The sequence below is a fragment of the Corylus avellana genome, chromosome 5 (assembly GCF_965113065.1).
Source record: "Corylus avellana chromosome 5, dhCorAvel1.hap1.2, whole genome shotgun sequence".
In the NCBI taxonomy this organism is placed as follows: domain Eukaryota; kingdom Viridiplantae; phylum Streptophyta; class Magnoliopsida; order Fagales; family Betulaceae; genus Corylus; species Corylus avellana.
In genome coordinates, this window is record NC_142494.1 from 28,727,301 (window position 1) to 28,844,855 (window position 117,555).

The 117,555-nt window shown below is 36.1% G+C and overlaps 13 protein-coding genes, 1 long non-coding RNA gene and 1 other non-coding gene across 21 annotated transcripts; 7 read left to right on the plus strand and 8 right to left on the minus strand.

The window, feature by feature from the left end:
• Positions 1-1,155: 1,155 nt before the first annotated feature.
• Positions 1,156-6,220, minus strand: LOC132180712 (serine/threonine-protein kinase PBL34). The gene is made up of 6 exons (XM_059593619.2): positions 5,756-6,220; positions 4,740-5,125; positions 4,488-4,623; positions 3,409-3,545; positions 3,208-3,331; positions 1,156-2,153 (listed from the first exon to the last, which is right to left on the minus strand). Exons 1-6 carry the CDS (start codon positions 5,943-5,945, stop codon positions 1,660-1,662), a joined length of 1,467 nt encoding a protein of 488 aa, XP_059449602.1. The 5' UTR covers positions 5,946-6,220; the 3' UTR covers positions 1,156-1,659.
• Positions 6,221-10,596: 4,376 nt separating this feature from the next.
• LOC132182868 (protein CLP1 homolog) lies at positions 10,597-16,514 on the minus strand. Its single transcript, XM_059596225.2, has 10 exons — positions 15,979-16,514; positions 15,344-15,412; positions 15,102-15,197; positions 14,471-14,712; positions 14,199-14,337; positions 14,017-14,073; positions 12,341-12,475; positions 11,461-11,696; positions 11,033-11,077; positions 10,597-10,942 (listed from the first exon to the last, which is right to left on the minus strand). The coding sequence occupies exons 1-10, from the start codon at positions 16,198-16,200 to the stop codon at positions 10,855-10,857; spliced, it is 1,329 nt and encodes a 442-aa protein (XP_059452208.2). The 5' UTR covers positions 16,201-16,514; the 3' UTR covers positions 10,597-10,854.
• A 585-nt stretch (positions 16,515-17,099) lies between these two features.
• Positions 17,100-19,102, plus strand: LOC148586026 (uncharacterized). The gene has a single exon (XM_088516950.1). It carries the CDS (start codon positions 17,509-17,511, stop codon positions 18,088-18,090), a length of 582 nt encoding a protein of 193 aa, XP_088373076.1. The 5' UTR covers positions 17,100-17,508; the 3' UTR covers positions 18,091-19,102.
• Positions 19,103-21,078: 1,976 nt separating this feature from the next.
• On the minus strand, positions 21,079-24,223 carry LOC132182321 (uncharacterized). Its single transcript, XR_015912056.1, has 3 exons — positions 23,995-24,223; positions 23,353-23,474; positions 21,079-21,862 (listed from the first exon to the last, which is right to left on the minus strand). It is a non-coding gene; the product is annotated as an uncharacterized LOC132182321 (long non-coding RNA).
• A 1,238-nt stretch (positions 24,224-25,461) lies between these two features.
• TRNAA-AGC (transfer RNA alanine (anticodon AGC)) lies at positions 25,462-25,534 on the minus strand. The gene has a single exon. It is a non-coding gene; the product is annotated as a tRNA-Ala (tRNA).
• Positions 25,535-25,602: 68 nt separating this feature from the next.
• On the plus strand, positions 25,603-30,710 carry LOC132181001 (NADH dehydrogenase ubiquinone complex I, assembly factor-like protein (DUF185)). The gene is made up of 10 exons (XM_059594037.2): positions 25,603-25,915; positions 26,011-26,072; positions 26,855-26,998; positions 27,169-27,279; positions 27,436-27,640; positions 28,407-28,465; positions 29,472-29,524; positions 29,621-29,843; positions 30,099-30,207; positions 30,315-30,710. Exons 1-10 carry the CDS (start codon positions 25,654-25,656, stop codon positions 30,575-30,577), a joined length of 1,491 nt encoding a protein of 496 aa, XP_059450020.2. The 5' UTR covers positions 25,603-25,653; the 3' UTR covers positions 30,578-30,710.
• Positions 30,711-32,127: 1,417 nt separating this feature from the next.
• Positions 32,128-33,063, plus strand: TRX2 (thioredoxin 2). Its single transcript, XM_059596840.2, has 3 exons — positions 32,128-32,400; positions 32,514-32,636; positions 32,738-33,063. The coding sequence occupies exons 1-3, from the start codon at positions 32,254-32,256 to the stop codon at positions 32,882-32,884; spliced, it is 417 nt and encodes a 138-aa protein (XP_059452823.2). The 5' UTR covers positions 32,128-32,253; the 3' UTR covers positions 32,885-33,063.
• A 79-nt stretch (positions 33,064-33,142) lies between these two features.
• Positions 33,143-41,681, minus strand: LOC132183410 (plasma membrane ATPase 1). Its single transcript, XM_059596839.2, has 21 exons — positions 41,380-41,681; positions 40,886-41,005; positions 40,462-40,560; positions 40,042-40,179; positions 39,737-39,871; positions 39,462-39,641; positions 38,733-38,939; positions 38,520-38,639; positions 38,319-38,438; positions 38,022-38,144; positions 37,833-37,937; positions 37,573-37,717; positions 36,204-36,368; positions 35,680-35,918; positions 35,212-35,244; positions 35,015-35,096; positions 34,601-34,761; positions 34,132-34,317; positions 33,852-34,034; positions 33,586-33,764; positions 33,143-33,422 (listed from the first exon to the last, which is right to left on the minus strand). The coding sequence occupies exons 1-21, from the start codon at positions 41,431-41,433 to the stop codon at positions 33,326-33,328; spliced, it is 2,871 nt and encodes a 956-aa protein (XP_059452822.1). The 5' UTR covers positions 41,434-41,681; the 3' UTR covers positions 33,143-33,325.
• An 8,300-nt stretch (positions 41,682-49,981) lies between these two features.
• Positions 49,982-74,136, minus strand: LOC132180733 (inositol hexakisphosphate and diphosphoinositol-pentakisphosphate kinase VIP2). 6 transcript variants are annotated; one of them, XM_059593646.2, is made up of 31 exons: positions 74,020-74,136; positions 73,622-73,865; positions 73,440-73,499; positions 73,079-73,125; positions 71,925-72,008; positions 71,494-71,557; positions 70,627-70,780; positions 70,361-70,431; positions 69,778-69,882; positions 69,380-69,472; positions 67,744-67,836; positions 66,704-66,789; positions 65,706-65,912; positions 65,509-65,608; positions 65,342-65,412; positions 63,238-63,319; positions 62,599-62,757; positions 62,392-62,434; positions 61,627-61,709; positions 61,385-61,447; positions 61,230-61,304; positions 60,960-61,085; positions 59,808-60,049; positions 59,454-59,498; positions 56,239-56,305; positions 55,731-55,802; positions 54,154-54,404; positions 54,014-54,071; positions 53,376-53,543; positions 51,225-51,299; positions 49,982-50,746 (listed from the first exon to the last, which is right to left on the minus strand). In XM_059593646.2, exons 2-31 carry the CDS (start codon positions 73,712-73,714, stop codon positions 50,483-50,485), a joined length of 3,201 nt encoding a protein of 1,066 aa, XP_059449629.2. In that variant the 5' UTR covers positions 73,715-73,865; positions 74,020-74,136; the 3' UTR covers positions 49,982-50,482. The 6 variants fall into 6 exon arrangements, with proteins under 6 accessions (XP_059449629.2, XP_059449628.2, XP_059449631.2 ...); XM_059593645.2 differs by having other exon boundaries at positions 73,622-73,872; XM_059593648.2 differs by having other exon boundaries at positions 73,640-74,136.
• Positions 74,137-78,567: 4,431 nt separating this feature from the next.
• On the minus strand, positions 78,568-85,932 carry LOC132183397 (FAD/NAD(P)-binding oxidoreductase family protein). Of its 2 annotated transcripts, none has more exons than XM_059596828.2 (17): positions 85,738-85,932; positions 85,527-85,652; positions 85,379-85,438; positions 84,285-84,398; positions 84,124-84,211; positions 82,988-83,133; positions 82,804-82,905; positions 81,635-81,706; positions 81,462-81,561; positions 81,313-81,395; positions 80,757-80,834; positions 80,567-80,665; positions 80,435-80,485; positions 80,296-80,352; positions 80,139-80,180; positions 79,224-79,345; positions 78,568-78,869 (listed from the first exon to the last, which is right to left on the minus strand). In XM_059596828.2, the coding sequence occupies exons 1-16, from the start codon at positions 85,879-85,881 to the stop codon at positions 79,262-79,264; spliced, it is 1,446 nt and encodes a 481-aa protein (XP_059452811.2). In that variant the 5' UTR covers positions 85,882-85,932; the 3' UTR covers positions 78,568-78,869; positions 79,224-79,261. The 2 variants fall into 2 exon arrangements, with proteins under 2 accessions (XP_059452811.2, XP_059452809.2); XM_059596826.2 differs by having other exon boundaries at positions 78,568-79,022.
• A 1,771-nt stretch (positions 85,933-87,703) lies between these two features.
• On the plus strand, positions 87,704-89,602 carry LOC132182970 (pentatricopeptide repeat-containing protein At3g28660-like). The gene has a single exon (XM_059596347.2). The coding sequence runs from the start codon at positions 87,746-87,748 to the stop codon at positions 89,258-89,260; it is 1,515 nt and encodes a 504-aa protein (XP_059452330.2). The 5' UTR covers positions 87,704-87,745; the 3' UTR covers positions 89,261-89,602.
• Positions 89,603-89,653: 51 nt separating this feature from the next.
• On the minus strand, positions 89,654-91,344 carry LOC132182972 (actin cross-linking protein, putative (DUF569)). Its single transcript, XM_059596348.2, has 3 exons — positions 90,588-91,344; positions 90,127-90,415; positions 89,654-90,006 (listed from the first exon to the last, which is right to left on the minus strand). Exons 1-3 carry the CDS (start codon positions 91,143-91,145, stop codon positions 89,987-89,989), a joined length of 867 nt encoding a protein of 288 aa, XP_059452331.1. The 5' UTR covers positions 91,146-91,344; the 3' UTR covers positions 89,654-89,986.
• A 9,795-nt stretch (positions 91,345-101,139) lies between these two features.
• Positions 101,140-104,770, plus strand: LOC132182197 (HIPL1 protein). The gene is made up of 7 exons (XM_059595385.2): positions 101,140-101,230; positions 101,445-101,602; positions 101,939-102,721; positions 102,806-103,022; positions 103,418-103,596; positions 103,756-103,997; positions 104,356-104,770. The coding sequence occupies exons 1-7, from the start codon at positions 101,140-101,142 to the stop codon at positions 104,768-104,770; spliced, it is 2,085 nt and encodes a 694-aa protein (XP_059451368.2).
• Positions 104,771-105,558: 788 nt separating this feature from the next.
• Positions 105,559-107,965, plus strand: LOC132181335 (Tetratricopeptide repeat (TPR)-like superfamily protein). Its single transcript, XM_059594516.2, has one exon. It carries the CDS (start codon positions 105,654-105,656, stop codon positions 107,685-107,687), a length of 2,034 nt encoding a protein of 677 aa, XP_059450499.1. The 5' UTR covers positions 105,559-105,653; the 3' UTR covers positions 107,688-107,965.
• A 4,542-nt stretch (positions 107,966-112,507) lies between these two features.
• Positions 112,508-117,351, plus strand: LOC132181291 (Core-2/I-branching beta-1,6-N-acetylglucosaminyltransferase family protein). The gene is made up of 4 exons (XM_059594440.2): positions 112,508-113,353; positions 113,491-113,566; positions 113,661-113,776; positions 116,407-117,351. Exons 1-4 carry the CDS (start codon positions 112,774-112,776, stop codon positions 116,919-116,921), a joined length of 1,287 nt encoding a protein of 428 aa, XP_059450423.1. The 5' UTR covers positions 112,508-112,773; the 3' UTR covers positions 116,922-117,351.
• The last annotated feature ends 204 nt before the right edge of the window (positions 117,352-117,555 follow it).

The following is a 117,555-nucleotide window of genomic DNA, read 5'->3' on the forward strand; positions in this document are numbered from 1 at the left end:
TAATTAAATTATTAAATTCATTATTTTCCTATCAACATAGAATTTTGGGAACAATCGATGATTTAACATAAATTATCCTAAATTTTTAGCACTTAAGAGTTGTAAACGTTAATCATGTGTTTTGTTGCAAATGATAAGAATTGAGAAGTCATTGAAAATAGGGAGCCCATCACCAATCACCATGTGTAGCCGTGTAGGCCAGGCTGTGGCAAATGTCAAGCGACCTCGTGAGTCACGCCCAAGCGCTTGCCAAGGTGTAAGCCATGACGACGACGTTTCCCCCCACTAGGAATGTGGATGTCCAGAAGAGTATAGTGATGTAATCATGTAAGGCTTAACCAACCCATTAATAGTTGGTCAGCGCCAAAATTATGATGATTGCGACATGAACAAAAAAACTTCCTCAAAATGGATGAATGAAGAAGGGAATGAAGAAGGGGGGGAGTAGGTTGGCTGAAGGTGCTCCATTATTGCTGTGACACACTCATAATTCTTCATAAATGAGTTTGCGCTGACATGGATGAATGACGCACTCCCAAGAGATTTCCAAGAAAGTGACCTCCCAACATCAATTATCACTGAGGTAAAAATGGCAAATTCCCGTACTTTCTCTTACTGCTTTGCTGGCATTGTAATCAAAGGGCATCAGCTATCTACTAGTGCTGTGATTGCAGTGGCAGTGTGCATTGCAAAAAAACTATTCTTTCAAATTTGGTAAAAGCAACACAAGGGAGCATTAAAGGACTGAGATATCCAACAATTTTAACCCATCTGTTTGAGCAGATCTCAAATAGCCCACCCACCCACCTACTCGAGTTGCACATATTTGCTGTCCAAATTACTAATATCTTGAGCAACAAATTGCCAAGGATTCTTCTGTCGTTGAACACATTGTGCTTTGTTTGGTTGTTCAAGAAGTTGGAGAAAGTCAACACTGAAGCAGACAAATAGAGAAATACTTGGGTTTTTGGGTTTTTAAGCAGCCACCACTAAGCTCATAATACTCGAGCTCGTTAGGAAAGAACCAATACTCAGATCTGATGAGATTCAGGAAATTGTTATTTACCATGCTCCTTTACAAGCAAAGAAAGCATACAATTTAGCTGGTTCTGTTTTCATGGGATAATACTGGTATTGAATTTACGGTTGATAATGTACAAAGAAAAAGAAAAAGACCTTTTCAAATAATAGAAATCGAAGAATTTGATCTTACACTTGAGGCCTCCTCTTTCCTGGATAATACATCTTGAACCAGAAAACTTGCTGCATTGGGTCTAACGATAACAAGCAAAACCAAATCATGGATTAGCCAGCCACAGGTCATGATAAATGTCTATACCATGAAAGGATTCAGGTTGAAATTATGAACTTAGATGATCCTAATTTACACCAAAGAGTGGTTTCAATTCAACCCATGGGGGTTCTCTCACACATTTCTCAACAAGTACCGTATCGTTAGGCATTGATTTATCATGGTGCATGGCTCGTAGTTAATAGACCTAACACCAATGATTTCTGGTTCATGGCTCAAGATGCATTACCCCAACTCTATATCTTTAGGATGAAGATGCCCCTAGGGAGTTTTCATCAAACATACATATTCAAAGATATATAACAAACCTACCAAAAAAAGCTCTATGATTCTCTCCCACTTGGTTTTTATGACTGGAGCGGATGAGGGTGCGGAGAAGCACGAGGACCATTTATAATTGGAATGTTCCTCATTGATTGTCCATTCCTCGTCATGGATGCTGCCCGCATTCCAGTTCCATTTGGAGCCTTTTGGTAGGACCTGCTACGGTCAGCTTGCATGGTCTGGAAGAAAGAGGAAGAGCTGGCCATATCCTTGAGGTTCAGCAGAGGCTTTAGGGCTTCAACAACCTCACTCATCTTAGGTCTGGCTTTTGGGTCCCGGCCAAGGCAACGGACAGCTAGCTGGGCAGCTTTCTCTGCACCTTTGATTGAGAAGTGACCTTCAAGACGAGGATCTATTAGCTGGTATAACCTCTTCTTGTCTCCAAGAAGTGGTCGTGCCCATCCGACAAGGCTTTGCTCCCCATTTGGCCTTTTTTTGTCCATGGACCTTCTGCCAGTCAGCAATTCAAGTAGGACTACTCCAAAACTGAAGACATCACTCTTTGATGACAGATGTCCTGAACCAAGAACATGTCAGATTTAAACATCATCAGGTCATATCTTTAACGAGAATCTACACAACTCTTTAAAACCACAAGTCCATAAAAAAGAAGCAACTTGGCCAGGTCTGAAAGTAGAAATGCAATAACTGTCAGATTTATATTACTTAAGGAACTCCGCCCCTTGCATCGCCAAAAAAAGGAAAAAAAAGAAAAAAGAAAAACAAAAGCAACTCAACCCTTAGAATGTTAAACTGCTTCGACTGGTATTCTTTTGGAAACTGCGTTGTTTCAAGGGTCAATCTCATCTTCAATATTAGCATATTAAAAGATAAATTGGTTCATATAGATACACCCTTCAACATATTCATAAATCAACAGATGTTTTGCCAACACCAATTCCTTTAAGTGTCGTGCAGTAAGGTGAACTATTTTCAAGAAGCGAGAGTAGCATGTGTTAGGTTAAATGAAGAAAAATACATATGGAACAGCAATTTAGCTTGCGGCACAAGCACTATGCCATCCCACCCCTCCTGCCGCCTCTTCCACTAGAAAGTTCTTGTGTTTATTGATGTGAACTACTAAAGTTCAGGGAAATATGGCAATTTTCAACCCACTCCATTGTTAACAACTCCTCTTTCCCACTTCTACGTTATATACAGTATAATCTCACATGCTCCAGCCTGTCATTAGGAGCCAAAACCCCTGAAAGTAAGCATCCACTGCTGCACAAGTCTAGAACACACAGCAACATATACTAAAGTTGTATATTAACTATTTGAAGGGTTTGCAGTCCTATATCTTATTCGTTTTATTCTTTGTTCTTTTTCCTGTTATTATTCAAGTCATCAGATTAACAGAAAACTGTCAATTGCCTAATACTAAAGTTGTATATTCAGTATTTGACTAAATGGCATTTACTAAAATCTTCTTCTTCTTTTTTTAATGGAAACAAGAAAACAAGAAATAACATAAAACAACATGGGAATAATGGCCAACACCAGCTAGTAATTGTATTAAAAGCAGCCGTCGTACCAACTATTATCATGCTGCTAATTGTAATCACACTCACCGGTCAAGACATACTCGGGGGCTGCATAGCCGTATGTTCCCATAACTCGTGTAGATACATGAGTTTTGTCTCCGTCAGGACCATCTTTGGCAAGTCCAAAATCCGAGAGCTTGGCATTGTAATCCTAAAATATATAGACAATTATTTTCAGAATGGAATATCAAGAGGGAGTACAACTCTTGCATAGTTTTAGTCACATACAGTATCTAATAAAATATTAGATGTTTTGAAATCGCGGTATATGATTGGTCTTTGAGCTTCTTCATGAAGAAAGGTAAGGCCCTTGGCAGCACCAAATGCAATTTTCAGTCTAATAGACCAAGGAAGAGGCAGGGATCCTGCAGTATCAACATGGTTGTTGACAGATAACATTAAACATCAGGGTTACAAATGAAAAGAGTCAAGAGCGCAATATCTACTGTCTCACATGAATGCAATGCGCCAGTTTGTACAATATCTAAATATCAGGAAGAAAAAAAATACAATAAGGACATATCTAGGGTGACTTGGCTTCTGAAAGAATATGAGACATCTGATGGAGCAACTCAACAAGACTTGGAATGCACTAGGTTACTCTGGCCACAACCATAGGCGTCCATGTTGACATATAAATGCTAAATAGCCATTTCATTGTACTCCTCAATAGTTTTTAATGCAATAATAAATATTTTGGGTAAAAAAAGAAATAAAACCTACATATATATGATTATTCCAAAAGATCTATCCTCTACCAAGATATACTTCTTTGATTAGGTTAATCACACTAACCTTCAACCTTGGTATTTTTTTTCATTAGATCACACATCAACAATGTATTTAATTTTGCAATTGGAAGTTCTTAACTTGGTCTTTCTGGTGCAAACTTTATATGTATCATCAGCCAATAGATAATCACATACACAAAGTACTTGTAATGAAAAAATAAACCACATCACAAAGTGTTCCCTCCACATTTAAATGAAACTCCACTATGAGCCAGTTATCCACAAACTTCCAATTTAATTCCTACGTCTGATCTGATGTTCAAGTCAACTACTTCTAGATTTTGCCACTTTCACAATGGATTAAACCACATCACAAAGTGTTCCCTCCACATTGAAATGAAACTACACTATGAGCTAGTTATCCACAAACTTCCAATTTAATTCCTACGTCTGATCTGATGTTCAAGTCAACTACTTCTAGATTTTGCTACTTTCACAATGGATTACATTGAGATCAACTGAAAATGTCTAAGATACAGGAAGCTCAAGTAAGAAGATAAGGGATTTGTTGCATACTCCTGAAAAGGTGGTTCTCTAAGCTTCCCCGAGGCATAAACTCATAAACTAATAACCTTTGATCATCTTCAATACAAAATCCGACCAATTTAACCAAATTAGGATGTGTGAGGTCACCAAGCAAATCAATTTCAGCCTGGAATACAAATAGAAACGAAAGTTAATATTTTATTTAAAAAACATATATATATATATATATATATATATATATATACACAACGCAGAGAGAGAGAAAGATAAGAGGGACTATACCAGCCACTCTTTGTGACCCTGGTGTCCATCATGGTTGAGAATCTTGACCGCAACCGTAAGTCCAGTACCAGGCTTCACAGGAGCAGTGCCGTTCTCATCGACCCAACCTTTAAAGACACAGCCAAACCCACCTTCACCAAGAATACTATCAGGCCTGAAGTTCCTCGTCGCTAACTTTAGCTCATTAAACATAAACTTCCGAAGTTGAGAAGCAACCTTCAGCTCCTCGCTGAGTTTCAATGTGGAAGAAGTACTTAATTTTGACGTTGATGTAGAACTGAATTTTGAAATGGATGAAGTACTTCCCGTATTACTAGTGGTTGTAGAGGACCCTACTGAAGCAATTGGTTGATCTCTGCTTTTCTCAAATGTAGAATTACTCTCTGCTGATTTAGACAAAAAATAAATGATCTGATACTGAAATTCATTGTCCCTAATTTTTAGGAACCCAAAATGTATGATACATGACATTATCCCACCATATTACTGAATTTATGCATATTATTCCTCATCAATTTGGAACTAGTAGATTAACTAATAGCAATCAAGCAGCCAAATCATACAAAGGTCAATATGCACCTAAGTAGCTGACAATGATAACATAATGTTGTTGCTTGACCAAACAAATATACATGTCAAAGGGGCAAATACAAAGGAAATCATAAAAATGAAAATTTTCCATAACTGGGCCTAATTGTTTCAAATACTATTGCTGATAATTATTAGTCAAATTTGCATAACTCTCATCACCTACAAATATGCAATATTACTGAACAAGTTGAAAAATGCATACTTTTTACGACCTTTGTTCATTTTCTTAATAATTGTTTAGATCCAAAAAGTTCTAAAGATGCAAAATCAGTATTCCCACAATATCGAAAAGAAATTATCGTACATCTTCACTTGATCTAGCAAACTGACCAAAACAAAAGAAAAAAAATCTGTTCAAACCTGAAATCAGTACTCCAAAAGAAATATTTTGCGCATATACCGAGACAAAGAAAGCAAGGGATTACCAGAATGGGCAGTAGGGCCACTGGCGGAGCTATCAACTTTTGATCTTGAAGACAAGAAGCTCCCAAAGAACCTGAACGTACTTCCCCAACAGCCAGCCTCGGTCTCTCCCCCACCTTTCTTATTCCTTCCCTTTGACTTTCCCACATCCAAAGCCACCTCCTCCTTAATTTCATTAGGCTCCAAAGCCATCTCTTCTCGAAACTCTTATCCTCAAACTCTCATACCCCAAAAAAACCAAACCACCTCACTTCAAATCATTCAACCCCATCAAACGCCTCATCAAACAACGAACACTCAAACAACAGCGAGACAAAGATCGGGAATAACTGAAGAACTCGCCCAGACCCAGTTGTAAAATGTAGTCAAAAGGGCCTCAGAGAAAGAGAGAGAAGAAGAAAAAGTGGGCATAGAGACTAGAAGAGAAGCGAGTGCTTGGGAGTTGAGATAGAGGGAGAGAGTTCCAACGACGGGCAGGTCGGGCAGTTTGAAACATGGAAAGATGGGTAGGTCGGGCAAGAGAGAGACAGCTAGCTAGAGATGTCCCTGTCTATATCTACAGTAGCCTTTGGCATATTCCCAAGTCATCAAATCAAAGGAGTACTTCAATCAATTGTTTTCTCACGTTAGCCTCTGCTCTTTACTCCATTGCTTTACACATTTCACAGATTTTATTACAAATAATTTTTTTTTTTTTTTTTTTTTTGGAAGCTCCAATAAGCAGAAGACAAGACCAACATAAATGGGTTGCAGCATGAACCGTGCTGGTGTTGCTCTTGTTTAGGAAAAGGAGACGAAGATCCCAGAGAAAGTGTGCGAGGAGGTAAGTGATAAAAAATATATATATTTATTGGGTTTTCTGCAGGCCCCGTGATATGGATAAAATTGGATCTGGAAAACTAAATAATGACAACTACAGCAGTTTGAGAGATAGGTTAAAAAAGTATTGTTTTAAGGACGTTTTTCAGAAATGCATCAGCTTTTGGAAAAACTCTAAGCTTAAGTATGAACTTAATCTCGTTGACATTTCCTTAAGTACCCAAAAATGATTTTATTAGACATGGTCTTTGAACTATACATGTATCCGAAATTATTATTACTATTATTATTTTTTAATTTGGTTTTAGGGATAGACTTTGATAGTCTAATCCAGATTCTAAATTATGTGTTATTTCAAAACGTGCAATTTTAAAATATAGTTATTAAAAACGTAGTAAAGAGTTTGCTAAAATCGGGTCTTGCCCTTTAAAATGATCTTCTTGCCTATGCTTGGAGGGGGAGGGGGAGGGGGAGGGGGAGGGAGCGAGTGGGGTTCATGTTCACAAACCATAAGACAGTTTAGTTTTACCTCAATTTTTACTTGGATAATAACTTTTATAAGCTCTAGGCATGACACATCAACATAAAACAACAAAAATAAATGTTACGAAAAGACCTGAACAGGCTGAACACACGTACTAATAGATTAATTAGGCTATTACCTGAATTTACTCAGCATAAAAAAAGGGATAAACTCTAAACTTATATGAAAATGAATGATATTTAATATCAATTTTCAAGTTTATGTTTGTCCATTTTCACTTTGGCATCATCCTTGATTCACATCTCGTACAAATCCTTACAATTGAAATTAGATTAATGACTTTGACATGACATGAATGTTTATAAAATTCAAAAGAAAAGGTTTTATACAGCACTCGTGGCTAATCTCCAACTTGATACCTTGTTAAATATTAATTAAATTAAATATATTTTTTTAACGGTTTCAGTTTTTAGAATAATTGGTAATTTGTTTGAAGTTTAAACTTTGCATTGATAATTTATCTTTTATTTTAATAAATTAATTGAATCTCACTTATTGAAAGAAAAATATTAAAAAATTAATTAAGAAATTAAAAATTCATCTTCTCGTGTCATATCAAACTATTAGGATAATTGTTAATTTAATAATACTAAACCAAAATGATCACTCCTAATAATGGCATGAGCAATGGAGGACATTATGCCAAAGCAGTTCCTAAATAAAATTGCCACTTGGATTTTGGCTACGTAATGAAGTGATAGTTAGTCTTAATATCAGATGAAACAACAACAACGACAACGTGGGCTTATTGTCTAGCTGTCAAGGGCTTTCTTAATTCTTGCTGGTGGCGTTTAATTTGTTTTTTTGTTTTTTCATTTTTATTTTTTATGTCTTTGATCTTTCTGAGTTTCTGTCATTTCACGGCTGCTCCTTTTGCGGCTTACTAACGTTTAAGTCTTAACAGATAACGGCCTCACCAGATGTGCTCCATCCAATCACCATGTATATATATATATAGTCTGATATGAATCCATATACATTGCATTTGCATAATTGCATGTTAAGGTGCAATAATTTAGGATATGACGTTGAAATTTGAAACAAAGAAATAATAATAATTATCAAGACTTCAGCCTGCAATTTCTCTTTCATATAAATATATATATATATTAACCGTTAATGATAATAAGCAAGTCAAACAAAAATGACATAAGCATATGCCCGATATAAATGATGTTAAGAGTATTATAATTTTTATTATAAATTCTTATAAATTAAGATGATAGTTTATTTATATAATTATCACGTCAATTTTTTTTAAAATGATAATAAAAATGAAAGTATTTATACTGTTTCAAATATTTTTTCGGTTCCATACATTTTTCTGACCAGTCAACGTTTGGAAATTCTTATATATTTATGGAGCAATGTACGTCTGGAATGATTTTACCCTTTCAAGTTCTCCAACATGCAGACATATTAAAGATGAATGAATGTCTTGCCGCCGTTTTCAGTGGAATGTATTTAATGTTCTTTGTAAAGATGTCAAATTTCACTGCAATTTGTGCATTTGATGTTCCATGTATTGAAGAGTCCTGTTATTCCGCTGCCAAAATGTCTGCCATTTTTTTTTTTTATTGTTATTTTTAAAACACGTTTATATGAGAAGAAAGATTTTTGTTGTGTTTTTTTTGGGTCATTGGTGTTTATGTTTATGTTTTTGCATTCTATATGTTTGATGAAATCTTCATGAGAAATAGCAAGTTTTTTTGGGTTGTATTTTGAGATATTTGAGTGATATTAGCTAAATTTTCATGAGCTAATATTTGGGTTCGAATGCCTCAAAACTTATTTCTTGATTCAAAACTAAAACCTAGGGATAGAAGGTTAATCCTTTAGGAATGATATTACCTTAAAGGGGTTTAGTCATCATAAATTTGGTATTAATGCCTCAAAATGCTATCTCAGTTTTGTATACTTTTGATGATACCAATTTATGATCAGTGATTCATGGAGGCCAATAAATTTGATATATAATTTGATCAATTTCTAATAAGTGATTATTGGTTTTAAATTTGGCAAGTGATTCCTCGTATAACCTCTTTCCTCTTCAATTTATTAAAAAAATAAATAAATTGGCAGACCCAAAAATCTCTACTCTGTATTGGATCATACCAAACATTTCTGACAAGGATTGCTATTGTTGGCAAAAAGATATATAGATGCTTCTTTTTTTTTTGTAGAAGCATTTTAATCATGTGAATTGCGGATTGAAATTTTGTAGAGTGATGTTAAGCATGTTAAAATTTTTATAATAGTCTAATACGAACCATTAAATATATTAGAGTTCTCAATTCCCATATTGGCTTTTAAAAGTGCACATACTTTTTTTTTTAAAAAAAAAAATAAAACATAAAACATAAAATCATAAAATTAGTCATGCGATTGCATTAATTTGCAATTAGTTCCATATCCTATAAAAATTGGCTAACAACTTTTTATGGTAAGAAAAATAAATAAATAGGTATTTACACCCAATTGTTGTTCAAATTTTGTATAAAAATTGTCAATGCCACATCAACACTAATCATATACGTTCTACCACAATAAAACTACAACCATCTATTACAATTGAAGGTGGTTCAGTAACCCCCTATTTGCCCAAAGGGGGATGGCTCGAGCACTTTAATTTTATTTTTATATTTAATATTGTTGTATTTGTATTTTTTATTTTATTGTGGGTGGTAACACATGTCATGATAATTGGATATGGCATGACACATTACCGGATACCTACAAGATTTTGGATGAACGTTTAGAGTAGGAGCCCATCTACTTTTTTTGCTTGCAACAGGGAGTTCTTAGCCAACTTTTAAATGCCAGTGAGCTAATTGCAAATTAGTTCAACTACACCAACTAATTTTGCATTTATCCCTACTTTTTTTAAGAACCTAATTGTCTAGTTCTAGAGTACCCTAGTTGATCACATATAGAGCAGAGCCGGGAGTGTTAACCAATTTTTATTAGCTATTACTAACTGAAAAGTTACTATTTGGTTCAATGCTGTTATTAACTAAAAACTATAATTAATTAATTATTGTTCGAGTCAATGCCATCTTATATATATAAAAGCCTAAATAAATGCACCTTGACGTTCATATAACACATAAGTTTATACATAAACTAACCCTAGGATACTGGCAGCAAGTTTCTTGCCACAACCCTTCAATGAGAAACACTTGAGTGAAGTTTTCAACGGACCAGCAACACTTTTTTTCACATTTCCAGATAGTCCCAATATCCTGACTTACTCAAATAAGTCAAACCCTATTTCAACTCTACATTTGTTGGCATGCAGTCGTCCCAATTTTGTGAAAAGAATAATTCTGGATCAAACTATTCCACAACCAGCCTTTCTCACTGTTCTCAAGGCCTTTCTTGTTGGCCCTATACATTTCCAGAGAATTAGTTTAAACTCAAGAAGTGAAACAGGCTATATGCCACATGCCTGCCGTGAGATTGAACCCTGCTAGAGAAAAATGGAAATTAAAACACCAGTAACATTACTTTTTGATAATGATATCACTACACTAGAACAAGCTCTCAGGACACAACCTAATATATTAAGTTAAAAGGTATTTGGACCCTTGTTTCCCTTATCAATGATCAATAAAGCAAAGGTAGCATACAATCACCACTTGGCCACACCTTACAACAAAATGTTAGGCTTTTGAGTCACGAAAATAGATTGATAAACTGGTCAAGTTTCTTTCTTTCTTTTTTTCCTGTGCAAATCTGTCAGGTTTCGAGCCATGTCAAGGTTCCTACTATTAAATATTTGCTCGGGAGCTCTCCTGCAGCTGGTGCAAGGTATGTAATTTTCTTCCTGTAATGTATATGAAGAGTTAGGACCATATCAAAGTATCATTTCCACAAAAATGCTTCTAAATCAGTAATGAAAACTCAAAAGTCAAACCTTTGAATGTCAATGTCTGTGATATAAATAAAGCCAGCAACATTACTGCATAAAAAATTGGAGTCAGCAGAGAGAGAGAAAGATACTATCTTGAATTATAAGATGATTATGGCCCAGATCAGACGCATTACCGCACATTTGGGCAGGTTCATTCATATGGGATTTCAAATATAAACCAATATCCCAAACAGATAGCAAGTAATATTTTCTTAAATTCATTATCAATAGGGAGAATCATTGGAATGGTAGGTCCTAGGGCTAGTACACTGCTACGCATGTATAATGTTTGGGGCATCACCAGGTTGAATTCCGAAATCATCGTGTAACAGCCATATTAAATCTCACTGATGCTTCTTTTCATTATATCCCAATAAAGTGGGCTCCTCAGAATTTTTTCAGGTATTTGACAATCCACAGAACAAAATTACCTTGAAATTATTTCATCAGGCTCCTTGGCAAATGAGATAGCAAGAACAACATGGAGCAAATCCCGGTTGATACTAACAGGAACTAATCTGGTTGGATCTGCAGCAGGCTCTGCCCCAATTGGCAATGCTGAGCGCGGGGCTTGCGGTCCGCCCCCAATTCGATAGACAAACAAATCACTAAAATTTGCAATGTTAGAATGCGGGGACAGATCATTCGCAAGGCCATAAAAATATTCCTGGTAGTAAAACAAACTAGCGTTGTCATTAAGAGGAAACATTAATACGAAAGATTAAAAGGCAACATATTATTGTAACTAGGCACTGCTCACGTGCCTTAAATGATAAGATGCTTTTTCTAGAATAAAAAGACAGAAAATGAATAACTTCACTAAATGGAGGAGAAATGGATGCCAACGACCAAGTTTAATTTGAACATAAAATAAGAATGTATCAACATTAAAATCTAGTATTAATCAACAAAAATGCTGCCATAGGTGACAATTATAGTTTTTATAAGATTAGACTAGAAGTCATTTAGCCCCACAAGGTTTATGAGGTGGCAATAACCTGGGAACTTGCTGTCCCAACCACAATAGAGCAGGTCTGTGATTGGTTCCAATAAGGGGTTAGGTACACGAACCAAGCCTGATAAAGCAATAAAATAAGTCACCCTTTATCTTCAACATATTTTTGGATATGCTATAGGTTACATAACCCAGTAACCATCCATCAGAGTAAGTTTATGACATAAAACATCTTTTCAATTCAGTTCCACTAAGTTCTAGTTATTACATACAGACCTTTAATCACCATAAAAGGGTAAGAAGATATAAATTAGAAGTCAGTTTAATACTAAGCAACCCTAAAAGTTGTGGCTTACCCTTATCCTATAACTCCTGGCCTTCTGACGAACTTTGGCATTCCTGGATACAACACCACCTGACTTTTGAAGTTTTACAACATCTACATTAGGCTTGTTCTTCAGGACATCTCTGAGCATGCTCCAAAGTTTTTCCTGCATGGATATCAAAAGAAATGGCTTAGTGCACCATAAACAAAAGAAACACCATTTTCTTATTTTAAGAAATGATTCGGGATCAAAGATAAGAACTCAGGGCTCACCAGCATAAGAGTTCAGAAAGAGAAAAAAAAATAGTAAATTTCATACACAAGGACTCCAGAAATCAATCCATGTGTCAAACTAAGTGATGCTTGCCTAGAAAAAGATTCCACGGTTGAGAAGTATTGGCATAAAGTGCATATCATCCAACAATCACATGGGAATGGTTTGCGAACTATGATCTATGCTCAATGACATTGACCTACTTAGGGCATGTTTGGTATGCAAAATAAACCCATAGAATGGAATAGTTAATTCCTATGAAATAGCAATTTTTTTATTTGGTTGCACATTATGCCCAGGAATAGCCATTCCCATGGGAATTATTATTTCATAAATTGAAAAATAATTATTCCTCTAAAAAATTAGAGGAATAGCCATTCCTTAGGAACAAAATGGGTTTTCCAAAAAAACTCATCATTGTTTTTTTCTGCAACCTAAATTTTTTTTATTAAAAAAAAAAACAAAAATTGAAACATATATATTATATGGGTGGCTGACCACCCTAAAAGAACGAGGATGATTGCACCACCCCCGATGCCATCAGTGATAAGTGGTGTCCAAGACCACCCCTGATGCTCATCGGGGGTGGCCGTGAACACCCCCGGTGCGCGGCCAATGGGCCACCCTCCAAGCATCGTCGGGGGTGGTCATGGTTTTGCCTAAATGCTTCAATTTTTTTGGGGTTTTTTCTGTTTATTATTATTATTATTATTTTAAAATAAATTTTGGGTATTTTAAGAATTGAAAATGAATTCCGTGAGAGAATCATGTGTTATCATCACCAAACTAAAGAAGAAGAATGGTCATTTTATTCCAACTCCTAGTATTCCTAGGAATAGTCATTCATATTCCTATTGGAATGACTGTTCCATGTACCAAACGTGCCCTTCGTGTTTAAAAATTTGTCTTACATTATGTCAAGTTCAAGATATAGACAAAACTTGCAGGAACTTGCCGTATATTTGTCAATAATTTGAGCATTACTCTGCGTGTGTATGTATAACAGGATTTTTCAATATCATAAAAATATTCCAAATTCAGCACAAAATCCAGAGACTTTGAAACGGAACTGAAAGTGGGTGGAAAATCATCCAAACTATCATTTTACAGAAGCACATTTGAAGCTAGGGTGGGTCACATTTACTAAATTAAAAAAAAAAAAAAAAAAAAAAAAAAAAAAAAAGGTTCACGGTTTATGGATTAATTTTGTTGTCCAGATATTTTATTGGACTTGTGAAACAAAGCACATTTGCATCATGTCCCAATATCTGAGACAGCGAGTCATCAACTATCACACCCAATCAAAAATTTGCTAGTTCACACAGAGACAAAGTACAGAAAACAAAAGGAATATGTGTTTTTATTAGGAAGATGTTCGCAAGATGGCACTTGGACATTTAATGCAAACAAAAACTCAAAAAATAGACATCTACCTGACCCAAGACCAAGACAACATTGGCATTGAACGTATCAATTGCATGTAGAAGCAACTGCAACAAAATACAAAACATGGGAGTAATTAAACAATAGTTCCAATATTAGTATATTGACACAAGCATTCGAAAATTGAAGTGGGATATACTCATTACTACAAGATGCTTTAAAACTCAATTACCTCATACCCTACTCCTTCTATCCATCCCATTGTATTGATCACCATGCCTGCAGCTCGAGATTCAGAATTTCCAGCGAACTGTCTCTCCAGCATTCTAGCAAGCTCCTTCACAAGCACCTTATACAAATCTACATTGTTACTGCAAAGAAACAAAATTTTTATAAATCTCATAAGATTGTTGATGTTTCTTATTATGTGGAAATCAATTGATGAATGAATCAATAGGTCAATACATAGCCATGAAATTGACAGAGAATACAAAAATTAATTACCTAGGAGTTGTGTGCCCAAAGAAGTACACGAGGGGCATATCAAGAGGAATTCCTTCCACTGGATCAATGGGCATTTCAATTGGGGTGGCTGCGATGCATCCAGGAATTGTAATAGATCCTTGACCGATGTCCAAGTCCACAAAAGTAGGTTTCCAACCCTGTTTGGCTGCCCAACTAAGAAGCATCCTTGATAGGGTACTCTTGCCAGAATCTGTAGGTCCCACAACAATCACCCTAGGTCCCTGACCACTCAAAAGTAGTATATTGACATACTAATAGATCCCATGTCTGAAAGTAAGTTAGGAAAGTTAACGTTGATGAGGTAGTTGATTAAAATTTATTAGAAAAGGAGAAACAATTCTTACCAAGTATAACTAGTTATCTTTTTTTTGTGTCCTTTTTTTTCTGGTTCTTCATTCTTGTTGTCTTTTTTATCTGTGTCTCCTTAAATTACATTGGATAAACAAAGAACATTCTGGAAATTCCTTATATTTACTATTACAATAAAGTATATGTAGTATGAACATAATTTCATAAAGTATGCAGGAATGACAATGAAAGCCATTCAACATCTCTCATAACGTGTTCTACGCTGTTGAAAGCTAGATCCACATGAGGTGTGTGAAAATACCTGAGAAGAATCAGAGTCATTAGATGATGATGCTTTGGCACGATTTCTTCGTCCTTCCAATATGGCATGAACATTTACATAACCAACCATGGGTGTCTAAAAATCAAGGATAGCAACACTATCATCAGTCGTCAATTTTTTTTACAAGGAACTTAGTTTTATTTGCCAGGGCAATAGCATAAACCAAATTACAAACACAAAACAAGGAATAAACTAAAAACAAGTAGAGCAAAAGCACAAACCTCGTCAGCGGTATAATCAAGTTCTGTGGTGCCATCCATTTCAATTGTGGCCCCATACCAAGTAAAAACCTGACACATGAAAATTGAGTTTCCCTCAACAAAAAGCAAATTAACACATAGATAAAGGATTCATTCACTTTATCAAGGTCCTTCTGTGGAAACTAACAACTCTATAACCTAGCTCCACCAAGCATTCCATTATATTCAAGGGAACCGTGTTCACTATAATTGACATGACGGCCCTTCTAGCCATCCAGTACCACTTACTTTGAAAGGGAAAATTTTCAACGTGGGGAAGGACTAATCCCGTCACAACTAGCAGAAATGTTTTCAAAAGCCGAGAACTAGCAGAATATACGAGATCATTGAGCACGATTAGCATCAAAAGAAGCATACATTAGAAAGCAGTTTCGAACAATCATTGAACCCTATCAAATGCATTATCAAAGCCAATTTAAAAGCCTAAGCATACATACACTGATACACATTACAGACACCATTTACGAACCTAATTTTAACATTCTAAGCATTCCTCGCGTACCAACACCGATAACAAAACCCCAAATTATCAGCTATTGGCAAACACCGCCGGTTCTCAAGAGAGTGAAAATGATGTGAAATTAATTGAAGCTTACGGCGAATTTGAGCCTGGGAGGAAAGTTGAGCCAGATTTCAGGGGGGAGCTCGGCACCGAAGATCTCGGCCGTGCCGCTGAGGAGGCGGAGCCGGAGAGGCGTATCGTTAGGGACCTCCACCCTCAGCTCGCTCTCTTTGTCCAATTTCACCTGCCTGACCATCGACACCGATGCCGAACCGCCCGCCGATGGCGCACCCATGGCTGCGCCACTATAAGCCATATCTTCTTCTGCTGCTGCTACTGTGTTCTCAGCTTATTTTTTTGAATCATAAGCGCCAAAATCAGTGGAGGTTTATCTGGCTTTACGTAGAGGCTTGAGGAAGTGGAAGGCGAAGAATGAAGTACTCGAGTGTGAATTGCCCGGGTTTTATTTACCGACTTGGATTGGTACTGGAATCGCGATATGGCTTCGCGGTTATGAGGGTTTAGGGTTTATTGTTCTCTCCAAACGGTAGTAAAAACGTCTTTCAAAATTCCAAATACGATTTCTACGATTGTAGCGTCGATTTGTCTTTCCTAGGTGGAACAGAAATGAAAAGTATCTATTCATTGTATGTTGGTGCATTTAACTTCTGTTAATGAATTAATATTATAAAAAATATATATATAAAAAAAAAGTGATAATATAGATTTTCTATACACAGTTAGATCGTGAAGTATTAAAGAGTCAAACAAATAAATTCAAAAAAAATTTCAACCTGACGTGACAAAGGTTTTTAAATTAAAAAAAATGCAATTCTCTCTTTCTTGCCCTCTTCTTTGCCTGTCAGTCTGCCACTCACGGTTTGTCACTTTAATTTAAAAAAATTTCTGAGTTTATTTGTTTAGGTCTCTAGTACTTCTCGGGTTAGATCTATTAACTGCAGATCATGACAATAAATAGATTGAATAAAATTCTCTTCCTTTCAAATAAAATTAAGAATATATATTTCATCATTCGGATATAAAGTTTGTGTATATGAAATTAATATTAACACACTTTTTAAAAAACTAAAATAAAGTAAAATCGTGTAAATCCTTACCTTGAAATAGGTAATTTTGTTTGAAATGAAAATGATCCTTAATCAAAATAGATACTATTTATTTCTTTAAAAATTCCCAACAAGCCTATCGGATGATGCCTCTTTACATCGTTGTTACTAAAAACTTTCTTGAGCCACTTGCTTTGATACATAGAACTTTGTTAATTTACTGTGTTAAAAGTTACTTTTTTGCCGCTTCTTGGTGCTGCGAAATTTCACTTATCGCGCCACGCAGAAAGTTCCGAGTCCCATCTCGGCAGTATGATAAAGTCCAGAGTCCACACCGATCCACCTACTAACCTGCTTTCTTCCGGAAGCTTTCATTGTAACTTCCATGAATAAAGCACTCAACCGCTAGTCTTTCTTCGAGGAAGTGGCCCTTCATGATCTATGTTCTCTATATATATTACAACAATGTCCGCAAGCAACCAGCACCAGTTTCTAGCTTCTCTGCTCCTCACGCCATTACTAAAAGCTCAGTCTTTCTTAGCTAGCAAGTAGCAACAATGTCGACAGGCCGTCATAGGCAACAAACTATACTTCCCATTTCTCGCAACGAGTCCAACACTGATAACAAATATGACGCCCTCACTCTCCTCCCCAGCTTAGCCTATTTTAACCTTACAATTTCCAGTGTGAGCGCAATCTACCGCGGATATATCCACAACGACATCCCCATGATAGCTTTCATCGTGTTTGTTTACTTCGCCTATTTCTGGCTCGATCACTGTTTCACGGCCATTAACAAGCTGCCTCAAACTCCAAGTGATCATTATACCTCGTCCAAGAAAAGGAGATTGCAATTCACCATTTGGGTCTTGTCAACCGCCATCATGTTCGGATTTGCTTGTGAATTTGCCACGTTCCTTAAGCTGCCTGGAAGCTTGTTCTTCTTTGGCATTGCAATTGTGTCCAGCATGTGCATCTTCTATTCCTACTTCATAGATGACAACCCAGCAAAATCTCGGCCCTCTCGTTCTAACGAGAAAGTGCGTGACAAGAAAAAGAGGCGATATTTGACGCCCATTTGGATCCGAAGGTGTAACTCTAGACCCAAATATATTCACCTTGATTCAAACCTGTGCTAGTTTCGAATATCAGAAATCGGATGCCCAAATGGGGTTCGTTTTGGTGCAGTGGTTCCACTTGCTGCTAATTATCTTTTAGTGAAGATTTTTGGTGTATTAATAATTTGAAAAGTCCATGTAATTAATAACTTGGAAAGTTCATCAATTGTTTTTTTCTATTCAATATGGGGGGAGCGGGAAAATTGAGATTACAATGTCGAAAAACATAGAAAGGTTGGACAATCCAAACATCAACCCAAAGTGGTAAAATGATGTCGTTTTGAAACTGTCTCTTCACTTGCGCCGTTCGTTCAAATTGTTCTAAGACCCATCATCCTCCCTATCTCTCCTATCTCCCTCACTAGCTCCCTTCCCTTCCCTTCCCTTCTCTTGTCTCTCTTCACACGGAATCACACCCATCACACCACTGCACCCCGCACAACATCTTCCACGTAGACGAAAAATCCGTGTCTTAGGAACGAGATTGAGATTCAAGATCTCTTCATATCCGACCATTTCCAACTATTTCAACCGACTATGAACTTTTTTGAGGTAAGTCCGCTCAAAAATCACCTTCATCTCAAGTGTGTTGGTGGTTTTCCAACTTTCCAACTCCGATAAAGGTGGAAGCCAAAAAAGGTTTTTCCAACCCTGTTAGAGTCGATGCATAAACTTATAAAACAGGTAACCTTTTGTTATTATTTTTCAGGGTTTAAAAGACGAAACACAATATTTTGGTTACTTGGGCCACCTGCACAAATATATCAACTTAATATATAAACTACAACCTAAATAATATGAAACACTAATCAAGTAAACAAAAAAAAAGACGTGAACAATAAGATAATCATGCTGCCATTCATCTTATAAAAGAATGTCGGTAAGTAATAAAGAGGGATTTCCAAACTCAACTCAACTGGAAACACACATGTTCAAACTTTGCTCATAAAGCCCCTAACTAAGGTTGAGCTTGAGCTCGAACTTGGCTAGGGCACCCATGCACTAATCTTTAATAATTTATGAGCTTGTTTGGTAAAAGATTTGGGCATTTCACTGTAATACAATTGATGTAATATAAAAAAGTATGCTCACAAAGCCCCTAACTAAGGTTGAGCTTGAGCTCGAACTTGGCTAGGGCACCCATGCACTAATCTTTGATAATTTATGAGCTTGTTTGGTAAAAGATTTGAGCATTTCAATATAATACACAATTGATTGATGTAATATAAAAAATAAGAATGTTAAAAAATTAAATTTTTTTTAAAATAGTACTTGCCATTAAAGTCTTTTGCTGACCGGCCTACAATTTTTTTTTTTTTTTTACATTACTATCTACTGGAATACATGTGTCTAATTGTCATTGGTTTGGGTCATTTGGCACGAATGATATGAATAGAAAAAATTGACGGAGAGACATATTTATCATTGCACAAATGTCAAGACCCGTTAAAATAAAAAATTCAAAGTATTATCAATCACAAACGCAAAATTCAAAAAACTTTTGGACTATCGATAGAAAAAAGGAAAAAAAAAACATATTCTTACCCACTTAACGGAGCTTGTGGGCCCCAACTGCCTAAAATTTTCTTTTTTGTGGGCCCAACTGCTTAAATTTCTATTTTTGGTGGGCCCAACTCTTTTTCCCCGACCTTATTTTCTTCACTACGAAGCTGCAACGAAATTTCGCGGAAGGGTACAACGACTATAAAGTTCGTCAAAAGTATTCATTATTCTTTTTTAAAAAAAAAACAAATGTAGCCTTACCGTTACCGTGAAGCTGCAGTCGGTGATGAACTTTCAAGGATGTTGCTCCTCAACCTTGTATATATAGAGACCCTTAAAACCAATTTCATAGCCACACCAATACCATCACCATTTTCTAGCTTCTCTGCTTCTCACGCCGTTACTATGTCGACAAACCGTTGTAGTAATCACAATACAGTTCCCCCTGATAGCAAAGATAACGGTCTCAAGTTCTTCCCATACTTCGCTTTTTTTAACCTTACGATTAGCAGCTTGGGCACGATCTACCGCGCATACACCCACAACGACATACCCATGATAGCTTTCATCGTCTTTGTTTACTTCGCCTATTTTTGGCTGGATCACTGTTTCACGGCGATTAACAAGCTGCCTCCAAGCAATAACTCGTCCAAGAAAAAGAGATTGCAATTCACCGTTTGGATTTTGTCCACCGCCATCTTGTTCGGATTTGCTTGTGAATTTGCGACGTTTCTTAACCTCCCTGCAACCTTGTCCATCTCTGGCATTTCAATTGCGATCAGCTTTTGCCTTTTCTACTCCTACTTCATCCGTGACAACCAAACAATCACAGGGTGACTCCGCCTTCTCTTTCGAACGAAAAATTGCGTGATATGTAATTTGAAGAAACCTAAATGCTGCACATGGGTTTCCCCCCAGATATTCATCCGTATGTTAATGCGTTTGAAAAAGTGTTTTAGTAGTGTGATAATAAAAGTAATTTTAAATGTATTGTATTTTAAGTTGTTTGAAAAAGTGTTTTATTGTGATAATAAAAATAATTTTAAATGTTTTGTATTTTAAGATGTTTATTAATATTTTTATTTTAAAAATAGAGCGAATTGAGAGGGAACCAAAAAAAAACAAGTGTTATATCAGTCAAACCATGCTATTTTGTGATTGAGTTTGTGCCAATATAACTTAAAAGGACAAAGTTTAAATTGAGTAGGAAAAAATTCTTCAAACAACATCGTATTAAATTAGGGAATTCTCAATGAGCTCGGCATTTCATTATTTTCGTCGAAATTTGGAGAAATTATACAAAAAGAAAACTCACTACATAAAAGTCGCTACTTTTCTCGACAATTTAGTTCTTGTCAGATTCCTTTATGATGCAGCCTGACTTGATGGTATGCAAAACAACAGTAACAAGAAGAACGGATAAATAATTCTTAGATTTTGAGTCTATCAATGATCTAAGAACTATTTTCAAAACTATAGAGTCTATCTATAGCCCAAGGAAAAATATGAAGAAACTCACTTATGAGTAATTCTTAGTTAAGAGAAAACTGATAAATCAACATAAGCTGTTTTTCTACAGGCTATAAGCATATATTTATAGCCCCAAAACTCCTATTACTAGTAAAACATGGAATAATAACTCCAAAAACCCTAATCCTAGCAAAACATGGAAAGAAAGTCAAGTTAAACTTAAAAACGGTGGAAAAAATAACATAGTGTTCCCGCGTGCGCTCGATCGCAGCACGCGGGGTGCTCAATTGCACCTCCAAGGGCCTAGTGAGCTCGATCACGCGATCGATCGCACTCAAAGGAGAGGATTGGTCACAGTATCAAGGACTTGTCTCGAACTTCTAGGGCATGAGCGCTCGATCGCAGTCAACGGGCGATCGATCGCAGTTCCAGGAGCCTCCTTTGCTGCAGCGCGAGTTTGGAATCGTGTCACCATCTTTCAGGGTGTCTTCACACTACCATCTATCCGGGTCTTCCTCATATATTCCCAAGCATTGTGGTCTACATCACTCTCCAAATCTGCCAACCTCAAAAGCTTTCGCCATTCATTATTTGAGAGTTTTATACTCTCTCTCTCTCTCTCACCCTCTTCATCCAATTCCTTCTTCATTTTCGCGCCAACAATTCCCTTTCTCTTTTGACTGCCTGGAGAAAATTGAAGCATTGTTGTCGCCTAAGTTGGAGAAGAAGCCAGGATCTGCAGCCAAAAACGACCAGTCCCTCTTCTGATTCGAACGATTTGGCCAATCAATCCCTTATACCGGCTTCCAAACGATTTGCTCTGAATAGGTTAAACTCTAAATTTTCACGAAATTCTTTATTTGAAATTTGACATTTTTTTTTGCGATTCAAAATGAGATCTTGTTTAGTTACTGTGATTTGGTTTGGTTTTTGAAGTTGAATTATGGAGATGATGTGGATTTGCTTTCTCACATGGAAATAGGAGAGATTGAGTTTTGAGGAAGTATTCCTTTTTTGTTTCCATGGAAATGGTTCATTTGAATTTAAAGTTTGTTTTTTGTTTGGAATTCATGGATAGGCTATTTGTTTTAGGGTGTTCAGTTTAGAGGAAAAGTCACCTGGGTTGTTAATATCCTTGAATCTGTTTACTTGGTTGCCTCTTGTGAGATCGAACTTTTTTGTTTGGAAAAATGCTTCTTTGCATTATGCCGTTCATCCTGAGTACATCTCTATTATTACTAATTTGCAAGCTCCATCCACTCTTAATTAAAAATAAAAAAATAAAACACTAATAATGAATAAAACATGCCAACTTATAAGAGATATACGCAAGATAGACTGCTATAAATAAGAGATATACGCAAGATAGACTGCTATATACGCAAGAAAGACGTAAGAATGCAAAGAAACATCTTTAGTTATTTGGAAGAGTCTATGACATCATTGCCGATAACATTATAACAGACAAGTATTGGAATACGTTAACAATATCGACCATTCACTAGCTTAAAGGCTTGTCCAAGGTTGTCGTTTACATGCAATGTCAGAAATATGTTAATGACATTGATGAAATACCTTGAAGAGTTGTGCGGGATTGTGGTTCAGTGCTGTGATCCAAGAATGTCTTAATTGCAGTAAGTAGGCGTAAAATGTGAACCTTTTCTGCCTTGTTGAAGGTACACTCATCTATATATTTGAAAGGATAAGATTTGTGGAATTTCTTATGGCAATGCATTTGAAGTCTCTTTGCTTGTCAAGAGAATGAAAGCTGTAAATTTTTTGTTGGGCCTCAGTTTTAGATGGATTTAGGGGAGTGGAGTTGCAAAGGAGAGAAGGAAAGGTTTAGTTTATATTTGTTTTTTCATGTCTTGTTTGTTGTGTGCAAGTGTTTTGGGTATGTGATGTGGAACTTTTTGTTCTATGTTGTAAGTCTTTTTCTTACAGTTTGAAAGACTTCAAGAAATTTGTGGGGGTGCAATTGAGGCAGTTAAAGATAAAGGTGTGGTGGTTGCAGTGGCATCCTTTAATTATAGAAGAATGATAGATGAAAGGATTTGTTCTCGTTAGGATAGAAAATCAGATGGAGAACAAAGAGAAAAGGAAAACATTTTGACATCATCCTATATTTATAGAATGCAATGCAACTCTTCAGTTCTTTTTTCATAACTTTCATGGAAGTTATCACCTTCTATGGAGATGATTTGGTGCGAGGATGACCACACTTATTATAGTGTGATTACTCCTACATCATCATCTCCCACTCATTCATATTATAACATTTGGTGATAAACTCCGGTTTAGCATGATTACCTTGGTACCAAGAGCTTCTCCAGAAGATGTTGATGCTGCACACAAAGAACACTCTCAACTTCTTTCAAATAAAACAGAGCAGCAGCCGTTGTCATTGAAATGATCCAGCAGAGAATCTTAAGCTGAAACCAAAAGAAGATAAGAGATTACAATGTCATCTGTTGAAGCTTGATCAAGATAAGAAGATTAAAGATGAAGAGAGGATTAGTTGATCTGTATTTGTTATCATCTATTATCTGTAAATTCAAATTCAAATGTATATTTATCTCTTGATTACACTAAATGGTTACTCACGGACTTGTATAAATTAACGAGAACTATTTCCCAACATTTCTTTCGAGTACCTTCCAAATTTTGAAGAATTTTTTTTCGTTGATTTAAAGCTGCGTTACAAACTTACAGATATGCACTCCAATTTACCTACTCATATTTCCAGTCAAATTTTTCTCCTCAGATTCATCATCTCTTTCAAGCAACCCTCCATCTCTTGAACATCAAATTTTATCGAAATTTTTTATGCTAAGTATTGGTTTAGATGGAGAGCAAAGGGAAATCAATAGACTGAGATGAAATAGAAAGAAAGCAAAAGAAAAGAAGAATATCGAACAAATAAGTGAAACTACCGACCAGATCGGCACCAACCTTTCCCGCTCTGCCCTCATCGTCAGCAAGTACATCGATTTCCCGCCTTGCTGAGAAAATAATGAAAAACATATATTTCCACCTCCACCACGGGATCCACCTCGCCGGCCTCAGCATCCAGTAATTTTCACCACTGCCGTTAAGTCCAACACCTTCCCCAGCTTGAGAAGCGTTTGGAATTAGGAGCTAGTGAACGATACAGAGAGGCCAAAGCCCCCTTTTTCTTTTCTTTTTTGGTGAAGATTTCGTTTGCATCAAACGTGGGAAGATGTTATATATATTTTTCAAAAAATATAATCTGATATTTATTTTATAAAAATTATATAAGTTCCTTTTTTAAAAGGAAAAATATCATTAGTCTTCGGTTTAAAGTGATTTTAATTTATTTTTTAAGTTGTTAATTTTGACAATTAATTCCTTAGATTTTTTTTTAAAAAAAATATGTTCTATCAATCTATTGTCCAATTAATTAAAAATCAATCAATTAATGTCGTGTCATTCTAGTTTGAGACATCATTTACTCCATTCATGTCATGTGACACAATTATATTAAATTAAAAATATAATGTGTAATTTTAATAATTTTAAAGTATGCCCGGGGCACCTATAGTGGTTAAACGACATGTCAAAGGAGAGTCACTAAGTATTAATGGATTGGTCTAATATGGACATTAAATTGATAGAGACACATATTTAAAATTAGAGTAAGAATTCAAAATCTAATTGTCAAAATTGAAAACTTAAAGATTAAACTAAAACCCCACAAAAATTTAGGGACTAAGCTTAATTTTTCTCAAAATACAATAGAAAAACAGCAGACAAATTTCTTAGCAAAACTTGTTTGGGGGCACGTTTTAAAAATAGTTTTATGGGATTTCATCCCTAAAATGACATATCGTCGCTGTCGGTTAAAATAAGAAAAAAATGTTCAAGAGATCAATGAGGTATGAATTTATTTATTTTAATCAAATTACTCTATAAGGTTTAAATGTTGCCAATTTACTCTATAAGGTTTTTATTAATTTTTGAACGGTGCTGCTACGTTATATCAATTGTTTTTTAAATATATTATTTTCTTATTTAATTATGTTTATTTTTTATTTTTAATAAAAATGAAAAAATGTTTTTGTCTTCTAATTAGATATGACATGATATGACAACATGGTTAAAAAAGTAATTGAGGGTACAAAACAAACATAAAGAACAAAAATATTTTTATTTTATATTTTATTTGTATTCTTCATTTATGTGTTGTCTATTTGCATTCTTTATATTTTTAATTTTTAACAAAAATGGACACATGTCTTTGCTTTTGATTGGGTATAATGTGTCATGCCGTTAAAAATTAACGGAGGACGGAAAAAAGATTTATTTGATAACAATTAGAATTTTAGAGAGTAATTTGATAAAAAGTTATACATACATAAGTATTTTTCTTCAAAAAAAATCCAAAAACCAAAAAGAAATTGGAGATGCGGGGTATCGATCCCCGTACCTCTCGCATGCTAAGCGAGCGCTCTACCATCTGAGCTACATCCCCGCCATGCCCAAGCACCTGAGATCTTTATATATCAAATAAATATTTAGTAAATGTATATTGCCTTCTCTTGCTCGTCGAAAGTCGTTAGGACAGAGATCACTCATCACCGTAATCACGAAATGCTGAGACGTTTGCTTCTACAATCTGCCACTTGTTATCGTCGGCTACCCAATGCCTGCTACTTTGCTCCACAACTCTCCGCACCAGTATCACCACCTCCAGCTCCTTCGCCTTCTATAACACGTTCCTTTTCCTCTTCTTCGTCGTCACAAATCCCAAACAGTTCTTTAGTCGAACACGTAGAGGACGATGCAAACCAGACCACTTCTCCACCCAGCGCCGCAATCTCCGTCGACCGCTCTGGACTCTACAATCCACCCGGTAAATGCTTTTGTAGTGTAAGCTCAATGAGAAGGCATTCTCTATTTTTTTTTTCTTAGATTTTGTTCTTTGCTTAAGTAAGGTTTGAATGGCAGAGCATTCTCATGCGCCTTCTTCGGACTCCGAGCTCATCAAGCACCTCAAAAGCATCATCAAGGTTCGCAATTCATTTATTTATTTCGTATGTTCCTTTATGGTGGTGTAAATATTGGTTTTCGTGGTGTGTCTGTTTGAACGTTGGAGATCCTGGTGTACTATGCGGAAATTTCATATGTTTTCTGGATTGGTAGTGTCTCTCAATGAAATTCAATACTCATTGAGGTAGGTTTGTTACTTTGGGACTAATGGGGTTATAATGTTCAATTTTTTTATTCGAAATAAAGGAATAGGTGAGGTAACTGTCCCATTGGTTAATCATTTTGAGTGTAGCTTTGTTATATTTTGATTTGTATCTCATTGCCCATTTGGTTGCTATACACTCGTTGAATAGAAGAAAAGAAACTGAACAGCAAAATTTGTTGCACTTTGATTTTTTATAGCAAAATTTGGAGTTTAGATATTGGTATGACACTTTGATATGGTATGTTGGTGCTATGCATAAGAAACAAAATTTTGACCAGAAGGGATGCTCTAGTCATGAACATGAAATGGATATGGTGGATGGCAAACAAAAAAACTCATATGTTATGAGTTCATTGTGAAGTTGTAGGTAGAACTTTTGTGAATATTATAGCGCAATCATATAAAACTATAGTTTCCTGCCATCCCTGTGGGAACTTCCATTTGTTAATGTTAGGCACATCCTGCTTGATCATTTTCAGTAAAAAATGAGGCTGCATCATTTCCACTTGGGATTTAAATGTGTCATAATCTATCAATTTAGACATTGGAATTTGCTTGTACTTCTAATCTTATTGCATATTACTTTTGTGTTGTCAGTTCCGTGGTGGGCCAATCTCAGTTGCTGAGTATATGGAGGAAGTTTTGACAAATCCTAAAGCTGGGTTCTACATTAATCGGGATGTGTTTGGAGCAGAGGGTGATTTTATAACCTCTCCTGAAGTAAGCCAGATGTATGGGGAGGTAATTTGGTTGCTAAGAAACTCTCAGTTGCTACTCATTTCTCTTCGTAATTTTATAAGAAATTTCTAGGACTCATTAAACCGAAGAGCATTATTATCTAAGTTGCTTCGATTTTTGAAGATTTGCAATCAAGAAGAATGACTTCTCACGTCCTGCTTATATAACTTTAGATGGTTGGTGTTTGGGCCATGTGTCTGTGGGAGCAAATGGGACAACCAAATAAGGTGAACCTTGTCGAGCTGGGTCCAGGACGAGGAACTCTCATGGCAGATCTTCTTCGTGTATGAGACCATATTCCTCATCATGCATCTATTTTGGATTTTCAATTTAATTCTGAAAATAAGAATAATAGTTCACCTTTACTTCTTCACTCTTTTATTAGTTAGTGAATGTGGTTGGGTTCATGTTTAGTTTAAGAACTGTAGCTTTTATTGTAGGGGGCTTCTAAGTTTAAGAACTTCACCGAGTCATTGCACATTCATATGGTAGAATGTAGCCCAACACTACAGAAGCTTCAGCTCAGCAACTTGAAATGCAAGTATGAAGATAATATGGATGACAAGATGAACAAAAGGGCTGTCAGCACATTGGCTGGAACTCCTGTGACATGGCATGCTGCATTGGAGCAGATTCCTTCAGGATGTATGGAATATCTTATTGATTTTACCAATGAAAACAAGCAGATGTGCACAATAATGTTCAAGTAGGATGGCAGATTCTTATATATACATGTTCCTCTGGAGATTGAGTAAAATGATGTGTAACCTGTGCTCTCTCTCTATCTCTCCACATACACATGCTTGCGCATGCATAAACAGTTTTCTCTAAATATTATTTTCTGTCCCTAGACAAAACTTTTTTTTTTGGGTAATCTCATAGGACAATATACGAGGACATGAACTAGATATGCATGAGATCATCCTATGCATATGTTTTTCTTAGTTGCTTGCTATACATGATGTTATTACCTTATGTTGTCCTTTTTATAGGTTTTGTACTGCAATTGCAATAATACTAAGCGAAGAGAGAATTGGAGGTTATGTTATTTAGTCAGATATTTAGAGGCTTGTGTTTTACTATCAACTCTATGAATCCTTAAAAATTGTGATTGGTGCGTGCAAAATGCTTGATTTGACAGCAAGAAAGGTATCATAGTATGCTAAAAGCAATTCTAACATGATAGTGATTTACAATTACCAGGTTTAATATTTGTGAAACGCTGAATGTAATTAACATACTGGAGAAGTTTTGCAGTTGAACATACCTTATCATTTTGTTCTTCTGATTTTGATCTTGGAGATATTATTAGAACTGCGCTATATTTGCCTGTGCTTTAATAGTTTAAAATGTGTTAGTTTGTTTTCTTCCCTTCCTTACCAACTTTTCTCTCTTCTTTCATAAATTCCAGTGCCTACAATCGTCATTGCCCATGAGTTTTATGATGCTTTACCAGTTCATCAATTTCAGGTTTGTCTGGTTAATTTGAGTTTGTAGTTCTGGCTGATTGGGTGCAGTTTTTTTTTTTTTAGATGTAACTATAAGGACCACGAATGACTGAAAACTTATGAAAGCTGTTATTTGCATATAAATGAAAGATATACTTTTTGGTTTTATAAAATTCCTTCGTCAATATTGAATTTTCTAGCGCTATATCATACTTTCATAAAACATTTGCAGCTCCTTGACTTTTTCTGGTTTCATTTTGTCCCACATTCTCATTTCTGCTTGAATCTTGCTTGTTTAGTGCCTGTTATTATGTTTCATATAAGATTCCTCTTTTTAGTTCACTACATATTATTTAAATCATTCTGAAAGATTTGATTCAACAATGGGCTATTGTGTGATCTCCATTTTTTTAAGTAACAATGTAGTCATTCATAACCGATAGTTCAAATTTTCTACTGATAGCATAATAGCGTATAGATTTAGGCCGTGCAAAACTAAGACAACAACTTGCTGTATGCTCTCAGTACACTGGGTGAAGTGGAAATTTGATGAGAGTAACATGAACTCCAAAATAGCTTCTGCATATGGAAGATGTCAAGGGACATATATTCATGTGTATGAGACCATTTATATATGTTGCGGAGATAAAGATTTCCATCTTCAGAGTAGAGGTATTTGATGGATGGGTTTCTTTGTGTAAGTAACAAGTACCAAGGTACAAACTAGCTATTAATCTGCAGCGAATAAATTGCAAGCAGAGGAAAACAACCTGACTATTTATTTTGGATAGCCGCCAATTGACTCTAGGCAAAGTACCGGATGGCCTCCCAAGTAGCTGCAAAAATTATTTTTTCAAAAGTTTCCAATACAATATTTTCACACTATCCTCACCAACCTATTAGGCTTAATATCAGTAAACTTTCAGATTAAGCAAACTTACTGTATACTAGTAAACTCTTTGTTGTATCTTGTCATTGGCGAGCACATGCTTCAACTATCTCTCATCCTGCATTACTCTTGTATGCAGAGGGTTTCTCATGGCTGGTGTGAGAAGATGGTTGATTTGGCAGAGGATTCATCGTAAGGATCTAGAACTTAACCTGACAATTAGTCTCTCTGCATGTGCAATTGGTAAAGCATTTAGTTATTTGATACTTTTTGTAAAATATCGGTCAGGTTTCGTTTTGTTCTATCTCCACAGCCTACGCCTGCAAAACTCTATCTAATGGAGCGCTCTAAATGGGCTGCGACTGAAGAGATAGCAAAGCTTGATCACATTGAGGTTTGCCCCAAGGCAACGGAGTTGACTCAAACTATTGCTAAGAGAATAGGTTCTGATGGAGGAGGGGCTCTTATAATTGATTATGGAATGGATGCAGTAGTCTCAGATAGTCTGCAGGTTTGTTTCCTTGCTGTTTTAGTTTTATGGTGCTGGTTTCATTATGTCGAGGGATGATTCTTCATGTTGCTGTTTTTAGTTTTATGGTACTGTTTTCATTATATCTGAGGATGAATTCTTCTTGATGTTTGGTCTCTCGATAGTTATCTAGCTAACCATGTAACGCTAGAACATCTCTACCTATATATACTTTTCTATTCCTTTTTTTCTCACATTTTATCTTCTTCCCAATACGGCAATACCACATATCTGCAGGCGATTAGACAACATAAATTTGTCAACATTCTGGATGATCCTGGATCCGCTGATCTCAGTGCATATGTTGACTTTGCTTCCATCCGGCACTCTGCTGAGGAAGCTTCAGGTGCATGTCCCCATTGTGCTAGCTGTATCTTCCTTTTGTTTTTCTTCTCTGAATATAGAAGTAAAAGCAAAAATGTACATAAATTTGAGTATTTCAACGTTTTACAGGCGATGTGTCTATCCATGGCCCAATTACTCAGTCTCAGTTTCTTGGTTCTCTTGGGATAAATTTCCGAGTGGAAGCTCTTCTTCAGAACTGCACAGACGAACAAGCCGAGTCCCTCAGAACGGGATACTGGCGTCTGGTAGGCGAAGGTGAAGCCCCCTTCTGGGAGGGACCTGATGAACAGGTGCCTATTGGAATGGGTACCCGGTATTTGGCAATGGCTATTGTGAACAAAAGGCAGGGTGTTCCGGTTCCATTTAAGTAAGGGTCTGGTATAACGTGGCATTTGACCATTTGTTGTCTTCTATGTACGTTAGAAATTTATGAACTTCCTTCAGTTTTACCTGTTGGTTGTTAGACATAAAGGTTAACAGAAAAAACCACCATCTTCAAATTTTTGAGGGGTGCTCAAATGAGTAATGTTTACATACTCATCTTCTATTCAACTGTTATATTAAGACTGATGTGGCAGTGCTCATCAGTTTTTGAATCAGTCTTTATTAAAAAAAAAAAAAAAAAATTTCAAGTAAGGATGGGCAATATTACATCAGCCCAATAATATATGAGTGGAATAGGAGATGTGTATGTATAATTTCTCGTGCTTAAACGTTCTCTTAGAGCACTAGCAGCAGCTTTTTTTTTATTTTTCCTAAGTTTAGAGCACAAAACTACTTTTTACTTCCCTATGAAAATATATTTCACAATAGCTTCTTTTACCTTTCCTTGTATCACTAAAATATTATTTCTTTACAAAATACAAGTTCTTTATATACCCTCACTTTTTTCACAAAATTCCAACATAATCCCCAATTAAAGACAAAGATGAAAGAGAAATATTTATATTAAAATAATGTATAGGGAACCACTTTTGGTTTCCTACACATTAGGAAACACTGTAGCAACCCCTTGAAGGTTGGTTAAATGTAGCGAGTTTGATGTAAGTAAATTTTTTGTGATTTTTTTTGAAATTTTTCTTAATCAAAAGGAAGAGAATGTCATATAGAACATCTGCTGCTAGTGCTTAAACATTGAAATAGCCTAAATACGAAATGCCTACAAAGGTTATTAGATGGAGAAGCGATGGCCATAGTCTTAGACGTAGTCTTTGACTTTAGCGCAACGCCGCAACTGCATGTCTACACCCTCTTCCAATTGCAAAATTGAGTGTATTATGCATGGGAATTCCTGTAATTGGAGATTTTTGTTATTACCTTAGTTCTTTCTTTATGAGTATGGATATATGAGACGAGTTCTCTTGTTCGAGCAAGAGAGAGCATCCATATAAGGTGCCCATCTGGACATGGGAGCCTTACTCGGACAAAGAATTTTCTTTCACCGTTTATGTTATAATTCTTGAATAACAAAAGATCCAGATCTATGTATTATATATGGAGATAATTTTACTCTGAAATAAAACAAATTAAAAAGAAAAAATTAATGAAAAAAGCCTTGGGTTTCTTTTGAAAATTTTAATTTGAAAGAAGGTAAATGAAATTTTTTATAAGCACTACATCTAAAAAAAGAGTAATGCTAATTAATATATACACTCAAACTTCTTCTAACCTACTTCTTCATATTCATAGGTGACTTTTAAAATTATCATTGAATATATGATGAATTTTTATTAGAATTTAATTTAATTTAATTTATTAATTTTTTTTTTGTTTTTTGAGAAGAGAATTTAATCTACTTAGACCTATGAAAAAAGTGAAAGTATATATAAAGATAATTTTGTCACGGAGGATACCACGAGAATTGTGAATACAATAATTTAGCCTAAATTTTTTATTTTTTATTTTTTTCGTCAGCAACATTGTTACCCACAGGTGCCGATGGTCACGAGGTCCGAGCAAAGAGAATCAGAGATCACTTATTTCCCAAGCCAATACTCCATAAATTCCTCTCAAGACTCAACGCAAAAGACACAGAGAGAGACAGAGAATGGGATCTTTCCTCTCAAGCTTCCTTGGGGCGGGCCCAACGAACGAGGCGTCTCCGTCGGCATCGGAGGGTTCTGGGATCCTGTCGTTCCACTCCTCCGCCAGATGGCAGCTCCACTTCAACAGCGCCAAAGACTCCTCCCAACTCGTAAAATTACTTGCTATTACACTCTCTATAACCTTTCTAGTCTTCCTTAAGAGTTAAGATGGTGTTAGGTAGGGATTAATTCGTTTCCCTTTTCTCTGTTGCATGGAGCAAAGACGGTGATCGATTTCGCCGCTGCCTGGTGTGGGCCCTGCAAGTTCATGGAGCCCGCCGTGCACGGCATGGCCTCCAAGTTCTCCGACGTCGTCTTCGCCAAGATCGACGTCGATGAATTACCTGTGCGTATTCTCTCTTCTGATTCTTATTATTCGTCGGCAAATCTCTCTGGGTTTGTATGTGATTGTTGACTTTGTTTTTGGGTTTCTGCGAAATTTCGTAGGATGTCGCGCAGGAGTTTCAGGTGCAGGCGATGCCCACGTTTGTGTTGGTGAAGAATGGGAAGGAGGTGGACAGGGTGGTTGGGGCCAAGAAGGATGAGCTTGAGAAGAAGATTGAGAAGCACAGAGCTTTCCAGGCCTCTTCTTGATTATTCTGATATATTTGCTTTATTTCTTTCATTCAGTTTGTGCCTCTCATTTTTCCATAAATTCCAATTCCATTCTAGTTATCACGATGTTGATAATGAAGATGATGATGGGTTTGATCAATTTAGTGAGAAAATAATGAACATTTCTTATTATGATTATATATCTATAGTTTTTTCCATGGGTTTCTCAGTTTCATTATATATATATATATATATATATATATATATATATATATATATATATGTATCATTTGATGGTAAATCTCAACCAGAGTTTCTCATCCCAAATTACAATGAAGCTGTGTATTACATTGAGCCACAGATATATAAACATATAAATGTAGGTGGGTTATGTTTTATACATTAGGATGATAAACTAAATCTCTTTAATTTGAACACTATATTTATGTACCATGGGGAATCGAAGAAACTTGTGATCTTTCAGACTGTGTATGCTTGCTGAATTGTGTCAATGTCAAGGCCCTTAAGTCTCACCACCGACTCGACATGGCCTTTCAGTGTAGTCAGCTCTCTCAGTCTGCAAGAAACAAGAAAACATATCCATCAAAATGCACTCTTTCCACATGGATTCAACTCTAAAATAGCATTCGTCTTCCTCTTAAGCTCAATATGAAGATTTCAAATGCAGTCTCAATAAAGTAGCAAAAAACTACTTGCAGCAACGATGAAAATTTGTGTACCTGGCAATCTCAGCTCGTCTTTTTGCATCTTCTGCCATCTGATTAAATTCTGAGTGAGTTGTGCGCTCGCTGAACATGTTGGATTCAGGTGGGTGCAAACCATGAAGTGTCCTTTGTGCACGTGCCCATTGAAGCTCACGTGCTTCCTTCCCGAAATCCTTTTTCCTTGTGAAGGCAATCTGCAGAACAGAGAATTCAACCCAAAAGAGTCATGGAGGAGCTCTTCTAAACAACTTAAGCTAATGAAACAGTGCCGTACGTCGTACCCTTTGCTCAATAACAAGATCCCAAGCCCTCCCACTCAGGGCATATCGAGTAAAGAACTTGATAAAATCAAGTGGGAAATAAAAGATGAGGTTATAGAGCCAAATAACACCAGCCCAACCCCATCCAATCCCTTCGATTGCAGCAAAGCTGGAGTTCGCATAGACTGCAATCATGGTGGCAACCTGAACACACAACAAAATTGATAGATAGGTCATTGATATCGCCATAAATCAGTAGATAAAATCACAAAATGCAAGGAAAAATCAGCAGTTCACCCACCAGCTGAGCAATAACAAAAGCTGCTACAAGTAAAAAGCCAGGACGCTCGACAAAAGACCAATTCCGGGACCGTGTCACGAATATGAGAGCCTGGCTGATAGTACTCACTTGCAGATACACTGCTGAGGCAAGCTTCCTAATGTCATCCCTGTCCTTTTCCTGAAGGCTTGAAACCCCAAATGTACGCTGTATATGGCATAATACAACTCAATTCAAGTAAATGGGTACCAAGCAACTCCTACTCACTCATAAATGATACAGAAAAATGGACAGCTATAACAAGTAGTCAAGGTAAGGAGAAAGCAAAAAAAAAAAAACAATTTATGCAAATAAGCCCTCAGTTGCATATAGTACTTGGATGATGATGATGAAGATGATGGTAGGAGATGAAATTGGGTTTGATTGAAAGATCTCAGCCATGAAATTCATAAATTTGGTGATCATTTAACAAAAAGATAATAAGTCTTACAGGGAAGAAGTCTGTCTTGTATGCTGCCCAAAAGAAGATCACTGTCATCATAGCCAAATAACCACCAAGAATGATTCCAGTTGCAAAGATCTCTGCTAACTTCCAGCTATCTGGCAGTGGAGAAGGCTTAACCCTGTCCTTCGATATTGTCATAATGGTGCCTGGCAAGCCATAGATCTCGTAAGTGGCAAACTCCCCACCATAAAGAAAAGGAATCCATGTGATTCTCTCTCTCTCTCTCTCTCTCTCTGCTAGGAGAATTAATGTTAAGTGAATGCTGTAGAGAGATAGGAAACAATATGTTTATCTGATGATTCTGATTATTTAATCATTCAGTAACGAAGGAACCAAAAAAAGTCCTATGCTAGTTAGATAAAATAAGAAAATCAGAGCGAGGTCAAAAAAGTAACAAACCATCATTAAGGACAGCAATAATCAGCACCATGAATGGTGGGAAGTCGAACTGCCATATGAGAGCAAGTAACATAAATCCTAACTGTCACAAGAGAAATCAAATAGGATGAAAACCAAGTCAGATGGCTAAAAGGACAGGAAGTGATTAACAACATTTTCAAAATACAATATCTTGTAGCCAACACAAAATTACTTACCACAATACGGATTGTAATGGAAACTGCATAAATCTGCAACAAGAAATAAATCAATAATTTAACGAACGATATCATTAAAACCATAATAACTCCTATAATTACAATTGTTATGATTGGTATCAGTAATACTACTAATTGTTGGATATTCCTGAGGGAAATGCTGCCATTTGTATGCAATAGGGCTTCCTACAAAATGAAAAAAAAAAAAAAAAAAGGTTCTTCTCTCCTATCCAGAAACATGAATAACACAGGGTGAATCCTATCTGGATCAATCGCTTTCTTCCACAACCAGGCATTGCCAAGAACCGAGCTGTCTGATCTGAAAAGATTAAATCCCACATTCTGGATCCCCATTTGTTTCTTGAGTTAACTTGGACATAATAAATGTGTCAACAGAAAAACCACCCATTATCTCATAGATTATGAACATTATATCAAAACTTTCCAAAGATCAAAGCGCATGCTCACCGTGTAATTTTTCATCCTCTGGAATATTGCCCGACTAGTCAGGACGGCACTAATAATAACACTAAGACCAGGTTCTGTAAGAACAATGTCAGAAGCACTGCGAGCTGCATCAGTTGCATCAGCAACAGCAATGCCAATGTCAGCCTTTTTAAGAGCTGGAGCATCATTAACTCCATCACCAGTCATTCCACAGATATGCTTCCTAGCTTGCAAACGTTTTACAATCTCATATTTGTGCTCTGTACCAACAAATAATTGACTGCAGTCAGATAAACAAGGACAATAGAAGAAATGTGCTCTGAATATCCAACAAAAGCCATACAGAGTTCTTGTTAACAATTTATACAAGTTACCAGCATGACTGAATCGAATCTAGCCGTCTCCCCGGAAGAGTTTAGGGGATCCAGCATCCTGGTACTAGTTGCTAAATTGGGTGCAATAGAATTTGGACTAGGCTTAGTGATATGTTATCCATTGTAATTCAGAAATAGGCAAATAACCAAAAAATAAATAAATTGTAGTACCAGGGAAAACGCCAGCAAACCCATCAGCTTTTTCAATCAGATCATCAACCGGCAAAGCAGCAATTGAGTGGTCTTTATTCTGTCCAAGCAATGCAGAGGACGGGTACATGTTGGTTCCCATTCCCAGGCGACGTCCTGTTTCCTTGGCTATTGCTAGTTGATCACCTAATGGACATTGAAAAGAGTAAAGCAGATGGGATATTGACCAAATAATGATAAAATAGTCAAATGAACAAGACTGAAAGTGAAAGACTATGGTAGATGACATTGTAATTTCCACATGCCAGAAGAATAATGTATTTTGTTCAAAAAGATGATTCCCATTTATAAGCATCACGGAGTGGATTGATCACGTAAAGCTAGAAGCATCTGAGTTACAACCACATATCATTTTATGTAAAAGCAAGGAAACAACAATGTCAATTAAGCTGTACAACACATACTATAAACACCCTTATTAGCATTCAAACCTGAAGTTCACCCTTTTGCTATTAAAAGAGGGGAAAAGTAACTGAAATAGAACTGGTGTTAATTACTATCATTATAGTATAATGTAGGATTGTTAGAATATTAATTAAATGATTAAATTTACTATTTTCTATTAATTTAAGTTTTGAGATAATTGGTAATTTAACATGATAACAAGCATAGGTCTTGAGTTCGAACTCTATTTCGGTAATTCACCCTCCATTTCAATTAATAATCTACGAGTTAGGCTTAACTTATTGTGGTGGAGTTTGAGCCTTTGCAAGGTAACACAACATAGGTCTTGAGTTTGAACTTTCTCCGTAATTCACCTCTCATTTCAATTAAATATTCAATGAGTTGACCTAACTTATTGCGGTGGAGTTTGAGCCCACAAGTAAGGGAGAATGTTAAATTCATCATTTCCTATTAACTTACATTTTTTGGATAAATGATAATTTAACAAGAATCATGTTACATCTCATAAAAAGCAAAGGGATGTCCAGGATGCTATCTACAAAAAAAGCCACATGCAACATGTAATAAAACTCAAATCACTTGTACTAAGTCTGCGAATTATCTTTTTGGCTTAAATTAATAATGTGGAGTTCTTTGTAGAATAATTACAAAGTGATAGATATTAGACACCTAATAGTTCAAAATGAAAAAGATAACTTATCATGAATATCCTTCTTATACAGTTTTGCAATGCTGTTATATAGAACTTTTACCCAAGATGTAAAACATGTCATCACACTGCCTCATTAAATCCTCTGGTATATTTCACTGGTAAAGCCTTATTATAGCTGCAATATGTACCAGGCATCAAAGGTGCCAAAGCATTGACTATGCATACAAATAAAAAATAGCAGTCATTTCATATTGTTATTTAAAGGACACACACCTGTGATCATTTTAACATTTACTCCAAGATTCAATGCCCTTCTTATTGTCTCTGCACTATCATGTCTAGGCGGGTCAAACAGGGGCATGACACCAATAAATTGCCATGGGCCTCCTTGGCTCTCCTTCCTTCCCTCAGGAACTTCCTGCACATTAAAAAATGAAACTTGCCAATACGATCATGAATTATTACACGAAAAACATGCATTAGAAGTGAATTGAAAATATAGCCAGGAAACAACGACATGGATGATAGAATACCTGGTATGCTACTGAAAGAGAACGTAATCCTCTCTCTGCAAGCTTATCAATCACAGCATGGACTCTACGTTCTATCTCTGACTTATTGGGTACAAGATTCAAAATCTAGTAATAGAAACACAGGCGTAAATTACTTCAATAGAATTCCAGAAGCATCAAAGTACATAAAATAGTTGTGGATAATCTAACCTGCTCTGGTGCACCCTTGCTGACCCTATGCATTTTGCCTTCACTGTCAATGTATGTTAGAGCTGTTCGCTTATCAGTTGGGTTGAATGGAAGGAAGTGAACCTCTTGTATACCAACTCGAGCCTTTTTGCAGTCAATAGCAGAAGCAAAGAAACATAATAAATAAAGTTAAAAAAAATAGTTTAGAAAAGTCCACCTATATGCGTTAGCTCACATAATAAAGATAGGCAGAAAACATCCATCGTTGCTATTTTAACCCAATGTACAAGAGAAATCCTATAATTAATTGATATATACCTCCTTTGGATCACCCAACATTCCAACTATAGCTGCGTCTATTGCATCTTGATTTTCCATTCGGGATGCTCGAGCTGCCATCAGAACAACAGTATCTGCGTCTACTCCCTTTGCAAAGACCTATACAAACAGAACGTTGGAACAGCACAACAACTAAGAGAGTTAAAATGCAACCACGAACTCGACCAACCATTAACCAACCTCTATAAGATTCTTGTCAACCGAAAGCTTGTTCAGTGTCAGAGTCCCAGTTTTGTCACTACAAAGCACATCCATCCCTGCCATTTCTTCTATTGCTGTCATTCTTTTAGTTATAGCTCCCTGCAATAATTATTAAACAATAGCACATATATACTGTTAACTAACAAACTGTGATCAGTTAGTAAATGAAATTACACCTCTAATATAATCAACCTGCACAGCCAAACGATGGGATCCAATTGCCATTGTCACAGATAAAACTGTGGGCATGGCAATGGGAATTCCTCCAATAAGAAGCACCAGCAGATTGTCAATTCCTGGACGGTATTTCCGGTGTTGAATTGGATACATGACAATGATCTCTACTATCATCCCCACAGCAATTGAACATATACAGAAATTTCCAATAGCAGTCAAGACCTATTAAGCAAGTACAAAAAAATTTACTCACATACAGTTGCAAATAGTAAGAATTAATCTAATCGAGGCAGGATAAAAATGGGCAACACCGGTTATAAATTGTAGGTAAACATGTTCTTGTGCGTGCAGGGCCAGCCATAGTTATCAGTCACATAAATAAACTTTTGATCACAAGTTGAAAGCAAACCAAGAATTACCTTTTGCCCAAAAAGTTAAAAAAAAAAAAAAATTGTCAATGATTTATTAAGGCAGTTACTTATATGAAACATAAAGAAGCTTATGAATGGTATCAAAGAAACAACTCAGTGGCATAAACAGCAATGCTAATTCCATATATCTTATGTGCTTCTCTATCATGTAAGATTCATGCCCATAGTGGTCTCCACCAATTCCCTCCTATGAATTCAACTTGATTCCCATTCTTGCATTAGCTTGTTTTCCATTTTCTTTTGCCTATCAAATCTGTATTTTATTATCTTTCATGTAGTTATTGTCTAAATAAAGGAATTTTCGTCTATTTACCTTTTGAAAGTGCCCCACTTGATTCGTGGAATCCACAAGGTGAGCAGCCTTGCCAAAGAAGGTATGAACACCAGTAGCGATGACCACGGCTTCAATCTCTCCTTGTTTGCATGTAGAACCTGAATAAACACTATCACCAGGGCCTTTTGTCACGGGAAGTGACTCCCCTGTAAGTGCAGACTGAAAAGTCCAAATACTAAAGATAAGTCAGTCAGCTCCAGTTAACCAAAGTGACCTAAATTCAGCAAATAGAACAACAAAGGTTACAAAATCACCTGGTCAATTTTCAAGGGATCACCATCGAGAAGGCGAGCATCTGCAGGAATAATGTCCCCAAGCTTAACACTAATTATATCACCAGGAACAAGAATAGCTGCGTCCTCCTCAGTCCACCTCCCATCTCTAAGAACCTAAAATAATAACAATACAGATTATATAATCACAAGAGACAAGAAATGCATCAATAAACCATAGCATTGTACCCGTAACTCAGATTTACATCAAATCAAAAGTTAACTCATAGCACAACATCACCGCAATCATATAGATAAGGAAAGACCTTCACTTTTCCAACTAATACCTTGGCTTTTGGTGCAAGACGAGCCATGAGAGCAGCAGCAGCATTACCGGCATTGTTCTCCTCTATAAAACTTATAGTTGAATTGATGAATAGCAGAACAATAATCCCAACAAAATCTTGCCAATCAGGAGGTTTTCCCTGCAAAAATATGATGTCAGTATGAAGCTACAGACAGTGAAAATTCCCTGGCTGATGACAAAATGCAGGAAAGAACTAGAAAAAAATAATATAAATATTCTGTATCTGGGACATGAGAAAACAAACTTCGAATCAACTAAACCCTATACAAACAATTTTTTTGTTAGTTTCTAAGAAACCATAAGAACATCAATATAAGCATGGAAAGCTCAACTTCCTTTTCTTCCCTCTCTTTCTGAGCTGTGACAGAAAAATCCTTAGTAGAGGAAAAAAAAAACTTACTCCTCCATTGGCAAGCGCAATTGCCATGATAGCTGCGGCTTCCATGACCCAAGAGAGAGGATTCCACATAAAGCCTAAGAACTTCAAGAACTTACTCTCCTGTAAACCCAAAATACAAAAACAACCAGAAAACGTCAGAACAACCAAAAGCCCAAAGAGATAACAAATTAAGAAGAAATTTGATCTCTGTTTGATCCATCGAGAAATAATTCAAAAAAAAAAAAAAAAATCCTTTTAGTTTCCATTAATCTTGTTGAAAACTCATAGTAAGGCTAGGGAAAGATTTTATCATTTTATTTTTCAGCCAAGTTCTTGGAAGCTTCATGTTGACTCTCTTCACACCAGAAGAGTATCATATTTCTTTCCGGGAAAAAGTTTCCGTTGAAACAAACAGATTAAAAAAAAAAAAAAATGTATAGTGTACCTTCTTTTCCTCAAGCTTGTTGTAGCCAAAAATGGCCAACCTCTCCCGCGCAGCCTCTGTTGTGAGACCATCTTTGTTGCACCTCAAGGTCTGGAAAACCTCTTCAATCGGTACGTTCTCCTACAATAAAAATACAAATTCCATTACGAACTCAAAGCAAAACTAAAAGCACAACTCCACAGAGAGAGAAAAATAAAATAAAAACCAAAACCAAAACCAGAACACAGTAACACCAAAAACAAAACAGAAACAAAAACAAAAACAAAAATAATAATGTAAAGTACGGATTCATCATAAACACACCCAAAAAAAAAAACCAGCAACAAAAAGCACCAAATAGAGTTCATATTCATCACCAACCTACCAGAAACCCAAAAACCCAGAAAGGAAAATCACTAAAAACGCAAAATCCAAAAGCAAAAACACCCAAAAAAGAGAAAATAATTCTCAGAATTGTAGAAAAAAGGGACTGATAGGCTGCTCTGTTTTGGTACCAAATCCACGGCTTCTTTTAGCACAGCCTCCAAAACTTCCTCCTTGTTATCCATCTCAAACCTCTTGTTTTACTGGTGCATCAGCGAATGAAAGCAGATATTAAAAGAGCATTGAAATCCCCCGCGAGAAATCAATGGCAAAGCAGAGCACTCTCTGTCATCCCTCTGTGGACTACTCTTGCTCTGTTTGTCTGTTAACGTGTTCTTTTGTTTTTTCTTAAAAAGTGGTCTTTTGATACAAGTAAAGATGAGAGAGATGCTACACACTCCACTCTCACTCTCTCAAATGAAAAAATGTGTAGTTTTTGTCTTGAGTTGAGAATTTTTAACATACGGATTTTCTCTCTGTTCCTCTGTTTTCTCTCTCTTAAAATCTTAAAAGTGGCAGTTTTTTTAGGGCACGATTGTCCTTTGCTGCGGATAAACAGCTCGAAGTAGATCATGTACTTGGCGGGTACACACTCATTTTCTGAGAATTCCACTAATGCAATAATTATTGTGATTTTCCAGTGCTTGAATGGAAAATGAAAAAATAAAAAAAAATACAATGCAAGCATCTTGTAAAAAGAGGTGTCTCCTAGTCTTAAAATGGGGCACTCCCCATTTTGACAATTTTGCCCCTGAATAAAAAGAACCTTAGAACAATTACTTTTTCCTAAGTGATGTCAAAGTACTAATTTTTATTGTTCCTATAAGGTAGTTCAATCGGTTGGTACCACATCTAATGAAACAGAGGTCATTAATTCGAATCTCTTTCTCCGCTCTTGTGTGAACTTGTCAACAAAAAAAAAAAGTACTAATTTTTATTGCAAATTCTTTATAAACTCATGTGATAATGCACCCGCTTACCACATCAGCTAGTGGTAACCGTAAGCACATGAAATACATATTTTCAATCATCAAACTATGCATAACAACTGCTTTACAATTTTTCACTACAAATCCTTTATAAATTGACATGATAGTCCACAAATTCTATACAATTACTACATCAGGTTGTCATTAGCCACAAAACAAATTCAATTTAACTGTCAAATTTGGATGCTTGATTTTTTAAAAATATTAATATACTACCAAGTGAGTTTATAAAATGAATTGCAGTAAAAACTATAATATCCCAATATTTTAAATACATCTTTAATGTATGAAGATGTTCCAATTTTCCTCTTCCTTATTAATTTTTTTATTATCTAAAAGCAAAGTAGTTATGAAGGTAATAACTCAAAATTACAGATATACTTGCAGTAGGCCAAACTTTTTTTGGTCTAGGAGGAAAGCATTCATATATAGGCTAAATTAATGATGGTTTTTTAGACTTTTTAACAGCTCGGAAGTTTCCACTGGAAGTAGGTTGTGCGTGCATTGATGATGCGGGTGGATTAGATGAGATATGAATTTGTTTGATCAATTAATCTCAAGTAAAAATGTCATAGTGGTGAGTGGGTGAAGGACAGAGAGCTTTTGTCTTGCTATGGATGGAGACTCAATTTCATGTGTTACTGCTATCATTGAGTTTTGGACAATATGATTCTTTACATCTTTGTTATTTGATCACCTTCTTTGTATTTCACTAAATTTTGGGTTTAACATATCCATGATACAGAGCCACCAACTTTCCTAGATCTTTTTATCCTATTTTCCTTTTTTTTTTTCTTTTTTTTTTTACAAAAAAAATTAGATTTATAAGAACAGTTTGGCTTACTTCCAGTGAAAATCATTGGACATCCCTATACAAGACTTAACGGAGCGATGATTTCAATTAAATAGGTGAGGGAAAGTGTTAAAATATAAATTAAATGATTAAATTCATCATTTCTTATGAGTTTAAACTTTTAGGACAAGTGATGATTTCACAATACCAAATAAATTTAATAGAGAAACTAAAAATTTCAATCATTTTTCATAACCATTTATCTCCTTTAACAAGAAGCATACAGGGCTCTATATCTATATCACCCAAAGAATCTTTGTTCTACTATACATCTCTTTAATCTCTCATACACTATTTATTTTTTATTTTTTAATTCTCTTATGACGTTGGAAACATATTTATAATCGACAAAAGGACCTTGGAACTCAAGGATACGGGTACTGGGTACAAGGAGGTCCAAGACAAGTAATTTCTTTTAAAAATTAAATTTTTTATAATTGATTGCTTTAATTGTATGCAACTCAAACAATCATGTAACCTTTATTTCTGTGAAAAAATTTAGAATTATGTGCAATTTAAACAACAAATTGCGGAATCTGGATCCCCTTCAATTTGGGAGAAATTGGAAAATTTTCAATTGTTAATCGTGACCCTTAATTTTAAATCCAATGGTTTATAAAATCATTTAAAACTCGGTAAAATAAAAATCAGCACTTAATGCTTCGATTATACAAAAGCAACATGCATTTTATAGACCATTGGATTTAAAATGAAGGGTCACGATTAACAATTGGAGAATCTCCAATTTCTCCTCAGTTGAAGGGGATCTGAATTCCAAATTGTGTAAAAAAAAAAAAAGAAAAAAGAAAAAAAAAAACCCATGCAAACTGACACCTTCGGTGTACAAGTGAAGAAAACCATTATAAATTGAATGAAAAAGAGGAAAAAAATAATAATAATAAAATAAAACACATAAATTCAACAATTTTGGAAAATTTGATGATGGCAACCTTAATTGTTTGTAATATATGTTAAAGGATGCACTCGATTGTAATTCTCCATTATTGACTTAAGAAAAATTGCGATATTTAATTATTATTGGCTACTGGTGCGGACGTCAACTTAATTACGATGACTAAAAATATCACGACTAACTGATCTAAGCATGTTCTCATTGTAATAAAATTAACCACCTTTCGCTTTTATAACTTTGGTTTCAGACTTAATTATGCTACACAATAGAGTGGTAATGCCACGCTATGCTGGCTTGGTAGAGAAAAGAAAGGAGTGTTTGATCACCTAACTTGGTACTTTTGTGAGGATATTGAAATTTTTAAACAATTCCAACAACCTCTTGATCACCTAACTTAGTACTTTTACAAGAATAGTGGGACTTTTAAACCGTTCTCAAATGGACCGAATTGTAGATAATTCGAGCAGTCTTACAAATAGGGTTGATGTTGGGTTGCTTAGGGCATATGGGTCTCATATATACTCTTTTTTTGAAGCTGTCCAAATTACATGCGATCCGTATCCCCCATTCTCCACTCCGACCTATATGAAGTAGGTAATCTAACCAACCACTACAAAATTTATCTGGGTATTCCAAAAAAAAAGAGTATTTAGTAAGCATCGTGTCTATCTCAACCAAATCATGTGCATTTCTACCGTTGAAATTGAGAGGAGATGATGAAAACCCCAATACAAGAACTTGTGATGAAAGAAACTTTTGATTGTTATCTACCCGCCCACTACAATAAGCCCTCGTACTTTGGTTCAAACCTCGCCTAACAATTTGGTGTTCATTATAACATCATCTTTGACTTGATTACTTAAAGACACCGAAAAAGCAGGGTCCTGTCTTCAAAGTAGAATAGTTCCCCACCCCCTTTTGTTTTTGATAAGTCGAAGAGTCCCCTTGAATTCAAACTTTAGCAACACAAATGTCATGGGAGTCCGTGAGGGAAGACAAAGATTGTCCTTCTTCTTTTCTTGTTCCCTCTTTCTCTTCTTATTCTTCTTCTCCTTCTTGACCCTTGGTTTGATTTGTATGTAGGTGGAATTGGGCTGTCATGGTTTCTCCTAGAAAATGAGGCTTCCAAGGCCACCATATATGGATGTCAAGCAGTGATTAGGGGGACTCGGGCGTGCTTGAGCAGTAAGCACGCCTATGACGTGGCAGAAATTAGAGCTGAATATATAATTGATACATGGGTTTTGCTTTTTTATCAAAAAGATGTTTAGGTTTTAAAAATGATAAAATTGATACACCTAATTTATAAATTTTCAATTTGATATCCCTATTTAATATTTATCTACCATTTGAAAACTTCGATTAAATTTTTGCCACGTATATAAAAAGTCATGTAAGACCAATAAAATGTTGTCACGTGTACAAAATGTCACTTTAACTTGACATTTAATAAAAAAAGAAATAGGGTTAGGTGAGAGGATAGACTAGAGAGAGCTCTTTGCCACTTGAGAGTTATTGTATCTCCCGCCACTCCTAAAGAAGGTTTCGTCGGTAGTTAGACCATCCTCTAACTTATTGTTCCCTATAGTTTAGGGGTGAGTAGAGTGGATGGTTCAACCACCCCCAGATGATAGAGAGCCTTCTAGGCTTTGTCGTTTGGAAATAAGTATGTCACATTTATTGTTCAATATATATATTGTCACTTTTAAAAACTCTAATCCCTTTTTGATAACGAGACTAAACCACATATACTAACTACGCATTTAAGTTATTTAACCCTATAAATTATAACCGTAAGCTTTGGCTTAGCAAATACGGGTTTTTTTTTTTTTTTTTTTTTCTTTGCTTCTATATTGCTATAGTTCCTTCTGCTTTTCTTGTTAATTTGAGGAGACGTACCCATTCCCAACTACTGGTCTAACCATCAATTGAAAACAAACGTTTGTTTTCTGTTCCACGTGATATTAAAGCGACATCCAAGCAATCCTTTGGGGGCACTCTCATTGCTGCCTCAAGTGCACATTCTTAGGCCTGGGTATCGGTCGAAACGGTCCGGTTAAGGACCTTATCGGTTATTAACCGATAATTTTCGGTTAAACGGTTTATTAACCGATACCGAACCAATAAGAATTTTAACCGATAATTTCGGTTAAAACGGTACACGGTTAAACGGTCCGGTTAAACCGGTTAACCGATTTAACCGAGAGCTTTATATTGATTTATTTTGTTGGGCCAAAAACCAAAAATGAGTTTTTTTGACTTTTGAGAGCCCAAATACTTTTTGTTGGGATAAAATAATTTATTAAAAATGAGTTGTTTTAGAGACCAAATACTTTTTGTTGGGACCTAAATATTTGTTTTTTGGGCTAAAAATTGAAGCTTTTTTATATTGATCCACTTCAATTTTTTTTTATTTTTTTTTAAATATTATAAAATACATTTTTCCAAAGCAAATTGACTAATTAACATAATGAATGCTAATTAGACTAGCAAAACTAGTTAATGAAAAATGCTTTTACCAAAGGCAAAGAAATCTCATCAAATGCCATCACTTAAAAAAAAAAACATCAAACCTACCCAAACCCAAATTAAAATAAAATTCATTAATGAATAATAAACAAAGTATTAACTAATTAAAGTCACTTAGCAAAAGGAAAATAAGTCATGGGCAACACCATTACACAAATTCGGAAACCTGTGTCACTTGTGGGAATTTGGAAACCTCTCTAAAAGACTAAACGGCGCCGTTTTGGGACTAGGACTTCAAAAAAAAAAAAAAAAAAAAAAAAAAAAAATTCCGGTTTCTTATCGGTTAACCGATAAGAACCGCTTAACCGGACCGGACTGAATTCCGGTATACTTTTTTTAACCGATAAGGATATCGGCATATCGGCTACGGTTTATATCGGTTCGATCGAAGCCGGTAGACGGCCGGTTAAACGGTAACGGTTAATTTGCCCACCCCTACACATTCTTATGGTTAAAGGGCAATGGAAGGTCAAGTATGCCCCTTTTCTTTCTTTTCTTTCATCAATTTTTTTTTTTTTTTTTTACTTTATTTTTTAATTTTTAATATTTGTATAATTATTTTACCAAGAATAGGGACAAGATCATACTGTTGACCGAACTAATATTAGTCAATCGGTTATTAACTGAGTCCTGTTGTATTCCAAAAGTCACTGTCAAGAAAGATAATAATTGAAGTTAAAGATATATGGGATTAATTAATTTAGTTAAAAGTTAAGTTACGAACCAAGCCACTACAAATGCTATCAGGAAGCTGGTGAAAGGCAAAGATGATAGTGATGGCCCCTGTTTATTTTTCTAGTTTAAATTGATATGTAAACACAATACATGCATGAAGAAGTGCCAGAAAGGCTCAGGAACTCACTGGATGCCCTGGGCTAATATTTTACATCCCCACTAAATCATGAGCTAATGTATCTGGCTTCCACTAAATCTTGTCTTACGTGGCCCTTTGGTTAGAAGTTCTGATGATCGTTATTACTAGATTATTGATAGTGCATCCTCTCAGAATTCCTTTCATTTTCCGCAAAAAAGGAAAAAAAAAAAAAAAAAAAAGAAAAAGAAAAAAGAAAGAAGGTTTTTTCCGGACTATTTTCATATTTTTTGTGAGAGGTGATGAGAATTCATCATTTGAAGTGACCTCAAGTGAAGTTTCCGAAGGAAGGGGAAAGGGGCCATGAGACAAGGATGCTTCGTTTTGCATTAATCTTCCCTTCTCCTATAAGTTATTATTAGAAACACAAAATAAAGGTTAGAAATTAGTAGAAGTCAGTAAAATTATAGTAAAAATTGGCCATTTGAGAAATGCTACTCAAACTCTCAAGTGTATACTCCGACACTAAAAATTACTATTATATCTAAAATTCAATAATGCTCTATCTAAGATCCAATTATATTTTTAATGTCACATCAAAAAATATGTATTATGTATTTAAAAGTGTTAAAATGAAGATATGTGTAGCATTATTAAGACTTTTAGCCACCTATCAGACCTTTATATAATAATACAAGGTTTTTTTTTTTTTTTTTTTTTAATAGTACAAGGTTCTAAGACGAAAGTGAGGTGGGGTTGGAATAATTGTTAACTCGAGCTTGGCGCTATACGGATGTGGACCCAGGTCAATGAAATGGCCAACAAAATTAGATTAAGTGATTAAAAACGAAAGAGAAAGTTAAAAGAAAAGAGATATAAAGAAGAAAAAGGCCCCGATAATAAGATTATAGAAATAAGAAATAAGTCTTCCGCACCCACCTTCATTTGTCAGTAATAAAGTAGCATCCTCATCAAATTAAGGTGATACGACTCATTCTCTTTCACACAAAAGGTGGATATAATAATTCCTATTAATGAACTAAAAATATTGAGTAACCATCAGGAATCAGGATGATGGCAAATTCGAGTGGCATTTCTTTGAATTTGCGATTTGATGCTTGCCGCCTGCAGAATACATTGTGGTGCGAGTGACGTGCGACTAAGCTAGTGGGTGTAACTGTTAATCGCGTGTCAATGGAAAGGCTTTGCCAGCAAGCTTGTGAAAATAAAGGTTGATTTTGGTAGAAAATTAAAATCGGATAAGGTTTTTTTTTTTTTTTCTAATAAATCGGATAAGGTTGAACAATGAGGGAACATATACCAGTGCCGCCTTTAAATGGTGCTTACCACTTTTTGTTACGTTATCTATGAAAAATGTTCCACCTAACATGATTGTGTTTCAACTTTTTTGATATGCATCTTTGACAAATCTAGAAGGAATTTCTTGATTATGGACTCCCCGTTTCAGTTCTTAAATGTTAAACGATAGAGATGTGGCACGTATCACACCATAAGCAAAATTTGTGATTAGAAATTATTTTGTTGATTGATTAAAAAAATAAAATAAAAGGTGCTTTTTTGTATTAAAAGTACAGCAAGCAAAGAGCGGAACCTTTAACTAATGGCGTAACAAATTGCACAATATTGCACAATATTGTACGCTATTTGACAACAATAAATCGCGTCTTAACTACAAAAGAAAAGATAAGAGTCTCTGGTAGTTTTACTTCTATTGTGTTATTTTGTTGGTTTTTCCAAGCGGACGCAAACAAATAAAAGCCCTGCAAAATATCCTTCTACTTGTTACTTATGGGGCTATAAAACCAATTTAGTTACGTGAAATCCGCTCATCTTTTATCTATTTTGTTAAATATATTTATAAACATTCTAAGTACCGAAGATATGCCATCTTCTGCATATTGGAGCATGATTCTGCCTTTCTATAAGCATTGATGATGGCAAATGGTCTATGGGCCGATGGACTTGCCAGCCTTCCCAAGTGGGAGATTAGGGTTTTGCGTCCCTGAACCCAAGCAATGGGATTGGGTAGGGTATGCTAATGTACAGCTGTGATTAGTGTTGACATCACCCGTAATAAGCACATGCAGGGGTTGGGAAAGAAATGAACTGAATGGGATGTTTACGAATCGGGCCAAACTTGGCTTGGCATCTCTAATCCAAAAGTGTTAGGAGTACTTTCGTTTTCCCTTGTTCATCAAATGACAGTACGCTACACAAAAGGAGGGTAGCCTTCCCCTTTCCCAAAACCCTTGACTCAATGGCAACCCTGAACCTCGCTGTTGAAATATTCACATCTGACACCAAAGCATGGCAATCCAAACATGCCATTTCATCACCATGGGTGATGCACGCAATCAAGCACTTCCGCAGGCAATTGCTATTATGCGCTTATTTTCGTTTTTCTCAAGCCTCTCTTTTTCGCAGTTTACTTTCTTTGCAATGATTTGGCCTTCATCCCAAAGCAGATTTAGGATAGTTCCCGAGGCATCACTATAGCAGCCCACATCATGTATAAAATGGATGCTACATACATCATCAAGGGAGTAAGTAGAATCTAGCGCTTATAAAAAAAGAAAGTGGGATATACTCAAGAAAAAAAGAAAAGAAACACACAAAATGGAAGCTTGGAAATGACTGAATTATTCAACAGACTTGTGCTTTTAGTTATTATCATTGGCATTAACTGATTCTTTGAGTTCAAAGAGCCTCGGAAATCTTGTTAGCCAACAAAAATAATCCCATCAGTTTTTACACAATAAGAACAAGAGTAATTTCTGATCAAACAAGCGTATGGTTATTATGGACTTTAACACTAACAATCTAGACTTTGGGCACGGCATTCGCTAAGGAGTACTGTTATTCACACTAACGGAAGAATGGGGACAAAAATACACCAAAAAAAAAAAAAAGGGTTGTAAGCTAAGTCTGTCAGTTCCAGCCGATATGGTTACTTCCAACAACATTCTTCGTTGTTGAAATAGCGAATTTTTCTCTAAAGGAGCTTGAAACTCACTCTAGCTGTTCAACCAGCCTAAGTTCTTCAAATATCAGGATGCATCATATGAAACAACTAAAGAATGAGGCGAGTGGGGAAACATAAATAAAGCGTAAGTGCTTGTTACTTTGCACTAGAATTTGCATGCTTATGGAAAGGCCAAAGGTTTACCAGGCGCTCAAGCACAGCTGCACTTTTTGCGAAATAGCCAGAGAATCCTGCTGGGGTTGATGGTGGGGGGAAATCTTCTGCTGGCATGGCAAAAGGGCGAATCATTCTTTCCATTTTCTCTAATGTGAGATATGATCCCACTTCTTGCATCCTTTCTGGACCCATTATTGGTAGTGTATGCTCCTGGTGCAATGACGCAGCCTCACTGTCATTTTTCTGCCACGCAAAAGAGAAGCTTGTTAAACATGCAAAGATCACTGCCGTGACTAATTTCATGCCTATATGAATTTAATAAGCCCATCTTAATGGTTTCCATCTTGGTATCAAAACATTGTTGGAAATGAGGTTCATCAGGTCCAAAATGCCACCAACATAGGAAGAAGAAACTTAAACATCAGCTGGACAGGTGTCCAGAAAGTGGGTATATTGATCCAACCCTAGCCATGTTTGTTGCCAAAAACACTATTAGGAGTGCAGTGATAGCATACTCACAAGAACAACCACTTTAGTCTTATTTCTAGTAAGCCCTACGAGGAATTATTCTTCAGGGTTCATAAGGATAGTTTCAAGACACACCAAAGAGAACTGTCAACTTAATAACTCAAGTTTCCTTCTCATGATGAACATGCCTACCATTAACTCCTTTTCAGATGGTGCTTCAATGAGAACTTTACCAAAATTAAACATGCATTACCTCCAAGGGGGATAGATCTGCACCACGACTAAAGGTCATCTCTACGCGGAACTTTTTAGGGTCTTCTAAGGCTACCTGCAAAACATTATGCACAGCATACACCATAAATATCTATTGATACTTTAAGCTAAGCAAGTATTCATGACAAGGAGTAATGGAACATACCAGTCTAACAATTATCAACTACATGTCTCATCATTATAAAGGATTCTACTCGCAGGTTAGATTGCCCCCTAGGTTTAGTTTAGGTTTGGAGTGCATAATTACTACTCTTGCATATGACTACTTTCATTCAAAGAATGATGAGAAGCTTCTGTCTCATTAGATTTCCTACATATGGCATATTACCACGGGGGCCAAGACTCACCATTGAAAAAAGAAGAGAGGATGTATGGCCAGACTTATTCAACTGGACTGGTAAAAGGTAAAAGTTATAAACAATTAGCAATACAATAATTAGATAATTAGGATTGCCTCATCATGTGAACTATATTTCTTAAAATTCGAGGTGAGAACGAATCAAGTGACCAGCCCATTAAATTAAAAATAAAATAAAAATAAAGTCAAGGAGCCAATAAGCTCTGCCTCAAACGGCACTTTCTTCCCGTTATGAATGGGTTCGAGGGTGAGATGCGAGTTCGAGAGACAGAGTACGTGTAACGACTTAAGAAAAAGCACTAGACACATCTGTGCTATCACCCCAAAAGGACTAGTCAATTTGGAGCTTCCCTAGAATTCACTATAAAGCCTAGTTTCACCCAGTAACTAGGCAATGTGGGACTTAGCACCCATGACTATCTTTATAAACCACTCACTCTATGCGGGCTTCTTCTCATCTTCCCAATGTGGGATCGGGGTGTTACAAACTCCCCCTCTTAAATTCCTGACGTCCTCGTCAGGGCTACAGTACAACATGACCTGGCGTTACTAGGTAGCTCTAATACCACTTGTAACAACCCAAGGAAAAACGCTAGTCACATCTGCTATTACTCCAAAAGGACTAGTCAATTTGAAGCTTTCCTAAAATTCATTATAAAGTCCAGTTTCATCTAGTAACTAGGCAATGTGAGACTTAGCACTTATGATTATCTTTATAAACCACCCACTCTATGTGGGTTTCTTTTCTTCATCCTAATATGGGATCAGGGTGTTACAGTACGTAAGTAACTTGAACAAATGGAAAGGAGAAATTCTCCAAAGAACCAAAACTTTCCAAACAGAAAAGAAGTTATCAACAACACATGCCCACCCACCATGACGGACCCATGTTTGAACTTGAGTATGTTAATTACGTGAAATCATCATTAGGCAAGAGTTGATAGCATTAAATAGAGTGAATGAAGACAAAATGCTTGTCCCTGTTGATTTTTTAATCATCTTCAACTTCAACGCAGGTCTCCATCAAAATTCAAAATTTTAAGTATTAGAAAACACACAGTATTGACACTTTAATATTAAGTAAAAGATGTATTTACTGCTCGAGGAGCAATTCTTACTCGATGGATAATCACATATAAATTATAAGATATAAAGGCAAGGAGAAAGAAAAAAAACAATGCATATGATTTAAGGAGTTGCACCTTAACAAGAAGTGGGAAAAAAATAAATAACGAAGGTTGTAAACAGAGGTACTTATTGATAGAATAGTGTAAATTAACTTAAATTTTGCTTGAATTTACAGCACACATTCATGTCGTGAAGAAAGGCCAAGCACTTATATGTATGCGTAAGATCAGTTATGCTGATATATTGTTTTTACTGAGACGACACAAACACTTGTAAAGATGCTAAAGTTTGTTGCTGACAACCCACAAATATGGATACAGGAAGGAACCATGTAAAGCCAGATAATTTTTTTTTTTTTCCTTTTAGGGGGGACGAGGGCGCGCAGGTAAGTAAGCTGTTTCAGATTTGGCCACTAACAATTCAGGTTGTTTTGTAGAGGTCAGAAATTGAAATAACATAAGTTCTCTATAGCCCAATCAGGTAGCATGAGTGAGTCAAAGACTCTGGCAGGTTCCATAATGTTGCTACCTTTAAGCACAGACCAGTTTATTGGACAAACAGGCCAGTCCATGCAGGGTCCATAAACATAGAGTATTGACAATTTACCAAAAGAACCTACCCTATGAAAAAAAAAAAATTACTTACCTCTGTGTTCTCAAACATCCTCAGTACAATATAACTCATGTAGTCAAGCTCCTTGGTTTTATATAAACGCTCCAACCCATTATGGCAAACAAGGCTATCCTCTTCTTGAAGAGATTCATCCAGGTTACAGTAACGGAGAACATTCATGAGGGAATGGATATGAGACTCCTGTCATCCAAAAAGAATAAATGTAAACTGTGAATATCATGTTGCAGAATTGACAGAGGAAATAGGGAAGCAGCATGCAAATTCCTTCAGCTTAACATTAATAACTGTTCTGGGCGCTCCACATGAATGGAAAGACACTAAGCCTACCAGTAAGTATGTGAAAGGAAAGAATCTCGAAGAAAAATATTTGAGAAAATGCATTAAACTAACGGTATGTCATTCTAATCCAAATACTTGGAAGTTCCATGTTAGAATTGATAATTGAGAGGATCCTATACTTTAAATGTATGTTAAGTCCTTGAAGAAAACTTTTTTATTTATATTTTTTATAAGTAATTGAATACTATTAAAAAGCCAAAAAGCACAACCATCAATCTTTGCTTTGTTTGTAAAAATTATGGAGAGAGAGAGAGAGAGAGAGAGAGAGCTTCCGTAGGCAAGGTGTGATCACACAGAAACATTATACTCACTGATGTGAAGTAAAGGCGTGTCCGCACATGACGTTCAGGTGTCTTGACATTTGCATACCTAATAGAAAATAAGGTTAAAAACTGGATATAATTATTAACAGCCGAGTGAATATGTAACAAACAAAGAGTTATATATTTACTTGGGATCCAAACGATATTTTGTCTCTTTATCATCGTCATCATCCTGATCCATTGTATCACTTGTGGGGCTAGTTCTTCTCAAGTCATCATTCTTAACGTAAAGCTTTGATTGATAATCTGCATCTTCCTTTTCAGCTTTCTTGGATATAGAATGTTGGTCTTGATTACTCTTTAATTCAGCAACACTGAGGGCTTCTTCACGAGTATTCCTCAGATCAATCAAAACTTTACCCAACAAACGACGAGCAATCTGGATTGCAAAAATATAAAATTAAGCTGTAACCATTGAGGCCACAGAAAATGAAACAAATGGGATAAAGATAATCATACAACAAGCATCATCGACCAAGGAGGACCCAAGACGTGTGCAAAGGGCTAAGGTCCATAAGTCAACTTAAAATTCCAGACATCATTTTATATTGGTTCCAATGCTTTCTATTTGTGCTTATTTTAATACCTGGGTATACTGAAAGAGTAATGTGACTATCATATGATGTTTAGGAAGAATAAAGGGCCCAAATTATAAGATTCAAAGCAATCAAGCTGAGCTCTAGAAAAAGTACTTCTTTTAGCATGTTCTAACAAATATTCTAGTGTGAGAGAAAATCTACAGAGGATATGTTCTTGGGTTCATTAAACCCAATAAAACTCCGTGATTTGAATTTTATCTTCTATCTTATTACCTTTTTTGGCTGTTTCCTGTGTAGAACTAGAAATGCATGGAACGTATATAAATCTGAACCATTGTGCTGCACTAAAGATTTTGATGTTACTTCCTCTATCTAATTCTTTTTCACTTTTCTTTCCTCTAAAATCCTATCTCAAATCAAATCATGTATGCAGGAAGAGGCAGCAGATCTGAACCCCCCTATTAAGGCAGCATAAAAAACAGGGAATTAGTAATGTTCACATCGGATCTGAACCTATATTCGTGATCCAGCATATTGGCTGCATAGAACAATCTGAAATAGCACAGTAAATTCCCAAGAATATACATGTGACCAATGACCACAATAGTTAATAATGTTAGACCACAGGACATCCTAGATACCTCAGCAGTAATACTATCTGCAAAGAACCGGCCACACATTCTTGAGCATGCCCAGTAGCTTCCATACATGTTTATGACTAGCATTGTATACACTAACTTTTACCTGATGCTCCACTATTAAGGCTATATATCTCATATTTTCTGGGAGAATTTCAGAATATTTATTTTCCGAGTGGCTGTTCAGATGACATGCATTCTCAAACAGAAAGAAAGAAAGGTCATATATCCTTGAGTTTTTTTAACTGTTATCTACTTTACCCAACATCAACATGTAAATAAAATTACATGAATTGATGGTTCGGTCTTCAATGAACAGGTTGCCACTATGTTTGCAATGTAGTGTTGAAACTTATTATGGTTACAATGTACTGGAAGAAGGTATGGAAGTCCATGTTGCGAAAAGTTCTTGTAGGGTCTGAATTTACATCAAAAACATTTTATTTTTTGCTTTCTCCTTTTTCGTTGATTTGATTGAATTTGACATTCTGTTGGTACTAATGAGGAGAATAACAGCAGAGAGTTCACCTTTGATCCAATCTTCAGCTTCTGCTTTGGATTAATTCCATACTCATTTGGGATGACACCATCTGCAAGTAACTGCAATAACAATATAAAGATCATTTTCAGTTGATCTGTGATAATGAACCAATCTTACCCAACACTCGATATGCATACTAGAAAAAGTGGATATATACAAATGTTAACTCCCCATGCAATCTATTTCCCACAACTGCTGATACTCAAAATTATACTTTAAGATTGTTCAGGGTTTTGTTTGGAACAAGAGGACAATTTTTTTGAAGACAGCGAAGCACATCCCTTGGAAGCAGAAATTCTAGGATTGAAGATAAATGGATAGCAGAATTATAAGTCCAGCAACCATTTCTTTTTTGCTATATTTCCAAGTAAAAGACAGTATCACTTAATTCCATTGCAGCAAAGTTATGAACATTTGCTATTATATCAACAATGATATGAAAATGATTTCCCTTCTAAAGATGTATGAATGCAAGAATAGACTTTTGTCCGTCACCTGAGCAACTTTGAAGAGTTCATCCAACCCTTCCAGATTAAGATGTGCATTGTGCAAGAGATCGTATCTGCCAAAGCAGCAAGTCAAGAATAGCACTTATCATCACAACTAACACAAATGTATCTGGTTAATATCAGAATATAAATTTCTCTGCCAGTGAGATGCCATAATAAACTTTGAATCAAGATAAAATGTTCAACTTGAATTTTAATTAAATTTCACAGAAGATTGTGACACAACATAAGATAGATGAACATAAGGAGAACCAAAGATTTTTGTTGAGCTGCTATTGAGAGCTGTTAAAATATAGATTAAATGATTAAATTTATCTCTTCTTATCAATTTAAACTTTTGGGATAAGTGGTGGTTTAACAAGGTATCAGAACTAGAGGTCATGAGTTCGAACCCTAACTTCATCAATTCACTCCTTGTTTCAACTAAATATTTCACGTGTTAGGCCTCACCTAATAAAATGGAGTTTGAACATGTGAAAGAGAGTATTAAAGTATTAATTAAATGATTAAATTTACCCATTCTTATCAATCTAAGCTTTTGGGATAAGTAGTGATTTAACATGGTATCAAAGCAGAAATTCTGAGTTCAAATTCTGTTTCCGTCAATTCACCCCCCATTTCAATTAAAAATTTCACACGTTGGGCCTCACCTATTAAAAAGAGTTTCAGCCCACACGTGAAGATGAATGTTAAAGTATTGATTAAACGATAAAATTCATCTTTTTCTATCAATTTAAATTTTTAGAATAAGTGGTGATTTAACAAGAACAAAAGAACCACTAAAAACTCTCTAAGTTCTACCAGAATATTCATGTTTGGCTGTTGCATGTTCCATGAAAGTTAAAAATTCTTACTCCTATACATAAGTTGATGCAGGTAGGCGTGCAACATGCATATATCTTTTATCATGTCATTGTTGAAATATTTTCAAAATAAATAAATAAATATATATATATATTATTTTGTGTCTTGGGAATGTTTTAAATGGAAGGTTTTAAAGAGCATTGAATGAAAGTTATCCCACATTGGAAAGAGTGAAGATTTTGTTGGCATTTATAAGTTCCAACAAATTTAAGCTGTTAAATGATCTATGTTAGGGTACACCCTAATACATGTTACCGTACGATGTGAAGCACCGGACGCACACGCGCGCGCGTGGCGTGGGCTGTAGGGCGCTAGTGGCGCCTTGATGGCGCACTTGGCACTTAGCAACGGAGCTCGGAGTGATCAGATCATGACCATTCATTTTTGGATGGTCAAGATCGTTCGATCTAGAGGTTTGATCTAAACCGTAGAATGCTTCTTAAGTAGATCCAATGGTTAGATCTACTGGATTGTTGATCTAACGATTGAGATTAAATAATTATTTAATCTAACGGTCAGATTTAAGTGCCAATTGGATTAACAGTTTACAGCAGTTTTATCTTCGAAATTCAAAATAGCAGTTTTATTTTCAAATTCGAAATTATCTGATAATAGATAATTATCTATGACAATTCAATTCTCTTTAATACCCTTGTTTTGAATTTTAAAAATAAGCATTATCCTTTTATTTTTTGTCTCTGATTAGAATAGAAAGTCTAAGGGTATTTTCGGGTTTTAATTTCGTTTGTGCATAACGCAATTAAAAACACAGAGGTTTCTGGGCTCCATTGTATCCTGGAGAAAAATTTGCTGTAAACCCTGTTGCATACCAATTCTGGTGGGGGCAAATATTTTCTCAAGGAAAGTGACGTTGTAACACACCTTAGGAGCATTTTCGTTTTCTGTATTTTTCCCCTATTTGTATAACTTAGGTATCCCCAACCACCTGACCAGCCCAGACCACTGTCACTCATATGCCGTTCCCGTACTCTAAACTTCTATTCATTAGTATTACTCAATTACAGTGAACAAAAACAAGCAAACAAATTCCTTGAAACAAAATTGTAGAATAAGACAATTGTGTATCTAAATTTCGAGGAAGTAATCCTTTACATTCCATGTTTCATACAAGCCTTCTGCCATTCATACAAGCATTACTTCCAACTAAAACTTTTAGTTCCCTTGGAGAAAATCCAAGGTGAAGACATGAGGGATGTACTCATCAAACTGCCCATTACTAATAAATTATCAAAGGTACGTCAAGAAACAATATGCTAAAACCAAAATGCAAACATATAACAGAGAAAATTATAGTTCCTCATACGAAATGACAATCAGTAGGCATAGAGTGATTTACTAAAGAGGACTTTGGCTCTTGCAATGACAGACACAAGTATGAGCACCAAGCAGCTCCTTGGGTTAAAAAAGGGGGATAAAATAATGTCTGACCAAATTTACCAGTGCCATTGCCTTTTCTTACTCGTCACCATTTAGTAACTATTTGACAAGGACATACTTATGCTTCATAACTGCAGGTGCCAAGTTTTCAAAATACATACCCATGAAACTGGTTGGATTTGAATCAGAAGGGCCATAAGTAGAGTCCTACTATAACTGCCTACACAGATCCAGTTCATAATTATTGTTGGTAAGCTGAGCAAATCCAAACTGGCCTGCAGCCATAGTTTTGATGCACATTCCAACCAAGTCACAAGCTCCAACCCACAATTGACACAAAATTTACTGTTACTACTGGGCCAGGGGAAACGGCCTCTAATTCCAAAGAAGTGTTGCATTGCATTCAGGTGGGATATCCTAGTTTCCAATCAATGACATGCATGAGTTAGGAAGTTCTATGGGGTTTGGTTCTTCTACTAGCGTAGGAACATTCAATACATAGATCGGTAGAAATGATTGTGTCAAACTATTAATAAATTCAGTAGAGGTGCATAAGAAAACAATTTAGAACACCAGAATAAACAAGGCCCTATAGGCAGCCATGAAGAAGCCTGCTGAAATTTGAAAACCATAGCAAGACTAACATTCCAGTCCAAATTAAAACATTCTCCCCACATCCATAGATTGAATGTGGTAGGTAGTGATGATAGGCTGAGGGTTTATTTGTTAAGGGTTGTTCCAAAAATTACTCTAATTCTAGAGGTCAAACCAGTGAGAGGGACTAGTTAATGGACACACGTCTTGAAGTGAGGCATAATGAGGGAAAGTAATTATGTCAAACTTTCCAATCTGGTGTGGGAAAATCCATGTATGCAGCATAGGTGATGCGGAACATTCTTAGACCTTGAATTCAATATTTATTTAAAACCAATGACTTACTTGCATGAGTCATAAACATCAGGAATTTGTGGTATATCAAACCGCCTGCAAGAGAACCAACAATGTCAATGAAATTGCCAATCGATCATATTAAAACGATTAGAATATTAAATTCAAAATCATTGTTCTTTCAACTAAATACAAAACGAACTAAAAATATTTCTTCAGAGTCATATTATGTAGAGATTGAATTGAAAAAAATATATATTAAAAGTAGCTCAACTTTTAAAAGAAGTTCTAAAATTTCGAAGATTTCACACATTGTTCATACCAGAGAATATGATGCATACAATCACTTGTGGATCTACATTCCAAACACAACCACAATTAAGTCCGTAATGTCAAAACACTTACTCTTTGCGTTCGTTATACAAGTCTCTCTCAAGCTTTTTCCAGCGAGCATACATTAAAAGGAATCCCTCACTACCACAGGGTAACCCAGCAGCAATGCGACCAACATCGATGTTTGTTTTACCAAGAGCCTTTCCTTGGTCATAAGGCAGAATCACATCATATGAGCTTGCCTCTGTAAGTTTCTCGTCCTCATCCTTGGCTAGTAGTCTTACTTGTTCGGTCACCTTCTTAGTCAATTGTACCTACTTACAATTTTTTTTAATAAGTAATCAAAATTGTACCTACTTACGATAGAAAAAAAATTCAAAAATAAAAAATAAATAAAGGATGTAAGATGCTTTTTCCATGCACATGTACAAGCATAAATTGTAGCAATTTGATGAGTGAATAAATTGTACCATAAGCACAAGGAAATAGATAAGATCAGTACATATTGCAGATAAGTACATATTGCTTAATGTAACTGCATGACCCAACTAAAATGCACACAAAAGGCACAGAATATTGCTCAAACATGAATCAACCAGTACTTCTTCCAGCTTCCTGAAAAAGGTATTTCACCTATGATAATGGAATATAGATAATTTCGTCACTTGTGATAATCCAACATCAAATGAGAAATTGAATCAAAACTAAATAACAGACAAGAAAATTTTGTTTTTTTAGCACTAATAATCTGTGGTGATGTCAAAATCAAAATAATATTTAAGACGCACCAGTGTCCCTCTATCAACGTATTTGCAACATTGAATTTAAAAAAAAAAAAAAAATGTAAAAAGAAACGCTGGGGCCAACTTGAAATCATGCAGTAATGGCAGTACAAGCTTAAAACATAAAAATAAACAGCTATAAATAAAACAAAGAAGCTCATAAAAATCACTGCTAAAGAGTCATGGTCAGAAGACATTATTCTGTGCACACCTGTTCCACTAATAAAAGTGGGTCCCACATGTGGAGTCCACAGCAGACCCTTTGATCATGTTAAAGGGTGAACTGTTACCTTGCATTGAATAATTTCACCATGGTCATAAAGATGTGCTTAGAATGAAATGCATAGGTTTCGTTTGTATTTGAACATATTTATAGCCCAATGAGAGAGGAAAAAAGAAAAAAAGGTAGTTAGGCATTACTTCTCTTAGACAATGTGATTACCAATTTTGGAAGAAGTTCAGATGCATTAGAAGACAGTCCCGCTCCATCAACCATCCAAGGAACTTCAGATGATCCGTTGTTCTGGACCGTCTTTGCACCTGAAGTTATTATCTCGTTCAACCTAGCCTGAAAAGAATTTAAGGGCAGAAAATGGAAAAGAATCATTACTAGGATCAGAACATAGTACAAACCACCTTTTCACAGATATAATAATAATAACTACAATATCATATGCAGAAACATCCATAACTTCTGCAGGAGCAAGCAAACCTTGGCTTCTTCCATCTCAATACTGGCATTATCAAGTCCATCCAACATAGAGGAGTCCTTGCTAACAAGCGAAACCTAGAAATTGGCGATATGTCAGTCATACAACCTAAACTTCCAAAAGCAGTCAAAACTCCATTGAGGAAAAGGCTACAGACCAGGATGGGTGTTAGCTGCCCTTCAAGGTCAAGGAGGCCTTTGGCAAATGCAGCTGCAGACATCTGCCAATGGATACCGTACAATAACGTAAGTCATCAATGATGCGAAAGTCAAACATCAATTGTCATAAACTCTGGATATTCAGTCTGAGAACTTGGGAGGACAGAAAAGCACTAGAAGAAGACAATTTTAAAAGCATAGATTTATGACTAGTCATACAAGCCCCCTACTATGGCTATACCTGCACACGACCCTCATCAGAGCTGTAAATCTTGAGATCATGGCGATATGTACTATGGAGGCGAAGTAGGCCAGTGCCTTCACCTGCAATTGTATTAAAACTACATCAATATATGCGCATAAAATTGGCCTTTCCGAAGCAAAACTGGTTACTCCTTCAATGTTATACAACATAAAAAAACCATCTAGCCAGTCGAGACAACTTGGGATGATAAATTGCAAGAGTAAGGAATGAAAAAAAAAAAAATACAAATATTCATAAACTTCAAGTCTGTGGTCAAAGTACAAAGCCTCCCAACTAAACAAGGGCATGCATTCAGTGATACCAAAAAAAATTCAAAAAATAATTATTAATTAAATGGTACTAGACAATAAGTGGTCCAGGATCTACCGGCCATACAGAAGCGGAGCAAGGTGATATGCAACCTGGGAAATCACAATTGAGTCCAAAGTAATTGTCACATTCATTGGGGACTCAAATGGTTGACGGTTGGGAAGAATAGCTAACTCAAATAGTTGGAGATCTCATGCATCTGAATCATCTACAAGTTCTCCATAATCAATGGTCTAGTTTGAACTTAGTAAGTACTTCCAGACTAGTGAAGGAAAATAATAGATATACAAAAAGCTAATAAAAAAATGGTTGAAATGAGTCAACTGCCTCTTCATAAACATAGGTTGAGTCAGCTATCTAGAGTTGGAAATAGTGAAGATAACATATTACAAATGATTTACAAATTAAAATGAGAAGATCCATGGCTATAACCTGGATACATGTTATTCCGGAAATATCTACCCAAATCTTCAGCCTGCAAAGAAGTGAGAGAAGCAAAATCAATACTGAGACTAAATAAAAGGATTAAACAATATGTTACAGCAACAATTTTTCAATAGTGTACTTTTCAGCAACAATTGTATTACTAAGATTAATCAAAATACAGAAACATGTGCATGATGCATAGATTAACATCACCTGCTTTCTGCCAGCATGTGTAAGAACACCCCCATATTTAAGAACCATCAGAGCTTCAACAGGTCGCTCTTCCTCCTCTTCACCATTACTTTTTATAATCTTAACCCACTTGAGAGGCTTTAGTTGAACCTTCCTATATATACCAGAAAAATGTCCCCCCTAGATACACCCAAAAAAAAAAAAAAGGGAACAAGAAAAAAAAAACACACTGAAAACAGAATACGAGGATCATCTGAATCTCATATAAAAGAAAATACTTATATTTAGTCATTTAGTGACCATCCAATCTTTATATCACATACAGTATTACGGCATCATTGGCTTCATTTTACGCACATTGCCTAAGTGCAAACTGACAAATTACAATCCACCTTCAATCATATAGCCTAGCTGAACTCAAAAAGCCAAATGATTGTTTCCTTTCAGGAAAGGTGTCCAGTGTTAACATAATTCCTGTTATGATTGGTGAAAATAATATAAAGGTTTGTTCATTATAACTTTCAGTTTGTGTATGTATGACAGCTAAATCAACTCCAGGTATATCGCACTTATGATGAACATAAGAAAACACAATAAAATGATTATATCACAGCTGGAACATTAAATACAAATTCATGACACAAAGGGAAACAAGATAACCTCCTCAAGCACTGCTTTGACTTGACGAAGCTTTTCAGCATGTTCAAAGTCTTCTGTTTCGCTATCACTTTCTCGACCTGGTCTGGATAATGTAAATAGTCGTCAATAATTCAGAGCCATTGCTAGTGTTCTAACATAAGAATCGTTAGCAAATAGGATATTTATTTCCATTCTTAATTTAAACATAAACCATAGAAGCATAAAAAGAAAATGCCAAATGGCCGTTTACGTACTTCTAGGGAAGGTATGACCTGAGAGTGGAACCATTTTCCAGTTTCCGTTCTCATTACGTCTCTAGTAACACATACGTTTGATGGGCTTATGGCCATTCTCTATTCCACCAACTAGGATACAAAATCCCTTCAAGAAGGGTTGAATTGGTGTGGAACTTCCAAATTTGTTGCTAGAGGTGTAATCAGTGGGATTCACCGAAGTTTTACTTTATGGAGCAAGGACTTGAAGACATTCTGAATAATGACACATGATTGTGCTTAAAATGACGCAAAAAACACTAGCAGGAGTTCTTGAGTGGAACATGTTGATCCAAATTATGACTACTAAGCTGCATCCTTGGTTAAGTTATACAGGGTAACAGTAAAGCATCTACTTCATTCTCTGTTTTAAACAACAAAAGATACAATTATTTAACCACTCCGGAGACACTCTAAACCTCAATTAAAAAAATAATAATAATAATAATAAAAAAATAAAAAATAAAAACAGAGATGCTCCCACTTTTGCTCTTGCTTCTGCCCCTGATATCCTAGTTCCAGAAAGCAGCTTCCCTAAAGAAAAATCAAACTAAACTTGAGCAGAACATTGACCCCTTATCTAAGAACATGCATTGATTCTGATGCAGAAAACACTACATTTGTTGCTGGAAATGAAGAAACCAGTCCATAGCAGGTCAAGAGTCAATCAGAAGAAAAGAATTAATTTGAACCAATGCCTGCTGTCTAAGTACTAAATGAGTCAGAGTCAAAGTCCTAAGAAATCTTATTTGACTTTCTAGATACAAGAATGTAATAATCTGTATGATATTTTCTGCGTACCTAAGAATAGGCGTCTGATTTCCAGAGGTTCTTAAGTCTATTTAAGAGTCTCAAAAGCTGTTCCTAGAGTGTTAAGTCTGGTTCTGAGTTTCTCTTAGTAAAAGGCTGAGGCCTCGATTCCTAATTGTGCATCTATTTTGTAGAAGCTTTGTTGTATCTTTGAACAGCAAGCTATTCTATAAAGAGATTTCATTGTTCTCTCAATTATTTCTGCGAACGCATTAACTTTCATTTGTCACTTGTGTTGAGTTTGGTGGGCTTTCTGATAATTAAAAAAAAAAACCATATCAGTAGCCTCAGGGCTGCATCAGATTAATTAATATCGAACCTTCATATCTCAGCAACTTCTGGAAGGGGAAAACAAGGTGCAAAATTGGTTACAAGTTTCAAATAGAAATCACATTTACTTGTTCTAAATTTGACTACAAATTCAGTGCTATCTGTGGCATAAATATAACATCAGACTACTAAAGATGATAGATGACTTTCTCAATACTCCAATAATGTACTGCATCAGTTGTCAACTATTGCTTGAGAAAAAAAAAAAAAAAGGATCCCTTCCACTTCATGCTTCTAAGCCTCTAATGTTGCCCACGGTTCCTAAATAAACAGTTTCCCTTGAGGAAAGGATTTTCATATCTTCATTTACATTTGACTGGCTTCATTTGTAGGAGGAAAAAAAACCCTCAAGGATCTCTCCTAAACCAATATATTACAGGAGAAAAACAAAAAATGCTCAATTTTAATTTTCGTTGTCCTTTTTGTCATATTGTATTTACCAAAAATTGCATGTAGAACCTGTGCAGTTAACTGTCCGATGACTAGAGATTACTATGCTAATAATCACTAAAAATACATAGTTCCTAAAAAGGAACTTTTCCCAAGAGTAGAACCAATAATTCTAGAAGTACTGAAACCATTTCGTTTTTAAAAGCAATGATACCATACGTTTTAAAAAGTCATATCTACAAACACATCTTTTGGGGGGAGGGCATTGAGGGTGAGTTTTTACATGAAATTTAATCAGAGAAACTTCTAAATGTGACTGATACCTCGAACGAGGTACAAGCATTCGTGTTGCATCCAACAAATCTTGCAACTGGACAGCACTTTTAAGTTTTGTCTGTAGAATGAGAACCAACAGATAAACTAACCCATGAGTGGTTAAATAACAGAATATATTCAGTAGAATAAAACAAGATGAAGTAAAAATAATCACCTCAGATCTAGGCCGCCCCCCATTGTACTTTAACATTAATTTTAACAGCTTTTCCTCAGTAACTTTCAACTTCACCTTCTGTTTGGGAGTTCTATCACCACTACAAAAGAAATAAAAAATAAAAATAAAAAGGAGATAAGAACAGAAAACAAGGAATTAACTATTCTAAGTAATCGACCGAGGAAAACTCAACATACTGACGAATAATGGCGATCACACAACGTAGCTCCTCAGCCTGACCAAACGTGCCAATAATCCCACTTCCCTGACGAGTTAATCCCTCAGAAGGCTGGACTGGTTCATTGAGTTTCCATGGTAAAGTTGGTGGAATCGCTGAAGAGAGATGAGGAGCTTTTGCATCTAAAAAAATCTTCCTCAACACACAAGCTGCGTCATCATAATACCTGTATTTGTAAAGGGAAACCAAATGAACTTTTTATAACAAGCGGTTTCTGAAGTTACGAAGATAAGGCAGTTAGAAAAAAAAGTTGGCCTTGGTTGAACTATTCAACCCTGTAATGCAGAGAAATTGCAATAGAAACATATAATAGTAATGCATAAAAGATGACAAATTGTTTTAAATAATTTCAAAAAAAGTAACTTACAATGGTATGATACGATAACATTTAATGAACATTTTAGTCATTTTCATTGTAAATGGTTTTGGGAAAGCCAGTGGTTGAATTAGCCAGATGAAGGGGCACTTTACAGTGTGACTAAGAATAATGGCCCCACCTAGTTATGAATTAATGCATCCAACAGATATGAATGAATACGTCAAACAGTACTAATCTTCGGTCATAACAGAAATTGATAAGGAAATTGTGTAAATAGATGCATATGTTCCCCCTCTAGATCATGAAACGATAACTTAATTTCATAGACAAATTGAGATTATCGGATTTATCAGTCGGTAAAAAAGAATTAACTTTTCCCATGGAAAACAAGATAGACAGATTGCCTAAGAGCATTGATGACTGAAAGGGGGAAAAATAAACTCAACACTTTAGTTAAGGAGGTAAAGGCATCAACATATGCAGCCTTTTATGCTGCTGCGGCGTCAAAAGGATAAAATCCAATACAGATATTTTCTAAAGAAAAGTTTAATTTATGTTGCACTCATGCTGGCAATATCAAAATGAGTGCCCCCTTAAATATTGTAATATTAGAAAAAAATGAGCAAAACAGGCATTACTTGTGAGAGTTTTTCACAAAGCTCCACCCATTCACATCACAAACATATGAACATCCGTCAGAACGCAAGAGGTCAAACCCACAAACCTGCAAGTAACAAAATATAAATATAAATTGATCCAAAGTATAAATCATTTAGGAAGAAAGTAATGTCTTGATGCAGAAAGAGTTATGTCTACACATTCATGCATATTATATTGAGCCATATAATAGTAACAGTACTGATCTCTCAGCATGATTAAGAACCGACCGAAGTAGATTGGTTTTCTAAATATTTCATATTACCCAAGTATACTAGAAAAAACATTTACAGAAGCTCCTCTGTATTTATAGAACCAACTTACATACAGCCTGTGGAAACTAAATTAAATATCCATCCCGATTTTCAGAACTTCATTGAGCTCAACAAATCAAAGAAGAATAACTGTTTTGAGAAAATTCATATAATACGATTTTACCAATGAGCTTGAGCTCAACTGGTACTTACTCCCTTTGTAGCAAGGTGGAGGGTGAAGTCGTGGGATCAAATCCTGTAGGGTAAGCGGGTAACATACCAATAAAAAAAAAAATCATATAATACGACTTTAAAATGGGATGTCAAAGTATCTGATACAACATGTTACAGTACTGCAAAAAAAAAAAACAGTTGATCTAGAGCCGACAATTAATTTTACATTCCAAAACCAAAAATAACAAATACTTGGGAAAAGTTAGGAAAACTTTGAGAAAATAAAAATAAACCATTAATCTAGCTAATAAATTGAGCTTGTTTTATTCCAGTTGGTGAGGTGGAGGATGTAGACAGGAGGATGTAGATAGTTTGGCCAGAATTATGGGATGTAGGGTGGCTTTATTACATTAAAATAATAGTTAACAACTTTTTGTCGATCATCATGGCATGGGCAGATAAATAAATTTACTGACAAGCAAGAACAATTGAAACAAATAGAAACCAGCATTTAATTAATGTTTCAGAATAGAAACGATCATACATAAGAAGTAACAATAATGCCTTGGAACAGTGTACTGATTACTTGTTACCACATCTTGACAACATACCCCTTGCCTAAATGCAATGCAAACCTCTCTTGCCATTTGCTTCTCAGTAGGTGTCAGTAACACAGGATACCTTACCTGTCAAACAAAGTAACAAACATACGATCAAACTTAACTCTTTTATAGCAATTTATTAGTTTACCCCCAACACCTACTCCTCGCTACCTGCTATAAGCTAGTATTTAAAAAAAAATAAAAATTATAGTTAGTCCCTAATTGGCTTATTTCACCATCTGAACATGCAATTCATGTATTTTGTTCTAATATTTGGGGATGTCGATCATCCACAACCCAGGTTTTTTTTCCACAAAAAGCTTACAACCCATAAGAAGACATAATTCTAGATGAAGCAGAGCTGCTAGACAGGATACATGCACCCAACAGAGACAACTAAGACAAGGCTGGATGTCTATGATGACAAGAACAGGTTCCCTTGAGAATAAAATATGCATTAAAACAAAAACAAGTCAGTTGAAAATGAAATACATGAGATATCAAAGTATGCAGGAGTCAATTTTGGAATCAAAAGCTCCTGTTCAAGGCACAATCCCGTGACAAGACACAGCAAAGACAAATTAACCACTTTTATGTGACAGGGTCAGGATCGTGTGAAAGGCTGCTGATCAAAAGCTCCTGTTCAAGGCACAATCCCGTGACAAGACACAGCAAAGACAAATTAACCACTTTTATGTGACAGGGTCAGGATCGTGTGAAAGGCTGCTTTGCAGAGTGAAGTACGTTAGTTTTTAAAATTTTTGAGGCTGCAAAATATAGAACTCTGAAATAGAAAGTATACCTTTCGCTTATACAACATGGAATGCATATTCTGAGTGTAATATCAAATTGCAATTACACTAGGCAATACATCTATGCACGTGGTACAGAGAGTATTTTGAACATGGAGGCTAGTAACGATAAGTGGTTACAGTTGAACCTGTTCAATAAGTGATGATTTAAATGCAATTGAACAGCCCAAGTTAAATGTAACAGTAGATGCTTTCTACTTTATGCGAATTTTAAGACCAACTACATTTACATACCATGTGCATTAGACCAACGAAGACAATCAGCCACAAAAAGGCTGGCAAAATCAGTGAAGTAATTACAGGGTGGCAAGAAATTGACAACATAATCAACATTTTTTAAACTCAACTTTGCGGATTCTTAAACATCTAGCTTTGCCCCTAGCTAGGCTTATTTTTCTCCAAATTATAGGATTACTGATAAATGTTGACCTGAATGAGTACTCTAACATGAAGCAGCTCTACTGAACCATTCTTCCATCAAGGTGAGGTTGCCCACACAAAAGCGATCTTGATGATCCAGTTTTAAGCTCAAAAAATGCCAGAATTGATGTTTTTATAGTTTTGACTGAAAAATATTTTGTGGCTGTCCACCATACACAATACCACTCCGAGATGCAAGACCATTAGCCAGTCAGGAACAAAACTCACACCACCTTCAAGTAATGCCAAACAAATAAGAAGATAACAAGAATTTGAAAATCAAAGCCTAGGAATCTCTATGAGAAAGCGAGTAACAATTGGAATAGAAAAAGGAAGAAGGATAAAAAGTTACATGTAAGATGTAGCAATCAAAATGTGTTACAGGTACAACTTACTTCCTTGCCATCGGGATTTCTCATAACAACGCCATCAACAACAGGAGACTTCCTTGCCTCAGCATGTGCATATTCAGGGCCAACAGTATACACCTACAATCATTGATTCATTTGAAAATAAACTCAAGCAATCATTTGCAGAAAGAAAAAGTATGATAAATTATTAAATAATCATTAAATAATTTTAATGAATAAATGATAGAGAATAGACTCTAGCATTGCAAAAAGTAAATGCAAGTAAACAGGCCATAGCAGATTTATTTCACAAACACACTCATTTAAGACCCAAAAAAATAATTGGATACGAGGAGAAACAACATACAAAACATTCATCTGCTTACAGAAGTAAATGTTTATAACTTCATTACACAAGAAAAATAAATGCTAAACTCCACAACCTTGACATCTGTTCCTCCGGTGGGCTTAAATTCCTCATATATATAGGAGCCTTCACGCCTCACTCTTCTGACCTCTGGATTAAACTCACTGGACCGATTACCAACCTAAAATCAAAATAATGATCACATATTGATAATACATGGATAATAAATTATAAAAGCCACAAAAACTTCTAAACCATCAAACCAATGGATGTGCCACTGGAAACGTTGCTATGCTACAATGGATGTCACTAGTACATATGCTAATATATTATTTCACAGTTATGCCATAACTGATGGTGCAGAAATTTGAAATGGACCTCCCAAGCTACCCACAGCCAGTGAAACTCGAGTAAAACCTAAATTCAACTGACTACAAACTGGTTAGTTTTTACTTAGGTGGCAAAAGCCAACGGACCCACAACCGACACAATCACAATTTTACTTTAACTATTTTTTATCAGTATATCACTGCCTTTTTTACTAGACGTGTCCTTTAGACTTTAGGAACCACCTATATCCATTACATATACAACACAAAAGAAATATTGGTTTTGAGTCCACACAAGCTAGAACAAAGAGATGTCAATAAAATACTCACCTTCCTAAATAATTCCTTCATGCCTCCACCAGCAGAACTAGGGTAATATATCATAATACTATGATCATCCCCTTCACAAAAACACATTAGAGTCATTACCATATATGCACATTGGGAAAGCAAATAAAAAATAAAAAATAAAACATGAAAACATGAAAAGAACAACGAATAACTAACAAAAGCTTGTATCAAATTACTGGCCTAAATGTCAACAACAAGAAGCAGCGTAGACAGAGCAACTTGTTTATAAATATAATCAAACTCACCATGAATAGGCTTTTCCACAAATGGCTTCCAAAAACGCTGACCATGAACCTCAACAAAATCTTCTTCCTCAACAAAATAATCCAGCTCTTGATATGGTACTTCTCTATTTACAAGAGCATATCTTGGAACAGGGATTCCATACAATTTAAGACGCTTGAATTCAGGAAAAAAAAAATGAATTACTTTTTACCCTCGATTTTGATAAAAATCAAAACATGAAAAACAAATAGACATGCCATGATACTGTTAGTTATTTCAAATTCATGCATGAAGTACTTAAAACAATGACCACGTCTGTCAATTTCCATAAAGTTACAATTTGTTATCGGGATAGGAGACCATAGACAACATGAATACATACATACGTAATAAATTACTTTTTACATCATACATACAATTACACAGCCTTTGCAGACTAGTCCAGCAGAAACAAGCCACACTGCGCTTTCCAGTCCACATAGTAAACACGAGAAACCCTCCTAGAACCATATAGCAAAAACACCGGGATGGCCTGATAGCCCCAATATGTGGACTGTACCAGAAGAGCTCAAACTGTGGACTGTACCAGAAGACCTCAAACTAGTACTTGGTAAGCAACTAACGTTTATTCTTTTTTTTCTTTTTTTTTTTTGATAAGTACAACTAACGTTTATTCTTAGGACTTCCATGACTCTTACCATATAAATAATTTATCCCTAAAATACAGAAATCAATCATTCAAGTGTTTAAGGAAACATAAAGCATGATCAGATCGCCAGAAAGGATTAAAAGGAAAATGAAGCATATACAAGAACCTCCCACAGAATGCTGAACACAAATAATGGAACTGAACACTTAACTAAAAAATCAGAATACATTAAGCATACCTCATATACCTTCCTCCGGTCGTGAAGAAGGTGTTGCTGTTCTAATTCATTTACTAGAAAAGGTCTGCATTACAGAGCATGTAAGAAAAATTATGGTTATAATACTCCCTCCGTCCCGCAGTAAATGATGTGCTTTCATTTTTTGAGTTTGTCTCAAAATAGATGAAAAGTGCCTAAAAATGAAAGCATTTATCAATTTAAATTCCTACATAACCCTTATATTTGATTTTTTTTGTCTCAAATTTGAACTCATCTTTTTTTAATATTTGAGTCCTTGACCCATCTAAGGAGGTTTTAGGAAGAGTGTTTGTTTTATTAAAATGAATACCATTGATAAATCTACATTTATTGTGCGACAGAGGGAGCAACTAAAAAAGAACAGTGGTTAAGGAATGAAATATAATTGGTGCAAAAGAAGACTGAAAGCTTACTTCCTTAAAGCAGCATATGCCTCGGCCTTTTCAAGGGGATAGCCAGTGGAATAGAAGGCAATTAAACAATCACATATTGGCCAGCTGAAAAAAGAATACATCAACAATTTAGTCATCATATGCCCAAAAACAGAGAAACAAGAAACAAAAGACAAAACCGGAAAAAATAAATAAAATAAAAGGAACAGATTTCCCATCTAACAGCATGAACGGAATCAGTCACCAATTTCTCCCCTTTACTTATTATGGAACCCCTTAATAGTAAATTTAGAATTATTTGATGATAATTTTGGATTAGATGTTTGGGATCAGAACTGTACAGAAACATAAACACATATCTTGCCATTCTATATCATAAAAGAAAAAGGCTATTAAGTCAAATAATTTGTTTTATTCAAACTCTATTTTTTGGAATAGAAACAATTTTTAATTTAAGAGCAAATATAAAAGTTTTAAAACAAATATTGAAAGGAATCTCTTATAATTACTTCAAAGGAGAGTTCCTCCATCCTCAAGCAGAACTGTCCTTGCTTGGGCCTACCTTCTCTTATAATGACTCATCGTCTCATATGATATATGGCAATGAAATGCCAAAAAGGAATTCAGCTTTTTACAAATTCGAATTTTTCCTCTTTGAACAGTATCAATTTAAAAGACACCGCCTAGCAGGAGTGGAACTACATGCAAGTTAGGGTGGTACCTTAAAACCTTCTAATATAATTTTACCCTTACATTTTAGCTTAACTTTGTACAAAGTATATTATAGGTGACCCTCCCAAATGTTTACATACTTTCTATATGGCCTCATATGTTTGGTTACTTTTCATTATCACCATTACTTTGGCTTCTAATCTTAAAACACTGGTTCCATCCCTGCCACCAAGGCACCTAAACTAATTTTTTTTTCTTTTGTCTAGGATTATAAATCTCATGATGTGCATACGCTTTCCAAAGTATGGTATTGACTTTGAAGCTTTTGGTAGTAACCAAAGAATCATCGATTATTAAAACACTGTCCATAGCCTTTAAATGTCAATAAAATGAAGCACCCAACTCACATGACACCTGAAGTTACACTCATTTAACCAACATTACACAGCATAAGATGTATAGCACTAAAACACTATCTTCCAGGTAGTTACTTAAAAATATACCTCTCAATTGGATCTTCAAGGATGACCTTGTCCCCAAAATATATGGTCTACAACAACACAACGACAAGAACACATCAACAAGAAATCAGAGAATATCAACACATACATCAAAAAACTCCTTTCCCAGTGAGTCGTGACAACATAATTTGGGAAAACTGCATCACTTAAATATGCAAACAACTAAAACAAACGTCCAAACACTATAATGCTTCACAGATAAAACTATCACATGCGTAAAACCTTTCGATCACATTCATTTTCTTTAGCAAACAGAAGCATAAGCCAAATCCACAACAACGAGTAGAACAAGTAATTAAACAAATGAGAAAGCGAAATTCGACCAAAATTAACATTCATATACCTCAAATTCACCAAATGCTTGTAACCTCTCTAGAATCTGTTCCATCGGTGCCGAGAACACCTACAAGATAAAACAGATTAATCACTTCAGATTAAAACAAAGCAATATAACCTACATTCAGAGATTCATTGCACGCTCTGTTTCGTATTATTTGACAAATAAATTGAGAAAAAAGAGAGAACCTCCGAGCCGCATTTCACCTTCTTTTCCATCACGCAGACTCCAATCGTTATCTTCTTTCTGAAACCACCTCCTTCTTCCTCCATCTGGACCATTTCTCTTCCTCTCTCTCTTTCTCTCTTTCTCTTTAACTCTCTGAAACACGCACACACACACACTCTCTCTCTCTCTCTCTCTCCCTCTAAGAACGCAGAATCCGAATCCGAATCCAAATCCAATTCAAACTCTTCAACTCCAGCTTCACCGCTAAAATCTAACACACAAACTCATTAGCAACCGCCATTCAGAAACACCAAAAGCTCTCTGAAACATACATACACGCACGCACGCACGCACACATATATAACCTCACATATACGTATACGATCTAGAGGAAGGAAAATCCAGCAAGAAACAATACCGGAGAAGCGCCGACTTGGACCAGAGATTGGAAGTGACAAGCTGAGGATGAGAGAGAAAAAAGTTGAGAAGCGCTTTTACGCCTTTCCCAAGCTGTGGAAAATGGAAAATGAGAAAGTTCAGTGAAAAAGCTTATATATATATAAAGTGGGAGTGTTTGGATATGAATTTCTTTAAGATTCTGGAATATGCAAGGAAAAGGCGGGCCGGTACATTGCTTTTCTGGACGAGGTCGAGTGAAGTTGTGTGACGTAGCTTTATAGTATGTATTCCGATTTTGGATTTTTGCAGCTGGAATCTTCGTCATGGTCCTAAACATGGAAACTAAGATATAGTTTTAGTTGTTTAAACTTTGGGTTTATTTTGGCAAAGTGGTGTGTGGTTGGACCGTTGGAGGCGGAGAGTCCCCCCACGCCTGAAATAATCTAACCATGAAGGTATGGTGGAAGAGTAATGATAAATCCTACATCTCATCCCATCTCATCGCGCCTTTATTTCGTTTGGCTAATGCAACAAACCAACAGTTTTTTTATTTTTTTTTAACCGATAGAAACTGTCATATTTATCGAGTAAAATGAATCTCGTGATCTCCCACGCCTTGTGGTGGCATGGCTTTTGGTACCAAAATTTGGTCCTCAATATATATATATGTTGCATTTACTGTTTGTTCTGTGTTCTTTGGATATTTTATTTTCTAGTCAATGGGGTGTTTCTTCTCCCCCCGAAAAGGATTTTATGCTCAATTTATTGGGAGCTGCGAGTCTAATGATTCTACTTTGGCTAATGACAAAAGATGAGCATATGACAACTATTCTCTTATTTTATTTTACTTAAACTTTTCGCGCCTACAAATCAATAAGAGATCTCCAACTAAATTGAAATCAAAATCTCTTTCACGATATGATGAATGTTCTTCATAGGCATAAATATATATAGTCGAGTAGTGTAACTGTGTAAGCATACTACTTTAGAATCTCCCTGCAGTTTAATAATATATATATATATATATATATATATATATATATATATATGTTAAGGACCACAGTTAATAAAAAAAATTAAAAAAAAAATTAAAAATTAAGGACCACAGTTAATAAAAAAAATTTAAAAAAAAATTAAAAATTAAAAAAGATTCAAAGCGAAAGCAAGGGTCAAAAGACTAATCAGTGGCTCGGAGCCTCGGGTTTTGGGGGTGGGGACCATGCGGTTGACCAGCCCATGAAAACCAGCGAGGGTAAATAGTATTTCTGACTTTTTTTTTTTTTTTACTTCAATCTTTGTTGGATTGGACATGTTCAATGGAAGACGCCAAGACGGTGAGATGCCAATCATTTTCACCATTTTATTTGTTTTAATAATATTTTTACGTGTTACTTTTTCTTTTTTTCTTAATGATGTAGACCCTCATTAAGTAAGACTTTTTAACCTCACCTCGGAGATTTAAGGCTCTGAGCCTCTGATTGCCCATGGCCAAAAAAATAAAAAAATAAAAATTATATTATTTTAAAAAAAATTAACCTTCAACATTTTTACTTTTTATATTATATCAATAATTTTTTATTATTATTTAAATTAAAAAATCACTATAAAACAATTTTTTTCACTTTTTCATACAAAATATTATTACTTTTTTTTTTTTATCACATTAATCAAAATCAAATATGTTATAGTTCCATAGCACTTCCTTTTTTAAAGCCAATGTTAACATAGTCAGCCTCCTTTAATATGGGAATTGGCATTCCATTAAAAAAAATAAACAGTTATTACTGAAAATAATAAATTTTTTTTTTTTTTCAGAAAACATTGTCTATTATTTTAAAAATAATTATTCATTTAATTTTTTTAGAGAAATAGGTATTCATTTTTGTAAGAGAATAGTCATTTTTATGAATAGGTCCCTACCAAATAAAATAATTGTTATTATTGTGTGAGCTGAACGGCCCAGAATCTCAATACATGATTTCACCCACTAAAGTAATGTATTAGGTAATTAAAAAAATTCCTAGTGCGGGATTAAACCCAAATTTTTTTACCTCTTACCAAAACCCCATAATGTTTTTGTCTACCTTCTTAAACAATTGTAAAGTTTAGCAATTATAAGTTATAACCTATAGGCAGACATTAGTCAATCAAAGCAAGATTTCCATTGACTTTGGGTGTTAGAATATCCAACTTTATGCTTAGGAGATGGAGCAAGCATATCCTTTTGGTCGTTTTCATGGTTCTTTCTTCACAATCTATTTAAATTTCTAATGTTCTTATTCTTCGTATAGCAAGGTTAGAATGGTCAGTGCATATCTTCAGTCTTAATGGGCTAAGTCTTTCTGTTCTAATTTTCAAAAAATAAAACATATTTAAACATTCATGAATCACAACAACTTTACGTAGCAACGTCTGGTTACAGCCAAAGTAGAAACCAGATAGAAAAAATAAATAAATAACCAAAAGCCAGGAATGGTACAAGGGTGATATTATAGAACTAAATGCTCCCAATGTGCCATACACAAATTGACTGGAAAATGATCCTCTCCATTTCAAATTCCCTCTATTTCCCTCATTTAGTGCATTTTGAAGGATAGTACATTTAGTATACTACCATCATTAAAACTTTTGAATAACACTATCATTCAAAATGCACTAAATGAAGAAAATGAAAGGAATTTGAAATAGAGAGGATCCTTTTCCGGATGACTAAGCCTATTCTTACACGAGTTTGCTTGACATTGTCACATCAATAGAAATTTTTAATAATTTTCTTGTTCGAATTGTTAGTAATTTGAACAGCAAATACATGACTTATCTATATTAATAAATTTCAAGCAACCCATGCTCTTGCTTGAATAGTAAGTCCCATAGAAATTTTCAAGTTTATTACCCAAATTGCTAACAATTGGTAGAAATTTGGATCCCTACCACGTTAACCACATTTTTAAAAAATAAAAAATAAAAAAAAAATCATAAAATCACCACTTTTAGTGATTGCAACAATCTTGAAGGTTTGGTGGGAAGTGACCACCACCCCCCTTATCTCAAGGGTGTGGTCTGCACCCATAAAAGTGGTTGGTGGCCACCCCTCAATAACACGTCCATGCGAAGTCTTTTAGACTGACATGGTAGTGCCAATGCACACTACCACATTTGCATAGGCAATTGATGCACAAATTATACATATGGCTAGCATTTTTTTACACATTAATCTAATAATATTTCATTAGATTAATATTTTGTCAAACCCATGTTGGGCCACATAATTTATATATATATTTGCTATAGAACCCCATTCCTCCGTGTGCATGGGATTCTCGCATATTCTGTCTCAAGTGATTAAATAATTGAAGATATACTATGGTTCAAATAAACGGTCGGGTCAATATGCCAAATCAATCTTACTGAGTTATCCTTCAATATTATAATTTTGACCATTTATTTGAATTACATGATATGAGTAATGCTAGGTACCATCTTTTTATCCTCCTAATATCCTCCTAAAGCTGATGTAGCTTTTAAAATCACCATTGAATCAAAATTCAAGTATGATTCATCTAAAATTTAATAGTGATTTTAAAAGTCACATCAGCTTTAAGAGAATTTTAAGAGGGTAAAAAGATGGTACTTAACATTACTCAAATATTATATAAAAAGTGTATAAAAGACATACAGTCCAACAGTAGACAAAATATTAATTTGGTGAGAAGTTATTGGATAACATTACAATGATTAATAAATAGAATTTAAAACCTATATATATATATATCTTAGTCATATTCATGATGCTTTCTTCTCCGTAACTTCCTCTGTTTTTGTTTGTTTATGCAATCATATTATATAAACATAAAATGGCTCTTCTCTCTCTTTTGGCTTTTAGGATTAAAGGATAGTCAACAATGAGAATGATAACGAAAGTTAATAGAAAGAGTAATATACACAACTTTCCTCGAAATTTGCGAGAAGAACTCACTAACTTAATTAAATCCTAAACTTCTAAGCAGTAAGCACATTTCAATTCAATCGAATCAATCCCCTTCGTCCGTCTCTTGACTTGGGCTTAATAGAACACGTGCATCTGCGCCGCACCACACCCCAAGCACCTATACTCCCTCTCCCATTGAGTCGAGCTTCTCACTACACCACACCTCCTTCCGATGACTTTCCCAACCAAACCTTTGTCCTATCAAAGCTACCCACATCTAGAGAATAACCTTAGCCCTCTCAAATATAATACGTAAGCATATTATTTACTATAGTATATAACTATAGCTAACCATGCGTTATATTTTTTATGTATATAGTTACGTACTTTAATATTTATATAGGGCAACTAACTAGTTAAAATGTTAATGTATTGCACATGCATATAGTTAATTATAATTAATGTACATGACATATTACCTAATTAGTTATGTTATTAACATACTAGTTAATAGTATAGTTAATATACACTAACATATAATTAAATATGTTATAACTAGTTAATAGTATATTAACTATTTAGTTAGCTCTAGTTAGTAACTTAGTATATATTAACTTAACTACTTAGTCGAGTCTATCTAAACTACACTCAAGCCTATTAGCGAACGTCTCTATCTATTAACAGCCCTATACCCATGCAACAATGGGCGGCAGAGGCAGGAAAGAACTAAAAATCTAAAAGGATATAATTTGTTACCATCTCAAGCTCGGAAGGAAATTACGTACTGGGTCAAAGTTTGACAAGTAACAAGAATGGCATTGTTTTTTACCTCGATATTTCAATTTTACATTGTCTCTTTCGTTGAAAATCCAACCATCATTCTCAATGCCACATCAGCTCCTCTTTGTTAACCATTTTATGCGCTCGCCGATATTAACCAACTGCACGGGTAATATTAGTCAACTCCGTTGGAAGTGACAGGTAAATAGATTTAAGATGGCCCAGATGATACGGCAAGTAATTGTTATGTTGCTTGTGGAATGAGGTAAAGCCCCAAGTCATTTGAATGCACGCTTCAGATGCATCATGCATGCCTAACATAAAAACATGGCTCTGACTATTAAAAGTTTTGTTTTTTCTTTTAAAAAAAAAAAAAATTAACAATCAACTGATATCGTAGGACATTGGGGGAGTTGTTATTGAGAATCAAAATCAAAATTGAAGAGAAACTCTTTTTTTTTTTTTCTTTTTTTTTATCAGAACAATTTGAACATGCTCTCTGTGAGGAAGCTAACCAATTAATAAGTCAGCAGCAGGCATGGCCAAATGTTTGTCATGGAACTCCCTCTTGAAGATAGGCACCAAGTGCTGATTTTCCAATACTTGTTCCCGCAATGTATCCACCAGACCAAGCATTCTGAAAAGGGAAAAATTAATGGCCCAATGAGAATTGAACAATATCTTGTTCCTTACAGGGAGGGATGGAGATGATCTGAATAATAATCAAACACATAAGTTGCAAAAGTGAAGATCGAACTTGCTAAGAGGGTTCTGAGTACTATTTTGGGTGACATTGGTTATTTTGTTGTTGAACGGGTTGCTGGGCTGCCTTTCATGTTAAACAAAATGTATGGAATATATATATATATTTCAGGACATAGTGTGTCTTAGCTAGGTGGTAAATAACAACCACATGAAGAGCGGTTCAAATCCTAGCATGACCAAAAACCCAAATATATATATATATATATATATATATATATATATATATATATAGGAAAGAAACAAAGATCATCTTTCCTGCAAAGCAAAATGCATGAAACATCTTATGTATATAAGTTTCTAGGAAGGAAGAAATAAGCCCACTTCGACGATAGACAATCACACATCATATGGTTAAACTCTACATGCAGTGGCTATATCCAAAGCTGAACCTATAAGAGCAACACACCACGAAGTGCTTCCTATAACAACAAATTGACATATTACTGTTGGTTTTGGAAATGGCTCCATTACAAGATGTATGGTTAAACTCTACATGCAGTGGCTGTATCGAAAGCTGAACCTATAAGAGCAATACACCAGGAAGTGCTTCCGGTAACAACAAATTGACATATTACTGTTGGTTTTGGAAATGACTTCATTACAAGAAGAGCTATGAGGTATACCTTATCAACATGTAACAGCTAAATGTTAATATTATGCTTTACCTGGAAATTATAACCGCCAGTTACACCATCAACATTCAGTACCTGCAGATAGTTCAACCTTTTGAGTGCCAGAAATGGGCCTTTATAGGGTCTTTTTTGATTGCAGTGTAAGTGACAGTGAGTGAATCGAAAGCCAAGAAATACCAAAGAACATTACCTCCCCTGCAAAGTATAGACGCGAATGTATTTTGCTTTCCATTGTATTCAGCGAGATCTTCATAGAGGCAAGAAAAGCAGTTATATTTACAATGTGTGAGAGAGAGAGGGAGAGGGAGAGAGAGAGAGAGAGAGAGAACCTCAGAAAGCGGTACACCTCCAGCAGTGACAAATTCATCCTTAAATTGACCCTTCACCAAGAAAGAATGCATATCATCTCAAGAAAGCATGACAAATATAAAGAACTAGAAAAGTTGGTGTGTTAATCCTACCTTCCCTGTCACTGTGAAAGTACAATTCTTTAACAGAGAAGCAACAGAAATTAATGAGTTATTAGAAATGGAAGCCCACAACATATCTCCAGATACACCCTGCATATGAAGAACGAAAAGTATCATCCTTCTGAAAAAAATCTCACTAGAAGACAACATATGATATTTCAACTTATAACAACAATTAAACCTCACGATCCAATATATATTTCCAAAATCTCTTGACAAGGCCAAATTCTGAAGGACATGAATTGATCACTTTTTGCTTCTGCAGAAATGTGGAGGAAAAATTAAGCACTCATCAATTCAAGTACAAACAAAGAGCAAAATATCTTTACTATGTTACAGTCCTAAGCAAAAAGGAAATGACAGTAGTCAACAAGAAAGATTGGGACATCTTATGTGGGACTTTATATTTGAACTAAAGTTTCTTACCCAACCTAAGTAATACCTATTAGAAAGCATGTTAACACAAGATTGTTATACTTTATAATGCCAAAGTCTTAGCTAATGTCAAGTATTTGGGATGAGTTGCTAAATTGAGTGCTATATAACCATACTTTCCACATTTAAATTCCTACACCACCTTAAATTACAGTTCTACATCAATGGATGAGAACCCTGACAGAAAGTTGTGTCACCATGAATTAACATAAACTGGCAACAACTATTGCATATATTAAAGAAACTAGTACCGACTTCCAGCTGTATTTAGAATAAATACTTAACATAACATCCAGGATTACCACAAACCGATTCTTGTGTTTACTAAGGATGGACTTCACATCTTCTATATGCCAGTCAGGTGTAAAATCCACTATAAGTCTCCCTGCATAAAAAATATCAAGTTGCAGTAAAGACAAATCAAATTAAAATAAGAAAAAACTTTCATTACCTTTGTAGCCTAAACTGAACAGATCACGGGCCCCCCAAGCAGATAGCTTAAGAATTACAGGCCCACTGAGTCCCCAATGTGTGACTAACATGGGCCCAACCTAAAATTCAAAAACAATTGTCACAAAACACACATGATTGAGTATTTAGATGGTTGCAATGAGAGAAGTATGCCTGTGTTAGCTGCGGTATGTTCCTTTTGACATTTTCTAATTTCAGTTTCGCTTTAACTTTAGGGATTGTCACCTGGCATTGAAATAGAAAAGAAAAATGGACTGAGCTTTGCAGTTATCATTAAGTATGACCATAACACCATCATCATCAAGCAGCTATAAATTGGTAATCCTCAAAGCACACAAATGATAGATGTCATGCAAGTTGAAGTCATCACAAAGATAATGATTAGGAAGAAAAAAAAGAAAAGAACAAGTATCATGTTATAAAAACCAGAACAGCAAAATTCATGAGTTCTCCACACTGTCAGATGGTCAATTAATTGCAGATGCTACATAGAAGCATCAAGGTTTGAATATAACTTAAGCATGGAACAAGTTCCTCAGAGCAGAGGTGATTATCAGGTTATAATTTATGCAATTTGCGTAAATTAGCAACTACTTCTGCAAATTTGTAGATGATTTTCCAGTTATAATCATCATACTTTATGCGATCCACACTTCCACATCCCCAATGGTACTAGTATACTAATGCAACCAGTCCAGGATTCACTAGTTTGCAACTAATAATGCATACTCACCTTAATCAACATTGCCTCCATCCCATATTGTTGGTCTTTTACTCCATTTTAAAATGTTCTAAAAATATTGTCAACTTTGAAAAGTCAGTAAATAGAATTTTATTAACTTTTTGAACTAAACCTTTATTTTATTTGACAGGCAATAACCCTTTTTCATTTGTTTTATTCGAATTTCAATTAAAAATGGTAGTTCTTGGAAATTTATACCTTTTCATTTGAAAGACATTGTATTAAACGATGTTCTCGTAAAAAGTTGAATCTTCTAAACAGAACCAACAGTATGGAATGAAGAGAGCAATTAAGATATGAATACTTTATCATTCAGGTAACCATTACTTGGCATAACTATATTTTTCCAAATTACCACTATTTACTGAAAATTAAAATATTGACATATTTTCAACTAGTTCTTGTACTGTTAACTTGAGAAATGGAAAATATGGCAGTGACTCGTCAGGTAAAGAAGCACTCATAGGAACTTTTTTCTTCACTTGAATACATGAGTTGCGTAAGAAACAATGAACAGGATCTTGCTAGCTATCATAAACAAGTGGTAGAGTGAGGATAAATAAAAATAAATAAACATTACCCCTGACAACTCTGCCAACAGAGGATCCTCAATCTTGAAAGTAAATAAACTTGGCACTGGATCTACAGTAGAATGACCAAGCTGAGCTGCAAGACTATAACCCTGTAGGAAGAGCAAGAACAATTGACCAAGAAGTATAATCCACATACATGACAATAGAAATAAACCATTTATTCATCACAACCTGCGGACTACTACCACTAGCAATCAATAGATAATCAGCATCAACATGTTCGACATAACTGAGTGTTCGCTTCTCAATCTTGAGGATGAATTTTCCATCACCAGTAGCAGAAGCAGTTGTCACAACTTTTCCGGTCTGCAGAGAAACTGATTGAGGAACTCACATTTTAGCATTGACGGCTCACATATATACCAATATATTGAGAAGGCTATTACTCAAGTTCTGTAAAGCAAACATTACTCAACAAGCATTGAACTAGAGCAGAAATTGACCAGGCTGGTCATTAATCAAGAGAAGACAATTTACAAAATTATGGACTTCATGTCTGGTATTCCAACACAATGAGGTTGTTAAGTAATCATGCAGCAGTATTTTATTCCTCTCATAAACTACTATAAATATCTTTTGTAAGGCATGAGGACTATCAATATATTAAAAGAAGCAGGCTATTACTCAAATGTCCCTTCTGTTACAATCACAATAACCTTCATTTTGTCAGAAAAGTAGGATTTTGGCATATTGCATACAGTGTATGAGCAGATGCCAGGACTGTTAATCTTTATCCCACATTCAAAAAAGAAATCCTCCCTATTGAGTCTACATTGAGTATTTGGTCGTAAAAAGTATTAAGAGAAATCTTTACTGATTAGATTTTCTAATTTTGTTGATGCCATTGAGCCAAAGATGAACACTATTACCTAAGCATGGAGATTATAATTGTACAAATTAAGTAACCAGGACATCAAGCAAAACCATCATTTGGACACTAATAAATAACACTGGATCAGTTGCATTTGAAGAACTCGATTAAACTTAGTAAATTACATACCACTGACCTAGGCCATTTGATGAAATTGTTTCAGAGGCATTCACAACTTGATTGATGATTTCTATTTGTTTTTTGAATCCCTAAATATTATGGTTCAGTGCAAAGCTGAATCAAGGGAAAAACATAGGACACTTACATAAGAAACACAAGGTAATTTACAAATTGGATCCTATTTATTGCAGTCACCTCAGGCCCCCAGAACCCAAGACCCTGTGTAGGGTAGATACAAATGGGTAGACTCCAAGGCATACCACCACAACCTATTCAAGCAAGAAAAATAAGAGTTAACAATTGTAAATAAGCATACCTCCTAACTTCGTTGCTTCGGACATGAGACAATCAATTATTGAAGAAGAACTGTTACTGACGGGAAATACCCTTCCATCGTCCTCAATCTATGGGCAGATAAACATAGATTACACATGCATAGTAAATAAATGAAAAGCGACGTGCAGTTTTGTAGAAAACCTTAAGTTCCACCCCCTGATCAGAGAACCAAGACATAGTATCCGCTGGGCCATGCATGTTGAAGAAAGATCCTCTCAGTTCTTTATGACCCCTTGGATAATGTTCTGCCAGAATCTAAGAACAAATTCATAATTCTAAACATCATGTAAAATTGTAGGGAAACATCAAAATACAAAGTTTAATCCAGTGAACCAATTAGGAAAAAGGCATAGAGTGCTATAAAGGTAGTAATGGAAAGCCCTGGTATATGCATAAATCTGTTCTTTTTCTAGGTCACAAACTCTTCACATTTTAACAGAACTACTAGATAACAGTTGAGGGGTATTATGATAAGAACTGGGAAATATTACAATTTTAATTAATTCCCTATCCAGGCATGAACGAAAATAAATTTAGTAACCTTGGAATTTTATGTTATTTAAGGATTTCTATATGCCTCTTCAGCTACTAAAATATTTATGGTCGACACCCAGAAAAGATAATGCATAAGTTATTAAATAATATTTAGAGTTTCAGACACTACTACAAATGATATTCCACAGAGTTTGGCACATGATAATTCATTATTGGGATTACTCCATTTTGTTTTTTCTGAGCATATTAGTATTAATACATGGAATTAAAGAAAGTGGACATAAATGTAGGAGCCAATTTCTTTGAGCAATCAAAGATGGTGAAATTCCCCCTATTCACATAAACACAAAAAACATGCAGCCAACAATTTCACTTACCAAATATATGATTTACATCAATTAAGGCCAGGTCTAACCAAACAGACAAAGCTCTGTTAAATCACCAATTTCTAGTAAATTTTTCTCATAAAACTGAAGCAAGAGAAACACGGTCTCTGCAAAAAATTATTAAACAAAAATGTTAAGTACGAACACATCAATCCCTTAATAATATTACTACCACACAACACCTAGCATTTCATTAATGCAGAATATTAGAGTAACAATAATACCATTCCTACTCTCAAACTTTGAGCGCTATATGTTGCCAAAAAGTGTGAGCTATTTCATTATAAAACTTCACCCATAACTTCATTTAATACACTTTTCCGCTTATGCTATGATAATACATTAAGTCCTCACCAAATTGTCAGCACAGTGCCCATTTGTGACATTGCACCGGCCACCTCCAGATATTTTCACCTGACAACAATAACATTAGAAAACAAAATGAAATGAGTAACAAACCAAAAAAGCGGGATTGTCCAAGAATATGTAGCAGAACACAAACCTTTGACAGAGGTTTCCCTTTCTCAACAACCACCACTTTCAGATTAGGCGCAAGGGTCTTTGCTCTAATTGCCCCAAAAACCCCAGCTGCTCCACCCCCAACTACCACCAACAGCCCTTCATTTGACTAATAAGGGGAAGAAAAAAAAAAAAAAGGAAATCAAGCCCTTTTCCCTCTCTTTGGTTCCTGAGAAAATGTGTACGTTTATTACCTTATGAGCTACAGGTATAGCAGTTGCGGTAAATTTTCTTTTCCTTGGGGTTGAAAGGAGAAAGCCATAGTTTCTGGTGGTACTTGCCGCTTGTGAGAAAACCCAGCCGGTGTGAAAGATGAAGCGCGCCAAAGCGAAACTCATGGGTTACTACTGCGCTAAAAATTTGAGAAAACCAGGATAAGTAGGCCAGGTGGGGAAATTTGATGGGTATCGGAACAGGGTGGTATGCTATTGCCTAGGAAAATGCCTCTGCCTTACTGCTATGGCCCACGGGCCCACGAGAAATGCTATATGCCAGGTACCAATAAAATTAAATATTAAACTTTGAATGAGATTATTATTAGGGAAAATGTATAATAAATTCTTCAGTCAACTCTTCAAAATTTTATTATCTTTAAGTTTTTTTTTTAAAAAAAAAAAATTTAATCCCTAGATCAATTGAAATAACAATAAAATCTTTGCCGTTAAAATTTTTTAACAGACGTTAAAAAAATTCAAAACGCACGTTTTACTCCATTAAAATATTAATTTAATTTAAAAAATTAAATCTAAAAAAAAAAAAAAAAAAAAAAATTAAGGGTGGCCAAGGGTGGCAACGCCACCCCTAGCCACCACCCAACCCCTATGGGGTGGCTTGCGGCAACCCCATTGGGGGTTTGGAGGCCACCCCAAAACCCATGGGTGGAGGGGTGGCCTCCAAACGGGTGGAGGGGTGGCCTGCGAGCTACCCCAAACCCCTCCTGGGGTGACTCGCGACCACCTCATAGGGGTTGGGTAGTGGCGCCTTAAATTTAATTTTTTTTAATTAAATTAATAAAAAATTAATATTTTAATTGAGTAAAACAGTGCATTTTGAATTTTTTTAACGTCTTTACAAAATTTTAACGGCAAGAATTTTATTGTCATTTCAATTGATCCATGGACTAAATTTTTGAAAAAAAAAAAAAAAAAACTTAAGGATATTAAAATTTTGAAAGGTTGACTCAGGGATTTGTTATACATTTTCCCTTATTATTATTATTGAATTTTAAATTTAATCTTGATTTATATTTCTATGTATGGAGTGTACACTTACACGTGCATGTAACATTTCTTGTATCAATAATTTTGTCATCTATATTGTGTTAGTTGTGTCATCCTACTTTTGAGATAATTCAACCACCCCTTTTTAACTGAGTATAGGATGGCCAAACTATCATCCTAATAGTTCGTGAGAGTGGTTATGACCACCTCAATGGCTATGGAATATGGTAATGACCGCTCGATGGCTTGAAGGGTGATGCGATCACTTTCTAAGGTTCTCTCTCTTATGTCAATCGCGTTACTCTCAAATATTTGTAGAAGTGGCTCAAGCATCTATTATGGCTAATTTATGGGGTGGTTGAACCACCACCCCAATAGCTCATAGAAGTGGTTGAACCACCACCCTCAATGGCTCTGAAGGGTGGTCATGACCACCCTAATAGCTTGAAGGATGGTACGATCGCTCATCGTTAAAAGTTTAGTAAAAGTGATTGACCACTCTTTTTACTTTCAAGAGGATAGTCGTCAATCTATAAGAGTGATTTGAGTGAGTCGATCACTTTTTCAAAGAGTAAAATAGATGAGTAATTTAGTCACTCTTTAATTATTTTGTTTATATGACACTCTTGAGCTACAAGAACTATCACATCAGTTTAATAACTAATGTGATAAATACCACTTAAATTTGTAAAACATTTTAATAAATTTGGTAATAGACTGTTGCCTACGGATAATTTGGTAATGAGTAAATTTGGTAATACACTTTTGAAAAAAAATAATTAGGGGCCTTAGGGCAATATAGGCACTATTGTGACGCAAACTACAGGTCGGTCAATCCAATCACAAACTGCAAGTCGTCACCCGGCGGGCATAGATCACAATTTCAAAAATCCTCCTTTTTAACGGACATTCGAACTCGACTTCGAAACTCCGTTTCCGCCAACCGTTCCCTCTCGCATGCCCTTCACAGTAATGCTCGCACATGACCCACCTTCTCCTCCCACACAGCACCAAGGTAAGCAGCATCCAAGCATGGAAACGGTGCATGTCCCTTGCGCAGCGCTGCACCACCATGCGCCAACTCAAGCCCATCCACGCCATCTTCCTCACCCACGGTCTCCACCACAACAACTACGCCATCGCCAAACTCATCACCTTTTGCGCTCTCTCCGACACCGGCAGCCTCTCTTACGCCTCCCTCATGTTCAGCAAAATTCAAGCACCCAATTCGTTTACTTACAACACCCTTATCAGAGCTTATTCCCGTAGTTCACAGCCTCAACTTGCTCTACATTATTTCCACCTCATGTTGAAAGATAGTAACTTAGCTCCCGACCACCACTCGTTTCATTTCGTTCTTTTGGCTTGCTCGAATGCCAAATGGGTACTTTTGAGCAAGCAAATTCACAATTTGGTAGTAAAAAATGGATTGGTTTTTTTTGATGGTCATGTTCAGACAGCAGTGATCAGAGTTTATGCTGAGTGTAAGGTTTTGGACGATGCACGGAAAATGTTCGATGAAATTCCTTGTTTAGATGTTATTCAGTGGAATGTTCTTATGAATGGGTATGTTAAATGTAATTTGGCTTCTGAGTCTTTGAAGATTTTCCGGGATATGTTGGTGTTTGGAGTTGAGCCCGATGAATTTTGTGTAACTACTGTGCTTACAGCTTGTGCTCAGATGGGTGCGCTTTGGCAGGGGAAATGGATTCATGAGTATGTTAAGAAGAGGAAAGGGATGAAATTGGATGTGTTTGTCATGACGGCACTAGTTGATATGTATGCCAAGTGTGGGTGTATAGACATGGCTGAGGAAGTCTTTGTGGGAATGCCTAAAAGGAATGTGTTCTCATGGGCAGCCATGATTGGAGGGTTGGCAGTTCATGGTTATGCTAGGAAGGCGATTCATTGCCTGGAGAGGATGCAAGTAGATGATGGGCTGAGGCCGGATGGGGTTGTCCTTCTTGGAGTTTTAATGGCATGCACACATGCAGGACTCCAAGAGGAAGCCCAATTGCTATTGGATAACATGGAAGCTCGATATGGCATTAGACCCAAGCATGAGCACTATAGTTGCATGGTGGACTTGCTGTGTAGAGCGGGTCAATTAGATGAAGCACTTCAGCTCATAAGAAGAATGCCAATGAAGCCACTTGCTTCTGTATGGGGTGCTTTGCTGAGTGGTTGTCGAATTCATAATAATGTTTATCTTGCAGAGCTTGCCGTTGAAGAGCTTCTCGTGCTAGAAAATGATGATGGGGTAGAAGAAGATGGAGCTTATGTTCAGTTGTCTAACATTTATTTGGGTGTACGGAGAGGTGAAGATGCACGTAGGTTAAGGAGGATGATCGGTGATAGAGGACTTAAGAAAACACCAGGTTGTAGTATGATAGAGGTGGATGGCAGGGTGAATGAGTTTGTTTCAGGAGACGTATCTCATTTGTATATAGCTCAGATACGTGCAATGCTAGAGCTACTGCCCCTTGAGTTAGTTTAAGATCCTTGTTAGAATGTACCAAAGGATCTGCATAGATGCAATAAATATAGTTTGATATTGCAAATTCTTATTCAATGAATTGCTAATACTCCAATTAAGGCAAGATTGCACTTACAGCCACAGGTTCTCTTCTTTGAAGCTGTGCAGTAGATTTGTTTCTAGGAAATTCCACCATTATCACACAAAATGTCATTTATTTAAAGGAGCCACATATTGTCAAATGTTAGTAATATGCTGTATATTGAACTTGTTATGCCCAATGCCAAGTCTAGCTACTAGCCATTGCCCATCCATTGATTTGTTCTCACACAACAGATACAGATACCTTTTGTGTTTGGAGATTGATTTGTATTTACTATTTATACTCATCATAGTAAGGATAAACTTAGAAAAGATATTGAACTAAAAAGATGAATTTTTAAAATGATACAGAAAGTTGCCGAACAAGTTGTTTTCCATAATAAGAGCTCTCTAAATGATGAAAATTCAGGAATCCCTAAACATTTCAAGGCACAAAATTTCAGAAACCTGGCAGCAAATTTGAAAGACAGTTATCTTCTGTGCAACTTGCGGTACTTCCTTGCCCTAGTGGTGTGAATGATGGAAAACAGTTTATCCAGCTAGTCCCCAATTTCTATTTGCTAGTACAAGCAGATCCAAAGATGATTGTACACAATATGCAGATACATTATTTTGTTTAACTTCTGCTACAAATGTAAAGTCGGATTAACGTTCAGTAGGACTCCCTGGTTAAGTGCACAGAACGAACATTGTTAGACCAACGTCAAAAAAGAAGAGATACATATATAAAAATCTCCTCTATATAGAGCATATTTTCAAGGCAGCAAAGCATTCAAAAAACTAACCTTCTGATGATGAGGGAACCACAACAACATGCATATCAGAATTGTTGGGAGGAAGATGTAAGCGAAGGGGGAAAAGTTTCCCACTCAAGGGATTGCGAGAACACACGAGGATATCACTGAGTCCTGTCTCTTCCTTCAACTTTTCCTTCAACTCCTCCACAATACTCCCCTTGAATGTAAAGGAAAGTCCTTCGGATTCATCATCAACGTCTCCATTTTCATTAGCCACATTATAATAAATTACCCTGCCTTCACTTTTCACGGGTGAACCATCAAACTCATCGCTCAACTGCATTTACAGAACAAACAACATAAACCCAATTTAAATTCAATTTCACCATACATAAATTTGTTGCCAAACATTAACTTGCGATGATGAAATGTTTTGTTTTCCACGAAGAGACAAGATATAAGTGATAATAAATCTCAATCAAATACGCCATAAAAGAATCAAATCAAACCTCTTCTCTGGCTTGAGGAGACATAAGTTCAATTTTGGAACTTGCTTCTGAAGAGGAAGAATCGCTTCGACTGAGGGGTTTTGATGCCGGTTGAGTTGGTAGAGATTGCACTTGAATCTGCACCACATCCACATCCCACAAAACCCAATCCTGTGTTGCAGTTCTATGTGGAATGTCATGCGTGATCGAGTTCCGCCAAGGCGGAACGCCGCCATTTGCGCGCAGGAATTGGCCATAACGCGTCTTGAGCCTGACCTGGAATCCTTCTCTAATGGGCTCCCATTCCACCGAAGAATCCAATCTTTTTGGCAGCGTTTGCAGGACTTTCTTGCCCGTCATTCCCAGTAGAAATGGCATGTCGGAGGCCGTCAAGTACTTTCCATAACAGCTTTTGAGGCGTAAAGCGTTGACACTCTCAACAATCTCCACCGTCCACCTAGCATTCTTGACCGCGCCGTTGCGATCTTGGCATACAGTTTCTTCATCATCATCGGCTAATAGGTACTTGTCGTGGCGGCTCCGGAAACGCACCTCTTTGGCCTTTTGGAAGAACTCCATAGCAGTCTGAAGCAATAGGATCAAATATTGTATGTAAAATCAGAGATCTCAAACTATATGATTCATTAACAAAGATGTAACGTGAAAAGAAGGGCGTTAGATATCCGTGTTTGATATGGTTTCCACCCCATTTTGAAGAACCAAATGATCTGAAACAGTGTTTGATGGCGTTGGACAGGACAGAACAGGAAAGCCTGACAGAAAGGTTTATCCAGATCTTTTTGTTAATTTTTTTTTTTCTTCAAAACAAAAAAATTAATAAATAAGTCCAAATCACGAGGATAGACTAATCAAAAGTGGAAAGATATTAGGAAAAGATTATCTACGATCCTTCCCTTTACAGGTACTCACCTAATGTATGGAGGCTAAATAAATAGGTGTATTTTGCCGTGTGTGTCTCGCGTAAAACTTAAGGCAGCCCCTACCCGTGGGCCTTGTGTAATTTAGAGTAGAAATTAATGTCTGGTTCTAAGCATTTGGCCGGTTAATTTGTATTTATCTTCAACAAAGATGCTTTCTTCTTCCCCCACTTTCCCCTAAGGCTAAGAGTAATTATATTAATTACCTAATTAAGAAAGAAAAAAACGTGTTCGCATCATGCTGGTGCTACTAGTCATAAGTACGACTATTTCAACGGTTTAGATCACTATAAAACACAAGGCCTTACTCTCGAACCTTCTGCTCATAAGCTCATTGGTCTCCAAAGCTTTTTGGATTTTATTTTGTTAATAATAATCCCAAATTCTTAATGTGGGGCAGCCCTATCTATCAGCATGAACCAACGAAAATGGTGCTAATTATTCACAACTAGCATTAACATTTGTTCTTGGGGTAGATGTTTTAACATGTCATTTTTTTTTTTTTTTTTGGGACTTGTTTGGACTCTATTTGTTAGGAATTTATACGGTTTTTTTTTTTTTTTTTCATTGGGCTTTTTAGGCCTAAATACCAACCTAAAAACAGTTCAATAGTTCAACAATCTTAAGTGCAAAATGCATACATAAAACCAGTTAAAACAATCTAAGGCCTAAATGACAAAAAAAAAAAAAAAAAAAATCAAAAGTTTAATTTTTGTGGCTTACATGCCTAAATCCTAAACAATCATCCAGCAAATTAAATAAATTTTAGTGCCTCTGTGGCCAAATTACAACATTTATAACATCCATACCAGCCACACAGTGACAGCCTACAAGTTTAAAACCGAAACAGCAAACTGAAGACACAACCAACGGCAATACCAGCCACACAGCACCACAACCACACAACACCAAGCCCCAACAGCAATACCAACAGCATCCACCAAGGAAACCAACCCCAACAATAGTACCAACAACCAAGAACTTCCTACAGGCCAATGAAAAAAAAAATAGTTTAAGTTCCTAACTAAATAAATACAAAACAGAAAAAGAAAATTTACTTACTGCATTGGAGCCAACACCTCATGTGACCAATTAATCCTCGTCAATTAGCGTTATGGAAGTCATTTCTACAATAAGAAAAATTGTAAATAATTCATAAGACTAACATACAATTATTAATTTCACAAATATCAAATATATAGTTTGAAAGATGTGTAATAATATTACCTGCTTCTAACCTATAGCTGTCTGCATCCTCAATTTCATCCAAATACTGACTCAGATTAATGGGTGAAGGCTTCCGCCAATTCTGTGCACATATAATGGCCTCCATTGTTTTCGGAGCCAATGAACTCCGAAAAGGATCCAACACACGACCTCCAGTGTTAAATGCTGATTCAAAGGCAACAGTGGTAATGGGAATAGCCAAAACATCCCGCGCTATTCGGGCAAGGACTGGAAATTTGGTGGCATTTACCTTCCACCAGCTTAAAATATCAATGTGAGCAGTCGGTCTTTCAACATCCTCCATCAAATACCGTTCTATCTCTGATTTACACTTTAACAAATTTTGTGAGGCCCGAAACTTATGGAATTCTCGCAAAAAAGAATCCTCTATCTGATCAACACTTAACTTAACCTCACTTGAACACCCACCAAACTTACTATACTGCCCATATAAATGGTCAATGTCTGTTCTCAGGATTCCAACAATTTCCTGTGTCTTCTTAGTGCCAAAAGCTTGCTTGAACCAAAACTCTACCACGACCAACTTGTAGCGTGGATCAAGTACAATAGCCACAAACAACAACCTGTTAACCTTCTCAATACCTCCCCAATAATTATCATACTTTACCTTCATTCTCTGTGCCATATTACTCAACAGCATATCACCACTTTGACAATATGATTTCAAATGTTCATGGATGTCCAAGAGTACCTGAAAATGTAGATTTGAAGTAGCATATAAAGTATCTGACATGTGCAATGTGACATCATAAAACATCTTCAAAAACTTGACGAAGCTGCGAATAGTATCCCAATCCGCACAGGTAGGAGTCTCCAATTCCCCTTTTCCTAACCCATCATTAAGGAGATGTTCATTCTCCTCCTCTTGCATGAGTTCAAAAGCCCCTTGGAACTTCTCTGCCACATCCAACATAATATATGTCGAGTTCCATTGAGTTGGAACATCAAGACATAAGAGATTATTACACTGAATCATTTGTCTTCGTACACAAGACTTAAACCAATCAAGCCTTATAGGGGAAGACTTCACATACTTAACAAGGCTGCGGACCTTTATAATTAACTCATCAACATCTTTCAAACCCTCATGGACAATGAGATTCAAAATGTGTGCACAACATCTCATGTGAATGAATTCATGGCCACAAATAGTTTCTTTCCATGACAATGTTCTCCTTTTCAACCAATCAATAGGAGTGTCATTAGAGATGGCATTATCAACTGTTATTGTAAGAATCCTATCAATACTCCATTCAAGCATACACTCCTCCAACTCCCTCCCAATTGTTTCCCCTTTGTGATCTTGAACTTGACGAAAGGAAATAATTTTTTTTTGTAATTTCCAGTCATAGTCAATGAAATGAGCAGTTATAGACATATAGTCTAAGTTTTGCACTGAAGTCCATATATTAGTGGTAAAGCAAACCCTTTGCCCAGTAGTCAAAAACATTTTCCTCAAAGTTTCCTTCTCCACCAGGTATAACTTAACACAATCCCTCATCATTGTATAGCGAGAAGGAGTCGAAAATCTAGGTTCAAAAATCTTGATAAGTTTTTGGAACCCTTGGCCCTCCACAAAACTTGAGGGGAACTCATCCACAATAATCATATAGGAAATCGCTTCCCTTATTTTTTTCTCCCTATACTTTGCAATTATAAGGTTCCTAGTACAATCCTCCTCACCTTCAACTTCATCGCTCATACTATCCTCCTCGCCTTCAACTTCATCACTCATACTATCCTCCTCGCCTTTAACTTCATCGCTCAACTTCAACTGGGACTTATCCAACTGACCATTTTTTCTACGGTATTTTGCGCAATCCTGGCTACCAATAGACTCTTCTACATCCTCAACTTTGTATATGGAAGCCATTGGAGTGTCTAGATCTGCACAAAAACGAGCAATATAATTTTGACGCAACATCTCCATTAAATATTCACAAATATAGAGAAATTAAATAAAAATACTAAATCATCTATAAAATATATTTTCCTAATAACATAATCTGAATGCAACACACTTAAAAATCACAAACTCCTTTCAATCTCCAAGCATAAACAAATAACTAGCATAATGAAAACCAAAACAATAAAAACCTCTAATGTTAACATATAGCCAACTAGACTCCAAGGATCAACTCTCAACAACCAGGTAACTACATACCTCAACCCGAGGGTCCACTTGCTAACTCTGAAAATCATAGTTAAAAATATAAATTAGTTAACGCTAGTGAGTAGCAAAAATAAAATAGGGTAAAGAAAAATATATGTTTTATGATCAAAATTATTTAGATTACATCATTTAGTATAAGATTTGTCAAGCAGGAAATAACAGAACAGAGGCAATTAAAAAGATCCAATATGTCACAAACTAGACAACGCATACTGTGAGTCAATATCCAACCAAAATCAAAATAGAATCATACCCCAAGTCCACACAGGTTAGTATGCCACATGGACATGAAATGAGCATTACAAAGACGTCAAATAAGCATTACATAGATGCAAGGCCACACATGCTAGTTAATCGGAACAAGATCCTCTCTATTTCAAGTGAAAAGGAGAGGAACCACTTTATGGCCCAGATTATATTTCACAACAAAAACTTCCAATAATTCGTTAAATCAATCATTAATTGGCAAATTAAGAATAATCATCATTTCAGATTCACATCTCATACATTTCCCTAATGCAACGGTAAAAACTATGTGCTTCGTGTTCTTACTTTTTTCATATATAATCAAGTAAAAAGACTATAGAATAATATTTATAAAGAAGAGTATGGTTCCATGAAAAATTTCCAAAGCTAATGAGATGCTTTCATGCAACAATGTTTCTTCCAAAAAAAAAAAAAATCCATTAACTAGCTATTTACTTCATTTGCTAATAAAATCAACTGTCCCTCAAAAACCTTCACAGAACTTACTTAGAGCATAATAAAAATAATAATAACAAGCTGTCAAAGCCTACAAAAGATACAATCTCTTCTAATAACCCAAAATTGAGACATGAAAGAAAAACATAAGTGAAAATAATAACATAACAACAAAGCTATGTACTAAACCATAAAGCCTAAACTTCATTTCCAACAACCAACCTCAGCATGGCGTGCTCTATACCAAAGCAGTATAACCCAGAATCCCTGTAGAGGCATGCTCTCCTTCACTAATTAATTCCAAATAATTTCATTCATGAACACACCTTATAGAGCTCTTAATTTCTTTCCAATTCCACACTCTTCAAAAAGAACAAACCCCCTAATTTACAAATGGGCTCACCCCAACCAGACCCACCTAAGCACTCATAACCCATCCTATTTACACTATTTCTTTAGAAAATCCCACTAGAAAGAGGACAACAAGGCAACAGACCCACAAGGACACAAGGTTCAACCGTGAACACATGAGTTTGTAACATTCAACCACATGGATCTCCTGGAGGTCCAGTCATCAGAAGCCCCAAATCAAGAAAACTAACATCCGGTAAAAGGTTTAATCAGGTTCACAAAGAACTCTATGACCCAGTCGGGTTCAGAGCTAGTCGGCTTGACGAAGATCTCTAAAAATCTAGGATCCAGTCGTCAAAAAACTCATCTGAAGCACTCATCAACTCAACTCACATTATTCGGACCTCCAAAATCTTCGCTCTATCAAATCTGGGTCAAAACAATACCCATAACCAAAATTCAAAACACTCCCAAAATTAAAAAAGGCTTCAATTCATGTAAGAACGTCTAAAACAAACAAAAAGCTAAAAGGGTTAAGAGTTTTCACCTCGACTCTAGCAAGCTGAACGAAATCCGGCAACCGGGACTGTAGATAAGATTACCGAGGAGAGATTTTCAGGTGGTGGGTGGTGTGTAGCCGTTTAGTGTGAGGTTATGTCCGTGGGTTCGACTGAGAAGAGAAACCGGGGGAAGTGGGAGAAAAAGAGAAATGAAGTGCGTGTGTTGGCGTGTGCGCGTTAAATACTTAAATTTAGGGTTTGTTATCGGTGAAGTCGGTTCGGTCGGCAGAGTCGAAATACAACCGACTTCTTCCGCCTGAAGAGAATTTTCTCCATCTGTGCTGTGGCATGCAAAAAAATGAATTGGCGCCCAATTTATTTATTCTTTTTTTGGGGGACCGTTAGTGAGGCTTTTAGCAATCTTATAATGAATTGTTTTGGGCTTTGTATGGGCCTGATCTGCTAGTGATAATTAACAACTTAGCGGATTAGACGTTAGATAGTCCAATTTATATTATTTTTTTGGGCCTAGTCTGCTTGTCTAATTACATAAAAATTGCACTACGTTTGAAAATTACATAATACCCCACGTAAGCTAATAGTAGGAAAAAAAAAAAAAAAAATTACCTGTGGAAATTACACTACAATTAACATTATGAATTACAATTAATAGAAGAAAAATGACAAACAACAACTGAAGCTCCACATAAAATCGTTTTTAGGAAATGATTTTTGTGTTTATTTCGACTTTGATCATCTTATTTTTAAATCGATGGACCTTATCAAGACCCGCCCAGAACCTTGTAGGAACCCGCTCCGAACTTGACCGCTTAGAACCCTCTCGGAACCCCGCCAAGACCTGCCTGGGACTTGACCGGACTTGAATGAGACCTACCTAGGACCCACACAGGACTTGCCCAAGACCCACCCAAGACCCAACCGAAACCCGAAACGGGACTTGCCCAGGACCCTGCCAGGACCGCGCCGAGACTTGACTGGTACTCGCACAAGAACTAATTGGGACCGGACCGAACCTGCCTGAGACTTGACCCAGACTAGGACCTGCCCGGGACCCGCACGAGACTTGCCCGGGACTCAGCCGGCACTCGTAGCGAGTTGACCGAGACATAACCGGCACTTGCCCTGGACCCTGCCTGGGACTTGAGAGGGACCAGACCGAGACCCGCACGGGACTTGCCTAGGACCCCACTGGGACCCACCTAGGACTTGACTGGGACCCGCCCGGGACTTGCTCAGGATCTCACCGGGACCTGGCCAAGACTTGACTAAGACTCGGGCAGGTCTTGGCGGAAAATATTTTCAGAAAAGTCATTTTCATTGTCGAAAACATTTCATGGCGTTTACCGCACGCATGGAAAGCAATTTTATTTTATTTTTAATATTTTTTTATATATGTATATAGTTTTCAATAAAGTCCCGAGCGAGTTCCAGGCAGGTCTCGGCGAGGTCCTAGGCAAGTCTTGGGCAAGTCTCGGGTGGGTCACGATCAAGTCCTGGGCGGGGTCCTGGGTAGGTCCCAGTCAAGTCCTAGGCAAGTCTGGGGAGGGTCTTGGTCAAGTCTCGAGCGGGTCTTAGGCAAGTCCCGAACAAGCCCTGGGTGGGTCTCGGTCAAGTCCCGGACGAGTCTAGGCGGGTTCCCGAACAAGTCTCGGGAGGGTCTCGGTCAAGTCACAGGCATGTTCCTTAGCAGGTCTGGCGGGGTCCCAGCCAGGTCCCGATAAGGACCTTATTGGAAAATATATATGTAAAAAAAAAATAATAATAATATTTTCCGTGCGCACGGTAAACGCCGTAAAATGTTTTCGACATAAAATATTTTCAGAGAAAATGACTTTCCTGAAAATATTTTCTGGCATAAACTATTTTATATCAAAGTAAACCGAGCTTGAAAGAATATATATATAGAGACAGAAGCGAACAGCTTAGTGCGACATTGAAAAAAATGTAGTGCGACATTAGGAAAATGTGGACATTCTTGATAATTTCAGACCATCTTAAAAGGTTGTTACAAAAAAAAGAAAAAAAAGACCATCTTAACATCTTAAAAGGAATTTGGACAATCACCGATTTGTGAAAACTTCAAATAAAATAGAATACACAAAACACCTTCAGCCTAAAAAAAAAAATTGTCTAAAAAAAATGCAGGAAAACAAAAAATACACTAAAGACGGTCTAAAAGACACCGCTCATTAATCAATTGCAGTTTCTGGAGATGGTTGATGAAATAAATGCAAAACTTAGGGCCGTTTGAGAGTGCGATTTTAATAAGTGTGATTTTAAAAGTTGCGTTTTTAAAAATTACGTTTTTAAAATTGCTACTTTTTAAAATCGTACAGGCGTTTGGTAAAACATATTAAAAAGTTTTTTTTTTTTTTTTTTATCAATTAAGTGTTTGAATAACATTAGCATATAATTGCGGTTTCATGACCAAATTACCAATAAGGATGAACAAGACAGAGATGATGAAGACAAAAAGAAAGAAAGAAGGGTTTTAATATATTTTAGGTGAGTATTCTTGGTATTTTTTTCATTCCAGTTCTAAAAAATGTAACTATTGTGCAAAATATATTTTTAATAGAAATCGTGATTTTGTTTTAAATTCGCACTTTTTCAAATAAGCACCCTCTAATCAGCTTATAGAAATCGAAGATTTTTTTTGCGATTTTAAAATTTGCGTTTTTAAAATCGCAATCCCAAACACCCTAAAGTTGCAATTTGATTTAAAATCGCAAATTATTTTTTTTGAAACGCACCCTTACTAACTTAGATCAACAAAGAGTTAAACGATGCAGTTTGAATAAAGAATTTTTAACTTCTTTTATAATTATGTTGTCTTGTCGAGTCAGAAAACCAACAACTTATATTTCCTTCCTTCTTCCAATTTCACAAAGTCGAAAATCTTGTTTTTTCTTTCGCCTGCTGATCTGCATTTGCCAGTGGCAAATTGATAGGCGGTAAAAGGATAAAATGTCCACCCCAGCATCAATTTTGCATCTAACCTTGGTGTCCATCGGAGGGAAGTCTCCGACTTTTCTTCCGATCAAGGCATTGTCCTAGGCGGAATTAAGTGGAGGTGTCAGAATTGTTGGTTCAACATTCTGGAGTTTTTTTGGGCATTTTCTTGATTTTTTGGGCTAAGTGCAAAAGTCCAGGCTCAAGCCTAGCCCGCCATTGAGATTAGTGGCACCATGGCCCATTTAGAGTTTTCAATCTATTTTAGGCTTCAACTGTGGGCCCAAGCTAAGGTTCTGTTACTTCAATAACAGAAAAATAGGAAAAAAAAAAAAAAACAATTTTACGTGAGAGAGTTCATGTAGGTGAGTGGACCGCCAAAAAATTGTTTGGAAAAATAAGTTTCATATTATTATAATTAAAAATACAAATTAAGATCTCATTTAAGTTCATAAGATCTTAAAAAGGAAATGTTAGGCGTTCTTCTAGTGTTCTACTGGTGTTCTCTCAACTGTGACGTGACTTTTAAAATTACTGTTAAATTTAATATTATCATTATTGACTTTTAATCTATTAGTAATTTTAAAAGTCACATCACAGTTGAAAAAATACCAAGAGAACATGAGAAGAACACATAACATTTCTCATCTTAAAAAGGTCCAAAGTGTAACATTATGCGATAATGACGAGCAATTTTAGTGCAAGAACCAAGAAAATGAGAGAAATAGAAAAATTGTGTTCTCGCGTTTCTTGAACAATTCATTCGATTTCAGTGGCAGGGCCACTTGAGGCTTTGGGGTGCCGTAAATAATTTTTTTTTTTTTTTTCTTGTTTTCCTATCCAAGTCCCAAAAACAAAAGAAGAAAAAAAATAAAATTATTATCTCCTACTTATGCAAGTTACCATTCGATATCGTCAAAAAACTTTTATCAGCACCTCCAATATGAATTGTCTGGTTCCGCCACAGTTGGATTTAAGCATTTTCAAGTACCCCTAGTTGTCCAATACCAATTACCAATGACCAAATATATAACAAAATTTCTAGCTGGCTAATTACCTAAGAAATACATCAACTAAAAAAATTTTTTTTGCACTGGGCGTGCCACGCCCGCGCGTGCTGCCAATCAGTGCTCTTTTTTTTTTAAACAAAAACAAAAATTCTGATGATTAAATAATATGACCAAAGAAGCACTGGTTTTGTTTCCATTGCTGGGAATATTGGGAATTTTCTTTGGTGTCTGACAACACAAATAGAGTAAGTCTGAATTTAACTATACTTTTGTCTTCTTTACTGCTTTTGGTTAGACAGAACAGAATCAAACCCACTTGTTGTTGGCTTTTTTTTTTTTCTTTTTTTTTTTTTTTCAGAATATTTAGCTTTGAAGTTTGAAGGTCAACTTGGTGTTTTTTTTTCTTGCCAACCCGTCAGCTAAGTGTGAGTGTTCCGGCAAAGTCCACCATAGAGTTTGAATAACCAAAATGTCAAAACTTAGCTGCCACCATTTGGTCTGGGAGAGAGAGATAAAGGTTGTTAAAAAAACACCAACTTGGCGTTGAGAAGAATTGTTAATACCCAGAAAATTGTTTCTGAACTTGATTGAATTTTTTTGTCTAAGTGTTCATTTTAGGAGGAGATTGAAGGGCGGGTTTTGTCATTGTTGTTTGTAGTTGCTTGTCTTTTCAGAGAGATGAGAGGGTTTCTTAGTATTACCTTGGTGCTTTCTCACCTTCTGCTGCTCACTGATTATGGTTTTTCACATCCCTTGTGCACTAATATGAGTAGGTGTCTCTCCTTCGTATCTCCAAAAGATTAGTTCCTTTTATATATATGTTCTTCTCTTTATGCTTTGTTTGATTTCCAAAAATGGCATACATAGATATGAAAGCCTGGAATCTGTTTGTGTTTGGATTTACAATGACTTCTTTCAAATTTTCTATTTTTTTCTGTTCTGTTTGTGAGTTGACTGATCTCGTCGCTTTTTTATTTGAATAGGGTCACCTTTTACCCCAAAGACCCCGCTTGTTTTCTGTGAATACAATGGTAGCGTTTGCTGTAATTCCACTGAAGATATGCAGCTGCAGAATCAATATAAAGCAATGAATGTCTTTGAGCTTGGCTGCGCTTCTCTTCTGAAATCAATACTCTGCTCGGTAAGACGTTCTGCTAGGTTTTGTGACAATAACTTTTAATTGAGTATTGATTGCACTTCCTTGTTGATGTTATTGTGTCTCTATTTTGTTCATGTGATTTGGTGATAGAGAAAGGAATCCTTATGTGTGTGAGAAAACAAGAATACTGAATGTTAATTGAACTACATTGGATGAATCACACCTGGCTAAGCTTATGATTTAAGTATTGATTAAACTTGAGTGTACATGCTAATTACCCTTAAATAGTTTTCACAATTGTTGTACATATGATAAATCAGCACTTCACTGACAGCTTTTGAGATAATTACAAATATGGTATGTATATATGCGTGGCAGAGATGTGATCAGTTCTCAGCAGAGCTATATCGAATTGAATCTGCACCACGGAAAGTCCCTGTTCTCTGCAATTCCACCGTTTCAGCAAATTCAACCCAGTCTCAAGTCACTGAAGTTGACTTCTGTTGGAAGGCTTGGGATGAATGCCAAAATGTATCTATATTAAATTCTCCCTTTCAATTGCAAGGTGGATTGCCACTTAATTCTACTTCCAAGCTAGCTGATATATGGCAGTCGAAAAGTGCTTTCTGCAATGAATTTAGTGGTGCTTCTGAAGCTGGAGAGTTATGTTTTGATGGTGGACCAGTTGTACTAAATCATACTCAAAATTTGAGCCCACCAAGTGGTATGTGCCTTGAGAAAATTGGGAATGGATCCTACCTTAATATGGTGGCTCATCCTGATGGCTCGAATCGCGTCTTCTTATCTGACCAACCAGGCAAGATATGGTTGGTAACAGTCCCTGAGGAGGGATCAGAAGAACCATTGGCAGTTGATAAATTGAATCCTTTTCTTGATTTAACTGATCGAGTATATTCTGACACTCAGCTTGGGATGATGGGAATAGCATTTCATCCGAACTTTCAACAGAACGGCCGCTTCTTTGTTTCTTATAACTGTGATAAGGTAAAGTCGCCAGAATGTTCAGGAAGATGTTCATGTAACTCAGAAGTGATATGCGATCCTTCAAAGCTAGACTCTGTCAATGGGGCTCAACCATGTCAATATTCCAGCGTCATAGCAGAATTTACTGCTAATGGTACCACATTGCAACCTTCCTTGGTAAAATTCTGGGTTTTCGAGAGTTACTTCTCATAATTATATCATTTGGTGCTTTTAATTGCATCTTTCCTGCCTCGATTACAGGCAACAAGTGCCGAACCCCTGGAAGTCAGAAGAATATTCACTATGGGTCTTCCATTTGCTAATCATCATGGTGGTCAGATTCTTTTTGGACCTGAAGATGGTTACTTGTACTTCATGATGGGAGATGGTGGAAGTAATGGTGACCCATACAATTTTGCACAAAACAAGAAGTCCTTGCTCGGAAAGATTATAAGGCTGGACATAAATAACATATCGAGTAAGTACTGGTAACATTTATTGTTTTATGATAAAATACTTTTCTATATCTTTGTTCATGATCTTTAAGTATCTGGTTTCAGCCTTTTGCTCTTCTGTTCAACTGCATCTTGTTTTCCATGCTTCTACTCACACAAGACCTTCAATTCATGATGTACTTTTTGAATATACGTTTTCAGGGCCCGACTTTGAAAAGTAGATGTTTGAACTAAATTTATGTTTCTCAAATGAGCTTTTGATTTCCAACAAGGATTCATTTTTACTCGTTTGATTCCTTGTTGCTGTAATTAAACCTGTATTTTTCAAGCACATAAGTGTAGATGGAATAAAAGTTGGTCTTCTTTAATCTTTATACTGCTATTCTTACTTGTGCATTTCCTTTGCAATACATTGCAGGTGCAATGGTGATTGCTGGCCTTGGTCAATGGGGAAATTATTCTGTCCCTGGAGATAATCCATTTGATGAAGATAAAGAACTGCAGCCCGAAATTTGGGCATTAGGATTTAGAAACCCTTGGCGATGTAGTTTTGATTCAGAAAGGCCTTCCTACTTCCTATGTGCAGATGTTGGCCAGGTTGGCCTGTCCCTAGCTCTTTTTTGTTTCTATATTGTTTACATGCTTATATCTTTCTTTTTAAAGAAAGTTTTTTTTTTTTTTTTTTTTTTTTTTTTGCGATATCCATTACCTTAATCTTATCTAAAACCAATAATGCTTAAATCATTTATCTCATAGGAGCAATATGAAGAGGTGGATATAGTGACCAAGGGTGGCAACTACGGATGGCGTGTCTATGAGGGACCCTTTCTTTACAATCCCCCAACTTCACCTGGGGGAAATACGTCTGCTAGCTCCATTGATTCAATTTTCCCTGTAATGGGATACAACCATGCTGATGTAAACAATAGTATAGGATCTGCATCAATCACAGGTGGCTACTTTTATCGGTCCATGACTGATCCGTGCATGTATGGAAGGTAAATTGACTTTACTCTTCTGATTTTATGGCCATTTAGTCCTTCCAATTCTATAGAGTCCTTTGTTAAATAATCAATGGAGTTTCAATATGTTAAAAGTAATATTATTTGATCCCAACCCAATAAATCAACATAGACAGCTCTACTTTTTCCTAAATATCTCCTCCGAGACTCCCATGCTCCTTGAAGCCGTCTATTTTCCTGAGTTTTGCAAATCAGGCATCTTTCTGTGATTGTTATCCATCATTTAGCAACTAGCATTGTAATTGCATTAATGATTAGAACATACTAGGAGGAAAAGCAATTTAGTGTTAGCATTTAACAATGTATTTTTCTATTGTCAATGTCATATGTACAGGTACCTTTATGCAGATTTGTATGCTGGTGGCATTTGGGCAGGTACAGAAACCCCAACAGACAGTGGAAACTTCACTAGCACTCGGATTCCTATCAGTTGTGCTCAGGACTCTCCTATCAAGTGCAGTACTGAAGCAGCAAGCTCTCTTCCTGAATTGGGCTACATATTCTCTTTTGGTGAGGATAACAGGAAGGATGTCTTCATCCTAGCCAGCAGTGGGGTGTATAGAGTTGTTCGTCCGAGTCGCTGCAACTACACTTGCTCCAAGGAAAATGTTACAGCTCTTACTCGTCCAAAATCTATTCCTCCTCCTTCTTTCAACTCAACGAGTAGGCGGTCGAGCAATCCATTAATGGAGCTGGTGCTCTTGATTTTATCATTGCTGCTTTTGTTTGGTTCTTCTTGTAATCTATAGTTTAGAGTTGGTGTTTAAAGCAAGGCTTTGCTTTGTATCAAAACTTGGTTGTTACCACATAGCATGACAGGAGTGCTCTTGGCTTGGCCTCTTTCTCTCTTGGTCCTCATAATTTTTCTTTGCTTGCTATGCTATAGTTGTGCTTAGTTGGTCCTCTCCCTTTTTTTTTTTTTTTTAGACAAAGTTTTCCTCCAAATTTAATTTGAATACATTATGTTAACCCAATCTATTAAACTGATATCTGTCCTAAAAGCATACGAGAATATTTTAAAAAGAGTAATGTTAAATACTACATCTCTATGTCACTCTTATCTTACTGAGTAGATGTAATAGTGTTTATCAGCTCTTAGGGTTTTTTGTTTTAATGAATGCTGATTAAAAGGTTGATAAGGGTAGGATGAGAATATAATATGTGTGTTTACTCTTTAAAAAGTGCATATAAATATCACGTATTTTAAGAACTTATATCAATTTGGTTTCTTGCTTCTATAAACTATTCTTGTAACATGTTTAACCAAGACTACATTTGAAGTTTGTATGTGGCATGGACCCGCATGGTAATGATCCAATCCTGGCCCACACCACATGATCCAATTTCTCAATACAAGCCCAAAACAAAAGTGTCTAAAACTTTCAATCAAACGGTCCAGATTTGCTACACTGGATATGGTCCAGAACTGCGGGTCCAGATACTAACGTGTCTATCACAAAGCACATAGCTCATAGCCTTTTTTTTTTTTTTTTTTTTTTTTTTTATAAACACATAGCTCATAGCTGTGCCTTGGTCTTGTACCTCCATTTTCTGGGCGGGTCATTAACGAATAAACCGCAGGAGGACATCACGGGTTCCTTAACTCAAATCTGTAGTAATTCTACTACAAAGATGTGTACTGTCTCGTTCTCTCCTGCGCAAGTAGATTCATTTCCATTCTCTTCATTCTTTGTCCCATTGTTGCCCCTCACCAGAACCATTAATTACAGCACCTTACCCTTCAAGAAGCACAAGAGAAAGCTCAGAACCCGATTCATACTTCTCTCAGTTTCGGCTTCTTCATCAGCCAAAGATGTCTGGCGAAGAACGACGCCGTCCTCACCTTCTTACCACCAAGCGTACCGCAGACACCCAAGAAAACAAGAGCCCGTGCACTTGGATCACAGCGTGGACATGGACGAGCTCTTGGCCTCGATCGGACAGACCCAGAACGAGCAAGAGCTATACGCTCTAATGTCACCGTACAAAGGCAGACAGCTCTCAATCCGTTTCATGGTTTCGCTGCTCTCGCGCGAGCCCGACTGGCAAAGGTCGCTAGCGCTGCTCGACTGGATTAACGAAGAGGCTTCGTATTCGCCTTCGGTGTTCGCATACAACGTAGTCATGCGCAATGTGCTTCGCTCGAAGCAGTGGGAGATTGCTCATGGGCTGTTTGAGGAAATGCGCCAGAGAGCGCTCGCGCCTGATAGGTATACTTATTCGACGCTTATTACTTGTTTTGGGAAGGAGGGTATGTTTGACTCTGCGCTGGCTTGGCTCCAGAAAATGGAGCAAGACCGTGTGTCTGGGGACCTTGTTTTGTATAGTAATTTGATTGAGCTTTCCCGGAAGTTACACGATTATTCCAAGGCTATATCAATCTTTTCGAGGCTGAAAGCCTTGGGTATTATGCCAGACCTTGTGGCTTATAACTCAATGATCAATGTGTTTGGTAAAGCTAAGCTATTTCGAGAAGCTCGCCTTCTTATTAAAGAGATGAGGGCAGTGGGTGTTTTGCCAGATACGGTGAGCTATTCGACGCTTTTAACCATGTACGTCGAGAATCAGAAGTTTGTTGAGGCACTATCGGTGTTCTCTGAGATGAATGAGGTGAAGTGCCAGCTTGACCTTACGACGTGCAATATTATGATTGATGTTTATGGGCAGCTGGATATGGCCAAGGAAGCTGACAGGCTGTTTTGGAGCATGAGGAAGATGGGAATCGAACCCAATGTTGTTAGTTACAATACCCTTTTGAGGGTTTATGGTGAGACTGAGCTTTTTGGGGAGGCCATCCATCTTTTTCGGTTGATGCAGAGGAAGGATATTGAGCAGAATGTTGTTACCTACAACACCATGATCAAGATTTATGGGATGACTCTTGAGCATGAAAAAGCTACGAATCTTGTGCAAGAGATGCAGAATAGAGGGATCGAACCAAATTCCATTACATACTCTACAATAATATCTATATGGGATAAGGCAGGGAAATTGGATCGGGCAGCAATGCTGTTTCAGAAGCTGAGGAGTTCGGGAGTTGAGATTGATCAGGTCCTTTATCAGACGATGATTGTGGCTTATGAGAGGGCAGGTTTGGTTGCTCATGCTAAGCGTTTGCTTCATGAACTCAAGCGCCCAGACAATATCCCCAGGGAGACTGCAATTAAGATTCTTGCTGGAGCAGGTAGGATTGAAGAAGCTACATGGGTTTTTCGCCAGGCTTTTGATGCTGGGGAGGTGAAGGATATATCAGTGTTTGAGTGCATGATTGATCTATTTTCAAGGAACAGGAAGCAAACAAATGTCATTGAAGTGTTTGAGAAGATGAGAGCCACAGGTTATTTTCCTGATTCTAATGTGATTGCTCTTGTTCTGAATGCTTATGGGAAGTTGCGGGATTTTGAGAAGGCGGATGCTGTATATAGCGAACTGCAGGAAGAGGGGTGTGTTTTCCCAAATGAAGTTCACTTCCAGATGCTCAGTCTCTATGGTGCTAGAAGGGATTTTAAGATGGTTGAGTCACTGTTCGAGAGGCTAGATTCTGATCCCAACATCAACAAGAAGGAATTGCATCTTGTCGTCGCCAGCATCTATGAAAGAGCGGATAGACTTAATGATGCATCCCGAATCATGAACAAAATGAATGAAAGAGGAAATTTTAGATGATGACCATCTTTAGAAGTCTGTATATCATGACCTTGTGTCTGGTAAATTTTTCCAAACCGTTGTAAAATGCAGTTTTCTTTTCTGCTGATAATTTTGTATATATTTTGTATTTGAACCTCCTATTTCTCCTACCCATCTGTGTTAATCACACTGAGATATTCTGCTCACCAGTGATCATTGTAGCACTGCACAAGGAGGAGTTATGAGTACTAGTAATTGTCTCCTCATTTCGTAGGTTATTATTTGTCATCCTTATGAGAAGCAGGGAAGATGGTTGTACAGACAAGAACAGCTGAAGCATGTTACTTCTGCCAATCCTCATTTTGATGTTTTCTTCCAGTATTATTAATGTGCATAAGAACTGGCCATACCGTGACTTCTCCAAGTCACCCAATCATAATGAACAAAGCACCTAATTACTCAAACAGTGACATAGAGCTCTAGATGGTATTGGTATATGGATCTTTGTCAGATCCACAACTGATTTGCTGGTTAGGTTAAAGTTGTTTAAATAATATATTCGTGATAATATCATAAAAAAATTGTACAACCAGAAACAACTAACCTCTAAGTCTCCAGCATATAACTACAAAATATTTTCAAATATTTTCAACCATTTTGCTACAGATATTTTGCTCACCAGGTCCAAAATATCTAACAAAGTCCACCCACAAAAGACAACAGCAGACCTCTCAAATTCAGCACCTACAGATCCTTCAAATGTGTACCAATCATGATGGTGATGAGTGGCTTGTATCTTTCCTACCATTATGTTTCCCACTGCTGAAAAAAATGCATGAAGTTGACTTTGATGGTCACTTATATTCCGATCGAGACGCACTTAGATTCGACATTCCGTCTTAATTGGGCGGTCTCCTCGGAGTGCTTCTTTAGCATCCCATAGCTTAAATGTTGTTTGACTTTTGGAACCCTCAATTTAATTCCTTTTTGTTTGATTAAGGGAGAATAAAAAAGATGGTAATTACTTTTTTTCTCATCAACTATAACGCATTGTCACTTTGTCCCCATGAACTGACAATCCTACTGGCCAATCCCATCAAACTGCCATTTTGTGCCCAAAACCCTAATTCTGTCCGTCAAAGGCGTTAACTCAGACAGTTAAAGTGACAATGTGTTGTAGTTCATGGGGGCAAAGTGACTAGTTGACCGTCTGAGTTAACGCCTTTGACTAACGGAAGTAAGGTTTTTGGACACAAAATTGTAGTTTGATGGAGTCGGGCAGTAAAGTTGTCAGTTCATGAGAGCAAAGTGACAATGCATTGTAGTTGATGGAGGAAAATGTAATTACCCTAGAAATTAAAATGGAGCATCTTTTGATCAAAGTGTTAGAATATTATTATTATTATTATTATTTATTATTTTGGGCTTCTATCGTTGGGGACCCTAGAATGATAGTTTCAAAGAATGCTACACTTTTCAAAAAAATTCTTTAAAATTTGTTCTTAAAATGATGTGTCACAATCTCATAAGATGATGACATATTTCTCAAAATAATAGGTTATATAGAATTGTGACACATAATTTGGGGAGTAAATTTTCGGAAAATGTAACATTTCTCATGTGATAAATAATATGTAGGACTGTAATTCTATTAGGGTTAGGAATTTATGATGGGTGAATTTCATATGATTTTGTTTTGTATGTATAGCTGGTCCTCCCTCCATTTCATTTTCATACACACATAAACCTATATTCTCATAGTCAAATAAAATGAGCTTGCCCCATTGACAAATCTAAAGAGAAAATAAATATTCTAATTTTCTGGCATATTTATGTAGAATTCTAACACAGCCATTCAAAAGGGAGAACAAAGAGTGGGGAGTGATTTCGGAGAAATACATGCATGGAAATAGCTTATTTCGTGAGATTGACGATCAGGACAAAAGAATTTGTGGTCCTAGAGAAAGAAAACACTCTTTTTACTTGATATTTTCACACTTATTACATTCTATATTTCTACAATAAGATCAGGTTGCTGCTTTTTTATAGAAGAACCAACGAGAAAAACACATATAAAAAGAAAAAAAAAAACATCCGAACTTTTTGTTAAGGAAGCTTCATGTGATTGCTTTTGTTTAAAATAGCTTTAATAATTAATTCCAATTTGCTGAAATCTTTGCTTTTCAAAAGGGTTTACCAAACATATCTTGCATGCTATTTTTACTGAATATTTTCACACTTATTACATTCTATATTTCTACTATAAGATCGGGTTTTTGTTCTTTTATGGAAAAACAAACGAGAAGAACACAAACAAGAAAACATCTTTATGTTTTGTAAATGAAGTTTCCCGTACTTACTTTTATTTTTAAAGCAACTTTAATAATTTATTCCATTTGCTGAAATCTTTGCTTGTCAAAACGGTCCATGCCTCCAAACTTCTTCCATGTGATCTTATCCTTTTCCTTTGCTTCATCCAATAAAAAAAACAAAACCCCCAAACTTAATTTAATGATTGAGCTATATAAAATAGGCTATCAAATAAGCTAATTTAAACCGTATGCTGATTTGTATGGGATTAAATAATCAAATCCTATTAATCAAATAAGAACATAGATTACTTATTCCTCCCTCCCTCCCTCCCTCCTGGGTATATAATAATTTAAACTAGTTTAAAATATTCTAAAAGTTAGGCCACTGTCTAAGTAATTCTAAGTTAGTGTCACATTTTCTGTTAATGGAATGATTATTATTAAGATAAACACATTTTAGTGGAGGAAAAGAGGAACACAGCACAGGGTTGAATTAGTAAGGAATGGTTGCTGACATTATAGGAGGTAGGCAGGTCGGTTGAACAGTTATTATTAATTTGGGGTCCACTGTTAGGAAGCCGTTGACATATGAAGGCTATTAATTTTTAGAATTGAAGGTGAAAATGATTTGCCTTCCAAGTTAACATCAAATGAGCATTTTAAACGCTTCAACTTGGATAATTATTAATTGAAAGCTCCATCTTTCTCTATATATGGTTAGTCCGTCGCATTAACATTAAATAAGAAACAATTAAACAAGTTTCGCGGGCCCCTGTTGACGTACCATTTCTTGCAATATTATGGTACGACCGCGTTTTTGTTACATTTTTTTTTAAAAAAAAGAAAAGAAAAGAAGAAGGAGAGAATTAATGAAAATAGATATGCTATATTATTATAAGACCATATATAATGTAACAAAAACATTGAAAAAAAAAAAAAAAAAAAATTAAGGCTGAGGAGTAATGCTATAAGCCTTTCTAAAGTTTTCCTAAAGTCATTCTAAATATGATGTGACTTTTAAAATCACCAATAAATCAAAAGTCAATAAATTTCATCTCAAATTTAACGGCAATTTTAAAAGTCACATCACATTTAGGATGACTCTAAAAAGATTCTAAGAAGACTTACAAGTTTACATCATTACTCAAGGCTAAGATCCAAAAGTAGGGAATGGGATTCTCTTCATTTCAAAGGAAATGGAGAGGATACAATTTAGGAGGGCACAATGGTCTTTTCAATTGAAAAGACCATTTTGCCATGTTGTTTTTGCCTAACTGGTTCTTCTCAATTTCAAAGGAAATGGAGATGATCCTTTTGGCAAAAGGTAGGAAGAGTCAGTGAGTTACGGAGCACCGATAAACAAGCTTTTATCTTTGGGTTTTGTCGGTCATCCTTGGTGAGATTAACTGCAATTTGAGGTGGAAACTAAAAACTATACTAATTTTCTCAATTTACACTTCAATTGTTGTCTTTCTAAATTTTACAAAGAGATATAATTAGCCTCCAAATTATTAGCCATTTCAATTGACTTCCACCATTAGAATTTTTGGTTAATGTGACCCAAAATGACAATACTCTCGTGTTAGATTTTTTTTTTAAAAAAATAATAATTCAAGGACGTATTAGTATTTTCACACCTCTTACTAAGGCATAATGGGTATTTTATGCGTTTGTTTGTGATCAAGTTGACTAAAAATCTTAAACGCAAAGCTAAGAGAAAGGAGTTAAGAATTTATGATTTAGTTTGGCACATTGCAGTTTTAGTTCCCCCCCAACTTAAATAAGCTAAATAAAAAACACCCCATGTATTAACCAATTTCCTACGCTACAAAGCGTTGATCAATCAAGTTAATTACTTTTATTTGCCTTAAGAAGAATTTAAGTCTTACTGCGTATTACTCCACCGCACGAGTTCTTAATTAATGCCACACCAGTTCTTTCTTTCTTTCTATGTTGAGTAATGATACAACTTACGCCTGGCGTGCATCAACAGTGATGCACGCCAGGCAAAAAATTTGTTTTTTTTTTTAAAAAAAAAAATTAAAATAATAAAATAATAATAAAAAAAAAAAATTTTGTCTGGCGTGCAAAAAATTTGTTTTTTTTTTTTTCAAAAAAATTAAAATAATAAAATAATAATAATAAAAAAAAATTTTGTCTGGCGTGCATCAACGTAAGTTGTATCATTACTCTTCTATGTTATACGATTGCAATAAATAATAAATTTAAAAAACTGAAGATGAATTTAATAAGATATATTAAATAATAAAGTGATAACAATCGTTACAATACGGTTAGACTCATGATGCCTAAAATAGAATTTAATCTCTTTTTCCTATACAACCTAACTCCAGGAACTTAATCTCTATTTATTGACCCTTATCCCAACTTTGATCTTCCACTTTCTATTTATACATTAAGAAAACAACATAGAAGAAATCAACCCACCAAGCTTTTATGCCCACTTATTCTCAGCCGTTTGATCAAAGGCTTGGACTTTTACCCAAACTCCAGGTCTAATTTACCCTCCTATCACGGCGAGACTATTACGACATATGCGTTAGCAATTCCAAGCTCTTTCTCTCTCTCTCTCTCTCTCTTACCTGAAGGAGTAACTACAAAATCCCCCCACCGGCCACCACTTCCCTTTCCACCCAACGCTCACACAAGACACAACCTCCACATTCAGCTCATAAAGAAAGAAAAGAATACTGCCTCTGTGCAACTCGTTTTCCCTAATTTTCTCTCCTTCTTTCCCTCCAAACATACGCTATTAATGCAAATTAAATTAGAAAACTAAAATTGGAATTGTGATGAAGAGGCTGAGGAGCTATTACGTGAACCTGAGGCACCCACAGACGATGGAGAGGAAATGGATCTTCCCATTGGCGATAGGGTCCATAGTCTCGCTCTCTCTCCTCTTCCTCACGACGCTAACCTCAACCGACGGTACAACGTTCCTTCCGTTCTACCGCTCCCTCACCGCCTCCAACTCCGTTTTCGTCGAGTCCAAGCTCCACGTCATCCCGACCTCGACCCTGCCCCCTCCGCCGCGGCTCGCGTACCTGATCTCCGGCTCCAACGGCGACGGGAAGATGCTGAAGCGCACTCTTGAGGCCCTCTACCACCCGCGCAACTCGTACGTGGTGCATTTGGACCTGGAGTCCTCGGCGGAGGAACGAGCCGATCTGAGGAACTACGTGCGGGACCACCTGGTGTACGCGAGGTTTGGGAATGTGAGGATGATCACAAAGGCCAATCTGGTGACCTACCGGGGCCCGACCATGGTGGCCAATACGCTCCACGCGGCGGCGATTCTGCTGAGGGAAGGAGGGGATTGGGACTGGTTCATCAATCTTAGCGCCTCCGACTATCCGCTGGTCACGCAGGACGGTGCGTCGTCGTTTTCTTGTGTTTTGTTGTGATATCTTTTTGGTTCGGAATTTGCTTACAAAAAAAAAAAAAAATCTTTTTGGTTTGGAATTTGGGGATTTCGGTTTGTTTTGATTGCTTTTGCCTGGTTGGATTAGATCTGCTGCACACGTTTTCGTACTTGCCGAGGGATCTCAATTTCGTTGATCATACTAGCAACATTGGCTGGAAGGAGTATGTGAATTTTGCTCCTTTTTTTTGTGGTGTTTTTTCATGATTTGGTGAATGAACTTGTATGGTTAATTTATGGTATATGTGATATATTTAGGTATCAGCGAGCGAAACCGATAATTGTAGACCCGGGGTTGTATATGACAAAGAAAGCGGATGTTTTCTGGGTTACACAGCGGAGAAGTGTGCCAACAGCATTCAAACTCTTTACAGGTGCGGATGTTGTCTAATCTGTTTTATTGATCAGTTTTAGGTCCATCAAACAAGTGACTGTTTTGGGTAATTGGATATTCTGTGAAACGGGTTTGTTTATGCATGTTGTGTTAATTAGAAGATTTAACTTGGATCTATCCTGCTCGAATTGCTCGTGGTAGTACTATTTTAGTGATCATCTAGTTGTGTTTTATCTTCATGGGGACTATTTGGTGCACCGCATATGAAATATAAGGGCTTGTTTTTCTTTACTTTCGATAGAGGACCTACTCACAAATCAAATGGTGCATTTGTAATAGATGGTAATGTTACTATATAGATGGAGCCCAGTTGAGTGTTCATTTGCTGTGTGATAGACAATCGTATAATATTGATCACAATTGAGATTCAATTGTTCAAATCCACCATTTTCTCCAATTGGTTGGCATGAAAGCACAGTTCAAAGAAAATGAAATGAAACTTTTTTAGTCATATTGTGTCTCCTCCTAAGAATGCCTCTGAGTATCCTGTGTATCCCACATGACACTCTCTGTTTAGTGATACTAAGTGAAATGGGGATGTCTTAGAATAACATGATATGCATCTCTAGTGGTGAACTGAATCCAATCTCTTTTCAGTAAAAAACAGAAGCATTTTTGGAGCTAGTTGAATTGCATTTAAATCAAATTTGTAAGAAGAAACTAGTAGCGTGCAATCTGAACTCCGCCTAGGGTGGGTGTGAAAAGCTATTCTGCAGCCTAGATTGAATTTTGGGAACGATCACTTTATGAGAAGCTCTGATCTATTAGGCATATGACTGGGATGAAAATTGGGTCTAGATATCTTTTATATTTCCCCTTTTCCTTTTTTACTTTCTAGAATCACGAGTTGTACAAGAGTGACCGACTTTGGTAACTGTAGTAGGAATATATATATACACAGGACAATAACTGTTGTGAAATACTTTCCATGTCTGACCTTGACTTGGACATATAGAGATATCATTTGGACCCGATTAGGCTATGAGTAACTGACTCACTGTCCTATCAACTGCTAAGACAACTTGATGTGAGTTCTTTTTGTGAGAATTCTTGTCATCAAGGTCATTAGATTCCAGAGCACACAGCAAAACAAGGCACCTGCACTCATTGATTCACCATGTGCTTCTACTTGACTCTCTCTCTCTCTCTCTGGTTTCTACATCAGTTGGTTATATGGGAAGAAAATTTAGGATGATTTATTTCCTTCTTTTATGTATGTCTCAACTGTGATAATGTTTTTTTGTTTCACCTGATTGGTTTCTTCTGGTAGTTTCTGCTTTGGTTCTTGTTCTTCCCCCCCTTTGAGCTGGGTTCTTGTTTCATTACCGAATAATGATTTCCAGTAAAATCCACATCTCTCTCTCTCTCTCTCTCTCTCTCTCTCTCTCTCTCATTACTGTTGATTTCACCATTCTTTTTTACTGATTGGTATTGTTAGCTATTGATACACCTATTTTTGATTTATTATGTTTTTGTGGTTATATTTTAGTATTGAGATGTGTTGTGTAGTCATTTGAAGCAATTAATTGAGCATATTGTGGGTATGGTGGGTTGGGGTTGGGGTTGTTGATGATGAATATTCGGGTGCTGTTGATATTGGCTGGTATGGTGCTGGGCTGGGTGGGCCATATTTTGGGTATAGTGCACCCAGACATCAATATTGCATATATTTCCCTCGTTACAATGTGTAATTGATCATTTCCAATATTATTTATCCATGAGGGTACATGTTTCCTCATAGTCAATTTTATAAAGTGAATGAGTAAAATTCAGGATCTAGGATGATGATCATTGTCTTGCAATATTTAGAGATCTGAGAATCTGTTTATTTATTTATTTTTATTATTATTATTATTTTTTTTTGGGGGGGGGGGGGGGGGGGGGGGTGGGGATTAGGGAAAAAAATCATCATAAAACACATTGTTTAAAATGTTTATCTCGTTTCCTTGTCCCATTTCATGTTTCAACCCCATTTAAAGGAATCTCCACATGCAAAGATGCCTTTACAAAATACAGCCAAAATGACAAGTCACTTGTTCAGACTTCCAGCCTTGTTAGTGTCCTCGCTTGGAAGCCATTGCCATCTTTTGTCAATTCAGTGGGTGATAGTTGAACTTTTCACTCTTACCTGCCCTTAGAAAATTTCTCTGGTACTAATAACACCTGCAATAGAGATGGGAAGAAAGGAGGTTAGCTAGGTGAATGTATGCTTATAGTTAGATTTTTATCCTTGCACTGCACTATGGGCACCTAACCTAAGTTTGGACTTAATTCAAGCTTGTGGGTTAGCGTTCAATTCCAGCAGATGAGGCCGATGTGTGGTAGGCAATTGATGTTCTCTTGTAGGAGAATTGGTTGATCTCCTATCTTGAAGTAGAAAGGTTTATATTATCCTCTCCCAGACTCTTGATGTTAAGGAACACCGAGTTCATGTTAGTTTCTGGAACACGCATTTTTGTTAATGTTAAAAATGTTATTAAATATCAATTTTAAGTGTGGTTCTCAGCAGCAATTTAGTGAGCCTGAATCAGACAATTTGCAAGTTAGTATTTCGAAACTGGAATATTTTCTGTAATGGGTTGCTAAAAAAGTAGATGTTTTTTCTTATAGGTTCTGCTTGGATGGCACTTTCTAGGCAATTCGTTGATTACTGCATATGGGGATGGGACAACCTACCTCGACTTGTCCTAATGTACTACTCAAACTTTATATCTTCCCCAGAAGGATACTTCCACACTGTCATTTGTAACGCCCAAGAGTTTCGGAACACAACTGTGAACAGTGACCTGCACTTCATATCGTGGGATAACCCTCCCAAGCAACATCCCCACCATCTCAATGTCAAGGACATGCAAAAAATGATCGACAGTAATGCTCCATTTGCGCGAAAATTTCGCCAAGATGATCCAGTGCTTGACAAAGTTGATTCTGAGCTCTTGTCTCGTGGTCCAGGCATGCTGGTTCCTGGTGGCTGGTGCATAGGAAGTAGGGAAAATGGGACTGATCCATGCTCTGTTATTGGTAATACCACAGTCCTCAGGCCCGGCCCTGGAGCGAAAAGGTTGGAAAGTTTGATCAGCTCGCTATTATCAAGTGAGAATTTCCGGCCGAGGCAATGCAAATAACAGCGGCCCAAAATTGCATTAGTAAGCATCTCTCTTGCCAACGGGGTGGTTCATATTTGAAGATGGAAGACAGTATAATCAGGGACTTGGTATGTGTTTTAGTAGAAGAAGAAATTGGCTGAAAGCATATATAACTCTGGCTTATGTTAGAAGCAGAAAGGAGATGGATTTGGTGGGAATGATATGAATCACAGAGCTGGGTGTAATGACATGGCATACACGCTGCATTGATTGTGTAGCCCCACTGTTTTCCTTTTCTTTTCTTTTCTTTTTTTTTTTTTTTTTTTTTTTTTTTTTTTTCTTTTTCCTGATTATTATTGTTTTTTCTTGTCGAAAGAACCAGCAATTTCGCATCAAGCCCTGAAGCATTTTGAGCTGCTCACGGGGTGGGAGAACTATTGCTGAGATGAATATTTTACAGAAGAAAATTGAAAAAAAAAAAAAAGATTATCTGATCTTTGTGTGTCTTGGGTGCTTTTGCTTGCAAGTCTTCCTGGAAGCATGACAGCCATGCTACTACTAAATGTTCAGCTAGATCTGGGCCTCACCAATTAGCCCAATTCGTCATTAATCTTAGATTAACCTCAAATATTGTGCACCTGCCATTAAACAATTAATAATAATAATAAAAATA

Coding starts and splice junctions, on each gene's coding strand:
- LOC132180712 (XM_059593619.2), bottom strand. CDS start 5,945: ATGGCTTTGGAGCCTAATGAAATTAAGGAGGAGGTGGCTTTGGATGTG. Junction 5,126..5,755: donor TGGCCCTACTGCCCATTCTG/GTAATCCCTTGC, acceptor TGTCTAAATCAG/CAGAGAGTAATTCTACATTT. Junction 3,332..3,408: donor CTAATATTTTATTAGATACT/GTATGTGACTAA, acceptor TATATATTTTAG/GATTACAATGCCAAGCTCTC.
- LOC132183410 (XM_059596839.2), bottom strand. CDS start 41,433: ATGGATAACAAGGAGGAAGTTTTGGAGGCTGTGCTAAAAGAAGCCGTG. Junction 35,245..35,679: donor AGAGGATGAAAAATTACACG/GTGAGCATGCGC, acceptor TTCTTGTTGCAG/ATTTATGCAGTTTCCATTAC. Junction 33,765..33,851: donor ATCTTGTTATTGAGCAAAGG/GTACGACGTACG, acceptor TCTGTTCTGCAG/ATTGCCTTCACAAGGAAAAA.
- LOC132183397 (XM_059596828.2), bottom strand. CDS start 85,881: ATGAGTTTCGCTTTGGCGCGCTTCATCTTTCACACCGGCTGGGTTTTC. Junction 85,439..85,526: donor AAGGGAAACCTCTGTCAAAG/GTTTGTGTTCTG, acceptor TATTGTTGTCAG/GTGAAAATATCTGGAGGTGG. Junction 80,486..80,566: donor CTTTCACAGTGACAGGGAAG/GTAGGATTAACA, acceptor TTCTTGGTGAAG/GGTCAATTTAAGGATGAATT.
- LOC132181335 (XM_059594516.2), top strand. CDS start 105,654: ATGTGTACTGTCTCGTTCTCTCCTGCGCAAGTAGATTCATTTCCATTC.
- LOC132182970 (XM_059596347.2), top strand. CDS start 87,746: ATGACCCACCTTCTCCTCCCACACAGCACCAAGGTAAGCAGCATCCAA.
- LOC132182972 (XM_059596348.2), bottom strand. CDS start 91,145: ATGGAGTTCTTCCAAAAGGCCAAAGAGGTGCGTTTCCGGAGCCGCCAC. Junction 90,416..90,587: donor CTCCTCAAGCCAGAGAAGAG/GTTTGATTTGAT, acceptor CTGTAAATGCAG/TTGAGCGATGAGTTTGATGG. Junction 90,007..90,126: donor GGTTCCCTCATCATCAGAAG/GTTAGTTTTTTG, acceptor GCACTTAACCAG/GGAGTCCTACTGAACGTTAA.
- LOC132181291 (XM_059594440.2), top strand. CDS start 112,774: ATGAAGAGGCTGAGGAGCTATTACGTGAACCTGAGGCACCCACAGACG. Junction 113,567..113,660: donor AGCAACATTGGCTGGAAGGA/GTATGTGAATTT, acceptor TGATATATTTAG/GTATCAGCGAGCGAAACCGA. Junction 113,777..116,406: donor AGCATTCAAACTCTTTACAG/GTGCGGATGTTG, acceptor TTTTTCTTATAG/GTTCTGCTTGGATGGCACTT.
- TRX2 (XM_059596840.2), top strand. CDS start 32,254: ATGGGATCTTTCCTCTCAAGCTTCCTTGGGGCGGGCCCAACGAACGAG. Junction 32,401..32,513: donor CCAAAGACTCCTCCCAACTC/GTAAAATTACTT, acceptor CATGGAGCAAAG/ACGGTGATCGATTTCGCCGC. Junction 32,637..32,737: donor TCGACGTCGATGAATTACCT/GTGCGTATTCTC, acceptor GAAATTTCGTAG/GATGTCGCGCAGGAGTTTCA.
- LOC132180733 (XM_059593646.2), bottom strand. CDS start 73,714: ATGGTCCAGATGGAGGAAGAAGGAGGTGGTTTCAGAAAGAAGATAACG. Junction 61,305..61,384: donor GGCAGCTAACACCCATCCTG/GTCTGTAGCCTT, acceptor GCCAATTTCTAG/GTTTCGCTTGTTAGCAAGGA. Junction 56,306..59,453: donor GATGTTTATGACTCATGCAA/GTAAGTCATTGG, acceptor CTGCTTTGGCAG/ATACGATCTCTTGCACAATG.
- LOC132181001 (XM_059594037.2), top strand. CDS start 25,654: ATGCTGAGACGTTTGCTTCTACAATCTGCCACTTGTTATCGTCGGCTA. Junction 27,641..28,406: donor GGAGCAGATTCCTTCAGGAT/GTATGGAATATC, acceptor CATAAATTCCAG/TGCCTACAATCGTCATTGCC. Junction 28,466..29,471: donor TACCAGTTCATCAATTTCAG/GTTTGTCTGGTT, acceptor TCTTGTATGCAG/AGGGTTTCTCATGGCTGGTG.
- LOC132182868 (XM_059596225.2), bottom strand. CDS start 16,200: ATGGCTTATAGTGGCGCAGCCATGGGTGCGCCATCGGCGGGCGGTTCG. Junction 15,413..15,978: donor CTCCCAGGCTCAAATTCGCC/GTAAGCTTCAAT, acceptor TTCATGTGTCAG/GTTTTTACTTGGTATGGGGC. Junction 15,198..15,343: donor TTGATTATACCGCTGACGAG/GTTTGTGCTTTT, acceptor CTTGATTTTTAG/ACACCCATGGTTGGTTATGT.
- LOC148586026 (XM_088516950.1), top strand. CDS start 17,509: ATGTCGACAGGCCGTCATAGGCAACAAACTATACTTCCCATTTCTCGC.
- LOC132182197 (XM_059595385.2), top strand. CDS start 101,140: ATGAGAGGGTTTCTTAGTATTACCTTGGTGCTTTCTCACCTTCTGCTG. Junction 101,603..101,938: donor TGAAATCAATACTCTGCTCG/GTAAGACGTTCT, acceptor TATGCGTGGCAG/AGATGTGATCAGTTCTCAGC. Junction 102,722..102,805: donor CCACATTGCAACCTTCCTTG/GTAAAATTCTGG, acceptor CCTCGATTACAG/GCAACAAGTGCCGAACCCCT.